The following is a 144179-nucleotide window of genomic DNA, read 5'->3' on the forward strand; positions in this document are numbered from 1 at the left end:
TCATTGACCTATTGATACCAGATGAGAATTATTGAGTTACAGCATTTATAGATGATTATTTAACTCATAGCTGGCAAGGAAAGGACTACACACAACTAATGCATTGTATCTCATATAGAAAAGAAAGTGGAACAGCTAGATGGTATAGTGGATAAAGTGCTAGACCTGAAGTTAAGAAGAGTCATATTCTTGAGTTCACCTCTGGCCTCAAACAGTTATTAGCTGTGTGATCCTGAGCAAGTGACTTGACCTGTTTGCCTCAGTTTCCTCACCTGTAAAATGAGCTGGAAAAGGAAAAGACAAATCACTCCAGTATCTTTGCCAAGAAAACCCTAAATAGGGTCACAGAGAATCAGACATGAACCAACTGAGTAACAACATGAAAAGAAAGACTGACTGTCTTCTAGATGAGTAAACTTTCATATGAAATGGTATTAATGGCAGTGAAGCAATGAAAAGTACTTGAATGGTTCCTGATGAAGGAATCAAGAGTCCCTGCATGAAGGAATGCAGGATCCCAAAGATAATAGCACCAAAAGATAGCAGTCAAATATCAAGAACTCTCTTAGATCACTCCTTTTAGAAAGACAAAGCAAAATTCCTAGAAAGAAAAACATGCCTAGATCAAGTAGTGCAGCTCTAGGACTAAGAGGGAGCCAAAGCTGAGGTGTACCATGGTAGAGAGTCATGTTCTGGAGCAACTAATCCAGGACTTGACCTCTATTAATACCATGACTTATGTGGATTGCACAGGAACAGGGGGTGGGAGGGAGGGTTGATATAATAATGACTCCAGTATTCTCCATGTTGGGAAGAAACTTGAACCACAGGGGAGTGCTAGCATTCTGAGGAAGTATATATAAACTTGAGGGGGAATATGAGTTCATCTAAAAAAGCAAAGTGTATTACTGACTCTGAGTTTTCCCCTTTGGATAAAGGGATCAATGACAAGAAAGTCTGCAAATCTAACTCCCTGGAAGAGGTAGAGCTAGCCAGAGAGGGAAGAATAATTATCTTTAATGTTAACGGCCTCAAGTGTATGTTCTTGGAGTTTTATGCTTTATATAAAATGAAACGAAACCTGTCTTGTATTCAATATGTTGTTGGCATAGGAAATTATGCCGGAGTTCAAGACTTTTAATCTTTTTTTGCAGAGATCTAGACACAATTATATTTTGATATTTCCAAGGAAACATTAGGTGAGAATCAAAGAGAGACTCTTAATTCGTTTCATATATGTCAGCCTGAGTATCTTGTGTATTGGCAAATATCTGAATGTAACAACAATATCATTTTATGAAGAATATTTTGCTCAAGGACAAATTTGTTTTGCTCTTTGTTAATGGCTGCTTCCATGATCTGGCAACACATGGGGTGAAATACTTTGGGGTTATCACCCTTCCCTCATCTTGAAATACAAAGGAAGGAAAGAAAGAAAGAAAGAAAGAAAGAAAGAAAGAAAGAAAGAAAGAAAGAAAGAAAGAAAGAAAGAAAGAAGGAAAGAAAAGAAAGAAAGAAAGAAAGAAAGAAAGAAAGAAAGAAAGAAAGAAAGAAAGAAGGAAAGAAAAGAAAGAAAGAAAGAAAGAGAGAAAGAAAGAAAGAAAGAAAGAAAGAAAGGGAGGAGAAAGAAAAAAAGAAAGAAAAAAGAAAGAAAGAAAGAAAGAAAGGGAGGAGAAAGAAAAAAGAAAGAAAGAAAGAGAGAAGGAAGGAAGGAAGAAAGGAAGGAAAGAAAGAGAAAGAAAGGAAAAGCAAAGAGTATAATTGGGAAAGTGGTGAAGATGTTCACCACATGGACACATGCAAGATGAGCATATCTTTTATCATTCCTGGATCAGTAAGCCGTGACTGACCTCTGAGCTGTAAGCAGCTAGCCCCTGGCCCCTTATACTATTCAATATTTTTTCAGTAAAACGTTCCTCAGTGGGCTATCTTACTTTCTTTGACAAACATTGCCCTGCTAAACCTGAACAAACTGCGGAGCTGGCTCCAAGTCACTCTAAGAGAACTGATATCAAAACCCAAGTGTGACAACTTTGTGTTTCGATGCATTTGTTTCTGTAACAATTTTCCAGCTTTAGTTTTCCTTCAAATAAAAGACCAACTAGTATTTTTCTAAATACAAACACCAACAAATATGCTTACTGCAATTAGGATAGCTGCCTTTTTACTATTGTTAGGAGATATTGAAAGGCTTAATTGCTTGTATTTCTTGTAATGCTGCTTAAAAATAAGACAAATGCACACATACAATTCAGTTAGAACTGTGAGAAAACAATGCATGGCTGAGATTTTAGTCTTATGCTCCTACTGGCCCTAAGCCAGAGTTATTATTATATTAGTATATAATAATCTTCCATTATGTGCTATTAATTACATGATATTAATCTTACCTTTTCAAAAAAAAATTAGTACTTGATTTTTACACCTAGTTACATCTAAATGTTATTCTTAAAGGCCTCACTTGTTCTTGATCCTATCCAGAAGGGGTGCTCAAAATTGCACTTGAAAATCCAGGTTTGAAATAGATCCTGTCTTTTTATTGTAGTTTTGAACAGCCCTGACTAATCATTTTCCATGGTTCTGGAATATCATCATGGAGACGGTACAACTTTAAGTGGAGGTGTTGATTCCCTTTCCAAGACTCAGCTATTTGGATTTGGGAGGAACTGACTACAAGCACAGGCACAGACGGGTGTCTCCAAGACAGCTGAGTCAGCAAAATGGTTGGCATAAGGTTGTGAGAGACATCTCTCTCAAAGTGGATCTGGGGTTTGATTTTTAAGGAGACTCAAAAGCCAGAATGCAGTGCAGTGGATAACATTTATATTTAGTAAGAGTGCAATGTTCGTGTTTGAAGTTGGGAGATGAGTGTTTACTGAAACAGCTGGCAAATCAGCAGGAAAATGCTGAATTTGAAAAAACTATTCTTCTTCTGTAGAATCAGACCTACTGTATTTAGCAACACTATTATAATTGAATACAAAAAAATACCACTAAGAATGAGACAGAAACTCAGGCAAAAAAAAAGAGAATTTTAAGTTAGGGGCTGTCACAGCTTTCCTGAGTCAGCTCCTCTGAGCATACTATTCCTTGGCTTATGAAGGAATATGTACGTGATCCTTTGTGAAAAGGACGCTAGAAAACTGAAAAAAAACCAAAAAAAAACCAAAAAACAATCAAATGCTAATGGACTCAGTGCTTAAGACCATGTCTATAAGGCCAAAATCGAATTCAAATGGATCTGATTTGCCATGAATCAGCACCGTCTGCCAAGGGGACAAGGAGCAGAATGTCCTTTGTCTTTGTTGTTGTCATGTCTGACTTTTTGTAACACCATGGATCATAGTATGCCAGGCCCTTCTATCTTGCACTAATTCTTGACATCTGTCCAAGTTCATGTTCATTGTTTCCATTATGCTATCCATCCACCTCATCCTCTGCTGTCCTTTTTTTCCTTTAGCCTTTAATCTTTCCCAGCATCAGTCTCTATCCCAACATCATTCTCTTTCCCAATAAGCCCCATCTTCTCATTAAGTGGCCAAAGTATTTAAGCTTCAGTTTTAATATTTGACCTTTAAGTGAATAGACCGAATTAATTTCTTTTAAGTATTGACTGATTTGACATCTTTGTTGTCCAAAGGACTCTCAAAAGTCTTCTTCAGCACAACAATTCAAAAGCATCGATTTTGCAGTGCTCAGCTTTCCTTATAGTCCAACTTTCACAGCCATAAACTGCTACTAGAAAAGTCATATCTTTGACTGTAATATGGACCTTTATTGGCAAGGTGATTTCTCCACTTTTTAGCATGCTATCCAGATTTCTCATAGCTTTCCTTCCAAAAAGCAAGCATCCTTTAATTTGAAAAAAATTCAAGGCTGCAATTGACATCTGCAGTGATCTTTGAGCCCATATATATGTACATAGATACACATATAACATACATATATATTATATATGTAAATATACATGATATATACATATATAATTATAAATATTATACATAATATACAGATATAATTATATATACAGTTATATAATTTCAGCCCATACATCAATACATATATATGTATGTATGTGTGTGTGTATACTCCTTCCATTTCATAATACACTATTGTTTAAAAGTCATGCTTCTTAAAATTCACAATCAATGCTTGATGTTCAACCACTGAACAACCCTGATCCTGATTTAATCACCAAATGAGATTTTGAGGTCTACCAGTGTCAGATCATCTACAAGTAGTTAGTTACTGTTTCTCTTTTGACCAGAAACTTTGAGGGTCTTTCCCTCCCAGTCTGAATTTTTGTCTTATTAAAGGGGCCATCCCTTCACTCACTTCTTACAGAGGCCTATTCACCGAATGGACATTGCCTCACTCAGAGCGAGAACCTGAAAAGACCATAGTTTTAAAATGGCAAGGTCTCCCACTGCATCCTGGGTGTTTTCCAGTTGTCCTGATTATTATCTGGCCACACTGGGGCAGCTAGGTGGTGCAGTGGATAGAGCACCAATGCAGGAGTCAGGAGGACCTGAGTTCAAATCTCACCTCAGACACTTGACACTCACTGGCTGTGTGACCTTGGGCAAGTCACTTAACCCCAATTGCCTCATCCTGGGTCACCTCCAGTCATCCTGATGAATATCAGGTCACCGGATTCAGATGGCTCTGGAGAAAATGTAAGGCTGGTGACCTGCACAGCCCTCCCTCACTCAAAACAAAGTGAAGTGCAAGTCACGTCATTATTTCTCTGATGACATGGTCTTCTTTGGCAATGAAGGACGAACACACGCACATCTGGACACTGGATCCAGATGACTCTGGAGCAGAAAGTGAACCTGGTGACCTTGCACAGCTCTGCCTCACTCAAATCAAAATCAATTGCAAGTCATGTCATCATCTTCCTGATGTCATGGTCCTCTTCAAGAACAAAGGGCAAACCACAACCACACAACACAACCTAGAAGTGCCATCAGTGTCCTCTGGCATAGTCTGCATTTTTCACATCACTCCTGAGTCAAGGAAGAAAAAGCAAAGACCTACTGTGTGGTTGTCTGTCATCACCAGAATGTTCTACTTTGTTAAGGTGGTCCAACAATTCAGGGGAGGAAGATCATCATTTGAATTTGCCCAAATATTTCTTGACTTTCTTAAGCACTTAACAAAATGTTTCTCTGTGGTTATCCTCTTTTCTTCAGTCTAGAGCTGGAAGGGACACCAGAAGCTATTTAGTACAACCCCCTATTTTGTGGAAGTGAGAACTGAAATTTGGGGAATTTTGGGGACTGGTCCAAAGCATCCAAAGAAGGATTTGTTTTGATATGCAGAGTACCTTACACTCTACTAAACTGGCAATATCTTTAGAGAGTTTCCACACCAAAAGTATATCAAGGAAATAATAGATCCTTGACTGACTGAAGAAAAAAAAGTAAGGCCAAGAGAAGTTATGATTTTCTTGCTTAAAATGATAAGTATAATGGTAAGGTAATGAACTTGAATGATTAGGATAGTGGTGCCCTCAATAGAAATAGGTTTTAGAGGGAACATTAAGGAGTTCTATTTGGATATACTGGTTTAGAGATACTATTGAGATATTTAGGTAAATTTGTCTAAGAGAGATTAGGGAGTAGTAGGCATAGAAAGAATAATTGAACCACTGGAGTGAATGAGACTACTAAGAGACAGGTTGTAGGACAAGAGGTAAAGAGATTCCAAGGAAGAGCTATTGGGGATATCAGTGTTTACACATGAGGCAGCTAGACAACAACTACAGATTTTTATACTTAGAGTAAGTAACTTGGGGTTGTTGTTGTTCACTTGTTTCAGTCATGTCCAACTCATCATGACCCCCTTTGAGATTTTCTTGGCAAACATACTAGATAGGTTAGCCACTACCTTCTCCTGCTCATTTTACAGAAGAGGAAACTGGGGCAGAAAGGTTAAGTGATTTGCCCAGTATTACACAGATAATAAGTATCTTAGTCTGAATTTGAACAGATGAAGGTGAGGCTCCTTCACTCCAAGCTAAGCACTCTGTTCACTGTGCCACCTAGCTGTCCTAACTTGAGGGAAGTGGCATGACATAAGTCTTCAAACTCTGTTGGTAGAAGCAAGCAATGGTAAGGCAGACTCTGGTGGACCTCATCTGCCCTTGGCTGGCAGGAAAAAAAATATGTATCTTAAAGCTTCTATTTTAACTAGTCATTTTTGCTAAGTAAAACTAAATTCAGTTGTTTTTAAGTTGTCATATTGCAAACGTTTTCAGAATTATCAACATTTTGGCAGTGTAGGGCAAAGAATCAGAACCTCCTATACAGATCTGGTTATATTGCATGATAATTCAGCAAAGGAGAAAAGAAAGAACAATTAGACAAGTGGAAGGAATGCAAGGAGAGACCAATGCTAGTGGAAAGCAGTTGAAGAGAGAAGCAGTATGGAAGGGGAAAAGCACTGGCCCCAGATTCAGAGAACCGCAATTAAAACTCTGTTTCTTATGCTTTCTATCTCTGTGACCTTGGAGGAGTGATTCATCTCCCTGAATCTAAGTTTCCTTGTTGGTAAAGGGAAGAAGTTGGACCTGACCTTCCTATCAGCTCTAAATTCATGGGCACATTTTTCTTTTGCTCCTGTGAATTGCAAAGATCATAAGAGGGAGTGGAGCCAAGATAGTGGAGTAGAAGCACAGACCTGTGCTAACTTTCCCCCCATAGCCCATAAAATACCTGTAAAATGACTCTAAATAAATTCTAGAGAAGCAGAAATCACAAATTGACAGAGTGAAACAGATGTCCAGCCCAAGACAGTCTGGAAGGCTGACAGGAAAGGTCTATCATACCAAGTTTGGAGCAGAGTGCAGTCCAGCATGGGTCACATGGACTGGACCAGGCTTCAGGGCATGGAACCATGAGTACCAGCTGTGGTTTCCAAATTTCTTTTTTTTTTTCTTTTTTTCTTTTTAATTTTAATTTATTTATTTAACTTTTAACATTCATTTTCACAAAATTTTGGGTTCCAAATTTTCTCCCCATTTGCCCCCTCTGCCCACCCCAGAACACCGAGCATTCTAATTGCCCCTATCACCAATATGCCCTCTCTTCTATCATCCCTCTCTGCCCTTGTCCCCATCTCTTCTTTTGTCCTGTAGGGCCAAATAACTTTCTATACCCCTTTACATCTATTTCTTATTTCCTAGTAGCAAGAACAGTACTCGACAGTTGTTCCTAAGACTTTGAGTTCCAACTTCTCTTCATCACTCCCTCCCCACCCATTCCCTTTGGAAGGCAAGCAATACAATATAGGCCAAATCTGTGTAGTTTTGCAAATGATTTCAATAATAGTCGTGCTGTATAAGAGTAACTATATTTCCCTCCATCCTATCCTGCCCCGCGCTGCTTCTATACTTTCTTTTGACCCTGTCCCTCCCCATGAGTGTTGACCTCAGATTGCTCCCTCCTCCCACTACCCTCCCTTCCATCATCCCCCGCACCCTGCTTATCCCCTTATCCCCTTCTTTCCTGTATTGTAAGATAGGTTTTCCTACCAAAATGAGTGTGCATTTTATTCCTTCCTTTAGTGGAATGTGATGAGAGTAAACTTCATGTTTTTCTCTCACCTCCCCTCTTTTTCCCTCCACTAAAAAGTCTTTTGCTTGCCTCTTTTATGAGGGATAATTTAGCCTATTCCATTTCTCCCTTTCTCCTCCCAATATATTTCTCTCTCACTGCTTGATTTCATTTTTTTAAGATATGATCCCATATCTTCAATTCATTCTGTGCACTCTGTATGTGTGTGTGTGTGTGTGTGTGTGTGTGTGTGTGTGTAATCCCACCCAATACCCAGATACTGAAAAGTTTCAAGAGTTACAAATATTTTCTTTCCATGTAGGAATGTAAACAGTTCAACTTTAGTAAAGTCCCTTATGACTTCTCTTTGCTATTTACTTTTTCATGCTTCTCTTCATTCTTGTGTTTGAAAGTCAAATTTTCTTTTCAGCTCTGGTCTTTTCATCAAGAATGCTTGAAAGTCCTCTATTTCATTGAAAGACCAATTTTTTCCCCTGAAGTATTATATTCCGTTTTGCTGAGTAGGTGATTCTTGGTTTTAGTCCTAGTTCCTTTGACTTCTGGAATATCCTATTCCACGCCCTTCGATCCCTTAATGTAGAAGCTGCTAGATCTTGTGTTATCCTGATTGTATTTCCACAGTACTTGAATTGTTTCTTTCTAGCTGCTTGCAATATTTTCTACTTGACCAGGGAACTCTGGAATTTGGCCACAACGTTCCTAGGAGTTTCTCTTTTTGGATCTCTTTCAGGAGGTGATCTGTGAATTCCTTGAATACTTATTTTGCCCTCTGGTTCTAGAATTTCAGGGCAGTTTTCCTTGATAATTTCATGAAAGATGATGTCTAGGCTCTTTTTTTGATCATTGCTTTCAGGTAGGCCCATATTTCCAGGTCAGTTATTTTTCCCATGAGATGTTTCACATTATCTTCCATTTTTTCATTCCTTTGGTTTTGTTTTGTGATTTCTTGGTTTCTCATAAAGTCATTAGCCTCCATCTGTTCCATTCTAATTTTGAAAGAACTATTTTCTTCAGTGAGCTTTTGAAGCTCCTTTTCCATTTGGCTAATTCTGCTTTTTAAAGCATTCTTCTCCTCATTGGCCTTTTAAACCTCTTTTGCCAATTGAGTTAGCCTATTTTTCAAGGTGTTATTTTCTTCAGCATTTTTTTGGGTCTCCTTTAGCAAGGTGTTGACCTGCTTTTCATGCTTTACTTGCATGTCTCTCATTTCTCTTCCCAGTTTTTCCTCCACCTCTCTAACTTGATTTTCAAAATCCTTTTTGAGCTCTTCCATGGCCTGAGCCCTTTGGGTGGGCTGGGATACAGAAGCCTTGATTTCTATGTCTTTCCCTGATGGTAAGCATTGTTCTTCCTCATCAGAAAGGAAGGGAGGAAATACCTGTTCACCAAGAAAGTAACCTTCTATAGTCTTATTTTTTTTCCCCTTTTCTGGGCATTTTCCCAACCAATGACTTGACTTCTGAGCATCCTCTTCACACCCACTTGACCTCCAGATCCTCCCAGCCAGCGCTTGGGGTCTGAGATTCAAATGCTGCTTCCCAACCTCAGGGCTTTGGGCTGGGGAGGGGCTGCTATTCAGTGTGAGATTAAGTTCAGGTGCTCAGGTGGGGGCAGGGCTGCCACTCAGGGCTTAGTTCCCTCAGGGGGTTTATGAAGAGACCATCAACAATGGATCAGAGCTCCTGCCTCCTCTGGGAGTCCCTGTCTGCTGCTGCCTCCCAAGGGGGCCTGAGTCATGGAGACACCCCGCTCCCCTCCCAGCAAGCCAAAAAGAGTCTCTCACTCAGCCCTGGTGCCTGTGGGTGGAGGGACCCCCGTGGCTGCTGGAGATTCTGTCCCTGAAGCCTACTCGGCTCTGCTCCTTGGCGCCACGCAGCCAAGGCAGGGTTGGGCTCTGCTCGGGGTCTGGGGCACCATGGACCTTTTGTGTCAGGTTTTCAGGGCTCTCTGGAACAGAAATCTCCTCTGTTCCATTGTTCTGTGGCTTCTGCTGCTCCAGAATTTGTTGGGAGTTCTTTTTTTGCAGATATTTTATGGGCTGTGGGTTTGGAGCTAACTTATGTGAATCTTTCTACTCCTCCATCTTGGCTCCTCAGTTTCCAAATTTCTCCACCTATAAATGCCAAAGACAAATTCAGAGGTCAGTAAGAAAACTCTTTCACTTGGGTGGGGGGGGGGGAGCATAGTCTGACTCCAGCCCCAGCTCTGCAGCAGCCACTACTACAACAACTTCCACTTTTGGAGCATTGGCATAAAGACCCTGGGGGAACTGAGTGACTGATCAGGGTCTCAGTTCTCAGCAGTGGTCCTGGGGTGAGGAGGAACACTAGTGTGGGGATACTAGTGGTGGCTATGGAGAAGAAATCCTATTCACAGTTCCAGGACACAAAAGAATGCTTGTGGTTGCTCACAGAGCAGAGCACAGGCCAGGAGAGGAGTGGGAGAGGAGCAAACTTCTCTCCCTTGATTGTGCCACTTAGGAGGAACTTACATGTCCCTAGAGTATAATCTTCACTTGACAAAGGGCTCAAAAGTCAAATTACTGGCTGGGAAAATGCCGCAAAAAGGGAAAAAACGTAAGACAATAGAAGGTTACTTTCTTGGTGAAAAGGTATTTTCTTCCATCCTTTCAGATGAGGAAGAACAAAGTATACCATCAGAAGACTTGAAAGTCAAGACTTCTACATCAAAAAACTTCCAGAAAAAATGTGCAGTGCTCTCAGGCCATTGAAGAGCTCAGAAAAGATTTTGAAAATCAAGTAAGAGAGGTAGAGGAAAAATTGGGAGGAGAAATAAGAGCGATGCAAGAAAATCATGAAAAGAGTGTCAACAACTTGCTAAAGGAGACCCAAAAAAATGCTGAAGAAAATAGCACCTTTAAACATATACTAACCCAAATGGCAAAAGAAGTCCAAAAAGGCAATGAGGAGAAGTATGCTTTAAAAAAGCAAAATTTGTCAAATGAAAAAGGAGGTTCAAAAGCTCACTGAAGAAAATAGTTCTTTAAAAATTAGAATTGAGCACATGGAAGCAAATGACTTTATGAGAAACCAAGAAATTATAAAACAAAACCAAAAGAATAAAAAATTAGAAGACAATGTGAAATATCTCATTGGAAAAACAACTGACTTAGAAAATAAATCCAGGAGAGATAATGTAAAAACTATTGGTCTATCTGAAAATCCTGATCAAAAAAAGAGGCTAGACATAATATTCCAAGAAATTATCAAGGGAAGCTGCCTGATATTCTAGATCCAGAGAGTAAAATAAAAATGGAAAGAATTCACTGAAAGAGATCTCAAAAGGAAAACTCCTAGGACTTTTGCAGCCAAATTCCAGAGGTCCCAGGCCAAGGAGAATATATTACAAGCAGCCAGAAAGAAATAATTCACTTATTGTGGAAATACACTCAGGATAACACAGGATTTAGCAGCTTCTACATTAAGGGATTGAAGGGCTTGGAATATGATATTCCAGAGGTCAAAGGAGATAGGATTAAAACCAAGAATCACCTTCCCAGCAAAACTGAGTGTAATACTTCAAGGGAAAAAATGGAATTTAAATGAAATAGAGGACTTCTAAGTATTCTTGTTGAAAGGACCAGAGCTTGAAATAAAATTTGACTTTCAAATACAAGAATCAAGAGAAACATGAAAAGGTAAACAGGAAAGAGAAGCCTTAAGGAACTCATTAAAGTTAAACTGTTTACATTCCTATATATATATATATATATATATATGTAGGTACGTATGGGTATTTATGCAAATGTACATTATATATGTGTAGGTATGTATATGTTCATGGGTGTTTGTGTATGTATATATATGTGTATATGTGTATACATGTATGTGTATGTACATTATATATATACACACACACACCCCTACATACATTGACAGAGGGCACAGGGTGAGCTGAATATGAAGGGAGAATACCTAAAAAAATTTACTGTTGAATGGAATGTACTAGGAATAAGAGAAAGGGAAATGTAAAATGAAACAAATCATCTCACATAAATGAGGGAAGAAAGAGTTTTTACAGTGGAAGGGAAGAGGGAGAAGATGAAAGGAAATAATTGAGCCTTGATCTCATGGGATTTGACTTAAGGAGGGAATAACACACACTTCTTTGGATATGGAAATCTATTTAACCCTACAGGAAGGCAAGGGGGAAGGAGAGACAAGATAATAGAAGGCACAGCAAATTGGAGAAAGGGATAATCAGAAGCAAACACTATGGAATTGCATGTTTTCTCAGTAACAGTGGGTGGGGAGGCAGGGAGAGAAAATGAAACTCCACACTTTAAGAATGAATGTTATAAATTGTTTTATCAAGCAAATGGAAATTAAGATATACAGCAATGGAGTATAGAAATCTATTTTGACTTTCAGGAAAATAGAGGGGAAGGGGGATGAAAGAAGAGTGGGTAATAGAAAGAAGGACAGACTGGAGGAAGGAGTGGATGAGGTATCCCCAGCTGTCCTCTGGTGAGGGGTGGAGAGAGATGGGGAGAAAATTGTGAATTCATATTCTTGTGGAAGTGAATGTTGGAAACTGAAAAATAAATAGATTATTTATACATATACATATATACATATATTTAAAGTATATAGAGCCCCCATCAGTGTAAACACTAGGATTACTTTGACACTTGAACAAAAATGTGTTCATGGTTTTCTGTCTGTCACATGGTAGACATTTATTGAATGTATATTTTATGTGTATATGTATGTATTGAAAGTATATTTGGGCATACTGTCAGATTCATCTTTAGCATCTGTTAGGTGACATGAACTGAACATTAGCTCTCAATCAATAGGTCCAAAAACATGGACAAAGCATTCTGGGTTCCAGCTATCAGAGCTAGCCATTGACTTTGAGGCTATTTCCCCAAGTTTACTTCTGTGTGTCATTGTGGAACATGTGGGCATAGAAATACATCTGACTTCAGATCTCTGCAAATGACTGACAGGTCAGGCTGACAGATTCCAAGAGATTAAGTGATATATATCCTTGTACACTGGATTGCATTTCTCTGAAGGACAACTTCCCCTCCCCAGTATTGAATGGTTCCAAATATATCAGTAAGCACCCAGACATACACAAGGGGTAGCCTTCTATCACAGCTTCTTAGATTTGCATTTATAAAAGGAAAGGAAACTTTTGAGGGATCAGCAATCACTTTAATTACCTTCAACATACAGGCAGGCTTCCAATTGTCTATCATTGCATACATGCATACATACATACATACATCATTACCATAGAGGGAAACACCAACATCTGAGCTTTTAAAGGCAGGGACTGCTTAGTGGCTTCTCAGGATCTCATCTGCCACACAAACCTTCTGCCAAAGCTAAGTGCCAAAGCAAAACCTCCCCTTAGAGTATATATACTCTTTTCAGAGCCAGAGGGCGCAACCCATCCTGACCCAGTGCCTCATTAGCAATCGGCAAAAGGTGTGGGCCTTCTTAGGAAGTGAGCCTCTCCTAATAAAGTCTCCCTCAATAGCTCCACCTGAGCCCTATCAATAGATTTTTAACTCCCATTACACCAAATATGGCTGGACATAAGTCTTCTAACACTTCCTTCACTCGATAAATTAATGCAAACATCAAGATTCCCCTTTAAACAAAATTTCTAATTAATATTTATACCAGACCCTATTGAAGTTAAGCAGGGAACAAACTAGGAATCTGAGAATCCATTCTGCTAAGCTCCTCACTAGATCCTGACAATATGTCATTTTAAGCTGTTATTTTAGACTAAAATCAAAATTTTCAATGTTCAAGGTTATTCACACTGGGAAACCATGACCTCAATTTCTTCCAGAAAAAAAAAAGTTTCCCCAAAACCCACTGGCTTCATTAGTTCCTATTTAAGAATTTGTCTTTTCAAATGTACCTATAATTAAGGCCATTCCATGGAGTATGCTCAGAGTTGCCTATCTTAGCTCTGGTGAGTCATGGAGGAACTTCCAGCTATGTGTGACTCAGCCCTTTGAGATTATAAAGAGTTCCCTTATTGGCCACTGAGCTGAAAGAGCTAATGACTCAGTGAGTATTTTTAAAAAGGGCAATCTTTGCAAATATTTTTTAATTTATTGATCAGTTATGTTGATATCTTCCTCTTTTTTTTTTCCCCTTTTTTTGGTCTTTAAAAATGCTATTTGTTATACAAAATGGCTCTCTGGGAGGAGGAGGAAGAGGGATCCTGGAAAAAATGCTCATCTTTTCCTACCCCACTACTTGACATGGATTTAATGGTCTGCCCCTGGAGCATTTTCCTCTGGTTGGAGAGGGTGAATAAAGCTTATCCCAGATCCTCCACCATTTAAGGAGAACACCCAGGTCATTCACTCTCATTATTTCCCATCCTGGCAATAGGAATTCATTGCATCACTGATCCTGATGAGATTCTCTCTACCCCTCTTTTCAGCTTATTTTTATGTATTGTCTTCTCTCATTATATTGTGAGCTCCTTGTGGCCTGGTCATTTTCTTTACATACGTAGTACTTAACATGGTGCGCAGACGGGGAAGAACTGTGGTAAAATGTGAAAGACAAAGTCAGCAGTCTTGACGACTAACTGCTTTATATTGTAAGGAGTTCTACGTGTCATCCTCCAAGTGTATTGTAAGAGCAGTTATAAGTTGTTACTGAATCTTGTTTTACAATGTTCTGTGTATCTTACGTTTAGCATTTCTTTTGTGTGTAGGAAGAATATTTTCTCATACCTGATTCATACTGTCCATTCAGCTATGATCCTATGTCATAAGCTTTAAATAATTTCTCCATAGTTAACAGGGGGAGTGCTTAACAAACCATAGAGTATTAGAAAAATTATATTGTCCCTCATTAGAGGTCTAGGTCCAAAACAGAGACATCCCTTGGAGGAGATGGGAATGATCATAGCATTCCAGACCCTGCAGGAATAGCAATTGTTCTTTAATGTTACATATTGTAATCTTGTGAATGAAAGTTGCTCTGAAACTATATATACACTTTAAAACTAAGAGAAATGGTCTTAGAAGTTTAGCATAGGCTATCCTCTCCACATGTTGTGTGGGGGTATCATGTGGCTCAAAGAGAGGCAGAGTAGCTACCTCTAGCCTCTTTTCCCTCTACCCTTCTCTTAGGGAGATTTTAATTCCTCCCAAGAGAGGTCACAGGAGGCAAAGGTCAGAAGCCTGGACACTCTGCTCTTGTCTGAGAATGTACACTATAATTATATCTGTCTGTTCCTTTAAATATTATTAGTCTGACTGAAATTTTCTAGGTTATATGGCAAGAGGAGGTTATCTCCTAGGAGTTCAAGAATGCCTCCATTGCCCATCTCTATAAAGGTAAAGGAAATAGATTATCCTGTGACAATCACAGGGGGCGGGTCTCTCTCTTAGTCATTGCAGGCAAAATTCTTGCTGGAGTCTTCCTTAATAGGCTAATCCTTTACCTGAAAGATGGCCATCTACCTGAGAGTCAGTGTGGGCTAAAGAATGGTCCATATGGTACTGGCTGCTTGACAACTCCAGGAGAAATTCCAAGAGCAGAGGAGAGATCAATATACAATGTCTGTGGATCTGACCAATGCCTTTCCTATTGTCAGTTGTTAGGGCTTGTGGAAAGTTATGTCAAAATGTGGTTGCCTGGAGAAGTTCTTCGATATTGTACATCAATTTCATGATGGCATACTTGCTCAGATTGTGGATAATGGACAATGCTCTTGTACTTTCCCTGTCAGCACTGTACTGAAACAAGGCTATGTGCTTGCTCCCATGCTTTTTAGCATGATGTTTTCAACCATGTTGTCAAATGTCTTCAATGAGGACAAGCACAGCATCAGGGTCAGCTATTGCACTGATAACAAATTCTTCAAAAACTTGAGAAGCCTACAAGCCAAGACCAATTGAAGGGAATATTATGCATGATTTTCTGTTTGCAGATGATTGTGCACTCAATGCAGCTTCTGAAGGTGAGATGTAACAAGATATGGATCGATTCTCTGCTACTTGTGCTAATTTTGGCCTAATACCATCAAGAAAACACAGGTGCTCCATCAGTTAGCACCACAACATCCATATATGGAACCATCAGTTACAGCAAATGGAGAAGTTTTGAATGCCGTGGATAAGTTCATTTCCCTTGGCAGTACGCTTTCCAGGGAAATGTACTTTCCAACATTAATGATGAGGTTGACACATGCATTGCCAGAGTTAGTTCACTGTTTGGGAGGTTCTGAAGGAAAGTATCGGAGAGAAGAGGTATTAGAGTGACTACAAAACTGAAACTCTACAGAGCCATTGTATTAACCTCTTGTATGACTGTGAAACCTGGACAGTATATCAGTGCCATGCCAGAAAAATGAATCATTTCCACTTGGATGGTCATTTGGAGATTCCAAAGATCACCTGGCAGAATAAAATACCAGAAATTGAGGTCCTTTCTGTAAACCACCAGGCATTCCAACTCTACTGTAGAGTGCATAACTCCAATGGGGTGGCCACATTGGCCAAAAGCTAAACATACACTTGCCTAAAAGACTGTTTTATGGAGAACTTAACCAGAGCAAGTGCTCACATGGTGGTTAGAAAGGGTGGTACAAAGATACTCTCAAGGTCTCTCTTAAGAACTTTGGAATTGATTGTATGACGTGGGAAATACTGGCACAGGGTGGCCCAGCATAGCATGCCCTCATCAGAGAAGGTGATGTGCTCTATGCACAAGGCAGAATTGAAATAGCTCAAAAGAAATGTGAGATGTGCAAATTTAGAGAATCCACCACAAATTCTTATGTGGACTATTTGTGCCCAACTTGTGGTAGAGCATTCCAAGCTCATGTTAGTCTGATCAGCCATAGTCAGGCACACTGTAACTTGACTCTAAATTAGTGATGTCATTTTGGACCTCTTTGAGAATGAAGGATGACTATTTTAGTCTAGGGCAGAGATGGAGAACTTGCCTCAAGGCCACATGTGGCCCTCTAGGTCCTCAAGCATGGCTTTTTGACTGAATTCAAACTTCACAGAACAAATCCCCTTAATAAAATGATTTGTTCTATAACACTTTGATTCAGTCAGAAAGTCACACCCAAAGACCTAGAAGGCCACATGTGTCTTCAAGGCTGCATGTTTCCCACCTCTGGTCTATGGGATATGATTTTCATATTCATGCTAAACTTGTGATTGCTCTTTCTTTAATGGGAGAAAGACAAACCAGAGCTTTATATACAAGGTTTGACTCCCTTCCCACCAAATACCAGTTCCACAATAAACACTCAGAGTGATCCAAGCCAACAGTAAAATAGAAAGCAGAGAAACTATACATTTGAGAACACATACCAGAAAATACAGAATGAAGCACTCTCTCATTGACAGTAAGATAATTCAGCTCAACCAAGAGAATGATCTAGATCACAACCTAGAAGAAACCTACTGTAGCAAGTTGGGGTTGGGGATGTGATGCAGACAGTCAACTCTACTCATGTCAGTTTCTTACTAAAGTCTTTTCCTTCAAAAATCTGACATGAGAGTGGTACCTCCCATCTTGTTCTTGAAAGCAAGAAGCTCTTGAAGCAACTGTAGAGCCCAAAGGAAACTGAGGACACTTAATAAAAGTAAAGACACTGATGATATTGGAGCCAACCTCTCCTGCTCTCCCCATCTCTACCCCAGCCCTCACACAGGCACAGAGCACTGTTCTCCATCAATGAGCAACAGTTTCATATCAATGGGTTTTGGGACTCAGGGTACAGAAATATTTCCAGTTGGATTTTATCAAGCCATAAATATTTAAAATATTCTTTCAAATACTTTTATTCAGGGAAGAAAATGTAAATGCTCAAAGCTTGCCTCATTTCTATGTAGCAGTAGGAATGAAGAGAAAATGTTTAGTGACATTGTTAGTGATAACATTCTCATGTTTATTGAATTGAATTATTGAATTGAATTTGAGCACCACATGTCTAAAGAGATTTTCATTTTTCATTTCTATCCTTTGCCAAAAAAATACATTTTTAAAAAGTAATATATTATTAAGCACAATGAAAGTCATTAATAAGTCCTGTTAGGGAACTTAATTTATATTTTATATAATTCTTTTTGAATTCTTAGCCTATAAATTTGTTAGACTGAGTTTTGTGCGAACTTCACAAAACTAGACACATCACAAAGTAAACTTATTTAAAAAAATTTTAAACTAAATTGTGTTATGTTTTAAGTTCTAGACTGTGTCCCTCCCTTCCTCCTCACTCCATACTATAGAAGGCAACCATTTGAAACAGAGGAATAGATAGTTACATAGATATATAGATACATAGATGATAGAGCAATAGATAAATATAGATATTAATATTGCCAGTTCAATGATACTATATTCATTCTGTCAGGTCCCAGTTCCTTTCCCAGGGGTTTATGAGAGATGAACAGGTCTTAATTGTAAGCTGTATGACCCCTGGCAAGACAGAAATTAAGTGATTTGCCCTAGGTCAACATCTAGTAAATGTATAAGGCCAAATTAAAATTCATATCTGCCTAATTCCAGGTATTCTGTGTACTATACCTGCTGGCCTATTTCAGAGTGGGCAGGGTTATGGGGTATTTATTTTTATGTTGATGACCCTATTTTGTTACTTCATGTGTAAGCAAGACAATATTGATACCACTCTACAAACTGCCATATGTCTTCATCGCTATTTGACTTGTTATAAATTTTAACCTTCAGAAATGGTGGTGTTCTCAAAACTGCTAGCCATAATATTACTAGGAGAATATTTCTATCAAAGTCATAGGCTTTGGAAGTAGTGATCTATTTGAACTCATTACAAACAATTGGCAATTTTTCTAAAGAATAATTTCTAATATGATATTCTAAATAAATAATATTCTAAAAATATAATATTCTAAATAAAAATATATACATATATTTCTATTCAACTCTGAACTCAGTATTTTGTCAATAAAAGTACCTATCTAAATGAATATATTGACAGACTATACAGGCTGTTCAGAGAGTCTAGTCAAAATCTGTTGCTCATGTTTTGTGGTAGCAAAAGACAGAAAATAAAGTATTTATCTTTCATGTGTGGAGCAAATTGTGGGTATTAATTCAAAGGAATATTTTTGTACTATAAGAAATAATAAATATAATAAAAAAGAGAAACATAGCAAAATTTAAGTGAACCGATACAAAGTGAAGTAAACAAAAATGAGAAGACAACATATCTAATGACTATATCAGTAGAAATGGATAGAAGAACCAGGATAAAACAAACAAGAATAAATGTTGTAAAATTACAATGACCAAGCTTGGACCTAAGGGAGAAATATGAAAAGACACTTATCTCAGCTCTTTTGCAGATGTGGAGAGAGTGCTAACACACATGGTAAATCACATAAAATATCATTTGATTTTTATTGATTGCTGTTTTTCCTCTTCCTTTAAGAAAAATATATTACAAGGCATTATTTCAGGTTTGGATGAAGAAAGGGAAAATGGAAGTAATATGAGCGTTGTAAAAATTTATGATATTCACTTCTGTGAATTGTTTTTTTTTTTTAAAATAAAATTAAGTAAAACTGTGCTGCTGTTATTTTATAATGGGGAAGTGATTGTAGCTTTTCTTTCTGATGAATGATTGGAGTTAGAGATACTATGACTTTGAAATATTTCTCTTTGCAAAGCTAATTGAAATAAAAATTGTGATTTTAATTTCATTATCCCAATACACTAAACATCTTAGAATTAAAAGGTTCAACTTTTACTGAAGGATTTTTTTCATATACAGACAATACTTATAGTCATATTACTTTAAGGAGTAATGTGGTCCCAAATAATTTTTTCAAGGGATTTTAAACTTATTTTGTTATTGTGATGTCATTGTGATGGAATTGTATTTTTCTAGATCCTAAATATTCCATTAATGGGATATTCCCAGCCACAGACTTCTGTTTACCATTGCAACACCATTCCATCTGGGCTTATCTGGAACTTAATTGTTACCATTGTACTGTTGATGCTACATAACTGCTCTGTAATCTTTTACCAATGTAATGGAATAATAATGGCATTATAATGGGCTCCCCATAATTCCTTTTTACTATTATGATGCTGTCGTAATGGCATTATAAGGGGGTCTCCAGAAATAGGGGTTGAAATCATTTTGCCACCCTCCTGACAGTGCAATGAGTCCCCATGGAGTTTATGTGAAGTTGTTTTGCTCCTATAATGGCATTATTAATGCAGTCTCTGTAGACAGGCAGGGAAATTGTTTGACCATCATAACGTGGTCTTCATGGCCTTACAATAAAGTTGCTTAGTAGTGTAATGTGGTTTCCATTAACTTGTGCTAAAATCATTTCCCTATCATAATGGGCTTATAATAGGGTATCCTTGGACATGAGCTACCATGATTTGGTTCTCTTGATGGCATCAGAGTAGCACTATTGTAAAGATAGGTACAATAAAGAAGATTCTAAGTGGTTGTAGCATAAGCAGAGACTGTAAGTAATGGACATCTACTTTTCACACTTAAATACTGTGTGGTTTTTCTTTTAGAAACACTGTACTAACCACAATATGTTCCATAAACCATTTCTCATTCTTAAAGAAGAAAAATTCAACCAATGATTTCTACCTCACTTTTAGTCTAAATTATTTTTTTAAATCTTATTATTCTTGTTATTCTTTTTCTGACTTCCAATTTCTCATATGTAGGTGTATATACACATATGTATATATGTATATGTGTACATAGATACATACATATATATATTTTATATATATATATATATATACATATATATATTTATATATATATATATATATATATATATATATATATATATATATATATATATATATATATATATATATATATATACACAGAGAGAAGAAGAGAGAGAAATGGGCAGACAGAAGATATAGATGGAGAGAAAAATAGAGAGACAGACAGACAGAAAGACAGACAGACAGATTGACTGACAGACAGAGAGACAGACAGACAGACAGACAGACAGACAGACAGACAGACAGATAGATAGATAGATAGATAGATAGATAGATAGATAGATAGATAGATAGATAGATAAATAGAAAGTTTAAACCTGTGATTCCATGGTTGAAGAACTCTGGGAGAGGAGATTCTCTCAATTTCCTGTATATAACCAACCACACTGCAACATGTAGAGTTAAAGAATTATCTGTGTCACTGAAAGTATAAGTGACTTGCCCAAAGGTACAAATCCAGAATACATAGGCAGTGTCCAAAGTAGAACTTTACTTCAGGTCCCTCAGTCTCAAAGGCTGCCTCATTCATTCTTCCCTTGATGATGAAAACAGTAACTTTGAAGATAGCCTCTGAAATCGCTGAGATTTAAGAACTGAATCAAAAATTCCTGCATTGGGGATAGTTACATTAACTCAGTCAAAAATACATTGCCAAAGAAGTTATGAACAAATAAATGGCTTTGTCATGTTGCATTTGTTTGTGGAAATAAAGAAATTTCTATCATCAAATGGAGGTGAGTCCATTAGACATTTCAAAATAATTTTCTTTAAAGGACCTGAACTTCATGAACAATGCATGATATTCTGGGAAAATGGTAAAATACTATGTTACTCATTCTTATGGACTATGAAAATTTAACACTTATCAAATATCCAGTTAGATATGACAAAGCTAGAGAAAGATTTTAGAAGCTCATTACCTTTCATAGACTGACAGAAAACAAATATTCATACTACAAATACATTGCTCAAAATATCTTGAAAAACATAGTCAATCAGCTGTGCTAGATGTCGACCTTAACCACAGAGAAAACTGTGGCCCCAAATTTCCAAGACAAAATACTGATTGTTAAAAAACTTAAGAACAATGTGTTCTAAAAGACCACTATACCAAATATTAATTTAATCAATAATTTTAATTGACAATAACATTAATAGTTAATTTCCAAGCTATATGGAATGAAAGGATTTTAAAATATGCTTATGAAATAGAGGAGATAAAAATCACATTGAAATAAACTGAAGTACATGTCATCTCTCTTGTTTCACCCTCTACTGATGTCATACTCAATGAGTTAACAGAGGATACAACTAACACTTTGATGAAACAACAAAAATCAGGATGTTAGGAACTTCCAGGATACAAGACAGTGGAGTGATTGATAAATGCTCTACCCATCCCCTTGTTTAACTTGAAAAACTTGGAGAATATTACCCAAGGAAAAATCCTGGGACACTGGGATGAGCCAAAGGGGTAAAGTCTCTTAGCCCATGAGGTTAGGAAAATCACAGAGAGGAGTCCCTCTTGCTGTGGCTGAAGGGGACCAGTGCATGACCAGAGATGTCCCAGACAGCCCCACCTCAGAGAACCAGGAGGAGATCCTTAGCCCCAGGGGTTGGAGCCCTGATTCATCCACATGAGGACCCCAGGGTTGCCTCAGAACAGCCAGGGGAATAGGGAAGATTCTAGTACAAATGTGGTTAACCAAACACTGAGCCTGCCAATGTGCAGGAGAGTAGACTTCCTGTAGCCAAACAACCCCTCCCCTTCACTTAATGCAGCTAGCTCCAGGGTAATTCCAGGAAAACTCATAAAGACTTCACCTGGCCTCTACTTTGGCACATTAGACAGCTCAGCATCAGTCAAGCCACAGCATAGATTCTAACTTAAAGAACCAGAGGCCACAATCCACAAAGCTTCAAGTTCTAAGCAAAAGAATGGTGGAACAGAGCCCCCTGTGTCCAAGAAGCAGAGATCCACTTTAAAAACTAGTAAAGATAAGACCATAGAATTTTCTATGTGGACAAGGACTGAAATGTGAATATCAAAGAGGTCAGCATTGAGACTGTACTACCATGTGAAACTTCAGAAAAGAATATGAACTGGTCTGAAGCCCAAAGAGTATTCTTGCAAGAATTCAAGAAGGATTTTAAAAACCAATTAGGGAAGCAGAAGAAAAACTGGCCAAAGATTTTAAAAATATGACAAAAAGAAATCAGTGGAGAATTAAAAGGAAAGTTAGACTAATGGAAAAAGAAGCATAAAACCTAACTGGGAAAATTGGACAATGGAAAAAGAAGCACAAAAACTAACTGGAGAAAAATAACTCTTTAAAAGGAACAACTGAACAGATGGAAAAGTTAACTGAAGAAAACAATTTGATAAAAATTAGAATTGGACAAGTAGAAACTAATGACTCTATGAGACATCAAGAATCAGGCAAACAGAATATAAGGAATGACAAGAAAGAAGAAAATGTAAAATATTATTGGATAAAGAACTGACTTGGAAAATAGATCCAGGAGAGAAAATCTAAGAATTATTAGTCTGCCACACAGCCATGATGAAAATAAGAACCTGGACAATATCATTCTAGAAATCATCAAGGAAAACTGCCCAGAAGTCTTAGATCCAGAGAACTAAGTAATCTTTGAAAGAATCCACTGTTCGCCTCCTGAAAGGGATCTCAAACTAAAAACACCCACGAATATCACTGCCAAATTCCATAACTATCAAGTGAAGGAGAAAATATTGCAGGCAGCCAGAAAGAAACAATTCAAATATCAAGGAACTACAATCAGGATGACACAGGACCTTACAGCTTCTACATTAAAAGATCAGAGGGATTGGAATATGATATTCCATAAGGCAAAGGAGCTGGGACTACAATCAAATATAAATTACCCAGCAAAACTGAGTATAATAAATCAGGCAAGGAGATGGATATTCAATGAAATAAGGCATTTCCAGACCTTCCTTATGAAAAGGTCAGAGCTCATTAGAAAATCTGATCTTCAAACACAAGTCTCAGGAGAGGCATAAAAAGGTAAACAGGGGGAAAAAAAATGTGTTATTCAATATGTGCAAACTGTTTACTTCCCTATAAGAGAAGATGATATTTGTTAATATTAATGATTGTGTATTTATTATGATGTATAAAAGGGATATACATAGATAGAGGGAATGGGTATAAAGTAAATGATATGATGATAAACAGGTTATTTAAGGGTGTGAAGGGATTGTAATGGGGGATGTGAAAAGGAGGAGGCAGAAAAATATATTAAAGTAGAGGGAGAGGGGAGGGAGATGAGCATTGTTTGAGATTTACGTCTGATTTGATTCAAGGAGGGAACAACAAACTCAGTTAAGTATAGAGATCTAACTAGCTCTATAGGCAGTAGGAGGGGAAATGGAAAAGAAGAGGGAGGGGAGGCTAAAAGGGAGGGAAGAAGTAGTAAAGGAAAAGGGAAGTTACGGGAGGGGGGCTGAAAGAAGGGAGAGAAGACTGAGGGAGGTGGTGGGCAAAAAATTAAAGCTCTATTGTGGCAGGAAAAGGAGAAGGGAGAACTAAAAGCATAAACAGGAGAAAAGAGGATGGAGGGAAAGACATAGCTAGCAATCATAGCTGTGAATGTGAATGAGATGAACTCTCCCATAAAACGGAGACAGATAGCAGAATGGATTAGAAACCATAATCCAACAATATGTTGCTTACAAGAAACACATTTGAAATGGGGGGAATACACACAGGGTAAAGGAAAAAGGTTGGAGCAGAATATTTTGTGCTTCAACTGATGTAAAAAAATAGCCAGGTAGCAATCCTAATCTCACGCAAAGCAAAAAGCAGAAAGAGATCTAATCAAAAGAGTTAAGGAAGGAAACTCTATCCTGCTACAACACACCATGGCCAATGAACCAATATCATAACTAAACATAGATGCTCCAAATGGTGTAGCACCCAAATTCTTAGAGCAGAAATTAAGGGAGTTACAGGAAGAAATAGAAAGCAAAACTATACTAGTGGGGGATCTCAACCTCCCCCTCTCTGAACTTGACAAATCTAATCTGAAAATAAATAAGAAAGAAGTTAAAGAGGTTAATAAAACTCTGGATGAGATAGATATGATAGATCTCTGGAGAAAATTGAATGTGTACAGAAAGGAATATACCTTTTTCTCACCAGTACATGGCACATATGTAAAAATTAACCACGTTCTAGGGAATTAAATACCTCACAATCCACTGGAGCAAGGCAGAGATAGTCAATGCATCCTTCTCAGGTCATAATGCAATAAAAATTATATGTAATAAAAGGCTATGGAAAGATAAACCAAACTTAATTGGAAATTAAATAATCTAATCCTAAAAAATGAGTAGGTTAAACAACAAATCATAAGAAAAATCAACAGCTTCATTCTAGAGAATGACAATAATGAGACAACCTACCACATCTTATGGGGCATTATAAAAGCAGTTCCTAGGGGAAGTTTTATATTGTTGAATGCCTGCAGGAATAAAATGTAGAAAGAGGAGATCAATGAATTGGGCATGAAGCTGAAAAAGCTAGAAAAAGAACAAATTGAAAATCCCCAAGTTAATATCAAAGTAGAAATACTGAAAACCAAAGGAGAGATTAATAAAATTGAAATTAAGAAACCTGTTGAACTAATAAATAAAAGTAAATGTTGGTTTTATGAAAAAAAAACAATAAAATTGATAAAACTTTGGTCAATTTGATTAAAAAAAAAAGAAAGAAGAAAACCAAATTACCAATATCCAAAATGAAAAGGGTGAACTCACCTCCAATGAGGAGGAAATTGAAATAATAATTAGAAATTACTTTTCCCAACTTTAGGCCCATAAATATGACAATCAACATGAGATGGATAAATATTTTTAAAAATACAAATTGCCCAGATTAACAGAAGAGGAAGTTGAATAGTCAAATAATGCCATCTCAGAAAAATAAATTGAGGAAGTCATCAATCAACTCCCTAGGAAAAAAATTTCCAGGGCCAGATAGATTTACAAGTGAATTCTATGAAACATTTAAAGAACAGTTAATTCCATTATTATATAGACTATTTGGGAAAATTGGGGAAGTAGGAGTCCTACCAAATTCTTTTTATGATACAAATATGGTTCTGATACCTAAACCAGGAAGAGCCAAAACAGAGAAACAAAATTATAGATGAATTTCTTTAATGAATATAGATGCAAAAATTTTAAATAAGGTATTAGCAAAAGTAATACAGCAACTTATCATGAGAATACTGCATTATGATCAGGTAGGATTTATATAAGGAATGCAGGGCTGATTCAATATTAGGAAAACTATCAGTATTATTGATCATGTCAACAACAAAACTAACAGAAACCACATGATTGTCTCAATGGATGCAGAAAAAAGCTATCGACAAATTACAATACCCATTCCTATTGAAAACACTGGAGAGCATGGGACTAGATGGAACTTTCAATAAATAATAAACTGCATTACCTAAAACCCTCAGCAAGAATTATATGTAATGGGGATAAGCTAGATACATTTCCAATAAGATCAGGGGTGAAACAAGAAAGTCCATTATCACCACTGTTATTCAATATGTTAGCTGTAGCAGTAAGAGAGGAAAAAGAAATTGAAAAAATTAGAATAGGCAAAGAAGAAACTAAGTTATCACTCTGTGCAGATGATATAATGATGTACTTAGAGAATCCCAGAAAATCAAAGAAATAACTACTTGAAATAATAAACAACTTTGGCAAAGTTGCAGATTACAAAATAAACCCACACAAATCATCTGCATTTCTATGTATTACTAACAAAACCCAACAGTTAGATATAGAAAGACAAATCCCATTTAAAGCTATGGTAGATACTATAAAATATCTGGGAATCTACCTGCCAAAACAAACTCATGGACTGTATCAACACAATTACAAAACACTTTTCACACAAATAAAGGCAGATCTAAGTAATTAGAAAAGCATCACTTGCTAGTGAGTAGGCCAACCTAATATAATAAAAATGACAATTATACCTAAATTAATTTACATATTCCTTGCTATATCAATCAAACTACCAGATAATTATTTTCGAAAGCTAGAAAAAATAATATCAAAATTCATCTGGAAGAACATAAAGTGCAGAATATCAAGGGAACTAATGAAAAGAAATGATTGGGAAGGTGGCCTAGTTCTACCAGATTTCAAATTATATTATAAAGCAGCCATTATCAAAACCACTTGGTACTTGGTAGAAATAGAGTGGTAGACCAGTGGAATAGGTTAGGTAGTCAAGACACAATAGTCAATGAATATAACAATCTACTGTTTGATAAACCCAAGGACCCCAGCTTCTGGGATAAGAACTCACTGTTTCACAAAAATTGCTGGGAAAACCAGATAACAGTGTAGCAGAAGCTGAGCATAGACCAATGCCTTGGACTATAAACAAGAATAAAGCCCAAATGGATACATTATCTATGTATAAATAATGATATTATGAACAAATTAGGGGAGCAAGGAATAGTGATTTGTTAGATTTATAGAGAGGGGAGAAATTTTTGATCAAAGAAGAGATTGAGAACATTATGAAATGCTAAATGGATAATTTTGATTTCATTAAATTGAAAAGTTTTTGTGCAAACAAACCCAGCGCAACCAAGATTAGGAGGGAAGCAGAAAACTGGGAAAGAAGTTTTGCAACTAGTGTCTGTGATAAAGATCTCATTTCTAAACTATATAGAGAACTGAGTTAAATTTACAGTAATACAAGTCATTCCCCAATTAATAAATGGTCAAAGGATATGAACAGGCAGCTTTCAGAGGAAGAAATTAAATCTATCTATAATGATATGAAAAAAATGCTCTAAATCACTATTGATTAGAGAGATGAAAATCAAAACAACTCTGAGGTACCCCATCACACCTATAAGATTTACTAATGTGACAAAACAGGAAGATGATAAATGTTAGAGAAGATGTGGGAGAGTTAGAACACTAATTCATTGTTGGTGGAGCTGTGAGGTGATCCAACCATTTTGAAGAGCAATTTTGAACTGTGCCCAAAGGGCTACAAAAATGTGCATACCCTTTTTCCCAGCAATATCACTTCTAGGATCCCAAAGAGATCATAAAAATGGGCAAAAGTCCCACATGTACAAAAATATTTATAGCGGCTCTCTTTGTGTTGACCAAAAATTGGAAATCAAGGGGATACTCATCAATTGGGGAATGGTTGAACAAGTTGTGGTATATGAATGTAATGGAAAACTATTTTGGTATAAGAAATGATGAACAGGAGGATTTCAGAGAGGCCTGGAAGGACTTATACAAACTGATGCTGAGTTAAAGGAGCACAACCAGGAGAACTATGTACACAGCAACAACCACAGCATGTGAGGAATTTTTCTGGTAGACTTAGTCCTTCACAGCAATGTAAGGACCTAAAAAATTCCCAGTGGACTCTTGAGGCAAAATGCCTTCCACGTCCAGAGAAAGAACTATGGAATTGGATAGCAGATGAAAGCAGACCATTTTCTCTTATGTCATGTTTTGTTTTGTTTTCTAGTTTCTCCCATTCATTTTAGTTCTTATATGCAACATGACTAAGGTGAAAATGTATTTAATAAGAATATACTGTAGAACATATATAAGACTGCATGCTGTCTCAGGGATGGAGTGGGGAGAGAGGTGAGAAGGAGAGGGAAGGAGGGAGGGGTAAAATCTAAGATATATGGAAGTGATTGTAGAAAAGTGAACACAAATAAAATAATTTCTAAAAATAAAAAAAATCAGGATTTTATGCATCTTTACCATAATCTATAGAACATTAAATCTAAAAAATAATCAAGTTAACAGACCGTTTCTCTCTGAAACACATCAAAATAATGATAAGAATAAACAATAATATTGGGGAACAGCAGAGTAGAGGAGTAGTAGTCTGGATATTGTGCAAGGCTAACTTTTTATGCTCCGTATTAATTACAATAACTCCAATACCTCTAATTACAATAACTCCAACTGAAATTTTGACAAATTGGACTTTAGGAAAACCACTGACTGAGCTATCACTCCTGATCAGTGTGATGCAATCAAGACAAAGAAGTAGATGGGGTTGCCAAGAATTGTAGATTGACTTTATTCAGAAAAAGTTTGATGATCAGTTTGATATGAAGGATTACAGAGGAAGTGGTGCTAATTCACCTTCTAATGAAGACAAACCAGAAGAAAAAATCAGAACTACAAATCCCTAGGGGTTTTGATGACAGCAACAATATCATTACCAAAATAGATTTTTAAATGGAGATGGGCATACTTAGATGAGAATTTTCTTTTGAGTGTAGTGGCATGAATATAGTTAACAAATTATATAAAACATAGAAAATAACCAAATTGGTATTTGCTATCAAAAATGATCTCATTCTGCCACAGCACTTGACAGAAGGTATAAAACATTTCAGGACTTGCACATAGAAATAAAGACTGTTACCATAGTAAGAATAATAGAAGAATAAGTGGAGCTAGTGAACAAGTCTAAGGACAAGCATCAAATACTATCACGGCAGAAGCAACATGAGAGAACTGCTGAATATCTGTAGAAAGGCATTAGAAGATTATAAAAATCTTTTTTTAAAAAAAGATTTGATGTCTTTTCTTTATTGCTTTGATTGCCTTGTGCAGCCCTCTTTACCCCAGAGAGCCATCTCTTATAATAATTATTGTATTAAAAAAGACAATGAAAATTCAGCAACGCTAATCAACATTTTGAAAAATATATATTATATGCAATACTTCACATCAGTGGGAGCCCTTATATCTGTTGATAATGGTAAATATAAAAATATCTGCCTGGTATACACCAAAAACAAAACAAAACTTGAATGTCATGATAGTCAAATGAAAACGCCAACATGTGCAAAGCTTTCTAAAAAAAAGACAAAAGCATTTAGAATTCCCTTAATTTTCACCTGCAAATAAAATGTCAGAAAGTTAAAATGATACAAGGAGTCAAAGCACAGATACCATACAAATAACAACAAAAACAACAATAGACAATTCAATATAAAATATTCTATTACAGAGTCTTAAGAAGCAAAGAAATTAGAGGAGAGAGAAAAAGAAGTCCAAATAAGGAAGAAGCCGAAAATTGTAGTCATTTATATGATTGCAAAATGTCTACCATAATGAGAAGGAAAGTTGGTTTAAATAAGAAATGGATGGCTTGTACAATTTCAATAAAATTGTAAGAGTACAGAATGCCAAAAGAGGTGACTAAAATTCTAATTACTCTGCAAAATGGAAGGCAGCAGGGGTAATATGATCAATAATTATTTGCTTAAATGCTTCACAGTGGCACATCAATTGCTATCAAAGTACTTTACCAGATTCCTCTTAGACATATGCCCAATCTTGTGAAAAAGACATCTAATGTCTATTAAAAAGATGAGAATAAGCCCCGTCAAAGCATCATTATATTTAAATTGTTTTTATTGATTATTGCAAATCCCTTGATTCAGTTCCTCATCCATGGTTTATGCACATACTGCAAATATATCAAATAGGCCCAAGCATAGTGAGAACACTTCAGTTTTTGATGTCCATGTCCAACAGTATCAGAGGAGAGAAAGGAGATGTATACCAGAGACATTATGAGTGAAGACTCAGCAGGCCTTGGTACTAGATTGGATATGGGGTGGGGGAGGGTTACAGAGAGTGAGGAGTCAAGGTTAACAACTAGGTTGGTTGTCAGAGTATGAGGACAAAAGGTGGTATCCTTGATCGTAATTTGAAAGCTAGGAAGAATGGATCTCTTCATAATGCTTACTAGAGTCATTGTCCAAAGATATTTTTGGCGAGCTTGCAGAAAATGAGTTTATAAAAAAAAGAAAGAAAGAAAATGAGTTTATATCCCAGTACTTTTATTCAATCACAAAAGTAGTCATTTTATCCAGCTGTGCAAAAGAAAGCAAAACACTACATATAAGAGTGTATAAAACAACTGTGACAGCATAGAGACTTGCTATCAAATTGTGGGCTTATCTTCTGTATAGTTGCTATACAATCCCCTTTAACCACTAGAACTCAACATTTACCCACTCTGTTCCCTTACACTACTGATCTACCTTGGCTACAGTAAGGCTCTGACCTTTACTTAAACCATGTTATCTGCGTTTTATTTCTAAAAAGATGAGAATGAGATAAAACATAGCAATAGCAGTAATTCGTGTTTATAGAGTATTTCGTGATTACAAAGTACTTTAAACCTATTTACTCATATTATCTTCACATTTGCCCCTGATGCAAATATTGTTTTATTATGGTTATTTTATCAGTGCTGAAAGTTGAACAGAGAGATAAATGCCTTGCTCAAAACCAAGTTACTCATAATTTGCAGAGCCAAGATTTGAATTGACTCTAAATGCAATGTTCTTTTTACTGTTTCTAGAAATGAAAAAAAATCAGAAAAGTAAAAAGTTAGACTCATTTGATACTATAGATATGATCGTACATAATTATCATATAGTAAAAATGATTTCGTTTTTCCTAATTAATTCCTAATTAAAATGCAATAAAATAAATTACAAAATCATTTCTTATAATAATTCATAATTCTATAACACTTTACATTCATTATCTAATCTGAATCTTACAACATCACAAAGAAAGAGATGCATTAATATCATTTTGTAGAGGAAAAAGATAAGGCTTAGTGAGTTAGAGGGTCCATCCAATGCTTTTAACTTGAAACTTAATGGCCATTGCACTGTAAAAGAGTATAGCCAGACTGTCTACTTGAGCATAATGCATTACATAAATTTTATAATGGTCCTGGTCATCTAAGAACTTGTCACTTAAAACCAATATAGAAATACATAGAGCATTTATTGCAATTATCACATTAGTAGGTGTGTTTCCTCCAACAGTAAAGATTGAAACCCATCTATGCTTTCTCATCCTATGAAAATCAAGAAGTAAAAAGTGGAGAGATACAGTCAGATTTGAGGAATATCACTTTGGGACTTGGATGAAATATGGACTAGAGAGAGAAGAACCTAAAGACAGGGGAAAACCCTAACCCCAATCCAACATGGTTTTGATATATTGTTGGTTGGCATAAGAAATTAAATTGGAAGTTTTTTGGAGTTTTGCAGAAGCCATAGACAACACAAAAATGTCAACAGATAATGCATACAAAGTTTACAAAATCATAAAATGCATGTATAATATTGTATAATATCAACTTATTTTGTCTTTTAATACCATGAATACATGTGACTTTTTAAAAAGTTAAAATATGACCAAATACTTAATGCAAATTTTAAAATAAAGTGCTATAAACACCTCATACAAAAAAAAAATCAGACTTCTTCTCTGGTATGAAGGGTAGGGCAAACATTTTTGCACAGATTTTCCAGATGATGGGAGGACTGCATCTATCTGAGTGAAGGAATTAGACAGATGTGAAAGATCTCATGCATCTAGATACTAAAAAAAATGTGGCAACTGGTTGAATATATGCAATGAGCAAGAGTAAGGAGGTAAATATGACGCCAAGGCTACTGACTTGGTGGGTCACTAAAAAGACAGTAATGCATTCAACAGAAATAGGCAGTAGAAAGTCTCCTCCATTAGATTTTGAGCTTCTTGAGGCAAGGGACTCTCTTTTGCCTTTGTTTGCATCCTCAGCACTTCAGCACTGTGCCTAATATGAAGTCAAGATTAATCAATGTTTGCTGATTGATTGATGAAATAGAAAAATTTGGAAGATGTGGGTTTTCAGAGAAAGATGAAGTAATGAGAGCTGTGAAGCCTGAAACAACTTTTTTATACCTGCTTATCCCATACAACTCAAAACATCCACCAAAGCAAAACAGAGGGGAGGAAGGTGTCACTCACCACTCACTTCCTTGGATTACAAGTCCACTCCTGGAAGGTATGAGGTTATCCAGGTTATGAGGGTATGGGGATACTGGAATGAAGTGGGGGGATTTTCCTGAGCATCTGCAGCACATGCTTGAGTTACAGGTTATTACCATTCATATGGGTCAAACCCTTACTGTAGGTATGGAAGATTAGTAGGGTGAGGTAACAGAGTAGATGAGTCTTATGTTGTAATGATTAAAGGGAATTGTTTAGCTATATAGAAGATAAGACCAAAATTATCATAGGAAAGGTGGATGTGGCCCATATTCCCATCCTCAGATTGTTTTATTAGATACTTCTTTGGATTACGCCACATATCCTTCTTCAGGTACACAGACCCTACTGTGGAGGCTGCTGCTCAAAGATATATGAGATTTGAAATAGAATTCTGCCCCCATAGATTTTCTTTTCCCACTTTTTTCCCCTTTTTTTCTTTTTTTAACTTTATTTTTAGTTTTCAACATTCATTTTCATAAGTTTTACATTTTCTCCCCTTTTCTTTCCTCTCCCCACCCCAAGAGAGTGTGCAATCTGATATAGGCTCTCTATATACATTTCTATTAAACATATTTTTACATTAGTCATGTTATATTGAAAAATTAGAATGAATGGGAGGAACTATGAAAAACAGAACAAAACAGAAAAAAATAAAATAGTCTGCTTTGCTCTACATTTAGACTCCAGAGTTCTTTCTCTTAATGTGGATGGCATTTTCCATCACAAGTCCTTTGGGATTGCTTTAAGACCTTTCATTGCAGAGAAGGGCCAAGTCTATCAAAGGCAGTCACCACACACTATGACTGTTACTGTATACAATATTCTCCTGGTTCTGCTCACTTCACATACCATCAGTTCATAGAAGTCTTTCCAGGTTTTCCTGAGGTCCACTTGTTCATCATTTCTTATAGTACAACAGTATTCCATTACTTTCATATACCACAGCTTCTTTAGTCATTCCCCAATTGATGAGCATCCCCTTAAATTCCAGTTCTTGGCTACCACAAAAAGATAGGCTATAAATATTTTTGTACATGTAGGTCCTTTTCCCATTTTTATAATCTCTTTGGAATAGAACCATAGAAGTGGTATTCCTGGGTCACAGAGCATTGCACATTATTTTTTCTCTCTTTCTTTTTACTTTATTTTTTGAGCATTTTAAATGTTTATTTATTTTTAGTTTACAATGTTCATTTCCACAAAATTTTGAGTTCCAAATTTTCTCCCCATCTCTCCCCTCCCCCTCCCCCATAACACCTTGCATTCTGATTATCCCTTCCCTCAATATGCCCTCCCTTTTATCACACCCCTCCCTTCTCTTCTCTCTTTTCTTGTAAGGCAAGATAGGTTTCTATAATCCATTATCTGAATTTCTTATTTCCAAGTTGTTCACAAAAACAATTCTCAACATTCATTCCTAACACTTTGAATTCCAAATTCTCTCCCTTTCTCCCTCCTCACCTATATCTACTGAGAAGACAGGCAATTCAATATAAGCTATATAAATGTAGTTTTGCAAGAGACTTCCATAATAGTCATGTTATTTAAGACTAACTATATTTCCCTCCATCCTATCCTGCCCCTCATTCATTCTATTCTCTCTTTTGACCTTGTCCTTCCCCAGAAGTGTTTACTTCTGATTGCTCCCTTCTCTCATTTGCCCTCCCTTCTGTCATCCCCCTCACCTCACTTGTCCCCTTCTCCCCTACCCTTCTGTAGTGCAAGATATACTTTCATATCAAAGTGAATGAGCATGTCATTCCCTCAAGCCAAATGTGAAAATGGTAAGCTTCTTTTTTTCCCTTTCACATCCTCCCTTTTCTCCTCCACTGAAGAAGCTTTTTCTTGCCTCCTTGATGCATGATAATTTACCCCATTCTATTTCTTCTTTTCTGCCCCAATATATCCCTGTCTCACCCCTCAATTTCATTTTATTTTTTTAGGTATCATCCCTTCTTATTCAACTCATGCTGTGTTCTTTGTCTATATAGGTGTGTGTATGTGTGTGTGTGTGTGTGTGTGTGTGTGTGTGCGTGCGAGCAATTCCTCCAACTGCCCAAGTACTGGAAAACGTCTCAAGAGTTAAAAATATTGTCTTTCCATGTAGGAATGTAAAAAGTTCAACTTTAGGAAGTCCATTATGTTTTCTCTTTCCTGTTTACCTTTTCATGCTTCTCTTGGTCCTTGTGTTTGAAAGTCAAATTTTCCAATCACTTTTGGTGTTTTCATTTTGAATGCTTAAAAGTCCTGTATATCATCGAATGACCACTTTTTCCCCTGAAGCATTATACTCAGTTTTGCTGGGTAGGTGATTTTTAACTTTAATACCAGTTCCTTTGACTTTTGGAATATCATATTCCAAACCATTTGACCCCTTAATGTAGAAGCCGCCAGACCCTGTGTTATCCTAATTGTATTTCCACAATACTCAAATTGTTTCTTTCTGGCTCCTTGAAATATTTTCTCCTTGACGTGGGAACACTGGAATTTCGCTACAGTATTCCAAGGAGTTTCTCTTTTTGGATCTCTTTCAGGAAGTGATCTGTGGATTCTTTCAATATTTATTTTGCCCACTGGTTCTAAAATATCAGGGCAGTTTTTCTTGATAATTTCATGAAAAAAGATGTCTAGGCTCTTTTTTCGATCATGGCTTTCAAGTAGTCCTATAACTTTTAAATTGTCTCTCCTGTACTTATTTTCCAGGTCAGTTTTTCCAATGAGATGTTTCACATTATCTTCTATTTTTTCATTCTTTTGGTTTTGTTTTGTAATTTCTTGGTTTCTCATAAAGTCATTAGCTTCCATCTGTTCCATTCTAATTTTTAAAGAACTATTTTCTTCAGTGAGCTTTTGAATCTCCTTTTCCATTTGGATAATTTTGCTTTTTAAAGCATTCTTCTCCTCATTGGCTTTTTGGATCTCTTTTGCCAATTGTGTTAGAATATTTTTAAAGGTGGTATTTTCTTCAGCATCTTTTATTGGTCTCCTTTAACAAGCTGTTAACTTTCTTTTCATGATTTTCTTGCATGGCTCTCATATTTCTTCCCAATTTTTTCTACATCTCTACTATTTGATTTTCAAAATCCTTTTTGATCTCTTCCATAGCCAGAGATCATTGCATATTTATTTTGGAGGTTTTGAACACAGAAGTTTTGACCTCCTCTGATGTTATGCTTTGCTGTTCCTCACCTAAAAGAATGGAAGAAAATACCTGTTCACCAAGAAAGTAACCTTCTGTGGTCTTATTTTTTCTCCCTTTTTTGAGAATTTCCCCAGTCAGTCACTTCACTTTTGAGACTTTCATGGAAAGGAGGGTATATTCTGGGGACCTGTAGGTTCTCAGTTCCTCCAAGGTGGCACAATCAAGGAAGAGGTGTTTACTTCTCTCCTGGCATGTGCACTGGTCTGGGAGCAACCAAAAACTTTTCTGCCTAGAATCTGCAATTGAATTCCCTCACCACAACTGCCTCTAGCTTCACTGCCAGTGCTCCTCATCACCCCTAGGTGGAGCTCAGGGCTGAGAATCAGATCAGTGGCTCAATTTCCCCCAGAGGCTTTTGGTGGAGGTCTCCCAGGGCTGCCACTCAGGGCTGAGATTAGATCAGCCCTTCAATTCCCCCAGGAACTCTAGGTGGAGGGCTTTGAAAATGGCAGCTGCTGGAGCCCTCCCACTGACCTTTGAACCTGTCTGTGGTGTTTGTCAGTTGAGGAATCTAGGAATTGCTGCTGCTGCTGGTGCCCTGAATCCTGCTCAGGTCCTGTCACTGCTGCTCCACACTGGTCTGTGCTCATCACGCTGGTTTGTTGGTCTGTGCTCGTCATACTGGTCTTGAGCATGCACATTTTTATAGCTCTTTGGGCATAGCTACAAATTGTACTCCAGAATGGATGCATCAGCTCACAACTTCACCGACAGTGAATTAGTGGTCCAACTTTCCCACATCTTCTCCAACATTTATCCTTTTCATGTTTTGTCATGTTAGTCAATCTGATAGGTGTGATGTGATACCTCAGAGTTGTTTTTATTTGCATCTCTCTATTCAACAGTGATTTAGAGCATTTTTATATATGACTATAGAGAGCTTTAGTTTCTTCCTCATCAGTTGGGGAATGACTTGATGAATTCATCATTTTAGCTTTACTAGTTCTGCTTATGACACCAATGTTCACTGAGTTTCTAATATTTCAGTGCTTTAAGCTGAAAAATCTGTGCTGTAAAGATCATTGGATGCAGGAACAGAAAAGTCCCATGTTAGAATCTAGATTGTGATATTTACAAACTATGTGATCATTAGTAAATTATTTGCTCTCTCTAGGCCTCAAATTCCTTATCTAAAATGGGTGTAGCAATACCTGCAGTACCTATCGCTCTTATGAGTGTCAAATGAGATAATACAGGTAAAGTACTTTGCAAACCTGGAAATTCTATCGGTGCATATCAGCCATTATTATTTTCCCTGACATATCAGAGTCAATAAGTAACCAGATACTATTGATTGTAGGCTGCAATCTCCCTTCTCTATCTTTTTGCTTCTATCCTTACTGTCACCACCCCAAGAGAAACCCTCATTAGTGCCTACTTGCACTGTTATAACAGCTTCCTTTCAGGTTTTCCCTTCACTAGTCTCTCTCCCCTCTCTAATCCATCCTTGATACTGCTGACAGAATAATTTTCTTATACATAGCACTAGTCATGTTTCTCTTCTTATCAGATATATTCATTGTCTTTTTCTTGCCTACTGAATAAAATCCAGCCTTCTCTGATGAGCATTCAAGTCCTTCACAATCTGCCATCATCTTACTTTTTTCATTCTTATCTCATAGTTTTCTTATCTGTATAGTTATACTCCATCAAAACCAGACTTCTTATTTGCTCACCAAAGTCTGTGCCTTTCCTCATTCTGTTTCCTCTGTCCAGGATGTCTTTCTTCACTTCTTCACCTGCTCAATTCTTACCCATCCTTTAAAGCTAAACTCAAGTACCATTTTGCTTCAGGAAGCCTTAATGTCCCTGTTAAATAAGGAATTTCCCTTCAGAATTTATGTGACCACTTGCTTGGTCAACTCTCTAATATACTTGTCATGTTATGTTTTGTTTTCTGTTTTTCTGTTCGTGTGTCACATTCCTAACTATAATGTTAGTTTGGTGAGGACATGGCCTGTGTCTTTTTTTAAATTTTGCAGTTCACCCTGGACCTAACAGAATGCTCTTCACACAACACAGTATGTGTTCATAAGTGTTTGTTGTTGTAGAATAAAATGTAGCTATAAACTCCCTCTACAGAGTGATTCTCATGTATTTGCTCAAACCATTCAAGATTTCATGGAAGGTGTAACCACAGAGATGACTTTATTCAATGATCCACTAAGGATCAACATGAAATAAAGCATAAAGCTAGGACACAGACCTCACCAATGGCCTTGAGGATATTTCAACATTGTTGTTGAAAACATTCTACATGAAGTCCCTAAATAAGAAGGATCCCTTCTCATTGAAGGGGTAACATAGATGTAGAAACGTTCATGTTTAAAAGGACTGATTTGAGGAGTCTATGAACAATCAGATTTATTCTTTAAACAGCTTAATCAATGTAGGCTTGCCTGCCCATTGGTACCTTTCTATTGGATCTACAGAAACTGAGACTAATGTTTGATTGATTAGGATTGAGGGAGATGACCACTTGTTAGGGAAGCAGTTCCATATTGCAGTCATTCAAAGCAAACTGTAGGATGAGTACTTTCTCTTCCTGCCTCTGTCTCTCTTTTTTCTGTTGTCTGTCTGTCTGCTTCTGTTTCTTCTTTTCTGTCTCTATCTCTTTCTCTCTCTTTTACCCTCCTCTCCTCCCCTTTAGAAGACAAAGTACATAGTAGAACAGATCTGTGCTCTAGGAAAATCTGTGCCCATGAACACTTGCTTTTTTCTCTAGCATTCCCCTCTTTCAATCCAGGAGCAGTGGAAATTTTTAGTGAAAACATGTATGGGAAAGGTTAACATATATTTGTCTTTGACTGACAAGTACATATAAAATGTTCATGATTTCAATTTTCTATATGAAAGAATGGAGATTTTGAATTCTATGGGTTTTGTTTTTTTGTTTTGTTTTGTTTTGTTTTAATCAAGGAATGTAGTTTTTGAGGCAGAGAGGGGAGATATCCAGAACACCATTAGTTTAGGGAATTTGCTCATGGGTAATCCCAATTTTAAGAACTTTTTTTAACTAAAAAGTACACACACACACACACACACACACACACACACACACACACACACACACTTCTTGAAATGATGCTCCAAATGGACAGTGGCCTGGACACAATGAACAAGAAGAATGATTAAGTTGGGAATATGGGAAATTATACAGTTCTTTCAACCAACCAACAAATATTTATTAAACACTTATAGTTTTCCAGGCATTGCACTAGGCACTGCTGAATCATTCTACCCTCCAAATGCTTACATTCTGTCAGGGAAGGCATATTCGTGAAAAAAGTATATACAAAGGGAATACAGGATAAACTTACGGGGAGATGATACTAGCAGCTGAAGAGCTCAAGAAAGACTCCATTTAGAAGGTAGGGTTTGATGAGACTTTTGAAGGAAATATGGAATTCTAAGATAGAGAGGTGATACAGAAGGCATTCCCAAAAAGGAAAACAGTCAAGGCAAAGGCATGGAGACTGAAGATGGAGTTTTCTCTGTAAGGAACTATAAGAAGGCCATTAATGATGTTGAACTGCTTACTGCTGCAAAAGTTTTATATCTTTTAACACCAATAACCTCCTACTGGTATTATATGTCTGTGAAGCATTGAACACCATTATATTAGAACAATAAAACTGTAGGTTAATCAAAGAGAAGTAGAAAGACACATAGTGGGTTTAAATTAGCTTCAGAATATTGCACATGACCTTATAAAATACATCACCTGGGATGTGCATGATAGGAAATGAAGAAGGGCTAATCATAGGGACAGAAGATCCACAGTCTGAGTTGGGACACAACTAAGATGAACTAAAAGTCCTGGAAAGCCTCTAGTGTATTGGGCAGACCCAATGCTTGTTGGATTATATTTGATTGGATTAGAATAGATTAGATTGAATTCTCTAAGGAAGACTTGGATGGGAGGGGTTGAGGAGCTAATGAAGCCTAATTATACAAGATAAGACAGTTGCGTGGTAATCTGTACCAATGGATGGAATATTCACATTGATGAGGTGATTGTAGAGGTATACAGAAAAGATTTATTCATTTCTCTCCAAGTTGCATTACTTAATTTCTCCCCATTTCTTCCACTCCTTCCCCCTCCATGACAGGTACCTTCATCTCTTCTTCCCCCTCCAGTCATTTTTCAACTTCTTTTTCTCTATGTCCTAATGTTGAAGTTCAAGGATGCTCTGGACCCCAAAAATAGTTACAGTTGGGTCTTGCCTTAATGAATTCCACTCAGGCCTTCATTCAGATAAGAAAAACCAAGTTTATTCAGAATCCCACCATATTGCCCAGAGTCTTAAAAAATCTCACCATTGGCTAGACTCTGAAGAAAACTGAGTACCTTCATGGAACTGGCATGGGTCTTATATACAGAAAGATTGTGAAAGGGATCTAGGGTTGACCAAGTAATCTGGGATGACTACAGGAGGAGTTTATTGAGGGTCTTGATGGGAGTGGCCAGTAGCTGAGGTAACTAGAGGTCAGACACCAGAAACTAAGAGAATGGGATTTTGATGGGGTCTTGGTGGGATGTAGCCAGAGGCAATCCAGAAGTAACAAGACAATGAAGGACTAGGTTAGGTTAAGGGTAACAGATTTGGTTATGAAAAAACAGATCACTTAAGAAGATTCAAGGGAGTTCAAGGTGGGGTTTTCCAGGGTCTATGGACAAATGGGACTCAAATTCTTTTGGGGTGGGGAGTAATTCTTGCTGTGGGCCTGTACCCTGTCACTATTACCAATTTGACTGTAAAATCTCTGAGTTCAATGATTGTCTTTTTTCTGCTTTTACTTGTATTCCCAGTGCTTAATACAGTGCCTAGCACACAATAACCACGTAATAAAAGATGTTTATTCTTTACACAGGCCTGATAATAGGTACATTAATGGGAGATCTAGCCATTAAGGGTAAATGTCAGACAAGCTTGATATTTAGAAAGAAGTTATGAATATGAACAATATAACTCTGTATATAGCTTATGTAGACTTAATTTTAAAAACTATAAAATTTCACCAATCTTTTCCTATCATCTCAATGGTACATTGGAATTTTACAATGGAATATTCATTACATTTGGCCCTTGGAGTCAGAAAGACCTGAGTTAAAATCAGGCCTCAGACCCTCACAGTTTGTGTGACCCTAAACAATTTAAACTTAGTCTGTTTCAGTTTCTTCACCTTTAAAATGGATATAACAGTAGTACCTACTTCTTAATGTCGTTATGATCAAATGAGATGATTCTAAAGTGCTTAACACAATGTCTGATACATAGCAGTTGCTACATAAATTTTTCTTTCCTTATAGATTTAGAGCTAGAAGGGCCTTTAGAAATAATCTTGACCAACCAGAATAATTTTGCGAAAAACTTACTCAAAGTTAACCCTTTAGACATGAGATTTCGTCCCAGGCCATCCAATGACAAATCCTTTGTCCTTTCCACATCACCAAAATACCTCCCTTTTCTACTGCACTGCCTCTCCTCCCCCCATTTCTTCCAATTGTCATCCTACAGATCCTTCAAACTTCAGCTCATATGTTACCTCCTCTGTGAAGATGCTAATGATCCTTTCAGTGGAAATGATTTATCTTTCATCTGGTCTCAGAACTTCTATGTACTTTTCATAGAATTTCATATTCTAATATTTTTTATTAGAAGTTTTATCCAACTCAACCAAACTGTAATTATCTTAAAAACCAGGAACCATGTTTTACTTTTCTTTATATCTTCCCCACATTCCAAGTGCATTTCACATTGTTGGGCCTAAATTAATATCTGTTGAATAAATGAATGAATGTAGACATACAAGATAATGTGGAAGTAGAGGAAAGATCATGGATTTGGAATCAAAGACGTAAGTCTCCCACCACCCCTTCTTAAAGCTTAGCTCGTTATTCCCTATGTGAAAGTTAAGCCAGTCATAACCTCTATGTACTTCAGTTTCTTCATCTGTCAAATGAGAGACTCTTTAAAATTCTTGCCAGCTCAAAATGCTCTATTAGTCAGCATTGAGAAAAATCTTGTCAGAGATATGGAACAAAAGATGTCACTAACTTTTCTGTTGTTGCTGCAAAATGAATAATGAACCAAGTAAGAAAATGGAGCACAAGTCCAATTTGGGAGGTCAGTAGTACTGCTCCTTCGTAGTTCTTGAGTTCAGGGCAATGTCATTTATTTGAATGCTTCTTCTTGTGACATGGTCTTTGCTACTCTCAGCATTAGCACATGGCCTTTATGGTTTGCTGTAATGACAGTAAAAGATACCAGGCATGCATTTCCTCACCAACCTTTTCCCTAAATGCTTACCTAAGTGGACTGGCCAGAACTTGTGCTCACTGGAATAGATTTCATGAAACGCCAACCTAGTATCTTCTCAGTGCTATAACAAATCATCAGAATATAAGCAATGGAAGCATCAAAGTGAATAATAATAACAATAAAGGTAAAAATATCATGGGCCTCTGACTCTCAATCTGAATGCTTTCTGCCTTTATATGGCACTGAATTGTTTGCATGCATTTCATAGTCAGTCTATGTCCTTTGACTTGGAGCATAGATACCATGTATCTATACTTGAATTTCATGAGTGAGAATTTACTAGTCAATTTCATTGAACTCCAAATTCAATACGCATTCTACTATACCACATTATTTCCCTTGATTCTAATTTTCTTTTGTTAATTGTCATTCTGTAGTCACAAAATAGTATGACCAGAAACCCAGTTCCAGAATGTGGTCATTGTGGTAATATTGATATTGTGGCAAAAGGACTGAGATAGTGGAATTGGACTACAAATTAGAAAAGATGGGTTCTACATACATACACGTGCACAATTTATATATATACACATATGTGTTGTCATTTGTCCTTTGTTCTCAAAGAGATCCATTACATCAGTAAGGTGATACCACGACTTATAAGAGAATCAGATGTAAGTGAGGGAAGGCTTTGCAAAGTCACTAGCCTTCCTATCTCCTCTCTTGCCATTTGGGTCCAGTGGCAAGATATAGATCAGGATGACCAGAGATGGCCCTGGACGCAGTGGGAGATTTTGACCTTTTTAAGCTAAGTACTTTCCCAGAGCTGCTTGACTAAGGCAATGCCCATTCAGTGATTAAGGCTAGGTAGGTAATGAGTAAAAGAATGGCCCCTTTTACCTAGCCAAAAAAAATCAATTTGTGAGGGGAAAAACCTCAGGGTTTCTGGCTGAAAAAGAAACAATTGCTATTTACACTCTGAGTCATGGGGCCCAAACATTGACAAGTGAAACTCGGGCTGGAACCTACTGTTGGCCCATCAATGAAATCTGGAATGGTTTTGGTTTAAGGAAAGATCCTTGAGAAACAAATCTAGTCCATAAGCCCCAAGATATTTTTCCAGGTTTCAGGGATTCAAATTTGTATTCCATTGGGCAAAACACCCACAGGTAAGGGTATGATTCCCTATGTGGACAGAAGGAGGGAAAGAAAGAGGGAGGAAGGAAGGAATGGAGGAACAAAGGAAGGAAGGAATGAGTTGCATTGCCCAACTGGAAATGGCCGGTTGGGTCCCTAGTGGGGCAGTTAGTACTACGCACAGATTGTTGTTTGTCCTTCATTCTCAAAGAGGTCCATGGCATCAGGAAGGTGATGCCATGACTTGCAAGTGAATTAGATTTAAGTGAGACAGGGCTTCTCGAAGTCACTAGCTTCAACTCTCTCCTCTGGAGTCCTCTGGAGTCCTTTGGGTCCAGTTGCTAGATTTAGATCAGGAATACTGGAGATGACCCACATATATGTGTACACACATATACAATACACCTAAAAAAGATGTACAAATATATGTATATGTACACATGTACACATATGTATAGGTGTGTATATCCTCACACACATGTAGATGTACATATATGCATATTTAGCTAGATATACACATATGTATATACATGTATATGCAGAGATGTGTATATCTTTATTGTAGTTCTTTTTGTAGTGACAACTAGAAACTGGGATTTCCCATCTATCAGGGAATCACTAAGTAAATTCTGGTAATTGAGTGCATAAGAAATGATTAAAGGAATAGGTTCAGAGAAACCTAGGAAGACTTTTATGAACTGATGCATAGTGAATATGTGAACACCAACACTGCAAACACAAACAAACAACTTTGAAAGATCTAAAAATTCTGATCAATAAAATGACTGTCCATCATTTCAGTTGACCCAAGATAAACTTTGCCACCTAAATCTGAGGTGATACATTCCAGATGGAAAGTGAGATATATTTTCAGACATGGCTAATAGGAATTTTTTTCTTGACTATTGCAAGTGTTTTATTTTTCTTTTAAATTGAGAGTCAAATGGGAAGAAGAGAAAATAAAGGTTTATTTTTTTAATTTAGTTTTTTAACTTCTAACATTCATTTTCACAAAATTTTGGGTTCCAAATTTTCTCCCCATTTCTCCCCTCCCCCCACCACAAAATGCCAAGCATTCTAATTGCCCCTATCACCAATCTGTCCTGTCTTCTATCATCCCATAGAACAATATGGGGAGGACAGTGGTAAATGTTTAACAACTGGGCTGTTCAGGATTTAAAAAAAAAAAAAGTATGCACGCACTTTAATATTTAATTTGCATGCAATAACTAAAATTAACAAGACCTGATTTGTGATGGCTGCCAATTTCTATATTTTATATATTTTTTTTTATTTAACTTTTAACATTTATTTTCACAAAATTTTGGGTTACAAATTTTCTCCCCTTTTATCCCCTCCCCCCCCCAAACCCAAGAATTCTAATTGCCCCTGTGACCAATCTGTTCTCTCTTCTATCCTCCCTCTCCAACCTTGTCTCCGTCTTCTCTTTTGTCCTGTAGGGCCAGATAGCTTTCTTTACCCCTTAACCTGTATTTCTTATTTCCTAGTGGTAAGAACATTACAGTTGATCCTAACACTTTGAATTTCAACTTCTTTAGCTCCCTCCCTCTCCACCCCTTTCCTTTGGAAGACAAGCAATTCAATATAGGCCAAATCTGAGTAGTTTTGCAAATGATTTCCATACTAGTTGTGTTGTATAGGACTAATTATATTTCCCTCCATCCTATCCTGTTCCCCATTACTTCTATTCTCTTATGATCCTTTCCCTCCCCATGAGTGTTGACCTTGGATTGCACTCTCCTCCCCCTGCCCTCCCCTCCATCCTCCCCCCCACCCTGCTTGTGCCCTTGTCCCCCACTCTCCTGTATTGTGAGATAGGTTTTCCTATCAAAATGAGTGTGCATTTTATTCTTTCCTTTAGTGGAACGTGATAAGAGTAGACCTCATGTTTTTCTCTCACCTCCCCTCTTTATCCCTCCACTAATAAGTCTTTTGCTTGCCTGTTTTATGAGAGATAATTTGCCCCATTCAATTTCTCCCTTTCTCCTCCCAATATATTTCTCTCTCACTGCTTGATTTCATTTTTTTTTAAGATATGATCCCATCCTCTTCAATTCACTCTGTGCACTCTGTCTCTATGCATGTGTGCATGTGTGCATGTGTGTGTGTGTAATCCCACCCAGTACCCAGATACTGAAATGTTTCAAGAGTTACAAATATTGTCTTTCCATGTAGGAATGTAAACAGTTCAACTTTAGTAAGTCCCTTATGACTTCTCTTTGCTGTTCACCTTTTCATGGTTCTCTTCATTCTTGTGTTTGAAAGTCAAATTTTCTTTTCAGCTCTGGTCTTTTCATCAAGAATGCTTGAAAATCCTCTATTTCATTGAAAGACCAAGTTTTCCCCTGAAGTATTATACTCAGTTTTGCTGAGTAGGTGATTCTTGGTTTTAGTCCTAGTTCCTTTGACTTCTGGAATATCCTATTCCATTCCCTTCGATCCCTTAACGTAGAGGCTGCTAGATCTTGTGTTATCCTGATTGTATTTCCACAATACTTGAATTGTTTCTTTCTAGCTGCTTGCAATATTTTCTCTTTCACCTGGGAATTCTGGAATTTGGCCACAATGTTCCTGGGAGTTTCTCTTTTTGGATCTCTTTCATGTGGTGTTCTGTGGATTCCTTGAATATTTATTTTGCCCTCTGATTCTAGAATCTCAGGGCAGTTATTCTTGATAATTTCATGGAAGATGATGTCTAAGCTCTTCTTTTGATCATGGTTTTCAGGTAGTCCCAGAATTTTTACATTGTCTCTCCTGAATCTATTTTCCAGGTCAGTTGTTTTTCCAATAAGATATTTCACATTATCTTCCATTTTTCCAATCTTCTGGCTATGTTCTGTGATATCTGTCTTTCTCACAAAGTCCTTAGCGTCCATCTGTGCCATTCTAGTTTTGAAAGAACTATTTTCTTCAGTGAGCTTTTGAATCTCCTTTTCCATTTGGCTAATTCTGCTTTTGAAAGCATTCTTCTCCTCATTGGCTTTTTGAACCTCTTTTGCCAGTTGAGTTAGGCTAGTTTTCAAGGTGTTAATTTCTTCAACATTTTTTTGGTTCTCCTTTAGCAGGGAGCTGATCTGCTTTTCATGCTTCTCTTTCATCCCTCTCATTTCTCTTCCCAGTTTTTCCTCCACCTCTCTAACTTGATTTTCAATATTCTTTTTGAGCTCTTCCATGGCCTGAGCCCATTGGGTGGGCTGGGACACAGAATCCTTGATTTCTGTGTCTTTGCCTGATGGTAAGCATTGTTCTTCCTCATCATAAAGGAAGGGAGGAAATATCTGTTCTCCAAGAAAGTAGCCTTCAATAGTTTTATTTCTTTTCCCTTTTCTGGGCATTCTCCCCAGCCAGTGACTTGAACTCTGAATATTCTCCTCACACCCACCTCGCCTCCTGGTCCTCCCAGCCAGTGCTTGGGGTCTGAGATTCAAATGCTGCTTCCCTCCTTAGGGCTTTTGGTGGGGGCAGGGCTGCTATTCAGTGTGAGAATTAAGTTCAGGTGGTCAGGTCGGGACAGGGCCGCCTCTCAGGCTCAGTTTCCTCAGGGGGTTTATGTACAGACCTTCCACAATGGATCCAGGCTCCCGCCCGCTTGGGGAGTCCCTGTCTGCAGCCGCCTCTCAACTTCTATCTCCCGGGGGGGCCCGAGCCATGGGGGCACCCCACTTCCCTCTCGACCTGTCAAAGAGACTCTCTCACCGACCCCCGTCACCTGTGGGTGGAGGGGCTTGTGCCGCCACTGGAGATCCCGTCCCTGAAGCCTGCTCAGATCTGTACCTCTCAGAGCCGCGGCCGCCGCAGGTCTGGGCTGGGCTCCGCGTCTGCAGCGCGACGGACCTTTTGCGAGAAGTTTGCAGGTCCCTCTGCGGGTGGAGGGACCCACGTGGCCACTGGAGATCCCGTCCCCGTAGCCCGCTCGGATCTTTTCCTCACGGTGTCTTGGCCGCTGCAGGGCTGCCCTCTGCTCCCAGTCCCGGCGCCCAGTCCGCAGCGCGAAGGACCCCCCGCAAGAGGTTTGCAGGTCTCTCCGGAACAGAAATCTCCTTTGCTCCAATATTCCGTGGCCTCTGGGTGCAGAATTCACCGTGAGTTGGTCCCCTCTAGCCGTTCTGTGGGTTGTGGGTTTGGAGCTATGTGTATGTGCGTCTTTCTACTCCGCCATCTTGGCTCCGCGCCGGCTGCCAATTTCTAAGGTATAATGAACACATTAAAATTAACAATTGACTCCCAGGCTAGAACTGGCTCTAGAGCACCCTGGGTCCTACAACTGGTATGGTTTAGCTGCATAGCTTGAACCTGGGATTTCTCAATTCAAAGGATGCCTTTCTAATTCTTTATGCAATGATTAAATTTGAAATCAAATGAGATAATATTTGTATAAAGAGGTTAGCATAGTACACTGTACACAGAAGAATGATAGGAATTTAATTTTTTTCTTTTTTTAAATTAATTTATTTAACTTTTAACATTCATTTTCACAAAATTTTGGGTTCCAAATTTTCTCCCCATTTGTCCCCTCCCACCACCCCAAAACACCAAGCATTCTAATTGCCCCTATCACCAATCTGCCCTCTCTTCTATCATCCCTCCCTTCCCTTGTCCCCATCTTCTCTTTTGTCCTGTAGGGCCAGATAACTTTCTATACCCCTTTACCTGTATTCCTTATTTCCTAGTAACAAGAACAGCACTTGACAGTTGTTCCTAAAACTTTGAGTTCCAACTTCTCTTCATCCCTCCCTCCCCACCCATTCCCTTTGGAAGGCAAGCAATACAATATAGGCCATATCTGTGTTTTGCAAATGTCTTCCATAATAGTCATGTTGTGTAAGACTAACTATATTTCCCTCCATCCTATCCTGCCCCCCATTGCTTCTGTTCTCTCTTTTGATCCTGTCTCTCCCCAAGAATGTTGACTTCAAATTGCTCCCTCCTCCAACTGCCCTCCCTTCCATTATCCCCCCACCCTGCTTATCTCCTTCTCCCCCACTTTCCTGAATTGTAAAACAGGTTTTCATACCAAAATGAGTGTGCATTTTATTCCTTCCTGTAGTCAAATGTTATGAGAGTAAGCTTCATGTTTTTCTCTCACCTCCCCTCTTTTTCCCTCCACTGAAAAGTCTTTTGCTTGACTCTTTTATGAGAGATAATTTGCCCCATTCCATTTCTCCCTTTCTCCTCCCAATATATTTCTCTCTCACTGCTTAATTTCATTTTTTAAAGATATGATCCCATCCTATTCAATTCACTCTGTGCTGTGTGTGTGTCTGTGTGTGTGTGTGTGTATGTGTGTGTGTGTGTAATCCCACCCAGTACCCAGATACTGAAAAGTTTCAAGAGTTACAAATATTGTCTTTCCATGTAGGAATGTAAACAGTTCAACTTTAGTAAGTCCCTTATGACTTCTCTTTGCTGTTCACCTTTTCATGGTTCTCTTCATTCTTGTGTTTGAAAGTCAAATTTTCTTTTCAGCTCTGGTCTTTTCATCAAGAATGCTTGAAAATCCTCTATTTCATTGAAAGACCAAGTTTTCCCCTGAAGTATTATACTCAGTTTTGCTGAGTAGGTGATTCTTGGTTTTAGTCCTAGTTCCTTTGACTTCTGGAATATCCTATTCCATTCCCTTCGATCCCTTAACGTAGAGGCTGCTAGATCTTGTGTTATCCTGATTGTATTTCCACAATACTTGAATTGTTTCTTTCTAGCTGCTTGCAATATTTTCTCTTTCACCTGGGAATTCTGGAATTTGGCCACAATGTTCCTGGGAGTTTCTCTTTTTGGATCTCTTTCATGTGGTGTTCTGTGGATTCCTTGAATATTTATTTTGCCCTCTGATTCTAGAATCTCAGGGCAGTTATTCTTGATAATTTCATGGAAGATGATGTCTAAGCTCTTCTTTTGATCATGGTTTTCAGGTAGTCCCAGAATTTTTACATTGTCTCTCCTGAATCTATTTTCCAGGTCAGTTGTTTTTCCAATAAGATATTTCACATTATCTTCCATTTTTCCAATCTTCTGGCTATGTTCTGTGATATCTGTCTTTCTCACAAAGTCCTTAGCGTCCATCTGTGCCATTCTAGTTTTGAAAGAACTATTTTCTTCAGTGAGCTTTTGAATCTCCTTTTCCATTTGGCTAATTCTGCTTTTGAAAGCATTCTTCTCCTCATTGGCTTTTTGAACCTCTTTTGCCAGTTGAGTTAGGCTAGTTTTCAAGGTGTTAATTTCTTCAACATTTTTTTGGTTCTCCTTTAGCAGGGAGCTGATCTGCTTTTCATGCTTCTCTTTCATCCCTCTCATTTCTCTTCCCAGTTTTTCCTCCACCTCTCTAACTTGATTTTCAATATTCTTTTTGAGCTCTTCCATGGCCTGAGCCCATTGGGTGGGCTGGGACACAGAATCCTTGATTTCTGTGTCTTTGCCTGATGGTAAGCATTGTTCTTCCTCATCATAAAGGAAGGGAGGAAATATCTGTTCTCCAAGAAAGTAGCCTTCAATAGTTTTATTTCTTTTCCCTTTTCTGGGCATTCTCCCCAGCCAGTGACTTGAACTCTGAATATTCTCCTCACACCCACCTCGCCTCCTGGTCCTCCCAGCCAGTGCTTGGGGTCTGAGATTCAAATGCTGCTTCCCTCCTTAGGGCTTTTGGTGGGGGCAGGGCTGCTATTCAGTGTGAGAATTAAGTTCAGGTGGTCAGGTCGGGACAGGGCCGCCTCTCAGGCTCAGTTTCCTCAGGGGGTTTATGTACAGACCTTCCACAATGGATCCAGGCTCCCGCCCGCTTGGGGAGTCCCTGTCTGCAGCCGCCTCTCAACTTCTATCTCCCGGGGGGGCCCGAGCCATGGGGGCACCCCACTTCCCTCTCGACCTGTCAAAGAGACTCTCTCACCGACCCCCGTCACCTGTGGGTGGAGGGGCTTGTGCCGCCACTGGAGATCCCGTCCCTGAAGCCTGCTCAGATCTGTACCTCTCAGAGCCGCGGCCGCCGCAGGTCTGGGCTGGGCTCCGCGTCTGCAGCGCGACGGACCTTTTGCGAGAAGTTTGCAGGTCCCTCTGCGGGTGGAGGGACCCACGTGGCCACTGGAGATCCCGTCCCCGTAGCCCGCTCGGATCTTTTCCTCACGGTGTCTTGGCCGCTGCAGGGCTGCCCTCTGCTCCCAGTCCCGGCGCCCAGTCCGCAGCGCGAAGGACCCCCCGCAAGAGGTTTGCAGGTCTCTCCGGAACAGAAATCTCCTTTGCTCCAATATTCCGTGGCCTCTGGGTGCAGAATTCACCGTGAGTTGGTCCCCTCTAGCCGTTCTGTGGGTTGTGGGTTTGGAGCTATGTGTATGTGCGTCTTTCTACTCCGCCATCTTGGCTCCGCGCCGGCTGCCAATTTCTAAGGTATAATGAACACATTAAAATTAACAATTGACTCCCAGGCTAGAACTGGCTCTAGAGCACCCTGGGTCCTACAACTGGTATGGTTTAGCTGCATAGCTTGAACCTGGGATTTCTCAATTCAAAGGATGCCTTTCTAATTCTTTATGCAATGATTAAATTTGAAATCAAATGAGATAATATTTGTATAAAGAGGTTAGCATAGTACACTGTACACAGAAGAATGATAGGAATTTAATTTTTTTCTTTTTTTAAATTAATTTATTTAACTTTTAACATTCATTTTCACAAAATTTTGGGTTCCAAATTTTCTCCCCATTTGTCCCCTCCCACCACCCCAAAACACCAAGCATTCTAATTGCCCCTATCACCAATCTGCCCTCTCTTCTATCATCCCTCCCTTCCCTTGTCCCCATCTTCTCTTTTGTCCTGTAGGGCCAGATAACTTTCTATACCCCTTTACCTGTATTCCTTATTTCCTAGTAACAAGAACAGCACTTGACAGTTGTTCCTAAAACTTTGAGTTCCAACTTCTCTTCATCCCTCCCTCCCCACCCATTCCCTTTGGAAGGCAAGCAATACAATATAGGCCATATCTGTGTTTTGCAAATGTCTTCCATAATAGTCATGTTGTGTAAGACTAACTATATTTCCCTCCATCCTATCCTGCCCCCCATTGCTTCTGTTCTCTCTTTTGATCCTGTCTCTCCCCAAGAATGTTGACTTCAAATTGCTCCCTCCTCCAACTGCCCTCCCTTCCATTATCCCCCCACCCTGCTTATCTCCTTCTCCCCCACTTTCCTGAATTGTAAAACAGGTTTTCATACCAAAATGAGTGTGCATTTTATTCCTTCCTGTAGTCAAATGTTATGAGAGTAAGCTTCATGTTTTTCTCTCACCTCCCCTCTTTTTCCCTCCACTGAAAAGTCTTTTGCTTGACTCTTTTATGAGAGATAATTTGCCCCATTCCATTTCTCCCTTTCTCCTCCCAATATATTTCTCTCTCACTGCTTAATTTCATTTTTTAAAGATATGATCCCATCCTATTCAATTCACTCTGTGCTGTGTGTGTGTCTGTGTGTGTGTGTGTGTATGTGTGTGTGTGTGTAATCCCACCCAGTACCCAGATACTGAAAAGTTTCAAGAGTTACAAATATTGTCTTTCCATGTAGGAATGTAAACAGTTCAACTTTAGTAAGTCCCTTATGACTTCTCTTTGCTGTTTATCTTTTCATGCTTCTCTTCATTCTTGTGTTTGAAGGTCAAATTTTCTTTTAGGCTCTTATCTTTTCATCAAGAATGCTTGAAAGTCCTCGATTTCATTGAAAGACCTTTTTTCCCCTAAGTGTTATACTCAGTTTTGCTGGGTAGGTGATTCTTGGTTTTAGTCCTAGTTCCTTTGACTTCTGGAATATCGTATTCCACACCCTTTGATCCCTTAATGTAGAAGCTGCTAGATCTTGTGTTATCCTGATTGTATTTCCACAATACTTGAATTGTTTCTTTCTAGCTGCTTGCAATATTTTCTACTTGACCAGGGAACTCTGGAATTTGGCCACAATGTTCCTAGGAGTTTCCCTTTTGGTTCTCTTTCAGGTGGTAATTGGTGGATTCCTTGAATACTTATTTTGCTCTCTGGTTCTAGAATATTTTGGCAGTTTTCCTTCATGATTTCATGAAAGATGATGTCTACGCTCCTTTTTTGATCATGGCTTTCAGGTAGTCGCATAATTTTTAAATTGTCTCTCCTGGATCTATTTTCCAGGTCAGTTGTTTTTCCAATGAGATATGTCACATTGTCTTCCAGTTTTTCATTCTTTTGGTTTTCTTTTGTGATTTCTTAGTTTCTCATAAAGTCATTAGCCTCTATCTGTTCCATTATAATTTTTGAAAGAACTATTTTCTTCAATGAGCTTTTGAACTTCCTTTTCCATTTGGCTAATTCTGCTTTTGAAAGCATTCTTCTCCTCATTGGCTTTTTGAACCTCTTTTGCCAATTGAGTTAGCTATTTTTCAAGGTGTTATGTTCTTCAGCATTTTTTTGGGTGTCCTTTAGCAAGGTGTTGACATGCTTTTCATGCTTTTCTTGCATCTCTCTCATTGCTCTTCCCAGTTTTTCCTCTACCTCTCTAACTTGATTATCAAATTCCTTTTTGAACTCTTCTACTGCCTGAGCCCATTGAATATTTATTTTGGATGTTTGGGAAACAGAAGCCTTGACTTCTATGTGTTTCCCTGATGGTAAGCATTTTTTCTCCTCATCCGAAAGGATAGGTGGAAATATCTGTTCACCAAGAAAGTAACCTTCTATGGTCTTATTTTTTTCCCTTTTTTGGGCATTTTCCCAACCAGTTCCTTGACTTTTGGGTCCTTTGTCAAGAGTAGGGTATACTCTGAGAGTCTGTGAGATCTCAGTTCCTCAGCGGTGGCACGATCAGGCATGTACTGGTCTGGACACAGAGAGGGATTTTTATGCCCAGAATCTTAGCATATACCTCTCCACAGCCACCTGGCCTCCAGTTCCATTAAGTCAGCACTGGGGGCTGGTTTTCAGATAAGCTGGATGGGCAGGGCCACCATTCAGTGTGAGACAAAGACCAGCTTGGCCAGAGCCTCCACCCAGGGCTGAGGTAAGACTCAACTCTTCAGTGCCCCTAGGGGTTTTTATGCTCCAACAACAGAGCTTCTGTATGGGCTACTGTGTTGCCTCTGTGGCCACTGCTTGCTGCCAGAGCTACAGGAAGGCACTTCTCCCTTCCTGGCCAGCTGATAAAACTCCGTCACTGACATTTGGTGCCTGTGGGTTGAGGGATCTGAGGACCAGCTGCTGGGACTGGAGATTCCACCCCCAAGGTGTCCTCTTCCTGGAGTCTCACCACACTGCTCAGCCAAGGCTGGACTGGGATCTGCAGCTGCTTCGGTGGGCCTTTCAGGTCACCGTGGGCTGGAAATTTCCTCCATTTTGTTGTTCTCCACTTCTGCTGCTCCAAAATTTGTTGAGAGTCCCTCTCTACAGGTATTTTATGGGCTGTGGGAGTAGACCCTGCATAAATGTGTCTTTCTAGTCTGCCATCTTGGCTCGACCCCAAGTTTTTTTTTTTTAAATTGAGATATAAAATAAAATGAAAAACTCAAAGACATGGATTCTAATCACTTTTCTTTCCTGACTCTCAATTTTCCCCTCCAAATGAAGATTTTAGACTAGATGATTTTGGCCCTGGGACCACAGATTTGGATTGAGGCACAGAGATATTAAACAACTTGTCTAAATTCCCATAGCTAGAGAACTTCTGGCATAGGCTTTGAAGACAGGGCTCCCTCACTCCAAGGCTAGTTCATAACCACGTCACCATACTGCTTTTTATTTATAAAACTTCTTCTAACTTACTCAAATTCTAACCAATATTTAATTTTTCTATAAAGAAACTATACACAAAAAAAGTCCAGTAATGTTGGGCGAACCTTGTGTAGAGGATAAATAAGTCAACCAACATGGATTTATTAAGTGATTACTTTGTCACAGATGCTGGGGACTCGAAAAAAATAGAAATACTTGAGTACACACACATACACACACACACACACACACACACACACACACACACACACACACTAAAGAATGTTTTGGAGGAAGGTATTAGTAGTTGTTGAGATCCTGAAAGGCCTCGCAGGAAAAGGATCTTCAGCTAAGTTGAAGAAAACTGATTCTAAGAGGAAGAGATGAGAAAGGAATGAATTCCAAACATGAGGGTCAGCTGGTGAAAAGGTAGCAAAGCAAGAGATGGAGTAGTACTTGTGAGGAAAACAAAAACATCAGTTTAACAATTTGACTGGACCAAAGAGCTTATTAAAAGGAAGCATTATATAAGAAGCCTGGAATCAGTGCTGAAGCTACGTTGTATCTGATCCTAGATGCAATATGGAGGTGATAGAGTAAGACATAACAGGATTTCCTCACTTATTTAGCAAAACTTTGTTACACACAATTAGACAACATGCCATAAAGATTTGCTCAAATTTATTGTAGCACTGGGACTGGCTTCTAAAAAATATATTAAAGGCTAATTGCTTGATCAGAGATGCAACCCCAGATCAACGGATCGATTTCCTACTTGGTCTAGGCAGCTGCCAGTCCAAGTCAAAAGTGCACATCCACAGACAAGAAGAAGCCCTCCCAACTGGTTAGTCATAGAATATATTTTCAGGTATGTCCCTATGGCTTCATTCATTTATTCCATCAATATTTGTTAAAAGTCTAGAATTATGTAAGGAGCTAAGTGAAATTGTATATAGGGGGGTGTTGCAAAAGAGCTACAAAGATGAAAAGATTATTCTTCTCACTATTGAGGAACTTGTACTCTAGTAGGGGAAATGAGCCAGGGCCATAGCTCATTATCTTACATGAGATCATATGAAAGTATAACAATGGAGCCATGAACGGGAGTCCTAAGGAAAGAAAGATTTCTTCTAGGTGGGAGGCCCAGGAAAGGTTTCATGTGAGATGAGCCTTGAAGGATGGAGAGTAGGACACACAGTGACATTGTCATCAGTGTCCCCTTCAAATACAAAGAATAATTTATTGCTGCAGTAATGCCAGGCATATCATGGAACTGGTGACTAGAGAACTGTTATAGAGGAAGTCATTGAGATATTTTGATATGTAAAGGAAATGGTTTGTCAGTCAGTCAACAAGATTTATTGAGGCTTGTGTTTGGGGAACTATACTCTGTATGGATTTTGTGTTAGAGAGAAAAAGAAAAGCTAAGCATTGGGGAAATCTTTTCCCCAGAAATGATATGCAATTAGTTCATTGTAAACTGATATTTACTATCAAGAGTTCTTAGTTTTGGAATTTTAAATACCAAAATATCAATTTTAAATACCAAAAAAATTTGTGGTTTATATGTAAGTTTTGGGAGGAAGGTCCAGTGTCCCCTACTCATTGTCACTGCTCACTGCCTTACAGACACCCATTTCACATCTCCTGCCATCACTGCTTGCTACAGAGGTCATGATCTATAACCAGAAATGGACTATTGGAAGACTGGGTGACATAGCCTGTAGATCAGGCCAACCACAGTCATAACTGGGAGGTAGCCATAATCAGGCACTGAGTAACAATCGATCTGTATTTCTCAGTGTGCTGTGGGATAGACATAAGCTTTTCTAAGACAGGATATTTCCCAGGAGACTGGCTCTTGCATGAAGGAGATATTTAGTCACAGGGAAGAGAAAAATAGCGTATTGTTGAAGCAAATTGAGAGGGTACCTAGGGAGGAATGCATGGAGAAGGGGACTAGACCGTAGCATCTAAGAAGTTCTGAGCTACCAAGGTCAGAGAGCTGAACTTAGGAAAGGAATTCTGTTGTCCATTTTGAGGATATAGGGTTTTACAACTATGGCAACTTCTAGGCTTTACTAATGATATGAGGGTTGTTCATCATTGGTCCTTGGTTCTCAAAGAGATCCATGACATCAGAAAGGTGATATCATGACTTATAAGTCAATTATATTTATGTGAGGTAGGGCTGTGAAAAGTCAACAACCTCATTCTCTCTTCCAGAGCCATCTGGGTTCAGAGGCAAGATACAGATCAGGATGACTGAAGATGGCCCAGGATGCAGTGGGAGACCTTGGGCTTTTTAAGCCAAAGTCTTTCCCAGGTCTCAGTTTGACTGAGGCAATATCCATTCAGTGATTAGGCTAGGTAAGAAATGAAGCAAAGAATGGCCTCTTTTACCTAGTCAAAAAAGAAAAAAACAAAAACAAACCAAAAAAAAAAATCAATCTGGGAGGGGAAGAACCTAATTCACATTGACATTGGAGTCCAAAGATTGACCAAGTGAGGTTTGGGGTGGAGTCTATCAATCAATCAATCAATGAAAGCCAGAGTGATTTGGGTTTAAGACATGGTTCTTTAAAAAGTAATCTAGCCCATAAACCCCAAGATATCTTTTGAGGTTACAGTGTTCAAAATTTATATTCCTTTGGATTACCTGATTAGAATTGGCCAGTTGGGTCCCCAGCAGGACAGCTACTACTACTCACAGATTGTTGTTTAGAAGAGGACCAATACAACAATGGGTCCCAGTCCAAGTCTGACTTGGTCATTATTTAGACTTTGACAACTCAGAGTGAGTGTAAATAGCAATTGTTTGTTTTGGCCAGAAAAACTGAGGGTTTTCCCTTCCCAGACGGATTTTGGTTTTTTGTTTGTTTTTTGACTAGGTAAAAGAGGCCTTTCTTTTCCTCTTTTGTAACCTACCTTTATCACTGAATGTGCATTGCCTCAGTCAAACTGAGACCCAGGAAAGATCTTAGCTTAAAAAGGATAAGGTCTCCCACTAAACCAGGGCCATCATCTGTCATCCTGATCTACATCTTGCCACTTTGACCCAGACGGTTCTGGAGGAGAATGTGGGGCTGGTGACTTTGCATAGCCCTCCCTTGCTTAGATCCAATTCACTTGCAACTCATGACATCAGTGATGTGAGCAAAGCTGTAGTGAGAGCACAGAGTAAAACTCAGGATCTAGCAGCTATGTGGCATAGCAGATGGTGTGCTGGACCTTGGAGGGAGGAACACTTGACTTCAAATCTTTCTCCCATTACCTGTGTGATTCTGATTACCTGTGAAGCTAGATAGCACAGTGGATAAAACACCAGGAAAATGTTACTCAGGAATACCTGAGTTCAAATCCAGCATTGGACATGACTCTGGACAACTCATTTAATCTGTTGTCTGCCTCAGATTCTGCATCTGCAAAATTGGTATAATAGTAGTATCTACCTCTAAAGGATTACTGTGGGATCAAATGAGATGACAATTGTAAAGCCTTTAGCACAGTACCTGCCACACAGTAAGCTCTGTAGAAATGTTAGCCAGGTAGTAGTAGTACTGGCAGCAGCAGCAACAGCAGCAGCAGCAGCAGCAGCAGTAGTAGTGTTAGTAGTAGTAGTAGTAGTAGTAGTAGTAGTAGTAGTAGTAGTAGTAGTAGTAGTAGTAGTAGTAGCAGTAGTAGCAGTAGCAGCAGTATCCTGGCAAGTCTCTTAATCTCTGTCAGTCTCACTTTGCTTATCTTCAAAAGGGAAACAATTGCAGCATCCACTTCATAGGGTTTTTGTAAGGATCAAATGAGATATGTTAAGCACTTTGCAAACCTTAAAGAACTTTTAAATATAAATGTTATATATTTGTATTATTAGTGACAAGCTGTAGGGCACAGGTTTTGGAAGGTGTTGTGCTGTTTTTCACAGTTCGCTGGAGTGATTCTGGATAAGGAAAAACTTCACCTCCAGAATATGACATGGAAGAGGAGAGCAAGAATATTTTACAATGCACGCATTCATTTGGCAAATGGTTCCTGACAATATTTCTGCTTTTCTTATTTTTATTTTCTTTTTCTGTTCCAATTAAATTTGCTTCGTTTTTGTTTTGTTTTTTGGATCTGGTGTTGTTTCACTATGACAATATGACTATAGCGAAGTATTTAGATCTGAGTTACATTTAGAGGTCTCCAGTTTCACAGAGGGAAGGACCTGAATATGGGGGAGGGAGACACATTTATCAGAAAGTATATACCTCCTCATAGGCACACACACACACATATACACCTTAATGAATAGCTAATATTGCTGAGTAGGATAAACAGAGACTATCTTTAGAGTCTCTCTGGACTCAAGGCTTCCCACTGCAGTTTTTCTTTTTCTACTCATCTATCCCCTCTAAGTTTCTTCCCTGGCACCCCACAGAAAGTCATTTTCCCCTATGTTTCTGGTCACCTACGATCTTCCCTTGATTTTTAAATTGTTCTTATCTAAGCACCTAACCTACCTCAGTAGCAGTAGTCATAGGATAAGTTTCTGACTTGAAGAATTCAAGGCCACAAAACCATAGGATTCATCAGATCATTTTACTGAGAAGGAAATTGAAGCTCAGAGAAACTGATTACCAATTTCACACAGGTAGAAAGAAGCAAAGCTAGGATCCAAACTGCGGTACAATAGAAAGGGCTCTGATTTTAGAATCCAAACTCGAGCTCAAATCTCATTTCTGGCACATATTACTTGTGTGACCTTAGATTGGTCATATGCCCTTCCTGAACTTCAGTTCTCATTTGTAAAATGAGATTGGATTATGTAGCCTCTGAGGATCCTTATACCTTTGGATTAATGATACTAATAAATTTCACATGTTCATATTTATATATATAAATATATATACGTATATACATATATGTGTATATATGTATATATGTATGTGTAGATATATACATATGTGTGTATATATGTATGTGTAAATTTATACATATATATTCATTAAATTATATGTGTGTAAGGCAGTTTTTATGAGGCCTTGACTAAATCTGGTGATATTCCCACTACATCAGTTTGGTTTTTCGTTTATACACTGCAATATAGCCAACATGGGTGATAGTCCATACCACCTAAGTATATTATCTGTCCTATCACAACATTAACGAATTATATTCTTCTGCCCCAGATCTCAGCAGGCCTTTTTATTTGAAGTGAAATATGAACAATTAATTCATCAGCATCTCTTGGTTAAAACACACCATGTCATTATATTCTTTGGAGAATAGGTTCATTTTATTTATTAATCCACATTCATATCCTCAAAATGCCAGGGTTTTCTCTTTATTACATAGGCTGCATAGACTGTCTGACTGAAGTAGTCTGAAGCACTGTTACACTCCTAGTTTGTCGTCTTTTATGCCTATATATTGGCAGGGCTCCATTTCTCATACCAGGTCCTTGGGAAATCTTCATTCTCCTGACTTACCCTTCTTAATTCTCCTCCTTTCTTCGTTTTCCAAAATTTTCCCACATATCCCTTTCCAGTCCCTTTCCAAAGAGCCATCCACCATAACAAAGTCAAAGAGAAAGAAGAGAAAAAAATCTAAAAAACACACTAATATATTAAAAATATGAAAATACATACAAAGTAGCACACTTGTGGACCTCCCACCTCTACAAACTAGTAGAAGTAGATAGCTTCTCATATCTCTCCTTTGAAGCATTGTTTTTCTCTACAATTTTGCAATATTCATTTTCTATTGTGCTTTGGCTGTTCTCTCCATTTACATAGTTTTTAGCCATTACATATATTATTTCCTTTGCTTTGCTTACTTCATCCTGCATTTGTTTGTGTAAATCTTTCTATGCTTCTCTACATTCATCATATTTTTTTCATTACTCACAGCACAGGAATATTGGATTATGTTTTGTACCACACTATGTTTAGCCTCACCCTATCAATGGACATGAATTTGGTTTCAGTTCTTTGCTCCCATAAAATAGCTGCTATAAATATTTCAGTCCATCTTCTTCTTAAAGAAGCCATATCTTGAGCAGGAAAGTTTTCACAGAGCTAGTACCTCTTCAATTCATGAGCCTGAATCAGTATGATAATCATTATAAGATAGAAAACAATCTCTTACTGATCTCATTGTTTTTGTCCTTTAGTGCCACATTTATTTGCTCTTCTTACTAAGTTCAAATTTTCATAGTGGGTCATTAATTCAGAAGACATTGATTCAGCGTCAATTACTATAGTAGTGGAAGTCAGAATTCAGTAGGTCAGCCTGGGCTGAATTCTGAGCTCCATAGCTCTTTGGAAAACACATTCCATTCCCTTTTACATTTTTTCTGGAGTGCTGCAGAATAATCTTGTGTTATTCAAATGTCCTTTCCTTCATATTTGAAAGTCATCCTCCTAATTGTTTGCAGAATTTGTTGTTTCTGAAATGGATTGTTAAACTCAATTGCTATAAGTCTTGGAATTTGCAGGCTTCAATTAAAAAAAAAATGTTTTTGTTCTGTTTCTGGAGGTGATCTGCAAATTCTTTCATTTGGTATTTCTTTTTCTGTATTCAGAAGTTTCTGGGAAGTTCTTGTCTATCATTTTCTTGATTATGATGGTGAAATTTTTTTGTCTGATTATCATTTTCTTCTGGGAGATCTATACATCTAGTCTTTCATATGAGTATGTTTTGATTGTATAGTAAGCATATTTTATTTTAATGTTTTTTGTTTCCTCACTTCTTTTATATTGCCCTTCATTTCTGTGTATTTTCACTACCAATTTATTCTCCCATTTTCTTTGGTGAGGCTTGCCATTACAGACTGCATTTTTTTGCATTTTGTCCATTGCTGTACAGAACATAAAATTTTGCTCTCATAATCTACATATTTCTTTTGAGTCACTCAGGAACAGCACGTTGTGGTTCTATGTTCTCTTCCAAGTCCACAGAATCATCTGTCCCATTAAGTATTGGATGGTTTTCCTCTGTTTTTCAGCAGTTATTCATAGATGCCTGAGTTCATTTACTAGATCTGGAGGCAATATTTATTTCTGTTAGTGTTTTTCCTTTTGAAGTATCTATTTATTTTCAAGGTCTTTGAGTTTTCTTCTTCCACAGATCTTTGGTAATTTCAATATCTCCTATTCTTCTTTTCCCCATAATTTTTTTAGAGTGGTTTGAGAGGTCATGGGGATAAAAGAAAATATGTAACCCTCAATCTTATTTCCTGCATGACCCATTAGTCTATGATCAGAATAATGTAAGTAATTACTTTGCATGATTGGAAGATAAAATGAAATGTATAGATACTATAGCAATGCCTATTAAGTAGGAAATATCTTTCCCTACTCCTAAAGAGAAAGAACTTATATGCAGTTCTCCTTTTCTTTTAAGATTTTCTTGTTTTGATGAATTGGTCATTTTATTGTTGCCTATAACAATAATTTCCTCCATAAAGGTTGTGCTTCAAAGTGGCTAGAAATATGACCTTTATATCAGGAAGAACTCTGACATATGTGGCTGTTTGACATTGGATGTATCAGTTAAAGTTTCAGTGCCCAAGAAACTCTGTAAACCTGTCAGTTACAGAGAACGTGCTAAGCTGCATTGGTAAAGAAAATTCCTCCCTGGGAGTTCCCCACAATGAAATCTCAGGTCTCCTCAAAAGCAAACAAATCTCCCCTTTAATGATGAACACATCTATATATTCTCTTTCTGTGAGCTATCCATTGGGTATTTCTCACTCTTGCCAAAGGACATAATTGGCCTATCTCATTTTTGGCCATTCTCATGTTGGATGTCATCTTTGGTATTAATTTTCACAATAACTGTTGATTAGTAAAGCAATGCAGTTTGCTCACACTTACCCTCTGCCTCTCCCTTGCCCACTGCATTGACTGTTGTAAATTTAATTTTTCAGAGGCCTTGATATTCAATGCTTTACAATCCAATCCAATCCAATAAACATTTATTAAATGCGTACTACATGCCAGGCACATTGCTAGCTGCTGAAGATACAAAAAGAAGAGAAAGACCAATCCTGCTCAGAAGGAGCTTACAACCATATAGCACTTCTGGAAGAATATTGATATTAAAAGGATTAGCCTCTGGATTTTCCAAGAAGAAACTTGTGGATATTAAAAGTACTATGCAATTTCCCAAAATCCATCCAGCTTGCTCACTTCCTCCTATTCAATTCTTTTCCCAGTCATTGTTCATCAACAATTTCAATCTAATATACATGTACTAATAGTTGTTCATTTAACTACATATCATAGAGTAGAAAATACATATTCTTCATTCACTTTCTTTCTCACCCTGAATTGCTACTTAAGTCAAAATACTTTGAATGACTGGATCTGATCTAGAAGTCTTTGCAATGTCATGCCTGATAAGATGTAATCAACACAATCTCATCTGAAATCAAGAGTATCTGGGGAATTTACTTTACAATCTATTGAGAATTCCTCTTTCATCTACTCCATGCTGTACAGCTTCCATGACAGTAGCAAATATTTCTTAATCAATGACAAAGGAGCTACTACATTTGGACTTAATATCACAGAGTCTGTGACCTACTAACTAAGGAAATAAAAATAAGACGAGTTAAATGATTATTAATAACCAATGATTTGGGAAGATTCTGATTTCCCCCTTTTCCTTTTATTCTCATTTCAAGACCTAGGTATCTGAAGGTTGATCTAACCTTCTCCTATATTCAGACCCCACCCAGATGGGGAAACCTTTAGGTTAAACTCAGGTTGGGGTGGGGATAAGTTCTTTGAAAAGATTGCCCAAGGCTGGGGTGGGGGTAACTTAAGAAGTAAGTAATATTATCAAAGTTCATGTCTAGCCCCGCACTGTAATATTCATTCTTTCATTAATTGCTAACAAATCAGAGTTGATTGCCCACCTTGCCTCTGGAATATCCCTCTTCCAATGGGCATATAAGATGTGAGCCCACCACCATAACTGTCTTTGGTTTAAGAGAGATGGCCACATGACCATCCTTTTATTAATATGCTGGCATTATTAGTAAAATGATTAAATAACCCAGAAACTATGTTTCTCAAACCTTTTTAGATGCTACATACTAAAGAAAAAAAAAGATTTAGCATAAGTGGCCTAAATCAAGTATGTATAGAAACTGGTATATTCCTGAGGTCATACAAGGGTTCAATTATCATATTATCTGAAAATAAAGATAATCCCTAAAGCTTGAAAAATGTTGTTATTATTACTTAAAAGGTAATTGAGGTATCAATCCCATATTCAACCTTGATATCATTACAAAATCTGTGTATGTATTGTGAACATCCTTGATCAAGTATGAGAAGGGAAGAGGCAGACTTTTACAAATAATATTCTGGAGCAGACCACATTTTTATGGTCATATAAGTGACTGAAAGATATGGAGAATATAAAATCCCAATTATTATTTGTCAGCCCTTCCCTGAACGACTTCTATTTTGCCTCAGTTATTTGTGATCTGAGATACTCAGTCATTGTAAGAATGTCTCCCGCTCCCAGATTACTTGTCCCAAGAGGCTGTTCATCAGTATGTAGTCTGGGAATTCTTTGAGGGAAAAGATTTTGAAATGAATTCTGAAAAAGATAGAAGAGAGAAGGGATATCAGAGATGGAACAAAATGGTGTTAGCATCTAGATCTCAGTCTCCTCTATTAAAATGTGAACTCCTTGAAAGCAGGGACTGTTTTGTTTTGATTTTTTGTTTGTTGTTTCCTTTTTGTGTGTCTTTGGTGATTATTATGGTTCCTGGCACATAATAAGTACCTAATAAAAGCTTGTTGACTTACTGAAGCTAAAAGACACAGGTATGGAAGATGATGAAGACAGAAGTTTCAACACAGAGAGTTTATGGCAACTAGCACTTTCTGTCCTGTCAGAGTAAGACTGAGGAGGTGATTTGGCAGAGCTGTTTACAGAGATTAATATTTTTGGCAGACAAACTTTGGGATGTTGATCCAGAATTGCTTTGCAGACCTTTAGACTACACCACTCCAGTGCCAGGAGAATAATGATTTGCCAACCCTGAGGCTGCACCTCCAATTCTGAGAAACCAAACTGTCTTCGAGGCTTCAAGACTTCATCCTTCATCCATCAGACAAATCCGTATACCCTTTATGTTCTCTTGCATCCATCCCTGTGCTGCTGAGTCAACGTGGGGTTGGGATTTGTGGACTAGCCCCACACTGGGACTAGAGGTATGGCAGGAGGTGGTTTGGGGAAATGAGTGGTCAGAGCAATTTCTGTTTAAATTAATCCTAGATGGTTCACCTTGTAAGCTATTTGAATGAAATATTATATTTATATTATTATTATATTTCATGATTAATTTGGGCTGGCCTGAAGAGTGTTTTAGAAGAAAAGAAGATAATTGTGAGCAAAAGAATATGAATGCAGTGGGTGCCAGAGAAGCATGGTTAACATTTAGGAATATTAGAACTTTAAAATAAAACATAATCAAAACAAACAGATCAACAAAATCCCTTTAATTCAATAGATCAAAATGATTTTCTCTGTGCTTCAAGAGTGTGTCTCCCATATATCTATTCAAATAGTACAAGACTCCCCTGAAAGAGGAAACAACAGAGACAACTTGGTTCTCTGACTAAGGCTAAATAGTCTTCAAAATACTTCTAAGCCCTATTGAAAAAGCTAGTGAACCAATCATATTGAAAATCTTATTGAACTTATCAAACATATTTTGATATAATTTCCCACACTGATTCAGATATACACAAATGAGATATGAAAATGTCAATTCCCTTTATCTCGAATAATGCTCAATACAAGTGTTCCACCTTGTTTTCATGGTCATGTGCTTACTGGTGCACATATATCCAAGACCATGCTGATTTACCTGTGTTGCTATGCACCTCACCTTGCAACATTAACAGCATTTTAATTTATAAAATGAATTTAGGAAGAATAAGTTTAAAACATCATAAGGAAAGTAGAAAAATGGAAATTATATGACAACAGAGCTGGAAGGGACAAGGGAGATCATCTAATTCATCCACCATGAGGTGCTATTCACTCTAAGCAAGGGAATGTAGGACTCTATTCAGAATCCTTACTGCACGAACATCTCAAGGGATGTCCAGTTGTCTAAGTGGGTGTAAAAATCTGGGTCAGAGAGAAATTTCTGGCTGCAGGAAGATGTGGAAGGGAGACATTCAAAAACCCAAGTTATAGCAGAAGCCCCTTAACTTTCTTAAATTAAGGGAACATATTTTCATACAAACATAGAGCTCAGACTTGTCTTAAATATTCATCAGATACACTGTGTTTGATATGGAACTTCACTGGTACTCTTTATACTTTAAAAGAAGTATAAAAAGTGGAACACATCTGTTATAACAGATGAAACTATGACCTGGAATAACCCAAATATAAGGTTGAATTGTCAAAATTTAAGTACAGCTTTTTAATAGATAGTTATTCCAATTTTAATAATTTCCAAGCTTCATGGAGCAGCAACCAAAAAGCCTTGAAAAATAGAGAACTAGAAATAAAAATCACTTGGGCGAAGGATGACGTCTCATCCCTCTCATCTACTCTGTTAATTGACATCGTCCCTTACCTGTCTACAGAAGATGATCTAATATCTCAATACCAGTATTTAATTAAAATAAGCAGTTATCATATCCACCTGTGCAATATGCAGAATGGTGACATGCCTCTCCATCTGAATACTATCAAAAAATGAAAAGAATAATTTCTTCTTAATAAGAAGAAAGAAAGAGAAAGAAAGAAAGGAAGGAAGGAAGGAAGGAAGGAAGGAAGGAAGGAAGGAAGGAAGGAAGGAAGGAAGGAAGGAAGGAAGGAAGGAAGGAAGAAAGGAAGGAAGAAAAAAAGAAAGAAAGAAGGAAAGAAGAAAAGAAAGAAGACAAAGAAAGGGGGAAAAGAGAAGATAGAAGAAGAGGGGGGTGAGGAAAAAAGTAGATGCAGTGGATAGACAGATTCCAAGTCAGAAAGAGCTGAGTTCAAGTTCCACTTCTGATATTGGATATAGGTCAGTAATGTCAACTGCCTCAGTAACTCAGGCAACTTGCTAAGAATATAAACTCCAGAATAGCTGTGGATTGATAAAGGGAGTTCCTTAATTCAGAGTTCTTTACACCAAAAACATAATAGTCGCTGACAAAAAAAGAATGTCCATTTATATAGTTCTTTATCGTTTGTGGTTCTATGCTATCCATCATACTCACTTCAATGTTTTAATACATATATGGAGATTGGTGCACATAAAATGATATTGTAAACCCCCAGGACTTTTTAATCCTAAGCCTTTCTGTACCATGTCTTTCTGTTAATCCTGCACTGAAAATCTGGTCCATTCGCTACATGGATTTTCTTATCCTTTTAAAGTATAAAGAGTACCAGTGAGGTCATCTATTATCTCGTTATTACTATGAAATTGGTCCACTACCAATTTGGTCATACAGATTCTAGATGACACATTTTACCTCTTACACACTCGAGTGATTTTTTAATGTTATACTGCAGCATACTTAGTCCAAGCATGTATTTTTTCCCTTGCTCTTTGGTTATTTACAATATTGAATCCTCTGAAGTCATGGTATTCCTTAACTTACAATTATATAATATCACTCAAGATGTGAGTGATGATCTCAAGTGGTGAGACGCTTTTGTGGCAGCAGTTATATATCACCAAAAATGCTGGGATTCCCTAAAAGGGATGGTGTTAATTCTTTTCCTTCATCTTAATTCTGAGCTCATCTCTTTGTACATCTGTAGCATCAACATGTGCAGGGTGTATATACATGCATACCCCCACTTATGTGTTCACAGTTGTATAAGTACATACATGTTCCATATTGACATATACACATGTACAAATTTACATGCGTACTCACATATGCCTGTGTATAGATAAGAAGACTAGCTAAAAGGGGCCCCATCCAAAAGCACATCATAGTCCACACAATTAGCACTTTTATATATCTTTCTTTTCAGAGTGAATCAGAACAATTTCTTTCACAATGCTATGAATTTTGTTGAAGTTTTGTCTCGTTTTGTTGGGGGCAGAGATATTTTTTTCCGGGTTTGGTGCAATTTCTTCAATGGATTTTGTATTAGAAGACCTAGGTGTTGATTCCTGGTTTTGATGCATGTGGTGTGTTTGAAACAGAACAACTCACTTAAAATTCTTTGGCCTCACTCACCTTATCTTTAGCGAGACAGGGTTGAACTTGATTACTTTCAAGATCCAAATAACAATGGTAAGAAACTCAAAAGGAAATGGGGGTTCTACATATGGAACCTTGCAAGCCACAATTGTTTTCCTTTGAAAATTCTACTTTATATCTATTTTATTGTCCTTTATTCTGTTAAATGTTTCATAATTACATTTTAATCTGGTAGGTACCTGCAGGAGTCTTCCCATAAGTCTGACACCTATGTTTTATAGTTCTAAATCTATGATCCTATGTGAACAACAATGCTAGCTTCATTTTGGGAGAGATGTAAATAGGACTTAGAGCCTCGCACGTACAAGCTTTTCTTATCTAAATTCCACTCAGCTTTCTAGAGTTCTTTTGGATGATTCAACATACACCATGTTCCAGCCAAACTCGTATAATTATTTTATTTCCCCCAAAAAACTCACCACTTTATCTCATCTCCATTTCTGAAAGTTATGGTTCCCTTTCTCCTCTCTGTGTCTTGGAATCCTCAGCTTCCTTCAAGATCAAGCTCAGACACCTCCTTCATGAAGACTTTCTTGGTACACCTAAGTCATTAGTACTCACTCTGTTCTCAAATTATCTTTTTTGATTATTTAGTATTTTATTTTCCCCTAGTTACTTGTAAGAATAATTTTTGACATTCATTTTTAAAACTTTAAGTTCCAAATTCTTTCCCTTCCTTCCCCCCAGTATTAAGAAGGCAAGCAATTCAATATAGGTTATACATGTGTAGTCATACAAACATTTCCATAATAGTCACATTGTGAAAGAAAACATAGACAAAAACTCAAGGAAAAGAAAGTGTGCTTCAGTCTGTATTCAGATGCCATCAGTTCTTTCTCTGGAGATGGATAACATTTTTCATCATAAGTCCTTCAGAGGTTTTTTGGGTCATTTTATTGATGATAATAGCTAAGTTAGTCACATATGATACTCTTATAATATTGTTATTACATTGTACACAGTACATTCACAGTGCATAAGCCCATGCAAGTCTTTCGAGGTTTTCCTGAGAGCATTCTGATCATCGTTTCTTTTAGTACAATAGTATTCCATCATAATCACTTGCCACAGCTTGTTCAGCCATTCCCCAATTGATGGGCATCCCATCAATTTCTAATTCTTTGCCCCCAAAAAAGAGCTGATATAAATCTTTTTGTACTTATATGTCCTTTTCCTTTTTGATTTTTATCTCTTAGGAGATACAGATATGGTGATATTGCTAGGTCAAAGGACATGCATGGTTTGCCATGGATATGCCCATTAGGCATAGTTCCAAATTGCTATAAAGAATGGTTGAATCAATTTATAACTCTACCAACAGTGCATTAATGTCTCAATTTTTCCCACATCCCCTCCAACATTTGTTTTCTTTTTTGTTCTACTAACCAATCTAATATGTATGAGCTAGTACTTCAGAATTTTTTTGAATTTTAATTTCTCCAATCAATAATGAGTTAGAGAATTTTGATTACTTCATCTGAAAACAGATCACATCTTTTGATCATTTGCCAATTGGGAAATGGCTCTTATTTTTATAAATTTGACTTAGTTCTCTATATGTTAGAGAAATGAGGTGTTTATAAGAGAAACTTCAATTTTTTCGCAGTTGCTATTGTTATTTCCTTCTATCCTATTGTCTTCCATTTTTTCTATTCTCTCTCTCCTCTCCTTTCTTTCACCCCATCCTTCCTCAAAAGTGTTTTGCTTCTGACTACTCCCTCCTCCAATCTGCCCTCCCTTCTTTCACTACCCCTCGCCTCTTACTTCTTTGTAGGGTAAGATAGATTTCTATACCCAAATGAGTATGTATATACTCAATTTAATATATATATATATATATATATATATATATATAATATAATATATATATGTATGTATGTATGCGTGTGTGTGTTTTCCTTCTAAGTATCCTAATAATGAGAAAGCTCTAATGAGTTACAAACGTCATCATCCCATGTAGGAATATCAACAGTTTGACCTTAAGTTCCTTAAGATTTCCCTTTCCTGTTTATTTTTTTATGCTTCTCTTGAGTCTTCTATCTGAAAGGCAAATTTTCTATTCAACTCTGATCTTTTCATTAGGAATGTTTGAAAATCCTCTATCTCATTGAATATCCATTTCCTCTCCCCCCCCCCCCCCCCAGTATTATACTCAGTTTTGCTGGGTAGGTGATTCTTGGTTATATCCCAGCTTCTTTGCCCTCTCAAATATCATATTCTAAGGCCTCTACTCCCTTAATGTAGAACCTGCTAAATCTTGTGTTATCTTGCTTGCGGCTTCACCATGCTTGAATTGCTTCTTTATGCCTGTTTAGAAGATTTTCTCCTTGACCTTGAAACTCTGGAATTTGACTATAATATTCCCAACATTTTTTTTTTGTTGTTTTGGGATCTCTTTCAGGAGGTGATCAGTGAATTCTTTCAATTTCCATTTTACCCTCTGGTTCTAGAATATTAGGGCAGTTTTCCTCGATAATTTCATGAAAGATGATGTCTAGGCTTTTTTTTTTTTTTTGATCTTGGCTTTCAGGTAGTACAATAATTTTTTAAATTTATCCCACCTGGATCTATGTTCCATGTCAGTTGTTTTTCCAACCAGATATTGGAAGACATTTTCTTCTATTTTTTCCATTCTTTTAGTTTTCTTTTATTGTTACTTGATATCTCATAAAGTCATTAGCTTCCATTTGCTCCTTTCTAATTTTTAAGAAATTGTTTTCTTCAGTGAGGTCTTGGACCTCCATTTCTATTTGGTCAATTCTGTTTTTTAAGTCATTCTTCTCCTCATTGGTTTTTTGGACCTCTTTTACTATTTAGTCCAGTATGTTTTCTAAGGTTATTTTCTTCAGGCTTATTTGTTTGTTTGTTTCTCCTTTACCAACCTGTTGATTCATTTTTCATGATTTTCTTGCTTCACTCTCATTTCCCTTCCCAGTTTTCCCTCTATTTCTCTTACTTGATTTTCAAAATCCTTTTTGAGCTTTTCCATGACCTGAAACTAATTCATATTTTTCTTGGAGGCTTTGGATGCAGGATCTTTGACTCTGTTGCCTTCTTTTGAATGTGTATTTTGATCTCCCTTGTCACATAATAACTTTCTATAGTCAGAGTTTATTTTTTCTCTAGTGTTTGCTTATATTCCCAGGCTATTATTTGACTATTAAGTCTTTGTTAAAGCAGGATTCTGCTTCCAGGGTGGAGGGTGTACTATCTCAAGCTGTAGGGGTTTTGTGCAGCTGTTTTTAGAGATACGTCCAGGGACATGTAAGTGTTCAGTTCTTTCAAGGTGGTATGATCTAAGGAGAGGTGTTTACTCCCCTCCTAGCCTGTGCTCTGGTCTGTGAGTCATCACAGACACTCTTTTCTGCCCTGGAACTGAGAGGAATTCTCCTCCCCACTATGGCCACAAGCTCTGCTGTGCTAGTGCTCCTTCTCACCCTGGAACGGACACTCAGGCCTGGAGTCCAGATTGAAGTATGGGGAAAGCAACAAAATCCTGTCTCTGTGATAGCAAAAAAACCCCTGTAATCTCCTTATGACCAGTTGTTTGACCCCCTTACTGTCTGTGGGCTGAAAACTCTGGAAGCAGGCATTACTTCTGCTGATTCAGTCACTGTCAAGGCCTGCTCCTGGTTTCTTGGAGCTGGGACTGTACTGGCTCAACTTGCACTGGACTGTCCTCTACTCTCACTCAGGTGAGGCAGAACTTTCCTACTGACCTTCTAAGCTTTCTTTGATCTCTGTGGGCTGATAGTTCTGGAAACCACCATTGTTACCAGGGATACAGTTGCCCTGAGTCTTGCTCCAACTTTACTGGGGCCCAATTTGCACTGGTACAACCTGTGGTGGGTTGTGCTCCTCTTGCACCCTGGTGTAACAGACCTTTCCTGACAACTGTCCAAGTTGTCTTAGTTTGGAAATTGCACCATCTTTTTATGAGTTCTACTTCTCTTGAATTTGTTTAGTCATTTTTAATGGTTTGGAGGAGTTTGGGGGAGAGTTCAGGCTAATCCCTGCCTTTACTCCACTATCTTGGCTCTATCTTCCTTCAACTTGTCTTGTATATATTAATATTATTTCTACTACCACTATCATTAAAGAAGAACAAAAATTACTAATAATAATTAGAATGCAAAATATTTTTATTTCATTGACTATTTCCTAATTATATGTAAAATAAATTTTAACAATCATTTTTCTTTAATTTTGAGTTCTAAATCTTCTCCCTTTTCCCCGCCCTTCCCCTCCACTTGAGAAAGCAAGTACTTTGCTTTTGATTATACATGTGAGGTCATGTCAAGCATATTTACACATTAACCATGTCCCAAAAGAAAACACAAAAAACACACACACAAAATAAAAGAATAAAAATAAAGCGAACATAACTTCATTGTGCATTCAGACTTCATGAGTTTTCTCTCTTCAGAAATGGATAGTATTTTTCACCATGGTTCCTTTGGAATTGTGTTGGGTAATTGTTTTGATAAGAGTAGTAAAGTCTTCAAATCATACCTACTTTACTATATGGTTTAAATACTACCTGCTCTACTAGTACTAATGGATTGACCTTCCATCTTCAACTTGTATTTTTAAAAAGCTGATTAGGTGTCTGAGAGGTGAAGTGACCTAGGGATGTTATGGGGCTCAAATAAGAGAAAATGAATGTAAAGTACTTTTCAGGTCTTAAAATACCATATAAATACTAGTTATTTTTGTGGTGGTGGTGGTGGTATTGGTGGTTTTTGCTATTCTTAGCTCACTATCACCAGTCCTCAAATCTGATGATGACTTCATCCCCTGAGCCAACTCTTTGCATTCCTGCTGAACTCAAACAACATATAGAACAATATGGGGAGGACACTAGTAAATATTTAACAACTGGGCTGCCCAAGATTTAAAAAAAAATATGCATACACTTTTATATTTAATTTGCATTCAACAACTAAAAGTAAGAAGACTTGATTTGTAATGGCTACCAATTTCTAAGGTATAATGAACACATTAAAATTAGCAATTGACTCCCAGGCTAGAACTGGCTCTACAGCACCCTGGGTCCTACAACTGGTATGGTTTAGTGGCGTAGCTTGAACCTGGGACCTCTCAATTCAAAGGATGCCTTTCTAATTCTTTATGCAATGATTAAATTTGAAATCAAATGAGATAATATTTGTATAAAGAGGTTAGCATAGTACACAGCACACAGAAAGATGATAGGAATTTAATTTTTTTTTAATGAATTAACTTGACACATAAGAGAGTAATATGTTTATCAAAGATGTTTACTAGTATTATGGAGGCTATGATTCCCTTAATTTTCCAAAGGTAAATGCCTTAATTTCCCCTAAGATACAGTTTTAACAAGATCTGTTAATCACCCCCAAAAGCTCCAGTGACTCTCTACTGCATGTATGATAAAGTAAAAAATTCCATAGTGTGCATGTGCATGTGTGCTTATGAGTACTTTCAATAGGTTGCCTGGTCCTGGACTCTGACAGACAAGGCTTTCTGACTTCTATGGCATAATTAATAGGACTGACATGTTTGAAAGAAGACTAGAGTCTACAAGGTTACATTGCATTAGATCAATGGGATAATGAACATTTTACTCTAGCAATGGGTGATGGGGAGAGATGCATCAGGATCTTCTACATTACACAGTGCTGCAGCCTTGGCAACCCAAGGGTCTATGACCAGGTCCTTGAAAATGATGAAATCTGTGACAATGGATTAAAGAAGTTGTTCTTTTTTGTTATTTTTGTTGTTAACATAACTCATGATGCTATGAGCATAGGAAACTCCTTCTACTAATTCGTATCTGAACATTGTCTTCTATTCACAGTCTTTGACAATCACTTGAGGCACTAAGATGATCAAGTGAATTGCTAAAGATCACACAGCCAGCACTTATCACAAACAGGACTTGAAATCTGGTCTTCAACATGTCAAGGTTGGCTCTCTAGCCATAAGCTGCCTTACAAAAAGATAATCTGATTTCTAAAGTTCCTGACTTTTATCTGAAATGAGGCTTCAATGTTGAAAGAATCAGAATTCCCAAGCCTAACCTTTCTATCCATGTTGTTAATATGTGCCTCTTAAGTCCTAAAAAGAAAACATGCCCCTTTTCCTCTGAGAGAAAAAAAGGAATCCCACTGCAGTTATATATGGGTATCAGTTGAGTAAACTTACTGATTATTTTTAAAGCAGAGTAATGATCTAACATTTCTTTTTCCCTTGGAGATGCATAGAATGTTGAGTAAGCTTATACCTTATAATGTCACCAAAGTACCCCAGCTATGAAATTGGGAAAGATAGTAAAGGTCATCTAGTCTAATGTCATCTTTTTTACAGATAAATAAACTGAGGCAGAGAGGGGTTATGGGACTTACTGATGTCCACATCTGTATTAATACCTGATCCAGGATTTGAACACAGACCTAGCATTCTTTCTATTGCACTGGCCTTGGATCAGTTGTTGTAATGAGGAAGCTGTGTCCCAGAGATCTTTGAGGTCTGACCTTTGGGAAGCTCCTTCTTTGTCTTTGAAGTTCACCTACTCTTTTCTAGTTGGTATCATGTGATTCTTCTAGATGTGTGCACAATATTCCACACTTTTTTTTTCCTGAAGCGACAGTACTGATTCTTGCCACCACTGTACTTTCTCAATAACATTATCTTGTTCAATTATTCTTTTAGGGCTTTATGTACAAATTTGAATAATGGGGAAGAAAATAATTCTCTCAAACTTAAAATCTACAGTGTCAGATGGGGAGTATCATGTTTAATACTTGCTTATCTAGATGACAGAAGGAAAAAAGATTGTAGGTAAGTTTCGGATTATTATAAGCACATCTTGTCTAGTTGATGAAAGAAGTGAGAGCTGAAGACTAAAGGAAAGAGGAGGGAAAGAACTGGACCAATCCTGACTCTCATCAGAATCATATACCCTGCTCCCTCTCTTTCCTTTGCTTAGCCCTACTCAGGTATTCAATAGAAAGCATGGTCTTTGAATACTTGATCAGACATATATCCAGAAAATTCTTTCATTTTATGGGAATCCCAGTCTCATCACCTTCCCCATCACATCCTCAAATGTATCCCTTCCCAATGGAGCAATCTAATCCTAGTCCCTCATATTTTACTAATTGGGCATGATGTTACTCCGGCATAAATGACAAGTAGACAGAATACCCAGAATTAGAAGCTATTAGACTGCTAGACTTCCAGATCCATTCTTAGGATATTGGACAGCACTACTCTCCATTTCAGCTCAGATTTCTTGTTTACAGACGAGGAAAAACTGTCTGCTCCTTCAAATATTAAAAATTTGACCCCAAATAACAAGTTCAATTGATTAACTACTCTTACCTCAATAAATTTGTTTTTGTTTTTTTGTTTTTTAAATCCCAAAAGAGGAATTTGTTGTTAGAAAAAAAGCAGTATCCACTAACTTTTATGATCACTGTACATAACTTGTTCTATAATGGTAATTGCAATGTTTTTGGAAATAAAATGGTGAAAAGTGAGCTTATGGTGATGTTACATGTTAACCCTAATAGGGACAGGGATAGAGAAGAGATCTAGGATCAGTTTGGTATGGGGAATTCCCAAGTAAAGGAAACATCCTCCACGAATTTAGATTGGCACCTTTACTGCGAATTCTAGCCTTACAAAGCTTCCCAGGACACTGAAATGTTAAGAGACTTATGTAAAGTCACACACCCACCTTGGGTCAAGGGCAGAATTTGTATTCAGGTGTTTCTAGCTTCAATCCATCATACCAATATGGGGCAACATTGTGCAGTGGATAGAATGTTGGATTTAGAGTTTGGAAAACCTGATTTAAAAAGTCAGCCTCTTGTATTTATTGGGTATGTGACCCTGGCTGAGTTACATATGATTAGGTGATTCTAAAAAATAAAACTGGGTAGGAAAAAGTAAAAAGAAGCAATTACATTGTAAAAATGGAACATGAAAGGAAGAACTAACACAGAAGAAGCAGGTAGGGGTGGAGGGCTGGTAATACTGGAAACTTACTTTCATTTAGGTTGAAAATAAATCATTATACCTCTTAATTCTACTAGAATAGTGACAACTAACTAGATAACTAGACAGATATATGGATAAATGGACAGATGGATGCTTAGATAGATAGGGAATTGGGAATATATATTATATGTATACATACATGGGTATATGTATGTGTATATATGTGTATGTATATATACATATATATGGGTCATATTCTGTCTACAATCAGAATATAGTAAGTATAAATCATGTAAATCTCAGTTTGATTAGGCTTAAAATAAAAATTGTACACAGAAACATAAAAGAAGGAATTAGAGTGCAGGAAGGATAATGAATGGATAGAGATAAATGATACCATAGGGTAACTAAGTCTGCAAAAAAGTCATCCAAAACCTTATGATCATGAGGACTGTCATTAGTAGTTAAGGACATACCAAAGGACAGTTTGATGAAGTACTGAGGATATCTGAGAGCAAAAGGCTTAAATGGATGAGAGAACTGTACAGGTTTTAAGGGCAGAGTACATTAAGCCAGTTAATGTGGCTATCTAAGGACACAGAGCATGCCTAGTATGGGACTGTGACTTTTCCAGGACTCAGAGCATACCTTTGAACATAGAGATTACACCACGTAATCCCTAAAGACACCATTTCATGCCATCTGGCTTTGTTGCTATACTCAGTTGGCATTTTGAGACCTTTTCTGCCCTGAAAACATGTTTCCCATTCATTTTTATGACATTTTCCTTTCAAAATATAACTCAAACATCCCAAATCAAATTAGTATTTATCATTTTAATTTTATGCGTTTAAAAAGCCTTGTATGTACAATTTCTTCTAATTGCTAATATTCATACCCTTAGTCATAGTTCTTCCTTCCCTGGCTCGCTCTCTCTCTCTCTCTTCTCTCTCTCTCTCTCTCTCTCTCTCTCTCTCTCTCTCTCTCTCTCTCTCTCTCTCTCTGTCTCTCTCTCTCTCCTTCTCTCTTTCTCTCTCTCTATCTCAATCTCTCTTTTTCTCCCTTTTCATCTCTTTCCCTCCCTCTCCCCTCTTCTGTCTCTCCATTTCACCCTTTTTTCCCTTCTGTCTTTCATTCACCTGTGACACACACTCAGTCATACTCCATCTTGTGAAACTGAACTCATTGTGCCATTCAGTAAGACACACACACACACACACACACACACACACACACACACGACATGAAATATAGCCTGAATTGCACTAAAGGAGGCTATTCTCACATCTCAGATCTAAACGTTCAACCATGATATGTTGTCAGCTATCCTTTTGACTGAACTTGCCCTGGCCAGTTTTCCTTACTACGACTTAAGTATCATTGGGGAATATTATGAATCAGAGAAATAGATATTGCATGCAGGGAGCAAAGATCAAAGCCAAAGATCTATTTACTCTGGAAACCTTACAAAGTGGACCAATCGATTGCCAGGCTAGAAGCTAGAAGGAAACAATTTTCTATAACCTCTGAGTCTCTATAAACTCAAATTATTTTATTGTCACTTTATATTTTTCAGAGGGGGCTATTAGATACACAGAACTTCAGAACTATAATGGATTCTAGTTGAAGTTGTTAGGTTCTGTTTACTATATTCAGGGATATCATTTTTAACCATTCTGTTCCTTGATATTTTCACTTTAAAGCAAGGTAAACAGAACAAGAAATATTTGAACCTCTGGATGCCAGGATCCCAAACTAGTTTCATTCATCTACTTATTCACTTTTGTGATTTTCATTTCCCATTAAGGAAATAACTACAAAATGAAACAGTGACAAAATTAATGACAAAATTGATTGAGATCAAGAAATATAGAATTAAAAGGGATCTTAGAGGCTACTTAATTTAACTTCCACAGAGGTGAAGATTATGGTTTAATGTGGGTAAAGAGACTTTATCTATGCTCACACAGCTAATACATGACTCAGGAGTAGAACCCAGAACCCATGATCTTCACTTGGGTGCTCACTACAATGTATTACATATCTTCCCCTTGTAACCCTTTCTTCTCTTGCCCCAGTCTTTCTCTTATGTGAATAGACTGATATGAGCAGTGATGTGCAATGGAAAAGATGTAATCCCTGGAGAAACCTGGTTTTCAATCCATCCTCTGACACATAATAATTACATAATCTTGAGCAAGTCTTGATTCTAGTCTCATTTTTCGCCTTCCTTAAAATGAGGATGACAGAATCTCAGAATTTTATATTTGGAATGGATTTCAATGAACAATCCATACTCAGAAAAGGATTACTATTCCAATATACCCGTACAACAGAAAAGATAATAGTATCTGCATTATTGACCTCATTGGTTTGTTACAATGGATAAAGTTCTGGACTTGGAGTCCCAACCTCAGTTTTCTCATCTGTAAAATAAGGATACTAACAGCGCCTACCTCACTAAGGATCAAATGAAATGACATTTACAACCTCAATTCATTTTAAAGCCTTAAATAAATGTTAGTTGTTATTTTTGTTGTAGTTATTTTCATGAGGCTCAGATGATAAAATGTTTATAAAATAGTTTGGAGAATTTAAAGTAATATATTTAATTTTCTGAATACATGTTGTTTTCTCCCAATGAACATAAGCTACATGAGGTCAAGGATTCTTTTCATTGCCTGTGTTTGTACGTCCAAAACCTAACACAGTGGTTAGCACATATTAGGGGATTAATAAATGCTTATTGGATGAATGAATATTACTATTATTGTATTCTCAAATTTTAGTTTATTAAAAATAAGGGTACATGAACCAAAGAAGCACATTGGGTCAGGGTTTAAGTTAGGCAAACTTCCAATCTTCTACTTTTAAACATGGTAAACAAAAATAAATGGGTAGGCAGAATAAATATTTCTTTTTGATCTCATCTGACTCTTTAAAAATCAGGGAACAAAACATATCAACTGGTAGAAACACAATTCTCGAAGTCATGCTGTGCAAAGCAAGGTCAGCAGCTAATAAAGATGTCTACTGTTTAATCACGGAACAGGCCTCTTGACTTTGCTTGTATCACTGACACCAGCCATTATTGGCCGAGAACCAGCAGAGTACTCAGTGCAGCCTGAAATAAGAGATGTCTGGAGATCTGCTAATTGCATCTTGTCTCAGCTGTAGGAGGTATCCCACTCCAAAATCAGCCCCATCCAAGTGTTCCAGGTTGCAGCTGGCATAGTGAACCCTGGGCTGTTTTCACTCAATGAAAGATTCTAATTTTATCCCAGAATCACAGGATGGACAGGACCTTGAAAGGTCAAAGGCTTCCTTTTGGGAAGACTTCCTCAAGTAAATAACTGGATCTCCATAAATAAGTTGATGTGGTTTGTTTTGCTTTAGGTTTGGTTTTTGGTGGTTGTTTATTTGTTTTTATTTTACTAATCCTGTTTTAAAAGATTTCCAGAAGCAAGATTCCACAGCCCCTTCTGAAAATCCATTCCAGTGTTAAATAATCATTTTGGGAAACCAAGGAGCTTGAACTAAATAAAATCCCTTCAAACTTTAAATTCTCCAATTTTATGTACCTTTATCTCTAAACTAACACATGATGTTTTAGTAGAAATTCACTCTTCTAGAGCATGATGAACACTACCATACACATCCGAAGTAAATTCTCTACCCAAAGTCAGGCGAATTGAAACTGCAACAGGATCAGAAGTTTGTACACTTAGAGCTAGATGAGATCCTGGGGGCCTTATAGAGTCCAAGCCTCTCATTTTATAGACAAAATTGTAAAAACAAAAACAAAAATAGATTCAGAAAACTTAACTTACTTATCCAAGGTCTTTCAGATAGTAAGTAGCAGAGACACCTGTCCAACCAGATTTCTTTCTATACCATTCAATAGGCTCATATTAAAAACTTACTATGCTCTAAGTACTAGGCTTGTTAGCTAGAATACCGAGGCTAAAAATAAAGCTCATAATCCCTGCTCTCAAAAAGCTTTCATTCTCTCTATATACACAAATTATACCCAGAAAAATGTAGATATATATGTTTATGTATATACGTACATGCTATGTTGTATAATTCAAGATACCACAATAACAGGCGTAAACTTATACATACATGCTTTATGTATAGACAGCATATATATAATACGCATTTATTTCTATATAATATGTAAATACATATAATACAGGAAGTTGAATTTTTATCTATATCCATACACACATATGGCGTATTTCTGGGAATACATGGTTATCTGTAGATATATTATGTTAAAAGAATATAGGTATTGCTGCATATGTTATAGCTATAGGCAATCATTAGCTTTGACCTAATTGTCCATTATTTAGTAGTTGGCAAACATTAATTAAGTGTTCACTCTGTGCCAGGCACTGTGTTAAAGGCTAGGAATACACAGAAAGGTAAAAAAAAAAAATTGCCCTCAATGAGCTCATGTTCTAATGAGGGAGATAACACATGAATAATTAGGTATATGCAAGATATACACAAAATAGATGGAAGATAACCTTAAAGGCCAGGCATTATTAACCAGGGCATGGGGTGGGGACCAGGAAAGACCTCTCACAGAAGGTGAGATTTTATTTGAGTATTGAGGGAAGCCAGGGAAACTAACAGATGAAAGTAGGAGGCATAGCATTCTAGGCATATAGGACTACAGTCAGCACAAAGGCATAGAGATAGGCAATGGTGTATCATACATGAGAAGTAAGTAGTTAGTCCATTGAACCAGGATCATAGAATGTGTGGAGGCAATTAAAATGTATAACCCTGGAAAGGTGGGAAGGGATGACGTTGTGAAATGCTTTAAGTGGCAAAGGTGTTTCTATATTTGATCTTTGAGGTAATGGGAGCCATTGGGGATTAATAAGTAGAGGTAACGTGGTCAGGTGTGCCCTTTAGGAAAATCACTTTGGGAACTGAATGGATTGGAGAGGGGAGAGACTAAAGGCAGAAGGTTATTAGAGCAGTACATGAAGAGATGATAGGGACTGATTCCAGTGGTGGCAGGTATATGAGAAGGCAATGTATACAATAGATGTTGTTAAGGCAGAAATAAGGCATAGCAATGGATTACATCTACTGGCTGATTTTTGAAGGGGAAACACACAAGTAGGGACTGGATGTACCATAATATTACAAATGTGACCCCATAGAAAGATCCCCAGAATCTGAAGTAGCAGTACCTCTCTGGGGCCCTAATCTACGAGTGCAATTACCAAATTGGGGGAGCATCCTAGAGTCAACCCTATTAAAAAAAAAGTGCTGAATATAGCTAAATTTGTTCAAATAAATGGTTATATTTATAGCAACATCTATAGATATACGTGTACATTTATATATACACATATGCATATATATGTGTATGTACAATCTATATACATGCATAAATACGTAACATATATGTACACACATTTAGATATTCTACTATAAATATAATCTGTATATATACACATGTGTATGTACATATACATGTGTACACATGTATGTATATGTTTGTGTTTATCTATCTCCCTATCTATCTATATCTATCTATCTGTCTGTCTATCTATCTAACTCTATCTATCTATCTATACTGGAGGGTATTGGTTACCCTCAATCTGGTTTAACCCATATACCAAGACAGTTTTCCTGGTATCTCCTTGGTATCTCCACCTGGCTTTCCTTCTAGCAGATTTAAGCAATTATAACCCATCTAGCATTTGTCATCTCCCACAAAACCTATTATTCTTTGTTACTTCATCTTTCATGTCACTCAAACTCAAAATGGTGGTGACATACCTTCTCTAGGTGCTTCAAGTAGAGTCAATTTTTTTTAGTGGAGTCAATTCTTCATTCACAGTATCTTTTGCCTGTCTTTTTTTCCTGATGCTACCATTTTACATATGCCATAAAATCCTAGAATTTAGAGCTGGAAGGGCAATTAAATGTTATTTAATTCAACCATCTCATTTTACAGTTGAAGAAACTGGTGCAGAGAACTCAATCTGACTGAAGCCTTGTAGGAAGAATTGGGATTCAGACATCTTCTGGTGCGCTTTCTCCTATTTCATGATGCCTCAAGGCTGCCATTGGTAAAACATATGTTGATTTTTTTTCAATCCAAACTTGTTATTTCATCAGTGTAATGAGTCCCCTATGGAAAAACTCCATCTACCTATACAGATTAGCAACTGCTGTTCTAGTTAGAATCTTTGAGAATTATCAAAGGCACAACGTCTTGACTTGTCCAAGGTCACAGAGGCAGTTACATGTCAGAGACATGACATAGCCTGAAGCCTAGGCCTTCACCAATCAGAGGCTAGACCTCTTTTTAATACATCACATTCTCTGAAAGACTATGTGAAAAGAAATTAAGTCTGGAATGGGGGATAAGGTGAATCCTTAGTAGGGTTTAATTCAATTGAGTAACCTGAAGTCAATAATTTACAAAGGAATAGACTAGCATCCTTATTAGTTTCGAAATAAGGTCAATTACAAATTGCATTTTTATTCCATCAACACCATGTTCAGTTATTTAAATAAATGTTGGTCTCATTCTGCCTTGATTAATAACACTAACTTATTATTTTATAGAAACATTCTAAAGAATTTTAAATTATTTAATCTAATAACACTTTGCCAACTTTCTTTGCCTTACGCACAAGATATTCATCCCAAATGAAGCCCATTTTGAAGCTCATTTTACTCCTCTCCACAAAGAGGAGTTAAAACAGATTGGCTCTAGCAACCAGTGTTTTCTCCATAACTTTAAACATGATCCTTGTGAGTGAACACGTCTAAGCCCATTTCATAGAGAGAGATAGAAAGTAAAGGAAGGAAAGGAATTAAGACTGGGATTTCAAGAGTGTGAGATTCTTTTTTGACTTTATATAGGAAGCCTATGAGGATGGTCTAATGGGAAAATCTTTAAGAGTTCCAGAGCTTGCTCTCCACTGCTGTAAATTTAGAGTTTTCAGAACTACTGGTCTCCGAGAATATAAAAAAAAATTGGGCTCTATGGGTATGTAATATTTTAAAATATCAAGTATCATATAAACGCTAAATAACAAATTACCGTACTAAATACTGTGAAATCTCTGAAGATAATTATTTCTTCCATTCTTTGCGTAATCAAAGCTAATATTTGGTATTCAACTGAAGCATAAAATAAATAACTTCATTTAATTTACAACATCTTAATTAATCTAATTTCATCCATAAGACTATATGACTCAACTTGGCAAGGATCAAATGCACTTCTATTTATCAATTTTTAAAAATCCAGTTGACTGTTTTAAAATTGTATAGGCATAAAAAACAAAAAGGAATTATTGCTTTCAAAAGCACTCTTTTTGCTTCTCTGACTCAAAAATGGCTCTGATTAAAATTTTTAGCTTTGGCAAGCAGTTATTCCAAAATGTGATCAAATGATAAATGGATGAGATATTCATGATTAAAACCCAGCTTTTGTGCTATGTTTTCTCAGTAATATTTCTCAACTAAAAATGAGTAATTATTTTTACAATATAGACTGATGTGCCTAACATTTGAGAAGCACACAGAAAACGTTAAGTAGAAAGAATGCTGCAACACAGAGAGCCTTGGGCAAATAGAATTTTTGAATGTTACAATTACATTCCTTAAAATTGACTTGTTTTATCATACTATATCATATTCTGAGGAATTTAGGAAAATAGAGTAAGCCCTTGGAAGGTGCTTTGTGCAAGTGTAATCTGTTCCTTCTCCTCCTTAATTTGGCTCATTTGTATCTGATTATGGCTCAGAATACCCCTCCATCTTCTCACCTTCCCTTGGATGCCTTGAGAAATGAAAGGGTACTTACCTGATATAGAAAGCAGTTCCAATCTTTGTGGTCTAGAAACCACTGGATCTGGAAGGCTAGCTCCTGAGCTGACTCACATCTGCCCTTTAAACTGCAGAATCTACCTGCAAGGTGTTACAGTCTTTGAGAGAACTTTCAGCTGTTGGACATCACAATGAGACTCTGGAAGATTCAGGGATATTGGTGATCTTTTACAATGTGGTGTGTTTTAAAATACATTGTAACAATTATTTGGCATCGTTCTGCAAAAATACTACATTTTTTTGGTTGGAGCATATTAATTTCTTCCTCTTTTTCTCTCTCTCCCTATTCCTCCCCTCTTCCTTCTCTGTCTCTGTCTCTCCTTCTATATCCTGCACCTAGTTTCTAATCTAAGAATCCTAATGAACAAAGTAGAAAAGTCTAAGTTATAATAAGAAAATAATGGTGATAACTCACATTTGCATAGCACTTTACAGCTTGCCAAACACTTTGAATACATTATCAGTGCATTTTGAGCCCCAAAAGTTATTCTAAGATAGTTATTCCAAGTATTATTATCTGCAATTTACAGATTTGAAAAATGAGTCTCAGAAAAGTTAAACAATTTGCTCCCAGTCATATGTTGAATAAATGGCAGAATCAGAATTCGAACCCAGATCTCATCTTAGTTGGTCTGAGTTGGTTACCTGAATATACCTTCAAAATTTCAGAAAAAGGAGAGTCTTTCATTGACATAGAACAACCTCACAACATTTTGAAAGTAAAAAGTGAGGAAAATAATGATCCTACCCATTATTAATGAAATGGGGATTCTCTCCTCAAATATAGAATAAGGGAGTGGAGGACACCTGCCTACAAAATAGGGAGAATTTGTTCATGGACTCCATGGTAAAGGTTGAAGACTGTAGCTATGAGTAGTTTTAAAAGTTGTATTACCTTTAGCAAGAACATAATCCCACTCATACCCCAGCCACTCAATCTAGGGTTTAGAATGTCTAAGTTCTTTATCTCTAACACCTATTGCATAAATTTAGAATGAATTTAGTCCTTTATATTGCTCCTATGTGGGACTCTGAAAAAATTTCCTACCGTAATCCTCATCTCCTTTATAACCACTTGTAGACTAAAAAGGAAAACAGACATTATAATTCGGAATACTTCTATGCAATAAATGTACTTCTAAAGACACCAGAAAAAAAAAAAAAGCAAACTTTTGCCTGCTCAAGTAAAGGGTCCATGTCCAGCAGCTACTGCCTAATTAATGTCTTGAGTTCAGACAATGACTTCTCCTAAGGCAAAAGTCTCTCACCTCACCCCAAGTGGCTTCGTAAGGAGTTAGTGAATCCAGTAAATTAGTATGCGTTTTATGCCTATATAACGTATCTGTCACTATACCAGGAGCTGATTTCAAATATAAAAATGAGACTACCCATCCTTTCCGAGGAATAAGGGAATGAGCTATCATGATCTTGAACATTATCTTTATCCAGAGAATGTCATTTGCTACCCCCATCTGGTACCCTGCCTTCTCCTTTGACTGAAATATGGCAGGCCTCTTTGATGTATGCAACCCCAGAAACAGAAAGGAAGTATAATAAGGCTGTTTCCCCTTTCTGGCAGGTTCTACCACTTCCCTCATCTTTGGCATGCTGGGCGGCAGCCTCACAGCCCAGGATCTATCTTTCAAAATCCTCACTCCATGGGGCAATGGACATTCCTATGAATTTTCAGTTCATTTCCTTTTACCCCCTGACTTTTGCCCCTAGAGTATGTTGGTCTGGGGCAACGGAACAAAACTAGAAGGTGAAGCAAAAAACAAAACAAAACAAAAAACCCAAGGCCCGCCCCTATGACACCAAGTCCCTCACTTCTTGCTATGATAAATAGATGATGCAACACCAACATTGTTGATCCCACTTCTTCACTCACCTCCACTCCATCCCTTCCAGTGCCAAGGTCTGTTACCTGATTGACAATTGAGAGGTATAGTAAGGAAAACGTGAATTGTCCAGTTCTCCTCACCTTGTAAAAAGACATAATTCATGACAATTCTAATACAGAATCTGTGCTAGGTACTAAGTGCATGTACTTAAGGAGCCTGAAGATCCTCATAAACTAATCAGAAGCCAGCAAGGTGGACTGACTCAAATCAATGTTCTTAGAGTTGAGAGTATATCTTGTTTAAAAGTATATTCACTTATCTCATCTTTTTATCATTTGTTTTACTTTTACCACAAAATGATGGTGACGCAAATGTTTCAGAAAATGATAAAATTAGAGAATCACAGACTTGGAAGGGGCCTTGGATCACCTGATTCAGTGGTCTCAGGAAAATAACAAACACAGTTTGTGCTTATATTTCCTTTAGATTATTCAAGTTCCACTTTGGACCATTTTTTTTTTCACATCAATTGTCTTCCTTGAGTATTTTAAGAAGGGCCGGGGAAAAGGGTGAAGTTGCTAGGCATACAGTAATTACTGTACAGCTTATACCTCTCCAGACTGCTCTTTGTGTGTATCTATGTATATAAATCTGTTTTTCATCTCTCATAAGGAATTTCCTTCTACTACCAATGCAAATTTCCAACTGTTCTACAACTTATAATCTTATGAAGTTGTCCTGGGGCATTGAGAGGAAAAATTACTTCCCCAGGGTTCACACAGACAACATGTAGGCAACTGACTGATGGTTAGATTGGTCAGTGGTAGTACTTGAACCCATGTTGTCCAGACTCCAAAGCAAACTCTCTTTCCACAATGCCAGGCTGCCTTTAAAAGAAATTTTATAGTTTTCCAAAATACAGTACTGTGTACATAGTCAGGAAGACTCATTTTTGTGAGTTCAAATCTGGTTTCCGACACTTACTTGCTGTGTGGCCTTGGGCAGGTCACTTAACTCTGCCTCAGTTTCCTCATGTGTAAAATGAGCTGGTGAAGGAAATGGTGAACCATTTTGATATCTGCCAAGAAAAGCCCAAATGGGGTCAAGAAGAATCTGACACAATTAAGAACCATGGAGCAAGGGGTGGATGGTTGATCCATTATTAGACCATTGGCCCTAGAGTCAGGAGGAGCTGAATTCACATATGACCTCAGATACATAGTAGCTGTGTGACCCTGGGCAAGTCACTTAAGCTTGATTGCCTCCAAAAAAGAAAGGAAAAAACGAAACAGCTGAACAACAACAAAATATATTTGGTCACAATTGCTTTGGTTAGTGGTTTGCATTGGGAGTTTGATACTATAAATCCCTGCTGGGCTTCCTATGAAACCTATTCTCTCTAGTGTCTATGGAAACTGCTTCCACAGACGCAGATTGATAATGCCTGGGACATTGATGGGTTAAGGGACATGGTCACACAGGCAGTGTGTGTAGGGCAGAAGGACTTGCGCTCAGGTGTTCCTCTTTCCAACCAGTCCTCTTTCTACCATGCTGTTCTGTGATGCCTTCTCCACCATAGGTACTGGATTGAGTGTAACATCATGCAGAGCAGGGAAGTGCCCAGACCTCTTTGTCCATTGAGTGAAACCTATGAACCCCTTCTCGTAATGCTTCAAATTTGTCAAGTAAAATACAATATAAAGAATTAGGAAATTTATTGAAAGTTATCAAAATAAAAAAAAAATATAGCCCCCAGAGTAAAACCTCTGACCTAGAGAAATATATTCCAATCCTTTCATTTTATAGATGAGGAAAACGAGACTTAAAGAGATTAAGTGACTTGCCCAGGGTCATACAGAGGAAGAACAGAAATTCAAATCCATAGAGTTCATCTCTAAGACTATTCATTCTTTACCACTATAAACATATATATGGAATTTAATATATCCTTAAACTTTGCACATATGCTGAAGATTTATGAGTGGCATATTTTAATTTAAGAATTATGTATTGTATATTATTTGTAAAATGTCTATGGAAAATTCTTTAACTTAAAAAAACCCACCTTAACTGCTTATAATATCTGTCTATTAAGAAACAGCACAATAGTGAAAGCTAGTTGGGAAGCCAGAAAGACCTAGCTTCTAATTTCACTGTGTGACTGTGGGTAGATCAGTTAACTTCTTGGTACCCCTAAGCAACACTCTTAAGAATACAATTCAGCATTTATTAAGCACCTATAAGAAATTAAACATGGTGCAAAGCATTTAGGATATCAAGAACGACAAAAACAGTTCCTGCTCTCAGGGGCATTGAGTCCCTGCCCTCAGACTGACAGTCAAGTTGCTGATTTGCTCTGCTGGATGAAGTTTCCAACCTGGAAATTCCCTAAACTGATAGAATCTCAGGTCAGTACCAAGTAGCCCAATGCACATGCTCTGTGCACACATGCATGTGCACACACACACACACACACACACACAACCTTTCTACAGTAATGATATCATTAAACTACATTAATTTAGGTCAAAAGAACAAAGTTTAAACTATGATCTTATTTTTGAAAAGTACAGTGAAATCTTTACAAATTTTCATTTAGGAGTATCTCGTTCTATAATGATACCTTACTTCAGAATATATTCTAGCAAGGGAATTTCTGGTGCATCAGTTTTTTCCCTTTCTCCTCTACCCCAGAGAAGTTGGATTAATGTGAGCCTTAAGTTGATGTAAAATAAATCAAACCCTAGATGGTGTTTAACATTCAAATTAAAAGAGCAATTTGGCAATTGATCTGCCATCAGCCAAAGCGGACAGGAGAAAATACTGGGCCTGGAAACAAATTTGTCTTTCTTAAATGCTCACTTTCAAGTGTGTCTGGTTTCTAGCCCAGTTTGTATCAGAAGGGATCAATTTTTTTTTTCTCCCTTTTCCCTGTTCTACTTTTGTGCTAGTATTGTCTGAATCCCAGAGTGAACAGCCATACATCATCCTGCTTCAACATCTGCTAGAGCCCCCTCTCCTCCTAATCTGCCCAGATCCCCAAAGCCTTCCCCACCTGCTATAGCACCAAATGCTCATTATAGCACACAGCTACGCCCTTCACTGTCCTTTCTCCCTGACTCTCAAGGTTAACATGGAACAATGACTATTATTAAGCAGGGGCTTTAGGAATATAAAAGCAGACCGGGTGAGGAGTTGGGGGTGGGGACGTGGAAGGAATTGGGTAGTATGCCAGGAGAGCTGGCAGTCAAAAGCTGCTAGAAAGCTGTGGCCAATTTTCCAGTCGAAACATGAGTCACTGAACAGAGATGCACCCGAAATAAATAGCTTCCCTGTTCAATGCCCAGTCCAAGGAGGGACCACACGCTCCTGTGGTTTTGGTGTCAGGGTACTGTGGATATGGCTTTGAGCTGTTACTGGAGAAATGGAGATAAAAATGGCCAACTTTGAGGGAGCTGGCCACTCTAGAGGTTTTGTTTGTTACTTGGCAAACTCCAAGTTGTAAGCAATTGGAAGTTATTTCTTCTTCCTCCTGGTTATTTTTTCTTCAAACTACCAACCTGTTCCTTCTGCTTGCATCATCAGACTCACTGCCAATGGAAAATCTGATGCATATTGGTTTGGACCGCTTGGAAAAGAGAGAGAAAAAGTCAGAATTCTGTAGGCTACACCTTACCTATCTTCACTTGTTAAAGGACCTAGAAGGAGAGGGGTGTGTGTGTGTGTGTGTGTGTGTGTGTGTGTGTGTGTGTGTGTGTGTGTGTGTGTGTGTGTGAGAGAGAGAGAGAGAGAGAGAGAGAGAGAGAGAGAGAGAGAGAGAGAGAGAGAGAGAGAGAGAAGGAAAACAGAGGCAGTTTTTATTTCAAATCTCTTGATTTTCATGGGTGTGTGCCTCATCTCTACATGTCATGTCTCATTCTATTTTATCTAACTTTTCTATAAGATTTTAAAATTCAAAGCCCAAGGTTCTACTGTGACATTTGTAGGAGTGATGTTAATAAACTGTTCAGATGCTGGTTGGACTCTGGAAGAGTCAAACTTCCTATTAGATATCAAAACTACCACTGCTTCTCTCCAGGCAATGTATAAAAATAAGCAGTTATCCTCAAAGGGTAGCTTGGGGTGATGGTGTTGGCCATTACCTAACAAGTCAACTCCAAAGCCAAAAAGACCTGGATTCACATGCTGCCTTCATGTTCTAGTTCTGTGACCTGGGCAAGTCACATTGCTTTGGTCAACTTTCAAAAAACTTTTCAGTTGTAAAGCAAATTTCTGACCTGTACTGATAGAGGGAATTTTCTCACCTGGAAGTTCCCTATATTAATGAAATCACAAGTTCAATCTCCTACTCCCACAAGTCGTGAGGTAAATATGTACTATCCTATAGGGTACTGTGAGCATGGTAGGCATCAGCCTTGTTGAAATATTCTCTGTTGTTCAAAGTCCATCAAGATATCATCTTCCATCTGTAAGCTAACACAACTAAATAACTTGAGCTTTTTGATTGCTCAGAATGCCAAACAACTAGAGAAGCAGATGTGTGTGTTCATCCTTCATTGCTGAAGAAGACCATGCCATCAGAAAAATAATGACATAATTTGCGCTGACTTTGTTTTGAGTGAGGGAGGGCTGTGCAGGTCACCAGCCTCTCTTCTCCTCCAGAGCCATCTGAATCCAGTGACCAGATATTCACCAGGATGACTGGAGATGACCCAGGATGAGGCAGTTGGGGTTAAATGACTTGCCCAAGGTCACACAGCTAGTGAGTGTCAAGTGTCTGAGGTGAGATTTGAACTCAGATCCTTCTGACTCCTGCATTGGTGCTCTATCCATTGCACCACCTAGCTGCCCCAGAGAAGCAAATATGCACTGAAGAAAAGCAGAGTACTGCTTCTGAAAAAGGCATATTTATGCATCCTGATAGACCATGTACAAAGAGTAGGTTGGGTGACACATTAACTAGTGTTAGATTAGGAGTCAATAAGGCCTGATTTGAATCTTGCCTCAAACACTAGCTCTATGACCCTGGACAATCATTTAACCTCTCTGAACCTTGTTTTCCTCATCTGTAAAATAAGGATAATAATAGTGTCTACCTTCCAGGATTGATGTGAAGATCAAATTAGACACGGTCTATAAAACACCTGGGAAACATGAAAGTACTATAGAAATGCTAGCTATTAGTATTATTTAATTAAAGCTAAGAAATAAGCCATGTATTTATATGAATCAGGGTCCAATATTCTCAATTAGAAGTTTAAAGGATCCTGCTTTCTCCTGTTAGACAATAGGTAATAGTCACAGCACCACCACCAACAATAATAGTGGTAATTATACATATAAAATACATGAAATCTTATTGTCTGGAAAGATAAAAGCATTTAAACATGTTATATCATATTGCTCTCACAAATCCCGGTGAAGGTTGAAGTAAAGGTCCCTTCTGTTGACAGATATTGATGTTTTTAAGGTGAGGTGCTGTGCATGAGTTCTCAGAAGGATTCTCGTACATTTTAAAAGGTCCCTTTTCCCATGTTAAACATAAACTGTTCTTATGGTGTATAAAAAGCACACAATTCAATACATGGTAATAAACTGGAAGCATTAGAGATGTCTCAGAAGTTGTTTTATTTTCCTTTTCTCATTTTTTTGAATGGCAAGTTTAAAGATGAAACTGTTTTTAGACTAGCAGCTTAAGAAAAATTATAACTCAGAAAGTAGAGTTCTTGGCTTTCACGGTGTTGTTAATTTTCCTATTTTCTATTGGGTTAACATTTTCAGATAAAATATTGTCTGGGATAACTACAGTTTAACAAAAATTACAGATTTTCCTGAAATAGAATTTTTCTATATTTGTAATATTTATTTAATTGTCATAAATGCTTCAATATTTCAAGGATCCAAAATTCCTTATTGGGTAAGCCCAAAAAGTAGAAAATAACTTGGACCTAAACTGAAAAGGATGAATAGACTAAAGCAAATTGAATCTGGAAAACTGTAGATCACATTGAATGATCTCAACTGGTCGACTGACTCAAACGGTCACCTTCAAGCCAACATGGAAAAGGGGAATGAGAAATCAAGGTGGAATTAGAGGACCAGGGTCTCAATTCCACCTGTTCTGTGTACTCATTGTATTACCCTGAGCCAGTCACTTTACCTTTAATAGGATTCAGGGCTTTTTCTGTAAAAGGAGGGCACTGGAATACATAATCTCAAATGTCCATTTGAGATCTAAATCTTTGATCTTGGGATTGCTGTGGACACTACTTTATGTGAAGAGAAACCCTGGAAATCTTAGCAAATTATCTCCATTGATGAAAATTGATCACCTACAAGCCCCACCTCCTGCTGTCAACCTGCTCTGGACTTAACATCCTCCGGCAAAAGACTCAAAATTTTCAGTGAGGCACTCTAGTAGAACTGTAGGACACTCATGAATAATGTGTGCATGTGTGAGTGTGTGTGTGAGTGTGTAAACAATAGCACCTACTTGCCAGGTTTTTTGTGACAAAATCATATTTGCGAAAGGCTTTGTAAACTTTCAAACACTGTCATCATCATGATTCGTATTGTCATCATTAATATTAAGTGTGAGATACTATATGATCTAACAGTTTGAGGTTATTTGACAGTATTTGAGTATGAGTGAACATTATTTCCTATGTCTAAATCATGAGCTGATCAGGGCATAGTGCTAATCAAACTTGGGCACATATTATATACAGAATAAAGTAGCACAACGTCTTGAATCCGCTCTCCTACGAACAGGCTTAATACTGGCTGTTAGTCACAAACGGGGATCATAGAAGACAGTGTGGACAGAACAAAGAGGAAGTCCTACCAAAGGCTAACCAGTGGAGTCATCTTCATATATGAAAATTGGACATTTTCTTTTCACACAAAAGCATAGATTTGGAATTTTCAGAGCTAATTTCTCAGCTTATTTTGTTGAGAGATTACCATTAAATTTAAAAAGAAACAGCACATATTTCATTCCAACTAGTTATATTAAAGTTTTTTCCTGACCTGTGAAATCAGAAGAATGTTAGCATCCTAAAATGCATATCATTTTAGGATAATTCTCATAAGTCTTTGTGGCTTCTTTGGCAATACGATTTTTAGCATAAAAGGCTCCATTAAATTGTTTCAGTCCCACATTTTATGAGCCATAGTGGATTACTAGCAAAAGTGCTATCTTAGGAGTGAGCAGATCCAGGATCAAATACTTCTGTTCTAGCCCTCTTTTACCCCTAATGTCTGTGTGACCTTGAGCAGATCACTTAACCTTCTTTGACTGTAGTTTCTTCCTCTGAAAGAAGAGGCTGAACTAGACAATCTCTGAGGTATGTTTATACACACCCTCATGTATACATGAAGAGTGTCCGCAAATCCAAGCTGCCAGAGACCTCAGGGATCTATGTAATCCTGTCCCCTCACCTAAAGAGCAGGGAATTGAAATACCAAAGAAAGAGATGACTTGCCTACAGTCACATACATGTACTAATAAATATTAAGTAACTATATTATGAGAGATTTACTCTGTGTGTAAATAAGAAAATAAAGATACATAATAAAAAAGCTATAAATGTGTCCTAAGTATAATAGATTCTTTGTATATTTTATGTACAACAGAATAAGACACATGCAACATTATGAAACTATTTGTCAGATGTTTTACATTTATTTGTGATATTATTCATTATATTAAATCGATAGACAGGGTTACGATTTTATTGGTACAGAAAACTTCATTCCCCACATGCAAGCTGAGGCCTTATTTGCAATTTATATTCTTAGAGTCGAAAAGGTTACAGACTGACTAAGGGCCTAGGATCATGGAGGCACAGAAGGGTGACCCTAAGTAGGACCTCTTGATTTTACAGGATCGATCTTCATTACGCCACACTCTTCTATTTTCTTCACGCTTAAGTTTGTCTCCAGTTTATCATGTCTATATCTTGTCTATACAAAGTTGCTTACCTGTTGTTTCTCTTAGATTGTGAACTCCTCAAGAGCAGGAACTATTTTCCCCATTTCCTTGTACCCTCAACACTTACCATAGCAGCTGACGCATCATTGGAACTTAATATCTTTTTTTATTATTTGACTTGATTTACAGGAAAAGGAACAGCTTTTAAACAGAAATTTCTTAAACATGGAGACAGTTACAATTCGATACTTGTTTCCCTCCAAAATATTAAACACGTAGCCAAACACCATAATAAAGATTCTACTGTATTTTGCTCCTTTCATGACATATTTGTTTAAATGGCTAATTTTGCCTATGCACTATGCAAAAGCAGTAAGGACGTATCTCAGCTTCTTTCTTATTCTTTGCTATCATCGTAATGTCATCTTAGCTAAAGGATAAACCAAGAATGATTTCATATATTGCAAGTAACTCTGATGAAATATTCTAAAGAGAAACTTGCTGAATGATAGCAGATCCCCATGATTCTTCAAATCATGTTGACACTCTCCCATAGGTTATAGTTACAAAATATAGTTACAGGAAGTAAAATTGTTGACTTTAACTGTTGAGTAGTGTTTTCTCCACAAAATAGCGTCAATGACCTTTTCTTTTGGGAAGGATTTTTTGATTTTCTGGGTGTAGTTAGTAGGACTGAATCATCTTGACAGGTGCATCCTTCACTTCACTCAAAAACCTCTACATTTACATGAAAGATGGGTAACTGTAATGCAACCATGTTTGCATGAATGTGTATATTTGCATTAACCAGTACAGCTTCCAAATTACCCATTACATACTTTTATTAGAAAAGGAAACTATAGTTTGGGTCATATTTCATCCATGTGAGGTATCCAATCCAGTATACCTGTTAGCGTACATGCAATACACTTCATCCACATAAACAATCAAAAGTGTAGGGGGTGCCCATGTGGGGTCGTGTGTGTGTGTGTGTGTGATAATTGCTCAGGTTCAATTTTAATGAAATAATTAGAAACCAATGCAATTTTTGTTTTGTGTCTATTTACTTTCTCCTAGAGAAAGGAAATCAGAGTTTGTGCAACTCTGCCAAAAATCCATTTCCCTAACAAAAGGTGATTATTTCTTTCCTTCATCCTCAAATTCATGATCACCAGTACTCAATAAATATAGAACTTTGTGCAATAGTACATGAAAAAGGCTTTTAAAACAAAAAAAGCTATTTGATGTCATTAAGGGGTTGACAATCAGTATAATTCACATGAGAAAACTCATTGGACTGCTTTTATTTTTAAATGAGAGAAGAAAAACTAAGGTATGAGGACAGCTGTGGGTGGCTATGCATCGAAGATCCCATTAAAAGCCCTAGGTTAGCTGCAGGAGGTTTCAGTATGGTTCAGTCTGGGTGACAGGATATTTCCATGTGTGTTTCCTTTCCGTTGCTGTCTTCCGGCAAAGCTTCCTGTGTGCTGCTCATGAGTCCACCTCCTCCACCCCCAACACCGTTTCCTGATGTGAATTAGGTTTGATGGAGTGTGGGCAAGAGGAATTTGCTTTACTGCTCTCACAGTGTACGGACTAAGGAGAGCCCTGATTGTTGAGTTCCAAGATTAAAATCACTGCTAAATGATCTCAGTGATGAAAAAATAAAACATATGTGCACAAATGAAGGTGAAAAATGTATTTACTTCAAAGATATAATCAGAGATAGTCTCTAACTAAAGCTATATTGATCAGAAAATCTTAAAGCTAGACGGGACCTTTGAAATAATCTTTAAGACTAAGATTGTGATTTTATAAATAAAAGTCAGAAATAGTAACCTGAGACAAAAAGCAATTAAGCAGCTTGTGCAAGATCATACAGCTAGTTGGTAACAAAGGTCAGACTCAAAGAGAGGTGGTCAGACTTTTTGTTCAGAATTCTTTCTCTTATACCATCCTGCTTCCTTGAAGCATGCAGCTTTTTCATTCAGAAAATAAACAAACAGTGCCTGTTTGTGTGTTCATTTTTCTAGTTGGGGGGAGATGAGGGCTATTACATAGACATCCTAATTATTGACTTTTTGATTATTCACATATAACATGGTAAATAAATTGTCACTCTGTGATAGCTGTGATTGCCCTTATCTTATCTTGGATTTGTCTTTAAAGGGTCACCTCATGAGCCAAGAATTTGCTTGAAAAAGTCCTGGTGATACAGTAGAAAGACAGCTTAGGGCTAGGAGTTACTTACATATGAGTTCTCACACTGACTCTGAGAGGTGTCATAAGGTAGATAGATAAGGCAAAGTAGATACGGCTAAGATTTCATCTCAGGGTGATTCTAGTTCTAATATCCTAGGTTACTACAGACGGATATCAAAGATGCAGCTTCTCAGCATTTATTTGTCATTTTTCTAGATATAGAGGTTACTGATATTGATATAGATATAGCTGATATTAACATAGGTGTCACTGAATGGTAAGGTTAGTTCAGATGCATCATCGATGCTCTCTACCTAAAATTTGCTGATATATATTTATGATACTTAACTTTCCCCAATCAGTTTATTTCTTCTGAAGAGAGTTCAAGAAAACCACCTTTAAGGGGAATAACAAGAAAGAGGAAGATACTTAAATTATTTTTAAATATGTCTTTCAGATGGATTACAAGTTGCCCAAACGTTGGTGGGTCATCTAAGGGCAGTCATTAAAACCCTAGGTTAATCAAGGGGAGACAACTTGGCTGTAAACCATATGCTATCACCTTCATTTACGCATACACATCATACTAATAATTGCAGGATCAGGCCTTGAAAACAAGTCAAAGGAAATAAGAAAAGAACAGTAATATTTCTAACTGCAGTTCATTTCAAAGAGCAGCTGCATAAGCATGAAGCGTGTGAAATGATTTTGCCAACACTTTAACTCTTCCATCCCTAAATTCATGGGGAGAAAGATAAAAGAGGAAGAAAAAAAAACTATTGGGAACATTAGAAGGCCTTACTGCTGAAAATTTCTAAGGGACTGATGAACCAATGGATTATAAAACTGATTAGAATCAACTATTTTTGACCAAGCTTGAACTCAATTATGACTTTAAGGAAGGAACTGAATCTATAGACACAGATACAAACCCATCATCAAGAGTCAGATATAATCTGAGAGATGTTATCCAGAGAACTCAAATCATCACTGTTGTTGTCCAGTACCTTTTTCCGTCCCTCTTCCTTTCTACCCCCAAACCTACTTTAGCTTTCCTAAATAACTTCAGCACCTGGCTCACATGTTTTCACATGGCAATATTTTTCTTCATGATGTCAACAATGAATTCAATGATTATTTTGACTCTGAAGTGGATTTCCATCTTCTTTGGCTTTCAGTTATGGATCCAGACAACCACACCCTGAACATCTTCCTCACACAGCTCTGCTGTATTTCCAAAGTCTTATACATGAAGGTGATCAAAGAGGACAGTGATGACCCTTAAGGCTTTTCTACCTTCCAGATCTTGCTGTCACTGTTTATTCTGCATGACATGCTGTCATCCTACTTCCTGACTTTGCAAATCCTTTTCATCTTTCCAAGATCAGCAGGTAGGAAGGAGGTTATTGAAGATTGAAGTAAGGAAGTGATCAAAAGCCTGAAGGCAGATATGTTCAAAACATGAGAGAGGGTTAACGTAGGGAAAGGGATCTAGTGAAAGTTAAGGTTAAATAGGAAGGCTGGTGTCACAATGTTAATTTTGAATAGTTGGAAGATGAGGAATTTAGAAAAGGGAACTGGTGTGACCAATGTAATATTTTTCAGGGACACTGGTTATATGATCTCTGCAGTATCAAGGGATGAGCTAATAAGATCTTGAACCATGGTTGTGACAGTCAAAATGTAAAAGAAAGGACAAACATATGAGCTACTGTAAAGGAAGAATGTCCAAGATCAAGAAGGTAAGGAAGAGGGGCAAACACAAAAGAACATTTTTCTCTTCCAAATCCTGTTTAGGGGAGGGATAGGAAATTTAAAAAGATAAAAGTCTATATACTTTCAAAATTAATGTCATAGATATTTGACACTCACTAGCTGTGTGACCTTGGGCAAGTCACTTAACCCCAACTGCCTCATCCTGGGTCATCTCCAGTCATCCTGATGAATATCTGGTCACTGGATTCAGATGACTCTGGAGGAGAAGTGAGGCTGGTGACCTGCTCGGCCCTCCCTCACTCAAAACAAAGTCAAGTGCAAGTCATGTCATCATTTCTCTGATGGCATGGTCTTCTTCAGGCAATGAAGGATGAACACAGACACATAGAAAACTAGAACTAGAAGGATATGTAAGTTTATCATTTCACATCATTGTATAGAAAGGTTGGCTTTTTCAGGATATTAAGAGGTTCTATAGAAGTTTGATGAGAGAGAGAGAGAGAGAGAGAGAGAGAGAGAGAGAGAGAGAGAAAGAGAGAGAGAGAGAGAGATGATTTGAGGACAATAAGAGTTCACAAGGTCTTATTTGACTAATTCATAAAACCAAAGGATTGTCACACATACAGATAGACTGCCTCCTCCTTGTCTATCCACACCCACACACACCTGCTGCCACTAGTCTCATTGCAGTCATCAGGAAGGTTAAATTAAATAGCAGGGAGCAATCTTGACACTTCCAGACAACTGAACTACTTTAATCAGATATATGCCATGGCACCTATCCAGAGAAGCATCAAAAACAATAAACATTCAGCTTCCATTTGCGCAAAGAGGCGAATAATACATTATATTGGATCATGTGATCCCCTAGTTCTTGACTGTTGGAATACTCATTGATATGCTAAATCCAAATATTTCTAATGTGCCTCCCTTTCATTAATGCAAATTATGCACAGACCCCCACATATGTGCTTAGTCGATGTGCAGACATTTTGCAAATCATTCTTTTTTCAGACGGGGCCAAGGGAAACAGCACATTGATTCCCACAAATAGACACACCAAGGGTTAGTGGTCCACTCCAAGCCCAAATCGGCAGTCAAAACCTCAATACCATATACTTATTTGCCTAGCCCACACTTTCACCCTTCTGGCTAATACCCTGTATTTTAAGCAGTACCAGTTATCTCTGGACCTTCTTTAATGCTATTGCTCTCCCACACAAGCAATATATGTGAACTGAAAACATTTATTTTTAATCTCCAAACAGAATATGAGTGCAAAATTCATCCTGCTTAGGGATTATTTTTGCTAAATTCAGAAGAAGAGGGACGCTTGGCACTTGCACGTTATTGGAAATTCCCCAAACGCAGACAACAAAAGCTCAGTCAGTTTAATCAAATTATCAGCTTTTCCTCAGTCTGTGTTTAGTCTGTGTTTGTCTAATGTCCGGGTGCATATTTTCTACTTAAGAAAATCAATAAATCTGCTACTTTTGAAAAAAGGCACATTTCAAATGCAGTATACAGTGTATTGCACTATCTGATCCAGCAATCTGCCTGCTTCTGTCCCACAGAAGGAAGGAAAATGGAACATGCCGGATGAGTTTAAGAAATGATTTAGAAACTTGTATTGGAAAGGATGATGCAGGGGAAGTATTCCTCCCGATCTCTCCTAATTCCAAACTGAGGAGTGCCTTTACTGCAGTGAAAATATGTAGTTCTCAAAGTGATGCTACTGTCTTAGAAGGTATAAATAGCTTGGACACAAGTATCATGTGGCATGTCAGTGGAATCATTGCTTTGTAGCAGGTAAATTTAGAATTCTTAGGTGGAATGTTTATTCTCGTAATGTTACGTTACAGACACAATTGTTAGTTTTCTGTTTATCTTGGATCTGACAGCATTTCCACCTTTATTACTTGTTTTCCTTCTGTAAATATTTGAATTATTCTTATGCATAATATCATTTTTTTCCAACTGTGAGAAATTATCATTTTGCTCCAAGAATGTTTCCTCATGTCCAACTTGATTTAAGGTTCTCTGTTGTTTCCTCCCTCTCCCCTCCTTTATTTTTTTTTAAACAATGTTTCTTATATAAGCAACCATAACCAGACTGCTTACAAAATCATTGCAAGTCTAAAATATTTGGATAAATGAGCTACTCATTAGTATTTTTCCTATAAAGATCACCTTTACTATAACCAAATCTGGAATTCAAGTTTATTCCAAGACTGATGAAAATAAAGCGAGAGACTTCAAGGTTAAATGCTGGTTTTCTTTCATGTCTGCAGATTATCCTTGAACGTGCATTTGAATCAGTATATGAGGCCTTCACTTGATTACAAGTGTCAATGCCACCTAAAGAGATAAGAGGAAAGAGACCCAACTGGGGGCAAATGCGACAACATGACCTTTGAAAGGAACTATGTTTCTAAGTGCCTGAGTTACTTATTATCATTGCAGAGAATTTATATTATTGTTATGATTACCAATTAGTGACATAACTAATAAGGAATTTTGCTTAGATCCTTAACAAAAACTTCTGTTCTTGTGATTTACCAGGTGATCTTAGGTTCTCCAGAGCTATGGCAAAGGAAAACAAGCTCTGAAAGTATCTACCAAGCACAAAAGACTTTGAGTACGGATCCAGGGGGAAAAAAAAATAAACTGTGTCTCCAGTTAAGGATGATTGCCAGCCTAGCTAAATGCATAGAGACTTATCACTAGGTTTTTCTACTGGGTGATGAATTTTTAGCCTCAGAACTCACAAAGTTTGTATTTGATTGGAGAGGGGTTGAGATCTGTGTTAAGCTTCTGCAATTATTAATGAAATCATACAAGTTCAATGTTTAGAAGTAGACGAAGCCTCTATTATATGATTTACAATTCATATCTTAGACTCAATGAATTAAATGCTAGGTCTGAATTCATGAAGACTTGAGTTCAGATCTAGCCTCAAGTGCTGCCTATGTGACCCCAGACAAGTTACAACCTCTGACTCAATTTCTTCAACTATGAATCGGGGATAATAATAGCATCTATTTCTCTGGATTATTATAAGGATAACGTAAGATATTTATAAAGCATTCATCATAGTTCCTGGCATATAGTAGCTACACGATGCTTGTTTCCTTTCTAAAATATCATAAAATCATGAATTTACTGCTAGAAGGGGCAAAATGTGGTCCATGGATAGATTCCAATACATTGATCAACTTGTATGGAATGTGTGTGTTTGTGTAAATGGATTCCTTTGTAATCTCCCCTCTGTGTTTTATTTCAAGCACTTAAAAAAATTCTGAGGAGTCCATGAGTTTCACCAATTGTCAAAAGATTCCATGACACAAAACAGGTTAAGAACTCCTGATTTAATACAGCCCTTATTTTTTAAAGATAAAGAAAGTGAGACCATGAGAAATTAAATGACTCACTCCAGGACCCATGCATATTAAGTAGCAGAAACAGAATGTGAAATTGAGTGTTCTAACCCCCAGTCTAGTTGTCTTTCCACTACAATTGACTAAATCTAAAGCTTAGTAACCAGAACTGATGTTCCCAAATCAAATAGAATTGAGCAAAGGCAATCCCCTGGGGTCAGTGGATATATGGATATTATTTGCTGCTACTGCTGATTTTGAAAAAGGAGATGAAATCTCTGCTTCACTCCCAGAAGGATGAGGATTCTCACTTGAAAATGTGTGTAGGGGAAAAAAACCCAACACTGCCCCTTTCATTCACTTGTAAGATTTAGGAAATAGATTGCAACGAACAAAAGAGAGAGACCACCTGAGGGGCAAGGGGTGTGTGGGGAGGAGACAACATGAACCAATTCATAGCGAAGGAATTTTTTTAATTGGCCACACTTTCTTCCTACAACATTTGTAACAAAGCTTCTACTTTGTGTGACATATGAATATGAAAGCCCCTGTCAATAAAGAACTGGCATTCTGATTTGGGGGAAATCATTCACCTCACTTTTTTAGTGACTCTGACTGGTACTAGCTAGCTGGTGGTTTCTTCTGTTGTTTATATGAACACTTAGCAGTCAGAGGGGGAAAAAAGGTATTGCTTTTGCAGTGAATGGGCTTAGTGGAACAGGGTAATAGGATGACCACTGTGACCAGTCATTAACTAAAACACAGCTGGGAAGAGGCTATAATCCCCCAATTTCCCTTACAAATGTGGTAAATAAATATTCAAATGAAGTAGTGTACAAATTTGCATATGTGTAAAACAAAAGCCCAGCTGAAAATGTGGTTCAGATGCCCTACTCACGAGTCTTTCTTTTCTACCTACTTTCTCCCTACCTGAGATTACCCTTCCTATGTACCCAGCATCCAGGAGAGGTTTACTTTCATTAACTATAATAGGAAATATTAGAGAATAACTGTTATGCTTACAGTGTAACATTATATATTGTAATTATTTGTGCATGTATCATAACTTCTATTATTAAGCTGTAAGTTCCTTGAAGGCAGGGATCCTATCTTACTTATTTTTTTGTAAATCTCCATGCTGTACTTTCACTTACAGAAGGTTATTAATACAAAAGGAAGGAAGATAATAAGGAAAGAAGAAAGGAAAAAAGGAAGAAGGAAGGAAGGAAGGAGGGAAGGAAGGAAGAAATTAAAACAAATGTGTGGTACTTCAAAATCTTTTAAATCCTCTATTGTTTTCCTCTGATATCTACCCCAGCAAAACCCATTTCTCAAAAAATAAAACCCTCCAACTTCCAAACATAAGTTCCATCCTCTTTAAAACACACCAATTTAAACCTATTTCTTTCAAATGTTTTTTTTAAAACATGCTTATCTGTTATTATGAGAAACTCTCTTATGCTTTAATGATTTTGATGCTTCCAAATGGGCCAGCATTGCATTACCAATCCCAGAAATGGGACTTAGGCACAAGCTTTGGATAGCTTTGTTCACCCATTCATTAATTTGACATAAAGATGGTGTCATTATGAATGAATGAAAGAATGAATGAATGAAAATATGTGTTAAGTGCTTGCTATGTGTCACACATAGTTTTATAACTATCGGGCAAATGTATTTATGTCTTTTTACTTCTTTAGCTTCTCCTGAGATTTTAAACAAAATTTTAAAATCATTCATTCAGTCAATGAGCATTTTTTAAGTTCTTAAACTTACTTGGAGGTCATATTCCTTAACAACTGACCTAAATGCTATGATCAGTTATCCCATAATAAGAATTACTTGATAATAATTTATATTCTCGATTGTTAATGTTAATGAAAATACCTTGACTGAATTTAAGAAACTAAAGGCTAAAATTTTCAATTCTCTTCTCCTTTCTCTTCATCTCCCCTATGCACTCAAATCTGCCCCCCTCTTTTTCCCTCCTCCCCTCCCTTCTCTTCTCCTCTCCTGTAGTAATTTCTGGAGCTAAATTATAGGGCACACTTGACCTTTAGGCTCTAACTGCCATGCTTATCCTTAAGGTGTAACTACCATTCCCAAAGGGAAGGAAGATAATTGAAAGAAGAGGGTTTAGCCCACAAGTTGCTTAAGGGGAGACACAGGGGGATTTCTCCAGGGTAGGAGGTAAAGGTGGGGATGGGGGTGGGGATGAAGCTGAACCTAAAAAGAATGTACCAGTTCTGTAAAGAAATTTAAAACAAAAATTCTCCTGTGAAATAGCTACAGTATGGAAAGCAGAGAACTGAGGCCAAGATTGAGAACTTAAGCCAGTGGGACCCTGAGCCTAACTTGAAGTTCCCACAGCTTGTGACTATATAGCAGGTGTCTGGGAATAAGTCACTGCTCTTTCTCCCAATGAAGGAACAGAAACAAGGAAAGAGCCAAGGCCCAGGAAGTTCACAGATAACAGAAATTGGCTCTCCTTTGCTAGGTCTGGGAGTTGTTTAACTTAGGTCTGGAAAATATATTTGCTTCTCAGCAATGAATGTTGCCAGATAATCTTAATCCTCTGAATTTCAGGGTGTGGAGGAGGGTTATTTGCTTCTATATCTCATGATCTTAGAATTGAATCCCTTAATATTACATTATTAAGGAGTTAATGGGGGTATATTTAGATAAGTTGTATTTACATACAAATTTGTATTTAGATAAGTAAGACAGATCTCAGGATGTTAGTGTGTTGTTGCCTTGTAACTTGCTCATTGCCATTCTGAATGATTTTGTACTTTGATATTCCTGGAAGTAATAGTGGTTCTCCAAGACTGGAGTAATTAGTTATCTTTATCCTAAAGAAATAGTTAATAAGCAATCAGTGGATTATATGATTCAATCACATCTTTGAAAAAAAAACACACACACATGGGCAAAGTCACACTCTGGGGGCAAAGCTAATTTTAGCTCTAATAATTATAGTAGCTAACACACATAACACACGTTTGCAAAGTGCTTTACTAATATTATCTCATTTTACCTTCCTACCACCCCTGGGAGGTATCTGCTCTTGTTATTCCCATTTTACAGAAAACTGAGGCAGATAGTGGTCAAGCACTTGAAGTTGGTTTTGAACTCAGCTCTTCCTGAATTCTGGTCCAAAACTCTCTTGATCCATTATACTACCTTATTGCCAATATAAGAGATAATCTACAAGGCATAATAGGAAACAAAGGAATACTTGTAGGTAAATTTAAGAGCAAACTAAAATAAATTTGCTTTTAGATGATCGTTTTTGATTGTGAATTGTCTTTCTTTTGGATAGATGGGGGAAAACTTCTGATTCCAAAAAATTACTTAATAATTATTCTAACTGATTTATTAAAAGGGCAGGATTCTCCTAAAAATAAAATTTAAAGGATTATGACAGTAAATCTATGAACATTACTATGAAAAGTGGGTCCAGAACTTGCAAAATATATGCAAAATGTGGCAAAACAACATCTGATTCATCAAGTTAAGCTCAATGTTTGTGTTTGCCTTTTCTTTTACAGGTATTAAAATTGTTTTTTTTTAAAAATAAGCATATCACATTGTAATGACATATTAACTCATTATATTTGTTCACATAAAGACTGGGTAAGAGCAGAGAGTTGGAAGAAGCACCTGATGAGCTGAAATACATAAATCTCTTTTCAGTTGAGACATCTTTAATCTCTGTTTGGAGTTCTTAAAACTCACATAGGCTTATTTAAGATCTGTAATGAAATTTGAAAACTCCATCTAGTCAAGGTCCAATGTAATGCATATCTTCTCTATTTTGATTCAGGTTGAACAGCTTGTTTTAAAACTGAGCATGATTGAAGCTTCCTTTGCCCTCTGCCTTTTTCTTTTTCCTTTTTCAGTGCCAACTTCAGTGGGTCTGTCACATTGCGTGTAGAGATAATTTCATAACCAGTTGCAAGTCAAAGAGTTTCAGAATCCATTTAAAGAAAGGAATGAATGAAAGGCTAAAATGATTCATACCCCATATAACACAAAATTAACAGAGAAGAAGAAAATGTTTCATTCATGGTGGCAGTTTTCCTTTTTATCAGGTAGCCTGTCTAAGCAAACACCATGTGTAGAGCTTCTGCATCTGAGGTCATGGCTACCCCAGAATTTGAGTGGTTGAGTGTATTTTTGTATGCTTTCATTACAAGGTACAATGTACAGTTAAGAAACACGCTTGTGGCGCCAGCATGTGATTATGGCAAGACAGGCTGACCACTGAGAAATTGCTGAGCTAACAGGGAGAGGAGTCGGGTTGGACTGTGCTGTGGCCAACCAAGCAGACAGTCGCCCAACACACCTTCTAAAACACTCTCTATTGGGAATGTTCATCTCAGAAACAGATGCTTTAATGAGTCCAAAACTTCATACATTTTCAAGGAGTCTGGTTATGAATCTTCGTGCTCTTCTATTTTGGAACATCCTCATACCTAAAAAAAATTAAAAATGTGCTTTCTATTTACTTTTGAACTATTCAGATTCCCCCACCTCCTTTTCCTCCCAGGGGGAAAAAATGACCTGACCACAATGTAAAAAAAGTAGTCAATTGGCTGCCAAAATTTTGTTGAGAGACCCATTATATGAGGCAGGTATTGGTTAGACACCTTAAATTTAGTGACTTTGCCATTACTGCACAAGTTCTATCAGTCTACATTTCGGTTTCGTGTCTTTAAAAAAAACAAAAAACAAAATCTTGGTGGTCAAAATGTTCTCTTGCTTCTCTATTTCTTCATAACATATAAAAATTGACAATTTTTCTTCTTGTCATTCAAAGCAGCCTGCTTATACAGAGCACTAAAAAAGAGTTAAATCAGGAGAGAGTTTAGAGAGAGTGACATCTGATAACCATGACAACTCAGAAAGCAATAAGAAGAAATTTGGAACTCTAATGTTTCTCTTCTGAGCAACAGAAAACTGGAGATTGAGGCAAACAGAGTGCCCTGATGGTGGCTAAGTTAATGCCTGGTCACAGTAGGATATATCAGAGACAAGCAGGGACCTGGGGCTTGAGTAGGTTGGAAAGGAAACAGAAGAAAGAAAGCCACCTGGTGCCATTGTTTTCATCAGTACTGAAGCACACTTTTTATGGAATGCACAATATGCAAATGACAGCCATCATAATACTCCAGCAATGGTTTCTGATTATTTGAAAACTCTTCTTAAGCTTTCTCAGAATAAAGGATACAAAGATATCTGAGAAAGAAAGAAATTAGATTATAGTTTATAAATTTCCAACAATGATTTAGGGTGACACAAACATCTGACTCTGAGTTTATGTAAACATTTTACTTAAAAGTTAAAAGCGATGAAAATCAGAGTTTTAGCAAAATCAACTTCTAAAAGTTAGAACTGATGATCATCTTAATTTTTTTCTTTCTTGTTTTCCTCTAGCCTTATTCTCTACATCAGATTCTTGTCTTCTCTAATTTCTTTTCTCCCTTAGCATTCTCTTTCTGTTATGCTTTTAAATATATCTTAAGGTCCCCTTCAGCGCTTCCAGGCCATCTGTCCTTGCCATACTAAATGAGTACTTGTGGACACATGGTGGCCTCCTCCAGCCTGACGGCATTCTCTTCAGTATAGCTAAGAGAAATGACCTGACAGCAGTGGTAAGAAACATATAAAAATTTATCAAATATGAAAAATTTTAAAAAGAAAATATCCATACACTTTCTCTTTACTTCTCTCTTCACCCTCCTTTTTTTCTGGACTTCATTTTATATTTTGCTGGCTGAAGTCCACCCTTAAAGAAAACGTGTGTAATTTTCTACCAATATGATTATGTTCCTTTTGGGAGGTGAGGGGGCATATAAAATGATCTCTGATCCAAAAAGAGAAAAAAAATGAAGGTTGCTTTAAAAATAGATTGCGCTGCTAATATTTCCTTTTAGTGCAAATGGTAAATATTGAAATGTCAAAAAAGGTGATTTTCAAGTAGAAGGTATTCCTGATTTTTTTTTCATTTCTCTTATTTATAAAAGAGAGGTTTAGTATGCTCATTAGAAAAAAAAATTTAGAAAGAGATGTACTACCAAATCATATATATGCATTAGAGTGTACACATATAGTAAAAAGGTGAAAAAGGAAGAACAACTAGTTCAATAATTTCAATCTTATAAGTAAGAAAAAGTCTTAAGTTCATTCTTCTGCCAGTAGGAATTCCTGTTATATTTTTTGTTAAATTGCCGTGTAAAATTGATTTGTTTTATTCTCTTAGAGCATTATGTTCTCATATAGAATTGTTGCTTTATTAAAGCATTTTAAATAATAAAAAAAGGGAATTAGATGTAAAATAATGCTTTATTTTCCATAACAGATGCTCTATGAATTATATGTACTTATGTGAATTTCTGAGCTATTCATAAGTATTCAGAAAACTGATAAAGCCTGTTATGTTTAACTGGATAGAAGAGAAAAAGATATTTCTGACAGCCTTGTGGACTAAACTTCGCTTATGTCAAAAATGCTAGGCATCTGCTTTCTCCATCTTCGAAGGATGGCCGTATCGACGGATAGAAAGTCACAGGCAATTGAGCTTTAATTCTCTAGTTTAAAACTTTAATCCAAAGTTAGCCCATTCTAAAACTTGTGTTCCCAACTGACTGAACCTTCTGTCAGATAAGTTGTGGAGGAAACAATAATTATGATCTATATTTTTGCTCTCAGTAGTGTACTGCAGATCATTCTAATTTAGAAAGCGTCTCTATTTCCCCTGCCTACTGCTAGATAATCTGCTTAATTTTTTAACTAAAAAAAAGAATGCTAGCAAGTCTGAATTTATTAATTTTGGAAATGACATAACATTCAAAATATGACCCCTAAATTGAGTGGCTTAAATCCAGAGCAAGACTCTCAGTCATGGCAGCAGAATACATATTGAGACACTTGCAATTTCACTGGATTTTCTAAGTAAATCAGTATCTAGGTATCTCTCTGTAGAAATTCAGTCTTGAAAACATTTTGTTGAATTTTCTTCAGAATCAAAATCAGACTCCTCCCCACCCCCAATTCTGTGGTAGTTTTTTTTTAACAGAGGTGGGGGGCGGGCATAAGAGGGGGACAAGAGAATGAGGCAGAGGGAGGAATATAATTTAGGAGGCAATGAGATTCATTAAGAAGTGGGTGTTTATCAGTGTGTGTCTTACCCTGCTCGGTGATTTTTATAGACTTCACCCCCCCACCTCAAAACATCATCTGGTGGGTGTTCAGTGGGCCCTTTTGTTATTCAATCTGTTAATTGGAATTTTGCAACAAATCTCAAAAGAGGAACAAAGTACAGTAGAAAGAATTTATTTTAAAATTCAGAAAATGTGAATGCCAAAGTCAAAACAAAAATGTCATTGCACATGAGCAGAAAAAAAACAAAGAACAAGGTATAAATCTGAAAAGAAGAACCACACCCTTGAAGAAACTTAAAGCTAGAATTAGAGAGATGTTGGGGGGGGGGGTGGTAGAGGAATGCAAACAGCAAACATCCATCAAGTCAGTAGATAAAATAAAAGATATATTTACTTTTTTTTTTAATAGGCTACCCCAGGCAGAGAAAATTACAGATCTACACGAAGGATCTCACCAAACCCCAGATTAATGGGTAGCAAACATAGAAAATACTTCACCTGTTGTATCTATATTTAAGGTGATTTAAGAAAAAAGAAGAATCTTTGGTCAATACATTTGGTGCAGATGGTCAATTAAACCATCAACCTCCTTTGTCTGATATTCAAGGTTCTCTGGAATCTGATATTTCACAATTCCTCCACCCTTATCCTTTATTTTTCCTACATACTTAGTATACTGCAATATAATTGGTCTATTTACCAACTCCCAGAAACATCCCATAGCAGCTAGTCAGAAAAACTTATCTTCCTGAGTTCAAATCTGGCCTCAGACACTTGCTAGCTGTGTGATCCTTGACAAGTCACTTAAGCCTGTTTCCCTCAGTTTCTACACATGTAAAATGAGCTGGAGCAGGAAATGGCAAATCACTCCACTATCCCTGCCAAGAAAATTTCAAATAGGGTCATAAAGCATCCGATATGACTGAAGGACAACAATATAAAAAACCCCACATTTTTTTTTTCATGTCTGTGGCTACACCATACCCTATGCCTAGAACATCTTACCCTGTTTTCCCTGCCCCAAGACTTCCACTAAATGGAATTTCTACTCATCCTGTATAGGTACCTCAAATTCCATTCCTCCCAAGAAAACAAGTCTAACCACCACCTTATCACACACACACACACACACACACACACACACACACACACACACACACACACACACACACACATTGTCAATTTCCTTTTCTTTTTTGAACCTCACAGGGAACACTAGACTTGTACCACTCTGGTGTACTTTATCTTGCAGTATAAGCTAGAAGTTCCCTGACAGCAGAGAGTTGTCTTTTATTCTTCTCACATTCTTCCTTTCCTCATTCTTATTGGCTGTATCCAGCATCGTCTCTGACTCTAACACCTAAAGTGCAGAAATTGTTACTTTTCATTCATGTTAACACAAGTACCTGGCATATTTAGTATGCAGTAGGTGTTTAATAAATACTTATTTGATTTCATTGAATTGACTGTCTTATCTAGAATTTGTATTTCATCTAATATCTACTATAGTGACTTACTAAATGCATAATAAATGTGTTTAATTAAGTTGAATATGATGTGAAGTGTGGCTGGCCATCTTGAGTTCAATAAAAGCTTTGATAACTGGTCAACTGAAGGCACTTTATATATACTTGATAGAGCGTGCCTCACTGGATCATCCACTAAAATCTTGTTATACTACTATGCCCATTTTATAGAAGAGAAAACTGAAGTACAAAGTGACTTCTTAAGATCGTAACAGTGGAATTTATGCAAAATCACTTATTAATAAACTCATTTCAAAAGTACACACATTTAGTAAGTAGCTTGAGTGGAATTTGAACCCAGGTCTTAGGATTCAGATCACATGAGCAATTCTTTAAAGCATTTGTTTGAGACCTCTTTTTCTTTTCCTTAGTTTGTTTCTCTCAGCATTTGATGAAGTTAAATGGAGTGACTACATTGAACAATGCATGTTTTGTATATCATGTTTTATATTGGGTCAATAGAAGGGAAAATAACTGGTCAGCCTGAAATGTAAGACAAGTCGGTGCTTTAAGAAGGCACACAACATTTCTTTATCCCTCTGATATCAGGCTTCCAACAATGCCCCATTGTTTTGCCCCCTCCCCAGAAAGACTGAATGGTCAAGAGCTTAACTGAGCTGTCAAAAATATCCCATTAGTGTAAGCTGAGGTATGAGGCTTCTAACAGAACACCGAAAGGGCAGAATCTGTCCCTTTTTGGTATCTAGCACATTTAGCATGTAATAATTACTTAATAAATGCTTATTTGAGTTCACTGAATTGAGAGTCATATATAATTTGTGCTTCACCTATTACCTACCATGTTGGCTTACTAAATGCAAAATATATGTTCAATAAATGTTATTAATGAAATTGGATGTGACATGAAGTATGGCTGACCATGTCGAGTTCAATACAATGCAAAATGAATTTGCATTGTCTGAAGATGTCAGTGTCAGACACCGATAGGGGAAATTGTTTTGAAAAATTCCCCACTAAGTTCCCAAACTACCAAGCGGAACACGTAAGAAGACCCCCCAAGCCTTTTGAAATCATTATGGCCCTATTTTTCACCAATGTAGAAAAGGAGAATTTAAAGGGAATGAACTATCAGATCCTGTTAATGTTTTGGTTTTGTTCCAGTTACATAGTTTCAAAAAATGTAGTTTCAGTTGCTATTTCAAACTCATTCACTAGGTGTATTTTCTTGTTTAATTTAAAAAAAAAGTTGGCAGTCTGGCACGGATGTACTTTTGTAAGATTTACCAATTTAGATATTATAAATAATCTCAAATATCTCACAATTTAAAAGAATTTCAAAACTGCGAACATGAAGCTATATTCTATTACAACAGATCATAAAATACATACATAAATATAACTCCATGTAAGTTATATAGCTATATATAGAATTTTAATTTCTGTAGTTATATGGAACATGTCATGACCAATTAAGTAAAATCATTTCTGTTATTTAATATAAGTAAATTTCATATTTTAAGGAAGAAATAACTTTTGTCACCTACTTTCTTATATTCTTTGATGATTCTTACTAAATTCGTATATATATGTATATATGCATATATATATAGTATATGATTTCAAACGATATTTTTGTAAAATGCTTAGCATAGTGCTTGACACATATTAGGCACTTAACAAATGATTATGATCTTCCCCCTATCAAGAAAGTATACATTCTGTTTGACTGAGCCAGGATGACTCTGGAGAAGAAAGTGAGGCTGGTGACCTTGCACAGCCCTCACTCAAATCAAAGTCAACTGCAAGTCATGTCATCGTCTTGATATTATGGTCCTCTTTGAAAATAAAGGACAAGCAGCATTCTGTGTACATAGACAGACATAGATATACATTTAATAGTATTAGTTAGGCATACATGGAGTGATTTCTTAATTGCAAAATCTGATGCTCTTTTCATCCTACTTTCTTTGTATCTTTTCTATACCATTGGCACTCTTCTCTACTTTCTACTGCATACTTCCCAGTCTCATTTGCTGGATTCATCATCTGTACCTCATCCCTTAAATGTGGGTATACCCTAAGGTTCGCTCATAGGTCCTCTTTTATTCTGTCCTTATATTCAGTCACTTTGTAAACTCAACAGCTTGCAGTTTAATTCGCATCTCTGTCAAATGAGTCGCAGAAATATATTGAGTTTTACAGACCTAACTTCTCTTTTAGACATTTTTAATGGATGATCCCTTGCATCTCAAGATCAACATGTCTAAAACAGAACTCATTATGTTTTCCTTAAACCCACCCCTCTTCTTAACTTCCCTATAGTGTTTAAGGCCACCGTCATCCTCTTTTTCCTGTAAGTCAGGTTCAAGACCTCAGCATTTTCTTTGACTTTGCACTTTCATCCAAATACTTGCCAAATCCTGGCATTTTTACTACTGCAATGGCTTTGCCATGTGTGCCCACTCAATATATTTACACAGCTATTGCCTTAGCTCAGGTCCTCATTACCTATCACCTGGAATATTGCCTTGATCTCCTAATTGGTCTCCCTGTCTCAAATTTCTCCCCACTACGATCTATGAGCCATAGCTGACAGTAATTTTCCTTCAACGAAAATCTGACACTGTTACACTGGTACTCAATAAATTCCAATGGTTCTCTACGGTCTCTAGAATAAAATAAAAACTCTTGGACTTTTAAAGTCTTTCCCAACCTAATTCCAACCTACCTTTCCAGTTTCCTTCTACATTTCTTCTCACCCTCTATGATCTATCCAGATATGATCTATTCCTTTATTTCCCTCAAAACTGAACTCAAACACTACCTTCTACAAAACTGCTAATGTCCCCTCCCTAAAATAAGTTTTTTTGGTGTGTTTGTTCTTTGTATATCTATAGATGTACCTGATGTCTCCCCTAATATAAGCCCCTAGATAACAGGGTTCATTTTTAGTTCATTTTTGGTTTTGTACAACCTGTGCTGAAGACAGTGTCTAGCACATAAGTGCTAGATAAATATTTTCTGATATCTTTCTAAATTTCATTTAGATTCCCTTATATATACACATGTGTATACATACATACATACATGTATATATATATATATATATATAATGATGTAATTGTCAATAATTTCCTTGTATGTAAAATACTAATTCATAGGAATTCTAGTTCCATTCTATCTTTATAATCGTTTGGTTGGTTGGTCATTGGTAAGGGGAACTCCCAGACCAGAAACCCCCTGAAGCAAATCAGCTACTCATCTGTACCTTTTAGTCATAGAGAGTTCTGCGAGACTGAGAGGTTGTAGTTACATAGGCTAGGTAGGACTTTAACCTCGATTTTCTGGATTACTCTGCGCCACACTAGTTGTATTTATGATACTTTGAACAATAATATAATTCCATATTTAAAAAACCTAAGGTGTAGATAGTAAAAGGTTTCTTTGATTTCTTTCTGTGTAAATAACAAATGATTTTTCAATATTCAAGTATGTACAAGGGAACATTGTTGTTCTTGCTTGATTTCAAGCAAATGCAGAGAAATATAGTGGAGATGCTTCAATTCTACCATTATGAGAAATTATATACCAATCAGAGCTAGCATTGTTGATGATATGGCTAGGTGACTGAGTGTTAACTAAATTTTCATTGACAGAAGGATTAATATATGATACCTTTCTAACAAAATACAAGATATTAAAGGTCACTAGATTATCTTTTTTTTTTAAATTAAATTTATTTATTTAACTTTTAACATTCATTTTCACAAAATTTTGGGTTACAAATTTTCTCTCCTTTTATCCCCTCCCCTCCCCTCCCAATACACCAAGCATTCTAATTGCTCCTATGACCAATCTGCTCTCTCTTCTATCATCCCTCTCTGCCCTTGTCTCCGTCTTCTCTTTTGTCCTGTAGGGCCAGATAGCTTTCTATACCCCTTTGCCTGTATTTCTTATTTCCTAGTGGCAAGAACATTACTCGACAGTTGATCCTAACACTTTGAGTTCCAACTTCTTTACCTCCCTCCCTCCCCACCCCTTCTCTTTGGAAGGCAAGCAATTCAATATAGGGCAAATCTGTGTAGTTTTGCAAATGACTTCCATAATAGTTGTGTTGTATAGGACTAACTATATTTCTCTCCATCCTATCCTGTCCCCCATTACTTCTATTCTCTTTTGATCCTACCCCTCCCCATAAGTGTAGACCTCGAATTGCACTCTCCTCCCCATGCCCTCCTTTCTATCATCGCCCCCCACCTTGCTTGTCCCCTTATCCCCCACTTTCCTGTATTTTGAGATAGGTTTTCCTACCAAAATGAGTGTGCATTTTATTCTTTCCTTTAGTGGAATGTGATGAGAGTAGACTTCATGTTTTTCTCTCACCTCCCCTCTTTATCCCTCCACTAATGAGTCTTTTGCTTGCCTGTTTTATGAGAGATAATTTGCCCCATTCAATTTCTCCTTTTCTCCTCCCAATATATTTCTCTCTCACTGCTTGATTTCATTTTTTTTAAGATATGATCCCATCCTCTTCAATTCACTCTGTGCACTCTGTCTCTATGTATGTGTGCATGTGTGCATGTGTGTGTGTGTAATCCCACCCAATACCCAGATACTGAAATGTTTCAAGAGTTACAAATATTGTCTTTCCATGTAGGAATGTAAACAGTTCAACTTTAGTAAGTCCCTTATGACTTCTCTTTGCTGTTCACCTTTTCATGGTTCTCTTCATTCTTGTGTTTCAAAGTCAAATTTTCTTTTCAGCTCTGGTCTTTTCATCAAGAATGCTTGAAAATCCTCTATTTCATTGAAAGACCAATTTTTCCCCGGAAGTATTATACTCAGTTTTGCTGAGTAGGTGATTCTTGGTTTTAGTCCTAGTTCCTTTGACTTCTGGAATATCCTATTCCATGCCCTTCAATCCCTTAATGTAGAGGCTGCTAGATCTTGTGTTATCCTGATTGTATTTCCACAATACTTGAATTGTTTCTTTCCAGCTGCTTGCAATATTTTCTCCTTGACCTGGGAACTCTGGAATTTGGCCACAATGTTCCTAGGAGTTTCTCTTTTTGGATCTCTTTCAGGCGGTGACCTGTGGATTCCTTGAATATTTATTTTGCCTTCTGGTTCTAGAATCTCAGGGCAGTTTTCCTTGATAATTTCATGAAAGATGATGTCTAGGCTCTTCTTTTGATCATGGCTTTCAGGTAGTCCCAAAAGTTTTAAATTGTCTCTCCTGAATCTATTTTCCAGGTCAGTTGTTTTTCCAATGAGATATTTCACATTATCTTCCATTTTTCCATTCTTCTCGCTTTGTTCTGTGATTTCTTGCTTTCTCATAAAGTCCTTAGCCTCCATCTGTGCCATTCTAATTTTGAAAGAACTATTTTCTTCAGTGAGCTTTTGAATCTCCTTTTCCATTTGGCTAATTCTGCTTTGAAAGCATTCTTCTCCTCATTGGCTTTTTGAACCTCTTTTGCCAATTGAGTTAGGCTAGTTTTCAAGGTGTTATTTTCTTCAACATTTTTTTGGGTCTCCTTTAGCAGGGAGCTGATCTGCTGTTCATGCTTTGACTTCAAGTCTCTCATTTCTCTTCCCAGCTTTTCCTCTACCTCTCTAACTTGATTTTCAAAATCCTTTTTGAGCTCTTCCATGGCCTGAGCCCATTGGGTGGGCTGGGACACAGAAGCCTTGATTTGTGTGTCTTTGCCTGATGGTAAGCATTGTTCTTCCTCATCAGAAAGGAAGGGAGGAAATGCCTGTTCACCAAGAAAGTAACCTTCTATAGTCTTATTTCTTTTCCCTTTTCTGGGCATTTTCCCAGCCAGTGACTTGAACTCTGAATATTCTCCTCACACCCACTTCTCCTCCTGATCCTCCCAGCCAGTGTTTGGGGTCTGAGATTCAAATGCTGCTTCCAGCCTTAGGGCTTTTGGCGGGGGCAGGGGTGCTATTCTGTGTGAGATTAAGTTCAGGTGCTGAGGTCAGGGCAGGGCTGCCTGTCAGGCTCAGTTCCCTCAGGGGGTTTATGCACAGACCTTCCACAATGGATCCAGGCTCCTGCCCCCTTGGGGAGCCCTGGTCTGCAGCCAACTCTCAGCTTCTACCTCCCGGGGGGGCCTGAGTTATGGAGGCACCCCACTCCCCTCTCAACCCGCCAAAGAGACTCTCTCACCGACCCCCGTCACCTGTGGGTGGAGGGACTTGTGCGGCAGCTGGAGATCCCCTCCCTGAAGCCTGCTCGGATCTGTACCTCTCAGTGCTGCGGCCGCGGCAGGTCTGGGCTGGGCTCCACGTCTGCAGAGCAACAGACCTTTTGCGAGAGGTTTGCAGGTCCCTCTGTGGGTGGAGGGACCCATGTGGCCGCTGGAGATCCCGTCCCTGAAGCCTGTTCGGATCTTTTCCTCTCGGTGCTGCGACCGCGGCAGGGCTGCACTCAGCTCCCAGTCCCGGCGCCCAGTCCGCAGCACGAAGGACCCCCCTGCAAGAGGTTTGCAGGTCTCTCTGGAACAGAAATCTCCCTCGCTCCTGCTCCCTTTGGGTGTAGAATTCACCATGAGTTACTTCCCTGTAGCCATTCTATGGGTTGTGGGTTCGGAGCTATGTGTATGTGCGTCTTTCTACTCCGCCATCTTGGCTCCGCCCCCCCTAGATTATCTTTTTTACATAAAATATTATATTCCCTCCCATGCTTTGAAAAGGCAGCTTGCATCACAGTAGATAGAAAGCTGGATCTGGAGACAGGGGAAAAAAATTCAAATTTGCCCTCTGACATATGCTAGCTGTGCGATCCTGAGGCAAATCACTTAACCCTGTTTGTCTCAGTTTTCTCATTTGTAAAATGAGCTGAAGAAGGAAATGGAAAAGCATTCCAATATCTTTACCAAGAAAACCTCATGAAGCATTGGATGCTACTCAAATGGCTGAACAACAAAAATAAATGATGCTTTGATGGAGAGAATAATAATTCTGGCTACTAGGGTAATGATTGTGAAAAGAGGAAGGGGAGAAGAGGGAAAAAAGGGGAAAAAAGACAATGAAAATGAAAGCAAGCACAAGAAGTGAAGGGAAAGGAATAGCACCTGAAAGTGGGGGAAAGGATAAAAAGTAAAGAACAGGAAGGGAGAAGGCAGGCAAGAGAATGGAGAAGGAAAGAAAAGGGAAAGGTAATTGCTCAGAACATGTTCTGAAAATGCTGCAGTTGAATTTGTACTAAAAATAATTAAGTTTTAAGTTCATTCAATTCATGTCAGTGATTCAGTCTAGATGAAGGCCATCCTTGAAACAGTATTCTAGGCTTAATCTGATTTTTCATATCCTGAGAACTGTGAGTATTTCACTAAGTAGCCGTGATAAAAAAGGGTTGACAGAAGTTAGAAATGAGTCATTCTGCCAAAAGATTAGACAACAGGCTGGTACGGTGCTCAGCCATGCTTAAAATGTTCCTGCTATATTATGGAATTATTAGCGGGGTGTTGTCGGGAGAGGGATGTCTTTTTGGTCTGATGAAGCAACCTAAGTTAACAATGCATTACTACAGGTATTTTCAATCAGGAGCCAAAATGTCTTTCCTGTTGTCCATTTCTTCTAGCCTTCAGGTGAGCAGCAATGATTCTAATAGTTTGGTAATCTCTCTTACTAACTAGAGAGTTTTTTTCAATATAACTTGCTCTATACACCTAGAGCTGAAAATATGGTGATATTTCACGTGATGAGGAAACATGATGGATGACAGATATCTGAATTTTGTAATGCAGAGACCAGTAAAATCTTTAGAGCTACCCAATCAAATGGAAGTGGACAATTGAGCATTTGATGAGCCTGTCAACATCAACTTGTTTAATTCAATGAGATATGACTGACTTCCAAGTGATTGATTGACTTTCACTTCCTACAGAAATAAAGTGCACCAGATAATTCCTACCCATCTAATTCATATTGGTTTGAATAAATCTGTCCTCTAGTAGTATCTGATTCTGGCACTGGTAGAGTTGGGCAGGCAAATATAGTGTTTTGCAAAGGACCCTAGACTGAACATCTAAACAATTTTTATGAAACTCAACTCATCTACTTATTACCTAATCCCTTTGGGTCCCTTAAAAATGAAGGACTTCAACTGATTAATTCCAACCTTCAACCTATGGATGAAATTGCATTATTTTTACAATATATTTACAACAGCACCAAATCATTCTATCTGAAGAAAAAAGTCATTGAAATTTTTGCAACTATTTTTGACAGTACAAAAATAGCCTAAATGAAGGTATTTACTTCTAACCATCTGTAAATATATATAATAACTATGCCCCATTAAAGAATGTTTTTTTGCTCCGTTCATCTTGTTATCAATTTCATAATTCTCTCCTTTGATTTCAATACTCAGAATACATGTTCCATGACAGACATTCTTTTCAGACGTAAAAGAACTATCCACCAAAGAGATTTGCTTCTTTATTTTGCTTAAATATTCTCACAAAAAAGACAATAAGGAAAAAAATGAACCATTTTCAAGAGAAGAAAGACCAGGGTCGTGCAGAAAGCTTGAAACTATATCACATGAAGACTAGTCATAAGGATGAGCAGATGAGAAGAGGTGATAAGATAATTTTATTTACCCTTTTTTAAGTGCTGTTAAATGGAAGAATTAAACTCATTCTATGTGACCCAGAGGGGAAATATGGTATGAATGGGCAAGTTAGAGAAAGGAAAATTTTTAACTCAATATAAGGAAAAACTTAGGAATATTTAGAAATGTGTGATGTAATGGATAGACTGATGATCTTAGAGTCAAGAAGACCTGAGTTCAAATTCAGCCTCAGACATTACTAGCCGTGTGACCCTGGGCAAGTCACTCAACCCTATCTGCCTCAGTTTCCTCATCTGAAAAATGAGCTAGAAAAGAAAATGGCAAACTATTCCAGTACCTTTGCCAAGAAAACCCCCAAAAGGGTCATGAAAAGTCGCACATGACAGAAGCGACTGAACAACAGCAAAATGAAAAAAATGGAAAGAGATTCTTTTTGAGATAGTGAGTTCTTCACGACTGTAGTTATCTGAGAAGAAGCTAAGATGGGAATGTAGAGGAGGGAATTTATATTTCAGGCAAGGGCTTGACTAGATGAACTCTCAAACTCCTTCCAAGTCTGAGATCCCATGATTCTATAAATATGATTGCTACTACTGATACCACAATCCAAATGTGGTTGGTTGGGGATGTGCCCCCATTTCATCACCTTAGATGGTTCTCTGTACACAGAGACTCACTGGCTGCTTCTGTTCTTGTGACAAATTCCCATGGATTGACATTATCTTTACTGGTCCAGTTGTCACAGCTGGGTTATTGCCAGGGCCTCCAAAATGTTGATGTATGCCTAAAGTAGTAGTGGGGTATGTAATGGTGTCACTGCTGCCACTCTCATGATGCAGCTGCTCCAAATGTGACAAATGCCACTAGTGCCATGGCTCTTGTTACCCAAAACCACAGAAGGAGGCTATCTTCCTCTGAACAAATGCTCAGTTTTGCCTGTCAAATTCTTGGATGTATTAAATTTTTTCTCTGGAGCTTGGGGCTATTGTAACAGCTGTTTATAAACATTGTAGATCCAACATTACTTAGAGAAAGGAGAAGAATGCTTTGCCCCATACATCTGGCCTCCCCCGGCATCTTAAAGAATGCCACAGATACACTGATGCTTCTGCTGTAGATTTAAATTAGCAACTGGGATCAACTTCCAGCTGAATCAGTCGACTCTGACTCCTTCTCAGTCAGTTATCTCTCATCAACATGTCTGGGAATGTCCAATGGATGGCAAACCTTAATTGGAAAAACACAACAAACAATTAAGTAGGTAGTACAGAAGAAAACTGGGCTGGACAACATTTATCCTGAGCCACCCAGTCATCCACCCCAACATTTGCAGCTTCCATGGGTCCCTGACAGGCACCTTTTTTCTTTGGAAGTCTAGATACAAATACCACAGAATTTGTTTTGCTTTAGTCTCACTCATGCTCAAAATATCTCGTGCTATTTTATATAGTGGTAATGAGTTAGATATTTCTAGTGCTTCCCTGGGGAAGTGATCATGAGGACTGTTGTGATAAATAAATAGTAATAGTCCTTTGCATTGATAGAGCAATGTCCATGGAGGGATGCCACTCTGCCTTCCAAAAAATGGAGTAGAATTTCAAAAATGTTCTTACACAAAAAGAGAAGTAACATACCAATTTTCAAGGTATGAAAAAGAGGCAAAGAGAGGTAGAAAGGGAGTTGCTGGCATGATGGTATCTATTGGAGGAGGCTTCTAGGAAGTCACCATAAGGCTTCCACCTAGCCACATTAACTTCCCTCCAAACACCATGCAAGCGCTGTGGAGGCTTCCAGCAGGGGAAAATTGTTTATTTCTCATAGAAATTTAAAGACTTCCTGGTTTCAGGAAAGTATAGGTATTGGGCATTTATAAGCAAATTCAACAGGTAGCCTTCCCCTGAAGCAAATCAAATGGTACCCATTAAGATGGGTAATATGATCAATGAATTAATCCCATACTTTTTCAGGTTACTGATGTCTGCATAATTAAATGGGCGATCTCTTAACTCCAAAAGGAAAAAAAAAGAAGCTCTTGTTGTGGCTTATGTCATTCTTCTCAATTGTCAATTATCCACATGGATGGAGAAGAGTTGCAATGTAGCATTTGCAAAACATATAAATTTGATTTGAGCATTTTTATGTTTTTTCTTGCAAATTTATCTTCTAAATTATGCTAATCTTGGACAAGTATTAAAATTACTTTGCATTAGAGTACTGACCAACTAATAGTAGATGCAGGTCCCCTAGATATTTGAGGTAATGTGGTTAAGTTAGGTTAAGATGAAAATTTTACTGTTGATTATGGTGAGATATCCGTTCAACTTAGCTAGGTAAATATTTTAATGCTTTCTGTTTGTGTGGAATTTGAATGAACAGGTTAGTTCTGCTTTCAACACATGCAACAAAGTAGAATCTCAAAACTTTAAAGTTAGGTTGTTTTACTCTGGGGTGTTTGTGAGTTTTCTCACTAAGTTCTTATGTTTGCTTCTGAATAATAAAACCGAATCACATGATTCCGGAGTTTTCCTATAACACTTACATTTAAAATGGGGGCTAAAAATGCTACTGATTTAAATCTGATCTGTTCCAGCAGTTACTATTGTTGACAGGCTTGGCTCTAGACAAAATTATGATGTAGACAAAGTGACACCATAGATCCTCTCCCAGGTAATTAAAAACTCTAAATGTAGGGCTGAACCCGGGCATGTCCTTTCCAGGCATAACCTGTGCTTTGGACCGTTCCTTAAGCATTTCCCCATAAATATATATATATATATATAAAACCTTTTTTTCTCAGGTTCTAGGCTCCCATTAACTAATACCCTAACCAACGATAAGGTGTTTGTTGCTGTGCATCTTAGATATTATTGGATCATCTCTTACCTTACAAATGGGTTCTCTTCCTAGAATGGACTTACATCACTTCTTTGTAACTGGAAGCACACATCCTCATAGAAATAGTATTTGAAATGGTGGCAAAATTATGAAGCTGGTCCATAAAGCCTCTTTAATCCTTACTGTAGCTATACAACACTAGCAACTTTTAAAAGCAGAATTCTGATCCTAGGATGAAGCTACCTAGAAGAAATGAGAAGAAATAGGTTTTTCTCTTTCTTAGGCACAGGATCAACCCAAAACATTTTTTAAATGGACAGAGTTTATAGAAAAGAGATAACAAAACATACTTCCTACCTTATTACAGAGATATGAAAGAATACTAAAAATATTGTATGTAGTGTCAGACAAAGATTCTAGATCAGATGTCATACTTCATTGTTTTGCTTTGTCACAGGGAAAATTCAACTAGTGGGAGGGGATGATTGCAATGTAAAGAAAATATAATTCAGCTATATAAAAAAGGACTAAGCAAAGTATGTCTTTGTCATTGTCTTAAGTTATCTTCAAACTTTTTCTACCTCCTAGTTTCTCTCTGTCATAGCTGCAGGGTACCAAATATCTTTATGCTATGCCAATCCTATACCATGAAACCCCACCCTGGTCTACCTTATATCCAGAATTACTCTGTGCTCTGAAGTTCTTTATCTCATTCCACATACTTGGGTGTAGAATTATCTCGTTATTGGGATACCTCACTGGATATATAATTGCTCAAATCATGTTAGGATAAGCATTACATGTGATGGTCTATATGATATCTGTGTATATATATGTACATATGATGCATTTACTTGTCTGTGAATGTGTTTTATTTTCTTAGTAGACTGTAAGTTCTGTGAAGGTATGAACTGTTAAACTTTTGCATTCCTGCCCCTACCCCCAACTTGTAGTATTGGCAAATAAAAGGTGCTTGATGAATGCTTGGGTGTCAGTGGGTAGAGAATTGATTGGTTTTCTGACATACATTAAGTTTACCAGACCTAAGGACACCTTTGATTCAGGGTAGTACCCCCAACTATACAGCCCTATGGAAATAGTACAAGGTCAGTTTTGTTGTGTCAAACTCTGTCAAGAACTTGCTTTCTGAGTGCCCTCAGTCTCAGAAGAGAATGGGGGGACTTGTTAAAACTCTGAAATGAGTGAATGTAAAGAATATAACTGTGAGGTTTTTTTTCTTACAAGGATTATAGTAAATGGCAGAGAGACTGGTGATTGTCATTGAGTGAACACACAGGGTGGTCTCAGAAGAGAGTGTTGCCAATTTGAAATATTCTAGGTTAGAATTTTATGCATCCTAATGGGTGCATTATTAGCAGAGTCTCTCAATATGTTGCCTTGTAACTAATCATGTTAAATAAATGAAATGAAATCTAATCATGTCAAATAAAGAATGATGTGGGCACCTGGGTTTAAAACTTCATGACTATGGGCAAGTCATTTTACTTCCAATCCTTAGTTTATCATCTGTAAAAATGATTTAATAAAGCTATAGTATTGATCTCTTGGAGTTGTCAGGCCCGTGCAAGGCAATGTATATGAAACATATTTTAATACTTACGGTTCTGTGAGTCAATTCTTATTTATTATAGGATTATAGATTGAGAATTAAAAGAGACCTTATAAGCCACTGTGTACAACCACCTCATTTCACAAATGAGAAAACCAAGGGACACATTTCTGGGTCCTATGAACAATAAGACAGCAGATTACACATCTTTTTTTTTTTTGGATCCCCATGATATCTCAGATCTTTCCAAAGCCAATTATGCACCAAAGATAAAGCAACTTTAGCTGTTTTTATTTTCTAGGATACCCAGAATTCAAAGGAAGATAAATGACCCCCCCTCAAAAAAACTCTGATTTTCACCTAATGATGGGCTCACTCAGCACTCCTCTCCCACTTTCCACACCACTGGCACTAAGGCTATGCAAAAGACACAAGGACACAAAAGAGCTTTATTTCAAAATCCACTTGGTTTTCCCTCCTTTTTTGCAGTGCCATGGAGATCCCAGCTCCAGGCTGCAGAGGTTTGTTTGGGTCTTAACAGCACCTTGGCCACAGCCCTTTGGGAGCAAAAGCCTGCAGGGACTGCAACCCAGAAGCACTAGCACTAAAATGTTCTCAGATGCTGGTGCTAAAGAAAACATTCTCTGAACTCATAGTGTCAGGCCACAGAACTACAGAACAGAGGGAGTGACATGGGTCACTTGGATAGGACACCATGTATGTGGGGAGCTATGTAGCACTTTATCAAGCCTGAAGGGCATACCATCAAGCTGGAGTCAGTTCTGACCACCCAAAAGTCACTTGGGACAGAGACCTAGACTGGAGTGCCATGAATTGCCCAATGTGGAAGAAGGCTGAGACTCTTTGAAATCCAAACTTCATGGAAACCACAATCAGAGGGGAATGAGTGAAGTGAGTGATAAAGGAAATATGGAGTGGGGAAGAGACCAAAAATACCAAAGATTCAGGAAGAAGACAACTCAAAAACTTTAATCATAAACAGATGTGTGTGTGTTCATCCTTCGTTACCGAAGAAGACCATGCCATCGGAGAAATGATGACATGACTTGGACTTGACTTTCTTTTGAGTGAGGGAAGGACTCTGCAGGTCACCAGCCTCAATTCTCCTCCAGAGCCATCTGAATCCAGTGACCAGATATTGATCAGGATGAGTCAATTGGGCTTAAGTGACTTGCCTAAGGCCACACAACTAGTGAGTGTCAAGTGTCTGAGGTGAGATTTGAACTCAGGTCCTCCTAACTCCTGCACTGGTGCTCTATCCACTGCACCAACTAGCTACCCCAATCATAAACAGATAAATCCACAGGAAAGACAATTGTAGCAAAAAGAAATATGGTCTCCAGATCTAGGATATGAGTTCTGGCATTTATGAATAATGACTGCATCATAAAAGAAAATGATCCAGCATTTGAGACAGAGGACTCTACAAAATTTGAGGAAAACATGGAACTGCAATACACTATTTCTGAATAGTTTAAAAATGAAATAGGAATTATGAAAATGGGATGTTGTATCCTGTACAGCAAAAAATAATGAACAGAACAGAAAAAACTTGAATCTTTGATAGCAAGCCTTACCAGAGAAACAAAAGAATCTCATATTGGGAATGAAAATATACAGAAATGAAGGACAATCTAGAAGAAAAGAACCAAAAAATAACAATATTAAAGAAAATATGCTTACTATAGAAGTAAAGCGTATTGAATTCTTTTAAAAACATTTTTACTTAAAAGTTTTAAGTTCCAGATTCTATTCCTCCTTCCTTCCCTCTTCTCCCCACTCCTTCAGACTATAAGCAATCAGATAAAGGTTATTCATGTGCAATTATGTAAAACTGTAGGGGATGGCCTACATGGCTCAGTGATGTGGTGAAGAAGAAAGACAGGGGAGGCTGGAGAAGAAAGACCAACTCCATTTATTGATCTGAGGGTCTGGGTATTTATAGAAAGAAACTGCAAGCCTACGTGACATTCTGCTTGTCTCCGCTCTAGTGATTAAATCAGCCTTATCTTAAAGACTGTGAGCCTAGAAGGCATCTATTTTATATATCCCTTGTTTTCTGTAATTCTCTTGTTTGTCTCATGGAGACAGCAATTTCTGGAGGGCATGAAGAGCCAATCTGGATGATAATGAGCACAGTCTCAAAGAACAGTTTCCCCGAAGGTCTATCCTGATCTTGTCAACAGCACTCCACCCTGGCCCTCAACATAAAACATTTCCTTATTAGTCATTTTGTACAAGAAGACTCAAATTAACAAGAAAGAAATTAAGTGAAAAATAGCATGCTTCAGACTATCTTCAATTAATATGAGTTCTTTTTCTGGGAATAGAGAGTATGCTTCATCATTAGTCCTTTGGGATTGTCTTGGATCACTGTCTTGCTAAGAACAGCAAATCAAACAATATTGTTGTTAGTAGGGACAATGTTCTCCTGGTTCTATTTACTTCACTATGCATCAGTCCATGTAAGTTTTTCTGGGTTTTTCTGAAATTTGCTTGTCATTTTTTATAGCACAATAATATTACATTACAATCATATACCACAACTTGTTTAGCTACTCCCCAATGATAAGCATCTCTTTGATTTCCAATTCTTAGCAACCATAAAAAAGAGCTGCTATAAATATATCTGTACAAATACATCCTTTCACCTTCTATGGCTATCTTTCGCATATACACCTAGCACTGGTGTTGTGATATCAAAAGCTATGTACAGTTTTATAGCCCTTTGGGCATAGTTCCAAATTGCTCTCTAGAATTGTTGGATCAGTTCACAACTCCATCAAGAGTGCATTAGTGTCCCAGTTTTCCCTTCCAACATCCAACATTTTCCATTTTTGTCATAGTAGCCACTCTGATAGTATACTGAATTCTAAGACAAGATATGCAGAGGCAATGTAAGACATGATATGTACAGGCAACATAAGGATCATAGGTCTCCCAGAAGTATACAGCAGGACAAAAATAATAAAGGAAATAAGAAAGAAATTTATCCACATGGTGGATAAATTTAATGATTCAATGTAGAAACAATACGTTCTACAATCCATAAGGAGAAAGACCTTCAAATACAAAGTAATGGACATTCAAATAATGTCAGACTACTTCACAATACCCACTATGCAAAGGAGGAGGGAATGGAATAATGTCTTCTGAAAAGCAATGGAGCTCAAGATATAGCCAAAAGTGACCTACCCTACACACCCAAGATTAACCATATAGGATGAAAGATGAACATTCAACAATAAAGAAGAATTTGAAATAATTTTAGAAGGTAAAACATAACTGAGGAGATTAGTGGGGTCTTGAACACCCCAAACAACAAAAATGGAACAGGAGTGAATAAATTATAACAATAGCAAGAAAGTGACAAAAGAGAGAGACCAGTAAGAGACTTCTTTCTAAATGGACACAAAGAGACAGGGCTATAAGTGAAAATCTGATGAAAAGGTTGACAGGGGGTACTATGGATGGAACCTGACAAAATCCTCCTTATAAGTGAATACTTCTTTTGAGGAAATATATTATAGCATAGAAAAGTGGGGACAAGGAGAATTGAGGAAAAGGGTGTAGTAAGTGGTGTACTGGGGTCAAATCAAGGACTAAAAGTGAGGGTAAAGTGACCTCTGCAGTCTCAGAAAGAGAACCTCCAAGGGAATAGGTGAGAAGGGGAAAAATACTGGAAAGGGAAAGATAGGAAGAAGTCCTTACTTTGGAGGGGGGAGGAGTTTTACTTAGGAATACTATAATGGGTAAAAAAGAGATAGTTGGTGAGGAGAGATAAGGATCTTATCCTGGAAGAGGCTGGAAGGATTTGAGGATTTGGTGCTTGAAAATTCTGTGTGTCCTGGAAGGGTTGTTTTGTTTGTTTGTTTTTTTTTTTTTTGTAACAATGACTTGAAAAATAATGCTACAAATCACTAATAATAAGAGAATTACAAATCAAAACAACCCTGAGATTTCACCTCATACATTGAAACTGGCAAAAATGACCCCAAAATCACAACAGTTAATGCTAGATGGATTGTGGAAAGATAGGCACACTAATGCATAGTTGATGGGACTGTGAAATGGAATAGTCATTCTGAAAATCAATTTGGAACTAGGCAAAGAAAGTAACTAAAAGGTCAATACACTTTGAACCTATTACTATTACTGAGCCTATATCCCCAAAGAAGCTATTGATAAGAAAAAACCCCATATTTTCCAAATTATTTATAACAGCACTTTTTGTGGTAACTAAAAATTGGAAACAAAGTGGATGCCCATCATCTTAGTAATGATTAAACAAATTTCAGTATGTGAATGTAATATAATATTACTATACTTTAGGAAATGGTATATGTAATAAACTCAGAGAAGTATCACAAGATCTATATGAACTGATGCAGAATGAAGTACATAGAACCAAGAAAATAACAGATACAGTACTACAATAATGTCAAAGGAAAGAACTACACACCAAAAAAATAAAATTAAATACAGCAAAATTATAAGAAACACATGAGACTCAAATGAAGAGATCTGAGACGACATCTCCAGGCTACCCCTTTGTGGAGGTGGGCAGTTCACAGGTGTTACACTTTGCACATGTTTTTGGATTTTTAAAAAATATATAACAAGCAGTGGTGCTGACTTTTTTTTGTTCTTTTTTTCTCTTGAAAAATACTATTTGTCATATAGGATGACTTTCCAGAAAGAGGAGGGGAAAGAATACATGTGATACACTGATGTAGCAGCAAGTGGGGTGGGATTTGTTTGTTTGGAGTTGTTTTCCAGGCTCAGGCTATATTGTGAGCACCTAAAGATTCAATCCCCTTTGGTCCCTGATGGTTCACAGCTGTGCTGACTCATATGGATTTCCTGCCTGCCAACTCTAAGCCAATCAGAATCTGAGTCTTCGTTATATATACTAGGAGGTTAGTATTTTATTTTGGGGGTTCTCTTATGAGAAGGGTCTTATGATTACCTGGTTGAGATTCTTAGTGGCTGTGTGTTCAGACCACTGACTGCTCAAATGTAAAGTCTCTCTGGATCCAGGGATGTATGTAAATTGTATGGTAATATTGCTCTGATTCAGCCAGTAAGAGCCCTGTCTGTTGGTCTTTATCTCTCTGCTTATATTTTTCTACATGTTGAATATAATTAAAGTGATTATTGATTTCTCAAAAGTTGCCTTTCCTTTTATAAATGCAGTTTTAAGAACCTATGATAGTAGGCCCCCCTGTGTATACAGGGGAGCTTACAGAGACATATGGTGATATAAGAAACGGAAAATATGAATACAAACTTGTTTAAAAAAAAACTTGCTTTATCAAAGCAGAGAAAGAATAAGTAACTTGTTCAAGGTTAACAAAACTCATCAAGAATGAAGGATGGACAACAGCAACAATGACACAGTGTCTTCCCTATTATACCATGTTATCATTAGTAAATATGGCAATATTAACTGGGGGGGGGGGGGGCAGGAGGGGGTGGCAGAGCCAAGATGGCTGAATGAGAGCAATGACTCACCTAAACTCTTATACAAATTTCTTCAGATACCTCTAAAAAGAGAATCTGACCAAATTTTGGAGGTGCAAAATCCAATAGGAGACAGACTGTGTCAGATTCACAGCCCAGGACAGACTGGAAGGTCAATGGCAAGGATCTATTCCATGGCAGTGAGCCCCAGAACACAACACAGCTTGTCCTGCAGCAGTGTGGCCAAGCAGGAAAACCCCAGGCAGCTGCAGATAGCAGCAGTATGGCAGAAAGGCAAAGTGACACCTCAGGGCAAGAGACCACAGACCCAAGCAAGTGACAGTCATTGAGCACTAGATATCAGCTGCATCCACTCCTGAGACTTTCAGCCCACAGACTAAATGTCTGTAAGTCACCTACTTGAACTTGGGGAGCCACAATGAAGGAGTGAACAGTAAATGATCTGTCCTCCCCCCTTGTTGACCTTGAAAGAACCATAGAATATTTCCTCAGAAAAACCCTGTATCAAGTGGGAACAGCTGAGGGGGCAAACAGTCTCATAACACCTGAGGCTAGGAAAATAGCTAAGGGGGAATCCTCCTTCTGTGGCAGAGGCAAACTGGAAGGAGAGGGGCCTCAGGGTGGTGGAAACTCACACTAGGACCCAGGTGTGTCTCAGCACTCCAGGGGAAACAGGAAGACAACAGGGCAGCTGAGATCACCAACCCCTGATTGCCTTTGCCTCAGCTCAGCTGAGGAGATCTCCCATAACCAGACTACCCCTCCCCCACATTTAAAAAGCTAGCCCTAGGGCTCACCAAGAAACAAAACAAAAAGATAAATTAGCGCCTGCACTTCGCTTTTTCACACCAGTCAGCTCAAAACCAAGTTCTACAGCTTCTAACTAAAGAATCAGAAGCCACAACACACATCACCATCATTAGCAAGAAAAAGCAAAGTAAGGGTGAAAAAAACATAGAATCTTTCTATGGGGAAAAGGACCAAATGATGAATACCAAAGAGGTCAGTAGCGAGACTGTACTCCCATCTGAAACTTCATAAGGGACTATGAAATGCTCCCATGCACAAACAGCTCTCCTGGAACAGTTGAAGAAGGAAATAAAAGGGAAATGGGTCAATGATTTCATTCATTCATTCATTCATTCATTCATTCATTCATTCATCTATTTATTTATTTATCCATCTATTTATTTATTTGTTTGTTTGTTTAATTTTTTATTTTTATGTTCCACAATCACTACCATAAAATTTAGATTTTCATCTCCCTCATCTACCGCCCCCCCCCCCCTCACTCCCCAAGATGGCAGACAATTCTATATAGGATCTACATATACTTCCCTGTTGAATACGTTTTCACTATATTCATGCTGTGTAGTGGAAGTAAAATAAAAGGAAGAAATCATATAACAAATCAAAACATAGTACACACACACACACACACACACACACACACACACACACACACACGATCTACTACATTCTGCAAATGAATTCCATAGTTCTTTCTCTGAGTGTGGAAAGCATTTTGCCTTAGAAAACCATTGGGAATTTTTTTTTTTTAAGTTCTTGCATTATTATGAAGCTCCAAGTCTACCAGAAAAAACTCTCACACACTGTGGTCATTGCTATGCACAGAGTTCTCCTGGTTCTGCTCCTTTTGCTCAGCATCAGGTCATATAAGTCCTTCCAGGCCTCTCTGAAGTCTTCTTGTTCATCATTTCTTATGGTACAATAGTACTCTATTACATTCATGCACCACAATTTATTCAGTCATTCCCCAATTGATGGTCATCCCCTTGATTTCCAGTTTTTGGCCACTACAAAGAGTGCTGCTATAAATATTTTTGTACACGTGGGACCCTTTCCCATTTTTATGATCTCTTGGGGATATAGTTCCAGAAGTAATATAGCTGGATCAAAGGGTATGCACATTTTTGTAGCCCTTTGGGCATAGTTCCAAACTACTCTCCATAATGGCTGAATTAGCTCACAACTCCACCAACAATGAATTAGTGTTCCAACTCTCCCATATCCTCTTTAACATTTATCATTTTCCTGTTCTATCATGTTTGCCAATCTTATAGGTGTGATGTGGTACCTCAGAGTTGTTTTGATTTGCATCTCTCTCCAAAGTGATTTAGAGTATTTTTTTATATGACTATAGATATCTTTAATTTCTTCCTCTGAAAATTGCCTGTTCATATCCTTTGACCATTTATCAGTTGTGGAGGGCCAATGATTTTAAAAGCATGAAAAAAAGAATTCCATGAAGAGAACATCTCTTTAAAAAGGAAAATTGAACAAACAAAAAAGGAAGTTCACAAACTAACTGGAGAAAATAATTCCTTAAAAGACATAATTGGACAGATGAAAAAGGAGATGCAAAAGTTAATTGAAGAAAGCAATATGATAAAAATGAGAATTGGGCAAATAGAAACTAATGACTCTATAAGACATTAAGAATAAATCAAAAAAAATCTAAAGAATGAAAAGATAGAAGAAAATGTAAAATATTTAACTGGATAAACAACTGACCTAGAAAATAGATCCAGGAGAGAAAATTTAAGAATTATTGGCCTACCAGAAAGCCATGATGGAAAAAGATCCTGGACAATATCTTCCAAGAAATCATCAAGGAAAACTGCCTAGAAGTGCTAGATCCAGAGAGCAAAATTGTCATCAAAAGAATTCACCATTCACCTCCCAAAAGGGATCCCAAACTGAAAACCCCAAATATTGTTGCCAAATTCTACAGCTATCAAGTGAAGGAAAAAATACTACAGGCAGCCAGAAAGAAACCATTCAAATATGAAGGAGCTACACTCAGGATCACACAGGACCTTGCAGCTTCTACATTAAAAGATGGAAGGAATTGGAATCCCATATTCCATAAGGCAAAGAAGCTGGGATCCCAACCAAGGAACCATTACCCAGTAAAGTTCAACGTAACATATCAGGCAAGGAGATGGCCATTCAACAAAGTAAGGGATTTCCAGACCTTCCTGACAAAAAGGCCAGAATTCAATAGAAAATTTGATCTTCAAACACAAGTCTCATGAGAGGCATAAAAAGGTAAACAGGGTGAAAAAAAACAAAAAATTCATTACTCAATTTGGGCAAACTGTTTACTTCCTATAAGGGAACATAATACCTGTTAATTTTGAGAACCACACATCTATTATGAAGTATAAAAGGAATATACATAGAGGGAATGGGTATAAAGTAAATGATGTGATGATAAAAACATGATTTAAGCATGCAAAGGTATTGTAACAGAAGATGTGAAAAGGAGGAAGCAGGAAATGGTAAATTATATCACAGGAAGAAGTACAAAATTATGGTAGAGGGAAAGAGGGTAGGCAGATGAGCATTGTTTGAGAGGTACTGTCATCTGATTTGGTTCAAGGAGGGAACAATAAACTTAATTAAGTATATAATTCTAATTACCTCTATAGGCAGTAGGAGGGGAAGGGGAAAGAAAGGGGAGGGGAAGCTAAAAGGGAGGGAAGAAATAGTAAGGGTAAAGGGGAGTAAAAGGGAGCAAGACTAAAAGAAGGAAGGGAAGACTGCAGGAGGAGGTGATGCAAAGTGAAAACTATTGAGGAGGGGAAGGGAGACAAGAGAACTAAAAGCACAAATGGTGGGAAAGAGGATGGAGGGAAATATACAGATTGTAATCATAACTGTGAATGCTAATGAAATGAACATTCTCATAAAACAGAGATGGATAGCAGAATGGAATAAAAAACACAATCCAACAATATGTTGTATGTTGCTTACAAGAAACACATTTGAAATGGGGGGTGGGCGGAGCCAAGATGGCAGAGTAGAAAGACGCACATACACATAGCTCCGAACCCACAACCCATAGAACGGCTACAGGGAAGTAACTCGTGGCGAATTATGAACCCAGAGGCCACAGAACATTGGAGTGAGGGAGATTTCTGTTCCGGAGAGACCTGCAAACCTCTCGCAGGGGGTCCTTCATGCTGCGGACTGGGGGCCGGGACTGGGAGCTGAGTGCAGCCCTGCCGCGGTCGCAGCACCGAGAGTAAAAGATCCGAGCGGGCTTCAGGGACGGGATCTCCAGCGGCCATGAGGGTCCCTCCACTCACAGAGGGACCTGCAAACCTCTCACAAAAGGTCCTTCGCGCTGCAGACGCGGAGCCCAGCCCAGACCTGCTGCAGCCATGGCCGCCGCACCGAGAGAAACAGATCGGAGCAGGCTTCAGGGAGGGGATCTCCAGCTGCCGCACAAGTCCCTCCACCCACAGGTGACGGGGGTCGGTGAGAGAGTATCTTTGGCGGGTCGAGAGGGGAGTGGGGTGCCCCCATAATTCAGGACCCCCCCGGGAGGTAGAAGCTGAGAGGCGGCTGCAGACCAGGGCTCCCCAAGCGGATGGGAGCCTGAATCCACTGTGGAAGGTCTGTGCATAAAACCCCTGAGGGAACTGAGCCTGACAGGCAGCCCTGCCCTGACCTCAGCACCTGAACTTAATCTCACACAGAATAGCAGCCCTGCCCCCGCCAAAAGCCCTAAGGCTGGAAGCAGCATTTGAATCTCAGACTCCAAACACTGGCTGGGAGGATCAGGAGGAGAAGTGGGTGTGAGGAGAATATTCAGAGGTCAAGTCACTTGCTGGGAAAATGCCCAGAAAAGGGAAAAGAAATAAGACTATAGAAGGTTACTTTCTTGGTGAACAGGCATTTCCTCCCTTCCTTTCTGATGAGGAAGAACAATGCTTACCATCAGGCAAAGACACAGAAATCAAGGCTTCTGTGTCCCAGCCCACCCAATGGGCTCAGGTCATAGAAGAGCTCAAAAAGGATTTTGAAAATCAAGTTAGAGAGGTAGAGGAAAAGCTGGGAAGAGAAATGAGAGACATGAAGTCAAAGCATGAACAGCAGATCAGCTCCCTGCTAAAGGAGACCCAAAAAAATGTTGAAGAAAATAACACCTTGAAAACTAGCCTAACTCAATTGGCAAAAGAGGTTCAAAAAGCCAATGAGGAGAAGAATGCTTTCAAAAGCAGAATTAGCCAAATGGAAAAGGAGATTCAAAAGCTCACTGAAGAAAATAGTTCTTTCAAAATTAGAATGGCACAGATGGAGGCTAAGGACTTTATGAGAAAGCAAGATATCACAATACAAGCCCAAAAGAATGGAAAAATGGAAGATAATGTGAAATATCTCATTGGAAAAACAACTGACCTGGAAAATAGATCCAGGAGAGACAATTTAAAACTTTTGGGACTACCTGAAAGCCATGATCAAAAGAAGAGCCTAGACATCATCTTTCATCAAATTATCAAGGAAAACTGCCCTGAGATTCTAGAACCAGAGGGCAAAATAAATATTCAAGGAATCCACAGAACACCGCCTGAAAGAGATCCAAAAAGAGAAACTCCTAGGAACATTGTGGCCAAATTCCAGAGTTCCCAGGTCAAGGAGAAAATATTGCAAGCAGCTGGAAAGAAACAATTCAAGTATTGTGGAAATACAATCAGTATAACACAAGATCTAGCAGCCTCTACATTAAGGGATTGAAGGGCATGGAATAGGATATTCCAGAAGTCAAAGGAACTAGGACTAAAACCAAGAATCACCTACTCAGCAAAACTGAGTATAATACTTCAGGGGAAAAATTGGTCTTTCAATGAAATAGAGGATTTTCAAGCATTCTTGATGAGAAGACCAGAGCTGAAAAGAAAATTTGACTTTCAAACACACGAATGAAGAGAACCATGAAAAGGTGAACAGCAAAGAGAAGTCACAAGGGACTTACTAAAGTTGAACTCTTTACATTCCTACATGGAAAGACAATATTTGTAACTCTTGAACCATTTCAGTATCTCGGTACTGGGTGGGATTACACACACACACATGCACACATGCACACATACATAGAGACAGAGTGCACAGAGTGAATTGAAGAGGATGGGATCATATCTTTAAAAAAAAATGAAATCAAGCAGTGAGAGAGAAATATATTGGGAGGAGAAAGGGAGAAATTGAATGGGGCAAATCATCTCTCATAAAACAGGCAAGCAAAAGACTCATTAGTGGAGGGATAAAGAGGGTAGGTGAGAGAAAAACATGAAGTCTACTCTCATCACATTCCACTAAAGGAAAGAATAAAATGCACACTCATTTTGGTAGGAAAACCTATCTCACAATACAGGAAAGTGGGGGATAAGGGGACAAGCAGGGTGGGGGGCGATGATAGAAAGGAGGGCATGGGGAGGAGAGTGCAATTCGAGGTCGACACTCATGGGGAGGGGTAGGATCAAAAGAGAATAGAAGTAATGGGGGACAGGATAGGATGGAGGGAAATATAGTTAGTCCTATACAACACAACTATTATGGAAGTCATTTGCAAAACTACACAGATTTGCCCTATACTGAATTGCTTGCCTTCCAAAGGGAAGGGGTGGGGAGGGAGGGAGGTAAAGAAGTTGGAACTCAAAGTGTCAGGATCAACTGTCAAGTAATGTTCTTGCCACTAGGAAATAAGAAATACAGGCAAAGGGGTATAGAAAGCTATCTGGCCCTACAGGACAAAAGAGAAGACAGAGACAAGGGCAGAGAGGGATGATAGAAGAGAGAGCAGATTGGTCATAGGAGCAATTAGAATGCTTGGTGTTTGGGGGGGGAGGGGATAAAAGGGGAGAAAATTTGTAACCCAAAATTTTGTGAAAATGAATGTTAAAAGTTAAATAAATAAATTTAAAACAAAACAAAACAAATGTGCATAGTTGAGCAAAACAAAAAAAAAAATGAAATGGGGGGATACACACAGGACAAATTAAAAGGTTGGACCAGAATATATTGTGCTTCAGCTGATGTAAGAAAACCAGGAGTAGTAATCCTAATCTCAGACAAAGCAAAAGCAGAAATAGATCTACTCAAAAGAGATAAGGAAGGAAACTATATCCTGCTAAAATGAACCATAGACAATGAAGCAATATTGTTACAAAACATGTATGCTCCAAGTGATATAACATCTCAATTTTTAGATGAGAGGTTGAGGGAGTTGAAGGAAGATATAGATAGCAAAACTATACTGGGGGGGGGGGACCTCAGCTTCCCCCTCTCTGAATTGGATATATCTAACCTCAAAATAAAGAAGAAAGAGGTTAAGGAGGTACAAAGAACTCTGGATAAGGTAGATATGATAGATCTCTGGAGAAAATTGAATGGGGATAGAAAGGAATATACTTTTTTCTCAGTGGTACATGGCACATATACAAAAATTGACCATGTTCTAGGGCATAAAAACCTCACAATGCAGTGCAGAAAGGCAGAGATAGTCTTTGCATCCTCCTTAGATTATAATGCAATAAAAATTATATGTAATAAAAGGCCATGGAAAGATAAACAAAAATTAATTGGAAACTAAATAACCTAATCTTAAAGAAGGAGTGGGTTAAACAACAAATCATAGAAACAATCAACAATTTCATTCAAGAGAATGACAATAATGAGACAACCTACCAAATCTTGTGGAATACTGCAAAAGCAGTTCTTAGGGAAAGTTTTATATCTTTGAATGCTTACATGAATAAAATAGAGAAAGAGGAGATCAATGACTTGGGCATGCAGCTGAAAAAACTAGAAAAAGAGCAAATTGAAAATCCCCAAGTTAATATCAAAGTAGAAATACTGAGAACCAAAGGAGGGATTAATAAAATTGAAATTAAGAAAACTATTGAACTAATAAATAAAACCAATAATTGATTTTATGAAAAAACTAATAAAATTGATAAACCTTTGGTCAATTTGATTGAAAAAAGTAAAGAAGAAAACCAAATTATTAATATCAAAAATGAAAGAGGTGAACTCACCTCCAATGAGGAGGAAATTAGAACAATAATTAGAAATTACTTTGCCCAACTTTATTCCCATAAATGTGACAATCTAAATGAGATGGATGAGTATTTTACAAAATACAAATTGCCGAGATTAACAGAAGAAGAAGTTGAATACTTAAACAACCCATCTCAGAAAAAGAAATTGAACAAGCCATCAATGAACTCCCTAGGAAAAAAATCTCCAGGGCCAGATGGATTTACAAGTGAATTCTATCAAACATTTAAAGAACATTTAATTCTAATACGACATATACTATTTTTGAAAATTGGGGAAGAAGGAGTCCTCTAAAATTCTTTTTATGATACAAATATGATTTTGATACCTAAACCAGGAAGAGACAAAACAGAGAAAGAAAATTATAGGCCAATTTCTCTAATGAATATAGATGCAAAAATTTTAAATAACACCTTAGCAAAACGAATTTAGCATCTTATCACAAGAATAATACATTATGATGAGGTAGGATTCATACCAGGAATGCAGGGCTGGTTCAATATTAGGAAAACTATTAGAATTATTTATCATATCAACAACAAAAGTAACAGAAACCACATGATTATCTCAATAGATGCAGAAAAACTTTTGACAAAATACAACACCCATTCCTATTAAAAACTCTGGAGAACACAGGAATAAAGGAAACTTTCCATAAAATAATAAGCAGTATCTACCTAAAACCTTCAGCAAGCATTATATGTAATGGAGATAAACTAGATGCACTTCCAATAAGATCAGGGGTGAAATAAGGATGTCCATTATCACTACTATTATTCAATATGGTACTAAAAATGCTAGCTGTAGCAATTGAATAAGATAAATAAGATGAAGGAATTAGAATAGGCAAAGAAGAAACTCAGTTATCACTATTTGCAGATGATATGATGATATATTTAGAGAATCCCAGAGATTCAAGTAAAAAACTACTTGAAATAATAAATAACTTTGGCAAAGTTGCAGCTTACAAAATAAATCCACACAAATCTTCTGCCTTCCTATATAGTAGTAAAAAAAAGTTCAACAGAAAGAGATAGAAAGAGAAATCCCATTTAAAGCTAGGGTAGGCACTATAAAATATTTGGGAGTTTATCTGCCAAACCAAACCCAGGGACTATATGGACACAATTACAACACACTTTTCACACAAATAAAGTCAGATGTAAGTAAGTGGAGAAACATCAGTTGCTCATGGATAGGACAAGCCAACATAATAAAAATGACAATTCAATGTAAATTAATTTGTTTATTTAGTGCCATACCAATTAAACTATCAGATAATTATTTTCCAGAGCTGGATAAAATAATATCAAAATTCTTCTGGAAGAACAAAAGGTCCAGAATATCAAAGAGACTAATGGAAAGAAATGCTAGGGAAGGTGGCCTAGCGCTACTAGATCTCAAATTGTTTTATAAAGCAGCAATTATCAAAACCACTTAGATTGCCTGAGAAACAGAAGGGTAGACAGTGGAATATTCTAGGTACTCAAGACACAGTAGTCAATGAATATAGCAGTCTACTGTTTGATAAACCCAAGAACCCCAGCTTTTTGGATAGGAACTCACTGACAAAAATTTCTGGGAAAACTAGATAACAGTGTGGCTGAAACTAGGCATAGATCAATGCCTGACACTGTACACAAGAATAAAATTCAAATGGGTGCATGATCTACATATAATGATTAATATTATGGACAAATTGGAGGAGCAAGGAATCGTGTATTTATCAGATTTTGGGAGAAGGGAAGAATTTTTGACTAAAGCAGAGACAGAAAGCATTATGAAGTGCAAGATGGATAATTTTGATTACATTAAACTGAAAGGTTTTTGCACAACCAAACTCAATGCAATCAAAATTTGGAGGAATGTAGTATATGGGAAAGAATTTTTACAGCTAATCTCAGGGATAAAGGCCTCATTTCTAGAATGTGTAGGGAACTGAGTCAACAATACAAGTCATTCCCCAATTGATAAGTGGTCAAAGAATATGAATAGGCAATTTTCAGAGGAAGAAATTAAAGATGTCTATAATCATGTGAAATATGAAACATGAAAAATGCTCTAAGTCAATTTTGATTAGAGAGATGCAAATCAAAACAACTCTGAGGTACCACATCACATCTACCAGATTTGCAAACATGACAGAACAGGAAGATGATAAATGTTGGAGAGGATGTGGGAAAGTTGGAACACTAATTCATTGTTGGTGGAGCTGTGAGTGGTTTGGAACTATGCCCAAAGGGCTACAAAAATGTGCATACCCTTGGACCCAGTAATATCACTTCTAGGACTGTATCCCCAAGAGATCATAAAAATGGGAAAAGGTCCCACATGTACAAAAATGTTTATAGCAGCATTCTTTGTGGTGGCCAAAAAACTGGAAATCAAGGGGATGCCTCAGTTGTGGGATGGTTGAATAAACTATGGTATATGAATGTAATGGAATACTATTGCACTATAAGAAATGATGAACAAGAAAACTTCAGAGAGGCCTGGAAAGACTTATGTGACATGATGCTGAGTGAAAGGAGCAGAACCAGGGGAACTTTGTGCACAGCAATGACCACAGTTTGTGAGAGTTTTTTCTGTTAGACTTGGAACTTCATAGCAATGTAAGGACTTAAAAAAAAAAATTCCCAATGGTCTTCTAAGGCAAAATGCCCTCCACATCTAGAGAAAGAACTATGGAATTCAATCACAGAAAGTAGCAGATCATTTTTGTGTGTGTGTATGTTATGTTTTAGTTTGTTATATGATTTCTCCCATTCATTTTAGTGCTTCTACACAGCATGACTATAGTGAAAATGCATTTAATAGGAATGTCTGTGTAGCTCCTATATAGAATTGTACACCATCTCAGGGAGGGAGGGGGGGAGGTGAGGGGTAGGCAGGGGAAACATATCTAAGTTTTATGGTAGTGATTGTAGAACGCTGAAAATAAATAAAATTTAAAAAAGAATTACATAAAAAATATTAACTCCATAGAATTTAACTGATGTGAAAATGTATATGTTCTACATGAGAGGTCTATTACACATTGCAAGCCAGGAATATCACAGATCTGGTGTAAAAAAATTCATCAAATTAAACATGAGTCATAAAAAGGTCTGGTCCTACAACAAATTGTATTAAATTGCTATACTACTGATGTCTAGCCAAAGCAGGGAAAGCTCCCATTGCATTAGCTAGACCCAATGTGATAACATACTTAGGAGACATCTTGGATATTAGTCCTACAGGATGTGCAGGTATAGATGGGATGTATTATTCCAAAGAGTATACACAGCATGATAGCTCTTAAATTAGAGGGGATTGTTGAAGCCATTGAGTCCAGAGCAATATCAGATAAATTATTATCTCATTAGAGATGTAAGTGAATGGTGGTCAAGTATCATAGACATACAACTGAAGAGGAAAGGAAAGGACCTCTAAACAAACCTCCAAATATTGCTGTTTAGGAATCTGAGACTCATGGAGGTTAAATCACTTCCCCAAAGACACACGCGTACATATAGCAGAGTCATGTGGATGGGATCACAAATATGTCAGATTATCAGAATAAGATTGAAGACGCTTGCCAAAATAAAAAATACATGACCAAATCAACCATGGCAGTTCATTTGGAATTTTGAGTTGTACAGTAAAAACTCATTAAGTTAATTTAGTCTGTTAATTAGAAGTCTATAATCACGGTATAAGGCAGATCTAGTTGGAGTTTATGTTCACTTTTTCTGTGAACAGTTCTCTAAGTTAATAATGGTGATGAGATTGGGGGTTGGGGTTGTCACAAGCCTTAAGAAAAGAAACTGCTTTCTAATACTCTAAGCACTTCAAAACTGTTCTAATTTTTTGTATATAAACAATTCATCTGCTAATTATTAACTTCTGCTTATCCAGCCTCAGTAGCAGCTCCTCTAAGAATTTCTACCAACTAAATATTGGTTACTTAGAGTGCACTTAGAAGTCACGAATCTTAATTTTTTTCCAACTATTCAGACTTTCCTTAACTAAATAAGCATTTTTCTTGTTAGGGAGGACTGGACCTGTGATTTCATGTATAGGAAAGTCTAGGTAAAGAGATAATCTCCATCAGTGAAGCAATTCAATTCTTTCTCTGCTATTTATAGGGTTAGAGAGCTGCCAAAGGCAATGGGAGGTGATATGACATGTCCCGAATCATACAGTTAGTATGTCAGAAACTGAACCTGAATCCAGGTCAGCTGTCTACTCATTTGACCAAGCTGCCTGATTTGTTTAAATATAGTTTAATTGATAGTTTAAATCAGTGAGGTTTTATAATATCACTGAACAATTCTTTTGAAATGGGTCAGATTGAATGAGTAATAAATAGATACTGCATCAGAGTTTGGTCTTTCTAATCTTTCTCTTTTCCTTTCATTCATCCAGAGATATCACTAATTATTCTACCAATTATATCTGACAGACACAAGGAAGCCATTTAACCTCTCTTAGTCCTTTATTTCCCCATCTATAAAATGAGGAGGCTGGACTCAGTGATCTCTAAAGTTCCTTCTAGCTCAAAAATCCCAGGAGCTAATAATTCTTTCCATGACAACCTATTTGTCAATTAGGGAATTAAAGGGGAAAAAACTAGCCCAGTGGAACAGTAATATCAAAAATAAGAGCACTAGGATGGATTGTTTTTGCTCAGCACTATCACCATCTCTCTGAATTCACCAAGATGATGGTCAAGGAAGATAGGAAAGCAATCACAAATCCCCGTAGGATTTGGTGAGTGCAGGGAATGAATGAAAAGACTCAGGGACAGCAAAATCTGAATGAACACATGGGGGGGGTGGTTATTTTACCATTTATTGTTTCATCTATGAGTGCTAGAAATGTTGTCGATGGACATCAGCTATTTAGTTCTCAGTTCAATCCATTGTCAGGAGCTGGCAGGCATGGATGGATTCTACAGGTTGCAATTATGCTTCCTGAAGAAATGCCATGAAATCTGTCAGAGCAAACAGCTCAAGGGACCAGCAAAAATTGGTTCTCTTGTAAGAAATGGTCTTTACCTAAAGGTTAAGCAAAATTGTACTGATGATATTTTAAACTGATTGAGACAGTGATTCCTTTAGAAGTGGTTCTTTGCAGAGTTGCTTCTCATTTCCTTCTTTCATATAATATGTGTGTGTGTGTGTGTGTGTGTGTGTTTGTGGATGGATATATATATATATATATATATATATATATATATACATATAACTGCCTTTTTTTCATTGACTGTCCTCATATCTTTTGGTCTTTGACTACTTCTTCCCCCAACCAACCCCCTACTAGCACCAATCAACTATCATTCTACCCTTCACAGAAATATGTGCAGTTAATGAAATACACTTTAATCTTTGTGTGCATCAGTCTGTATGCTCTCTTTTTTGGGTACCAGTTCTACCCTATTAATTTCTTTGTTCTGTGGATTCATCAAAGGGGATCAAGTTTACCTTTGTGGGCTGTCTGGGGAACTCTGTTATTGAAATGGCAATTCTTGGAATGGTTACACTGATTTATAGTGTTTGGGCTTTGATTTTTATGTAGGTTTGTTCAAAAGCAATGTAGAAATTAGTTAATAATGTAAGTCAGTGTCTATGAAAGGTTCCTAAAGGTGATTATTTTTCCTAATAACTATGTATTTCACAGTGTCTTTTCAATCACATCCACGATTACAGGGCATATGTCTCTTTACTTAAGGAAAAATATTTTTATATCCCAACTGGGTAACAAACCGTGCATATAAACAGCCAGTTATACATTTTCTACACAATCTATTTGTGCAAATATCCATTTTCAATTAAACATACACCTGATGATGCATTTGCATTAAAGATGTAATTAAAAGAGCTCTTTGAAAATTCAGTCTTGTAATGTCATTTTAATATTCAACTTTTCTCTCCATTAGTCTTATTAATAATTTTTTGTACTTACATTACCCTTTGGTTTCTCAAGGCACAAATTCTCTTGGATTTTTTTGTTTGTTTGTTTCTGTGATGGTCACTTTTCTTCACACATTAGAAGGCAAATATTTACTTCCATTTGAAAGTTTACCTCTAAATGTATGTATTTAGAATCAGGAAGTTATTGTATTCTTCTATGCCTGGTCCTGAGAACATAAAGCTTTGTATTAAATTCAAATTGGAGCTTTTTAGGAAACCAAATAGGAATTCAACATTGAAACACTCTCCACAAAATTCCTGTTTTAACCATGGCTCAAACCATGATGTGAAAAGTAGATATTCTGTGGAAGGCTCAGATATGTCCAATGAAGCACTACAAGTTTGGGTGGGCAAGTAAGATGGGACTTCCCATAGATAGAAAGAACATAGTCTTCCAGCAATTGTACAATGATACTGGTGAATACGCTTTCCTGTGGTCTTCCTATTCTGTTACAAAGATGGTGTGCTGGATGATCCTAGCTGCTCTCCAGCAGGACAGAACTAGAGATTCTGTAGGGCTCAGAAATTGATAAGAACTAAGTAGAATAGCCTATTCCTTGGGAAGACTGAAATGAAAAATAATTTGTTATGGAAAGAATTACAGGTTCTTCAGATTTTCTAGCTGGGGCATTAGGGATCATTGAGTCCAGCTCTTTCATTTTATAGATAAAAAATGGAGAAGCAAAGTTGAGAAGATTACAGGATATACACACAGAAAAACAAAATGCAAGCTAGGGTGTGATGAGGACCAAGGAGAGCTCCAAAGTGCTTTATTAGTCATGGAATGTGTCAGTTGGCATTTAATTTTCTCCTCAGCAATGAAAATCCTGTTACATTAATTTTAGAATACAGTCTGTGACAAATATATAGGGAAATTGAAAAGAATAGAGATTTTTGATCATCCATTGTACAAATAATTTTTAAACACCCTAGTCAACCAAAATTTTACTAGATTATAGGTTTTTTCTGTTTCTTTTTCTTTACAGTCACAGAACACAATAGTTAAAGTACTAGGCTTAGAATCAAGAAAGCTTGAATTCATATGGCACTTTCAACACTTACTAGTTATATGGTCCTGGGTAAGTTATTTAGCCTCTGAGACTTACGAACTAATTCATTGATCTGCTATGTGTGGTGAATGGAGTTCCCACACCTGGAGTTCACAACACTGAACACTGGTCTTTTGTATTTGGTTATTTGCTTACTTAACCATTCCTTATGAAAATACATTCCCACTTCCCCATTCTATATTAAGCTCTGCAAAGGCAAGGAATGTGTCTATTTCTTTTATGCCTTCCTGACACATTTAACATATTTCTCTGTAGACAACAGTTAAAAAATATTGACAACTGATTTGCAGCTATAATTCACAGACAACTAATGAAATCTAATAGGTATGTTCAAATTTCTAGAGTTTCTTGAAAAAAAATTCTTTTTGACAAATCATCTAATTTCTTTTAGGCTTTATAAACATTTTCCATGCCCTGAATACCCCAAGTTTCATGGCATAAGCATGTACATAATTTTCATTTCTTCAAAAAACATTAATTATATACCATCAATGTATCAGGGACCTTACTAGGTGCTAGGTAGACAAGGACACAAATGCAAAAATGTGAAACCATTCTTTCCCTCAATGAGAGTAAATCCTACCATTAACTTTGGCTCTACTTACTTCTGAGTCCATACAATAAATGAAATCCATTAGAATTCTCCTGCTTTGGCAGGCTATGATTGGAATGTATATGGGATACATCTCGAAGAGACAATAAGAACTCTTCCTCGAGTAGATGACCATGCTAGGTCTTTTTGTATCTGATAGAGAGGGCCCTCCCATGGAATATATAAATGAAGCCCCAGTAGTTTCCCAGAAGTTTCTGAGGCTATACCGAATCTTTAGATTCTGACCGAAATTTCAAATAGTAGAATACTTTGGAGCTCTCTTTGGTCCTCATCGTAACCCTACCTTGAAGCAGAGTTATAGAAGGATCAAGTGAAGATTTTGCGGATGAACGGGACATAGGTATGCATATAGGAAGTAAGAAATGAGCCAGTAAATGTGAAAAAAAAATGAAAATAAATAATAGAGTAGGAATAACAGGGCAATATTTTGGAGATGGATGGAATGCGATCACTTGTGTAGGTAGCAGGTTTAAGAGCAAGGCTATCTCTTAATGTGTGACAAAGGTGAAGAAGGAGATAATGATAGAAGGCATATAAATGATGAGGTGAATAAGAATGGAGAAGAGGGAGCTCAATCATGAATTGTCTCAAGTTTCAGTAAAATTTGTGAGGCAAAATTCTTAGTTGAGAGGGTGGGGGTGGTAGAGATAATGGAATCATGGTAAGCTGAGGAAGGACGAAAGTCTGAAAGAGCTACTGTGGTGAATGGGATAGGGAGGAGAATGGCCTAGCACTTCTAAGGGCCCTTTGAAGTTGTATAACATAAATTTGTAGCGGACTCAGTCAAAATGTTTGAGTGATTTCTTTCCAAGTTTATTGAGCAACGTGTGTATAAGAGTGAAAACAGTGAACAGTAGGAGGGGTCCCAGGCTAAGGCTTCACAGGGTCTAAACAGTAATGTGATAAGGGTGCTAGGCACTCAAGACAGGATAGTGTCAGATTTAACTTGTTCAAAGAGAAGTTAAGCTGGGAAAAACAGAAGAGAGTATCTAGTTCAGTGATGATGAACTATGAACTAGTGACAGCTTGGGAGGAAACTAAGATATCGAGAGACTGAAGGTCACTTCATAGATGAAGGTCAGGATTTTATAAGGGAAGGCAGAGGAATTCATAGGTGATGACTAAATCAAGGGTGTTCCAATCTTTGCATGTGACTGAGGTGGGGTAGTGAGTTACATAACATAACACATGAGAAATGAGAAGATTGAGAAAACGTGTGGTTAGGGTGTTTGTGGGAGAACCAATATGTATTTTGCAGTTTCAAAATATAAGGGCAAGATTTGGAGAAGAAAGAAAACTTGTGAGCCAGGTGCTGAACTCATTGAAGAAGGATAAAAGGGCACTGATCTGGATGGCCGTAGATAACTGTTACAAGAATTTTGATTGAGTAGTAGATATGAATTGCATGAAAACTCAAAAGAAAAGAGTGAGCTGAATGAAGGAGGTAAAAGGAGAACTTAGAAAGGACAAGGGTAAAAAAGGAGCATTCTAAATCCCTTGCCTTAACCAGTGAACTAAGAAGAGTGAGTGAAAATGCAGCCAATGGAAATGGTGACCAGGGAGGCTGTGTAATTAGGGGAAGTCAAGTTTCATTAATAGTTGGACGACAGAAGGAATCAGAGAGGAAAAAATATAGGATTGTATTGATAATACAATTATCTTACTTGTTGCTTATTTTTAATATAATTTTGTTTCTTAATGGGAAGATCTTCCCCACCCATTAATGGGCCTGCCCGTTAAGGGGAGTTTGCTTC

The sequence above is a fragment of the Notamacropus eugenii genome, chromosome 4 (assembly GCF_028372415.1).
Source record: "Notamacropus eugenii isolate mMacEug1 chromosome 4, mMacEug1.pri_v2, whole genome shotgun sequence".
Classification (NCBI taxonomy): Eukaryota; Metazoa; Chordata; class Mammalia; order Diprotodontia; family Macropodidae; genus Notamacropus; species Notamacropus eugenii.